This window comes from Rosa rugosa, chromosome 4 (genome assembly GCF_958449725.1).
Source record: "Rosa rugosa chromosome 4, drRosRugo1.1, whole genome shotgun sequence".
Taxonomy (NCBI): Eukaryota; Viridiplantae; Streptophyta; class Magnoliopsida; order Rosales; family Rosaceae; genus Rosa; species Rosa rugosa.
This window is the reverse complement of record NC_084823.1, coordinates 29,931,250-30,073,968: the sequence shown is the minus strand read 5'-3', so window position 1 is coordinate 30,073,968 and position 142,719 is coordinate 29,931,250. Positions and strand designations below refer to the sequence as shown.

Here is a 142,719-nt window from a genome sequence, read left to right as displayed (position 1 = left end):
TTAGTCGCTGCCATGCTACCCTGAAGGCGCGGCGGTCTGTCTCGGCGGCCCGGCTGTGCGGCTCGGCGGCGTGGAGGAGTGGCTCAGGAAGGGTGCCCAGCCGCTCGGGTGCCCAGAGTGTTTTCGTATGGGCTTGGTTTTGTGGCTGTTTCAATTGGGCCTGGATGTTGGTCATGTTTGCTTTGGCAGACTTGATTTTGGATTCAGGTCGGATTTGGATCCGCATTTGGGACCCGGGTGTTTCCCTAATTCGGATTTTGGATCCGAAACAGCTGCTCATATTGTTATGGTATTGGTTCTGGTTCTTAAGAGTTCGTCTGCCTAAATCCGAGGTTCTGGTATTGGTACCCTTGGTCGCTTTCGATCGCTTGGTGAGCGAATCGCCTCTCCTAGGTGGTCCTATCATCCGTTACAGTTACGGTTACTCTCCTAATTACACTGCTTCAGTGACATATGTAGTGCAACAATGCCTTACGGCATTAAGTCACATGGTTACCTGGTTACCTTTTATTCTTGATGCGATTGTGCATCTAATTATGTTTTATTGTTTTTTCTTCATTACAGATGCGTTTGTGCATCTCGTTATGCTTATTGCGTTCTTTCGATGTTTTGTGCATCGCTCCATGTACTCCTCAGTTTTCACTTAATATAGTTTGTCGTCTTCCTTTCAAAAAAAAAAAAAAAAAAAAGAATGGTAAATTGCCATATATATATAACTCACTTAAACAAGTGGACGAACTGAATCTGTCCAACCTAAACCGTACTAGCTTTAAGGCAGTTATCAATGCCTTAACGACCATCAATTTGGTTGAAATTTTGCAGAGATGATCTATACATTAGTAGCTAAAAACTGAACGGTCAAGATGTGGAAATGCGACCGAAAAGTGACTCTAAACCCTAACCTCGCTCTGGATAGGATATATATATATACTTTTTTGTCATTGATATAGCATTATAGTTGGATCTATACATTCATTGCTTTTAAAGAAGAAGAAAAAAAAATTAACCTACAAAAAACATCATAAGGACTTGTAAAATCTAAACAAATACTACTAAATCAATCTATTAGAATCAATCAGAGTCGATATAAAATTTAAACAATCCATGAATTATAAAAACTCAAACAAAATCTTTTAAAATCTAAATTGAATACACCCCCCAAAACTTGGTTAGACCAAATAGTTACAGAGTCTAGGAATGAAACTGAATCAATTTAATATTCACCTCGACCAGCTTATTTACATTCAATTTCCAGGAATGTAAAAATGAGCCGAAGCGCATTTCTCTGAATCAGTTTTGGCGTGATGCCATCTCCCTTATAGCACTCTCACACTTCTGACTCCTGCCAGTCTGATTCAAGTAAACACAACCCAAAAAGGGAATCATGCACCTGAGCGAAAATGAAGGCATCGACGGCAGTACTTTCGTGGTCACCGGCGGTTTGGGCTTCGTGGGCTCCGCACTCTGCTTGGAGCTTATCCGACGAGGAGCCCGTCAAGTCCGAGCCTTTGACCGCCGAACCTCCTCCCCTTGGTCCCCCCATCTCCTCAACCAAGGGGTCAACTGCATCCAAGGTTCCAATCCCAATTCACTCATTTTATTCGTTACCCTTTACTTCAAATTCATGTTTTTCAAGTTTCGGGATTTGGGTATTTGTTGAAATTGTCACTATTTAAGAGTTGTCATGATGATCAGGGGATGTTGTTAACAAAAAGGATGTGGAGAAGGCTCTGCGGGGGGCAGATTGTGTGTTCCACCTAGCCTCGTACGGAATGTCGGGAAAGGAAATGCTGCAATTCGGGCGTGTTGATGAGGTTAATATCAATGGAACTTGTCATATATTGGATACTTGTCTCGATTTCGGGGTCGAAAGGCTTGTGTATGTGAGCACATACAATGTTGTGTTTGGGGGAAAGGAGATTGTGAGTGGGAATGAGGCCCTGAGCTATTTTCCTATTGATAGTCATGAGGATCCATACGGCAGAAGTAAATCCATTGCTGAGCAGTTGGTTCTTAAGTACAATGCTCGTCCCTTTAGGTTAGTACGTTTGGTTTAGTGAGGTTTCAGCGGTGTCGATCAATTGGTACTAATTGGTTTCGTTGTGGTACTAATTATTGAGCTTTGTAGGACGAAGAATGGGAAGTGTCTGTATACCTGTGCGGTTCGTCCAGCTGCTATCTATGGACCTGGGGAAGAAAGGCACCTTCCAAGGATAGTGTCCCTAGCAAAGTTAGGCTTGATTCCGTTCAAAATTGGCGAAGCAAATGTGAAAACAGACTGGATTTATGTGGATAACCTAGTACTTGCTCTCATATTGGCGAGCATGGGCCTTTTGCATGACATTCCTGGGAGAGAGAAAGAAAGACAACCCATAGCTGCTGGCCAACCATATTTTGTATCGGACGGTAACAATGCAATACTTACATCTTTTACTTGAATATCTTTACTTTGCCATATTGTTAACTGGAATTACGTAAGTTTGTTATTTGCTAAGTTCTAAACTTTTAGAGTTTCAGAACTATTATTGATCTACAACCTCCTGCTTACTGCTGAAACATCAATAGAAATATCTGAAATGTAAATGGTGAAATCCCCAACCTTTCTTGCAGGGTCTCCGGTCAACACCTTTGAGTTCATCCGACCACTGCTCAGAAGCTTGGATTATGATCTACCAAAGGCTTCATTGTCTGTACCTCAAGCTCTTCGTTTAGGAAGGATTTTTTGGGCAGTCTATACAATATTATATCCATGGTTGGACCGATGGTGGATTCCTCAGCCGCTTATCCTTCCTGCTGAAGTATACAAGGTTTGCTTTTGGCTCAATATACTTGGTTTTGTTGCATCGGGCAGTTCTATCTTCTTCCACCAATTTTTTCTCCTCTCAATTAAAACAGAAATGTCTGCAATCGAGTGTGAATAGAAATGTATCCAATGCAGTAGATCATAGTTAGTTGTTTGATACCTTATTCCTTGTTGTTATTGAGGTTGAATCCCATCAACATTGGTGGGGCAAAGATCTTCTATTTCATTCACAACTTCTCTTGGCATGTGGTTTGACTACGTGACTTTAATCTGCTGTGGAAACCATCCATCAATTTGCTGTTTTAATTATATATATTTTATAATGTCTATATGTATATATTATGTATATATACTGTGGAACTCTATCCTACTAAACACAGTAGTACCTTAGCTATATTAATGCAAGTCTATTCTGAACATTAATATGCTACTTTGTGATATAACTTACAGGTTGGTGTTACACACTACTTCTCTTATCTTAAAGCCAAGGAAGAGCTTGGCTATGCCCCAGTGGTGACTCCTCGGGAGGGCATGGCTACTACAATCTCATACTGGCAGGAGAGGAAAAGGAAAACTCTGGACGGGCCTACAATATACGCATGGCTATTTTGTGTGATTGGCATGGGTGCAGTATTTTGTGCTGCTTATTTGCCAGACATAGGACCTGTACCACTCTTTAGAGCTGTTAGCCTCTTCTTTTTCCGGTCAATGTGGATAGTGCGGATGGTATTCCTTCTAGCCACTGCATTGCATGTTGGAGAGGCTGTGTATGCGTGGAAACTGGCAAAACGGGTCGATCCTGCTAATGCAAGAGGATGGTTCTGGCAGACCTTTGCTCTCGGGGTGTTTTCACTACGTCTTTTGTTGAAGAAAGCAAAGAAGTAACGCATGAGCTCCTTAATAATGTATGCCTAGTTCCCTATAGTGTACTTACACTTGTAAGCTAGTTTAATTTGTATGTGGTATGATAGAAAATTGTGTTAAAAGATTCCTTTGTGACTCCACAGATAGAAAATACTTTATGGTTCAAATAAGAAGTTGATTCTCACAGTTTCGAGAGATTGAAACAAATGCATTTGATCACTAAACGGTTAGACGAATGGCTGCTCGCTGTAAGGACCCTTTGCAATCCATTTTAGATTTTTTAATACACTTTGCAATCCATTTTCGTACACTTAGTACAGTTCAGCTGAAATTAGACTTCCTTTTTTTTATTTAGTGCACCTGAGTACTTCTCAGTCTTTATAATCTATGAGAAATAGTGAAAATTGACGAAATTTCGTTTCTCCTACTTTTCACACAACAACCAACTTGTTCTCATATCTCCTAAACATCGATATTACTGATTTGGAACAACGTTTGTGTTTACTGACGGTGCCCTTGAGGCTTTAGGATTCAGGGTTATTGAAAAATGAAGATATTCTTTTTATTGTTGAAGAACAATCGAAAACTAAACAGAGAGAAGGAGAGAGTGTAGATGGAGAGATTGAAGAGTGAATTGGTGAGATTATTCTTCTCACATTGGAGGGTTTATATAGGGATAAAAAGCATAGAAAATACACTATTATAACCCCCACATTCCATTACACTTATCTCTTTACTATTGTACCTAATACATGATATAGACATTAATAGTATAAAATCAATTACACTATAACACTCCCCCTTGGATATATCATGTTTAATAGTATTGTCTTGGTGATGCGCTTCTAAGTTGCCTCGTTAAAAACCTTACCAAGTAATAAATCCCTGTGGGAAAAAACAATCATGGTCGAAGGAGAAAAAGAGCACAACGCGCATGAGTGTGGAGTAGCAATACCGTATCTTCGGAGATAAGTGAAGTCTTCTTATCAGCATCATAAGTAGGTAGTATGTCTACGAGAGGGATGCAGTATAAGTGGGGCGACCATACTAAAGATGTGCCTCATTAAAACCTTGCCAGGTAAAAACCCAGTGGGAAAAATAACCTTGGACGAAGGACAAAAGAGTACACGATGGTCTGGATATTCCTCCTAATTTCAACTCCCCCTGATAATTACAATTATGGGAGTTCAGATAACTTTCTCAATCCGATGCTCTTCACATGTTTCTCGAATGTGGATTTTGGTAACGACTTAGTAAATAAGTCTGCTATATTATCCTCTGATCGGATTTGATTTACTTCAATATTTAGAAGTGATTGTTGTTGTTGATTATAAAAGAACTTAGGCGATATATGCTTGGTGTTGTCGCCTTTAATGAAACCTAACTTCATTTGTTCAATACAAGCTGCATTATCCTCATAAATGCATGTAGGTTCATCCGTGGTAGACTTCAAACCACAACTTCCTCGAATATGTCTAATTATAGACCTTAGCCATATGCATTCACACACAGCTTCATGTAGAGCGATAATCTCTGCATGATTTGAAGTATAGCGACTAAGGTCTATTCTGTAGACCTCTAAGATATCGCGGTCTTACCCATGGTGAACACTTAACCAGTTTTTGGGAAGACCTTGTATGGGTTATGAGATACCCAACATCAGCAAAACCTTCCAAAACACTTAATGGGTGGGGATAGAAAACGAAGGCCAGCGTTGGCGGCGTTTCTGGTTGTAGGGATAGAATAAGCCCATATCAATCATACATCTCAAGTATCGAAAGATATATTTTTACACCAATTCAATGGTGTTGCGTTGGAGCAGAGCTATACTTTTAGCTAATAAGTTCATGGTAAAATGAGATGTCCAGTCTTGTGTATTTGAGCTAAGTATAATAATGCGCTTATTATACTTAAAGTAAGGCACTACTGCCTCTAGTACATCTTCGTCATCATCCTTTGTACGAAGAGGATCATTTTCAGGATTAAGACTATGGACGATCATGGAGGTGCTTGAAGGCTTGACCTTGTCAAAATGCCTAAGCTTTTATTAGCACGATGCTTCAAGTTTCAAACCGAGGCATAATCGTGTTCTCCCAAAAATCCTTCATCTCAAACTCGGATTTCAAGTGTTCAGCGGTTTCCCTTAGCTCTTTAAGGGCTTCTAATGAAGATCATGTCCAACATGAACCGCGATAGAATCCGAAACTTGTTTATGAAAACGCGAGGGCATATCCCTTCCCAATCAAGTAGTCACTTCAGTGAGCGTTTCAAACTTTATTGCAAACGCGCTCCGTGGTCTAGAGCCACTTGACTTGGGTAAATAAAGTTCATCATGTACTTTCATATATATTCTGTATCTAGATCCCCATAGAGATACGTAGTGACCACATTTATAAGCTGCATGTTCAGTTATTCGGGAACTACCAAACTGACAGGGCAGTGGAGTGCAATGACATCCATTGCGAGAGAATATGTCTCATCGTAGTCAATTCCAGGGCATTTTTGTGAGAAGCCTTGCTCCATAAGGCGAGATTGTCATCTCTTTTTCTCAACACGCTTTCTAACGAAGACCTATTAATCAATAGGTTTTATGTAAGGAGGTGTTGGCATCACTTGGCTCAAAGACCTTCCTCTTCGTTTAGAGAATCCATCTTAACCTGGATCGCATCTTTCCTTTTTAGGCCAAATTTCTCTATGTTGGTATTCATGCTTCAACAGAGTGTGGTTCGATATCATCGTACTCAACAAACTCATGCACAATAAAATGCGCAACTACATCATCAATTATGATGGAGTTTCTATCCCACGTCTCATGTACACTAGTGTAATTTTCATAGAGCTCTATATTCTCAGGAATAGGTTCTGACGTTTGAGGCGTCCCCCAACGATAACCATAATCCGGAAGATACTCATGAGACGGATGTTGAGTGTGATCCAATGATTGGTTTGTGCCAAAGTATCCTTCGAATCCACTGGCCTCCCTTGCATCTTAGCTGGAGCCATGGCCTGTAACGCCAGAGTGCCACTCTCTATGGCGTTGGCGCCTTGCCTACCTCTTTGTAGGGTGGCGCTACGTCCTCTTGTAGGGACGTCCTTCCTTGCAGGCATATTTGCAGCAAATGTGTGTGATCTTGTCACTTTAATAGGGATCGAGATGAGACATAGTGGGGACAGACCACGACAATTCCTGTCGTTCCTGCTGAACATTCATGTTCTTATCTCCCCCTAACGACGGGGAGACTGTCTCATCAAAGTGATATTTTAAGGAGATCGCCTTGCAAGGGCATTAAGTGGCGGACGATTGTTGGAGTCTCAAATCCAACTGAGTTGCTTACTCGTTTTGAAGGACCTATCATAGTGCGCTGTGGCGGCGCAATTGGCACATAAATGGCTCACTCGAATGTGCGTAAGTACAAAATACTTGTACCCAGCCACTAGCTGTAACGCAGAGATACATTGAGTGGCGGTAGGTCGGAGATGATTTAGCATAGTTGTATGCGATATTGCATCACCCCAAGCGGTTTATAAGGAGATTTGGTGCGCATCACCAATGTCCAAACTATCATCGTAGTTATTTCCGCGAGACCATTTGGGTGTGTATATGGGAATGTGATGTCCAACATCTCCCATTGCAATAACCATCGAAACTCTTCGATGTAAACTCTCTAGCATAGTCAAACCCGATTAACTGAATAGAATAATCCGGGGAGTGAGCTCGTTGTCATATGATATGTGCTAGGAGTATAGCATAAGCAGCTTTTACAGATGGACAATGGCACAACACGTGACTAGCGTGTTTGCGTGTCAACCAACAACATGAGATATTTAAACGTCCGCAAGTTGGTTGAATGGGTCAATATATATCAATTTGGATTCTTTGCAAGAATGGTATTTAGTGTCTTTTGCATAGGATGGTCTCGATCCTACCTTTGCTAGAAAGCAAGCTTTGCAAAATGAAAGATATCCGTGTGTTTTAATATATGGATCATCATATCATGACCTGGATGTTCCAACCAGTCGTGCCAAAGCTTATATGTGTCAGAATCTCATAAGTCATCTCTTTATGACATGGTTTGATTTAATGACTTGAATAGTGGCTGCATGCAACCCACTAGAGCGACACATAAGTTCCTCTAATACTCGTTTATGTCCGTAGTCATTAGAGGTGATGCAAAGGAACTCTTGTCTATTCTCACCATGTGTTTTCACATGAAAACCATTGGCTCTTTATATCTTTCAAATAATAAAGTTCGGATTTTAACACATGTCCATGACATTGAATAATAATGCGACACTTTATTAATAGTCAATGATTACATCAAAGTTTTCCAAAGTCTATTCCAAAATCAAACTTTAGACAAATTGTAGTCACTCAATCCGTTTGGTAACTCCAATAAAATATGACCAGGTAAGTAGAGAGATGTTGGTGGAGCGAGGCTCGCTTAAATACCCCGATCTCAATTACTTTCCTAGACATCATATTTCATTTGGTGCGCCACTGAGAAAGAGTTAATACAATTGTCTTTTATTGACTAAGGCACATTTGCCGTTTTTGGAAAATAGAAAAGACTATTCTAATCAAAGTCTGCGGCATCCTCGTGCTCTTTATTTGCAGCTTGGAAGTCTTCAGTGGTGAGAGTGATATCTTCACCATCTTTATCTTCAGCAAGATTGATTTCTTGCTCTCTCAATTGCGTATACTCCTTGTAGCTTGCAGCTAGTTGGGTACTTGCATGGCATTGCTTGAACCAGTGCTCAATTGATCCACATCGATGACACCATGTCATTGTGGTTAGCTCCCTTTATTTGAGGTGCAGGTTGTGCACGTTGTGGATATGACCTAGGAGGGTTGCTGCTACTACCATATCTCATGGTGCGACCTCCACGGCTGGTGTTGCCATATCCACCTCTCCCACGTGTGGCGTTGCCATCCCGTGTGCCCGCTCTATAGTTGCGGTTTCCTTCCTTATTGGGGCGGTTATATGGACTTGTTTGTCCACCATATCCCTTGTTATTAGGGTACCGCTCCTTGCGCCCTCTTTTGGGTGCAATATAATTCGCCTCACGAACGCTCTTGGTTCCTATGGGTCTTGAATTATAATTCTTTACGAGGATGTTGTCGTGCTTTTCAGCTACCGACAAAAACATTTATGAGCTCATTAAACCTCGTAAGTCGTCCAGCATTGAAGTCAGTGCGATATTGCTTTGACAGTATAAGTGTTGCGACAGGGAAGGTGGGGAGAGTCTTCTCAATTAGCTCTTCTTCTGTGAGAGGTTTTCCACAGAACCTCAACATGGCTTTGAGGCGAAGAGCTTCTGAATTGTATTCAGAAACAGACTTGAAGTCGGAGAAGCGTATATCATTCCACTAAATCTTCAAGTCAGGGAGGAGGGTATCTTGGATATTGCCAAAGCGCTCTTCTAGCGCTACCCATAGCTCTCTTGCATTCTTGATCGACATATACTCCAACCTGAGTGCTTTGTCCATATGACGTCGCATCAAGATAATTGCTTGAGCATGCTTTATGGGTGTTCGATAGAACACAAGGCCCTGGTGAGGCGCCTGGATTATGGGCAATATCTCCCTCGAAGTGAGATAGTTCTCAACATCGGTTACCCAGCTATAGTAACCTGAGCCTGTTGAGTCAAGCATAGGAAAATCGAGTCTAGGTTCATTCGACATCCTGAGAATAAGAAAAGAAGATATATTAGTTTCGGAGCTAAACTTCCACGAAAACTAAAATAATAAGATTTCCGAGCTATGCTACCAAGAAATCAACTTCCAAGAATATTTAGATTAGATCGAAACAATGATGTTTATATGGTCATAAATCGATGCTTACGGACGCTCTTAGTCCGAAGTCTTATGAACACTCTTAGTTCATTGATTACGAACGCTCTTAGTTCGTATAGCGTGAATCCCCACGATTCAATGCTTACAGACGCTCTTAGTCCGAAGTCTTATGAACACTTTTAGTTCATTGATTACGAACGCTCTTAGTTCGTATAGCGTAAATCCCCACGATTCGGCTTTCTGATTATAAGTTCCTGGGAAAAACAAGAGAGGAAAAAGAAATAAAAACTCAAAAGCGGGAACTTTTAGTAAGAAATACCTCAAAATAGTGTTGTCGAAAAATCACCGAAAAGTGTCCGGAAAGTCGCCGGAAAAGTGTCCCGAAAGTCGCCGGAAAAGTGTCTGAAAAGTTGCCGGAAAAGTGTTCGAAAAGTTGTCGGAAAAGTCGCCGGAAAGTTGTCGGAAAAGTCGCCAGAAAGTTGTCCGAAAAGTCGCCGGAAAAGTGTCCGAAAAGTTGCCGGAAAGTTGTTGGAAAAGTCGCCGGAAAGTTGTCAGAAAAGTCGCCGGAAAAGTGCTCGGCAGCTGCTGCGCAGCTTCTCGGCAGCTGCTGCGCAGCGTCTCGGCAGATGCTCGGCAGCTGCTGCGCAGCGTCTCGGCAGGTCCTGCGCAGCTGCTCGGCAGGTCTCGGCAGCGGTCCGATTTTTCTGGCCGCAGGTTCTGGTGGTTCTGAGACCGGTTCTGGATTCCTTGGATCAAGGGATTTGATATGTGGTAGGGTTTGGGGGTTTGTTGTAGGTTTGGAAAAATGACTTTGTTGGATTTGAACTTGCTCTACTCTTTGTCGATTTTTGATTCCAATTCTAGAGCAACATCGTGCTGATAACGTGTTGAAGAACAATCGAAAACTAAACAGAGAGAAGGAGAGAGTGTAGATGGAGAGATTGAAGAGTGAATTGGTGAGATTATTCTTCTCATATTGGAGGGTTTATATAGGGATAAAAAGCATAGAAAATACACTATTATAACCCCCACATTCCATTACACTTATCTCTTTACTATTGTACCTAATACATGATATAGACATTAATAGTATAAAATCAATTACACTATAACATTTATATCATGTAGCTGAATTTCTTTCCCATGGTTGGAATCTCCATCGCTATAAAAGTCCGATTCAATGTTAATTCACTGATGTGTTGAAATTAACAACCAAGAACTTTTGTTGGTCATCCATCACTATTTGGTCTAGTGTTCCATTATGATCGAAAGAGCCGAGCTCGAGCGGGCTAAAATCCATGCTCAATAGGAACTCGAGCTTTCAGTAGCTTGTTTAATTTACAGCCCTATTTACACCTCCGATTTCTCAGCAGAAGTACAAGTCTTTCATTCATGAAGTGATGAAACGGCCTTAACGGCAAGCTGTGTCCCCGCTACTTGCTCTATTTTGAAAGGTGATTTTTCCCCTCCAAAAAGAGATTTTCTTGTTCGTTACAATATAACGACGAAATTTAAACGCAGATACATGATGTCATGCCTGTTTGGGCAATCCAGAAGATCAAGCAAGTTTGATGTGATGCCATGCCACCCTTCTTATTATCACTCTCACACTTTCGAGTCTTGTAACTTTGATTCCAAGTAAACACAACACAAAGAAAACATGCACTTATTGAATGAAGACGAAGGCATCGACGGCAACATTTCCGTGGTGACCGGCGGGCTGGGCTTCGTCCGCTTGGCACTCTGCTCGGACCTTCTCCGGAGAGGATCTAGTCAAGTTCGAGCCTTTGACCTCCGAACCACTTCTCCTTGGTTTGACTATCTCCGCAAACTAGGCGTCCACTACAGTTTAACGTTCGATCTTCTATTCACTTACTCATGAGCTAGGGCTAGCTTTTACAAATTCAATCACTTAACAATATGAATTGTCATAATCAATCCTAGGGGTCGTTGCTAACATAAAGGATGTTGAAAAGGCTCTAAGGGGGCATATGTGTGTTCCACCTCGCCTCGTATGAATGTCAGGAAAGGAAATGCTGCAATCTTCTCCTGTCAATGACGTTAATATTAATGGACCTTGTCATGTACGTATTGGATGCTTGTCTCGATTTTGGGATCAAAAGGCTTGTGTATGTGAGCACATACAATGTTGTGTTTGGGGGAAAGGAGATTGTGAGTGGGAATGAGGCCTTAGGCTATTCCCCTATTGATGAACATGAGGATCCATGTGGCCGAAGTAAATCAATTGCAGAGCAGTTGGTTCTCAAGTACAATGCTCGTCCCTTGAAGTAAGCTCTTTTAATTTAAGTGAGCATTCAAAGTCTTTATTTGTTGATATTGGCGAGCATGGGACTTTTGCATATGTGAGCAAGCAAATGTGAAAACAGACTGGATTTATGTGGATAAACCTAGTGCTTGCATTACTACTGGCGAACATTGGACTTTTTCACAACATTCCTGGAAAACATAGAGAGAGACACCTCATTGCTGCTGGCCAGCCTTATTTCGTATCAGATGGTAACAATGCAGCAGTTTACTTTCTACACACTTACTTTGTCATTAGCTAAGTTCAAAACACTATAGTTCAGACATATATCTGAACAACCTCCTTCTTAGTGCTTACACATCAATAGAAATATCTGAAATGTGAAGGGTGAAAAACAACTTTTCTTACAGGGTCTCCAGTGAACACCTTTGAGTTCATCCGTCCGCTGCTCAGAAGCTTGGATTATAACCTATCAAAGGCTTCTTTTTCTGTACCACAGGCTCGTCGTTTAGGAAGGATTATATCGGCAGTCTACACAATCTTATATCCATGGTTGAACCAATGGTGGATTCATCAACCATTGATCCTTCCTGCTGAAGTGTACAAGGTGTTTATATATCCCCTTCATTTTTATGCAAGTCTCTTTGAACATTCTGCTGAATCTGTGAAAGAAATGACAGGTTGGTGTTACCCATTACTTCTCTTACCTTAAAGCTAAGGAGGAGTTTGGCTATGTCTCAGTGGTGACTCCTCAAGAGGGCATGGCTACTACAATCTCATACTGGCAGGAGAGGAAAGGACTCTGGATGGTCCTACATCAATATATGTGGATACTGTGTGATGGACATGACCATACTGTTCTGTGCTGCTTACCTTCCAGAGAATGGACCTGTACCATTCTTCAGAGCTATTATCTTCTTCCTTTTCCCTTCACTGCCGATAGTGAAGGTGGTTTTCCTTGTAGCTGCTGCAGCTCATGTTTTTAGAGGCTGTTTACGCATGATACTTGGCCAAGAGAGTTGACCCTGATAACTCGAGAGGATGGTTTTGACAGCTAGACCTTAGCTCTTGGCATTTTCTCACTGCGTCTTCTGTCGAAGAAGGCCTGGAAGTAGGGCTCATCATGCATGCGTGGTTACCTAGTTTATGTATGTGTGGTATGATGGGATATCGACTTACAAAGGTCCTGTCAAACTACAGATTGAAACCATAAGGTATGGTTCCAAATAAAAAAGTTGAAGGAATGTGATTCTCTATGTTCTGGAAGGTTGAAATTGTTCGAATATCATCAAGGGTTAAGATTCGAAAGGTTGAAACTGTTCGATTATCATCGAGGCAGACAATTGGTCGCTCACCATGACAGGACACCAAGGACCCTTTGCAATCCATTCTAGTACACTCGAGCTAAAAGCAGACTCTCTGTTTATCATTGTAGTTTTAAGATCAAAACCACACTAAAATAGACCCTTGGTTTTTCCTGTCCATGAAACAAGTCGGGAATGTACTGATCTTGCAATTACACAAAACCAAAGAAAAAATATTATATTTTTGAAAGACACCAATTACGATTTTATCATTAGAGAACAGTGCATCAAGCTACAGCTCTACTACGATTACAACAAGCCAACATGAACTAGATCACCAACTCATCCTAATTCTACCAATTTCTAGATCCACAAACCTTAAGCTAATCCTCTACCGCACAAACACCTCAAATTACCTGGTTGACACTTACAGCTGGCCATATCCTAAATGGTCAAGCTGTAAAGTATTCTAGTCTTTATTGTACTAAGATTACATAATGCTGAAACTACAACTGGCGTCCTGAAGATTCATGATGACTACGAAACACAACACTGCTGATCATGACTACACAAATTAGTGAACGGGCGGAAGCTGGCTGGAGTTACGAAAGATTGATCATTTCCAGGACATGCTTGACATGCCTTGTGGGTTATTGTTATTGCCGGCTCCTGTACTCTGGTTAAGTGGACTTCCCTGCCCACCTGAGGATTCACTGAGAGTTCCGTGTGACAGTGGACTACTGACCCCGTTTGGCCCACTAGCTGCTGCAAGCCGTGGTCCTGCAGATGAAGGATCCTTTTTCATTTCCGTCTTTGGTTCTTTTCGACCATCTGCAGCAAAGCTCCCAACAACTACCTGCAATGGATTTGGAATCCCAGAATCACGGTGTCCATTAGATCTAAGTATATGTTTAAGCCGTATGAAGTTTATGGCTTATTCATGTACAGTGTTCAAAATCAAAGTTTACAGACCCTATTAAGAATATATTTCAACAAGTATCTTCATTTCTTTTAGCTAACGTTCTTCATAATACAAGTCTAAAACACAGAACGTACATACACACACAGAAATTAATTGTTTGGGAAAAGCTTAAAACAAACAAATTATCCATACCTGAACAGGACAGGCAGCAGTCAGGAGACCTGCCACACAACCACCCAAAACTCGACCATCTGAGCTAGACAGTGAGACACTTAATCCTCCAGTTCTGCTGCGCTGGCCATCAATTTCAGATAGAAGAAATGAGCCAGAAAGTGATAGAATTTCAAACCGCCCCTGCATATGAAATTTGATAATAGAATGAGGAATCAGAAGAGCACACTTCACAAGTACAAAATATACATAATATGAAGCTGACCCTCAACAGTAACTGCCAATGGATTGAGTATGACAATTTATCTGAACATGGGGAGAATTTAAAGAACAAAGAGTGGCAATATTAAGAAAGAAACAAATCATAATTGTAACAGTAACTAACTGGAAGGTTATAAGAAGACCTATAACATATCAACAGAATCAAGGTAAGATAATGCCACGAGTATGAGAAATCTACAGAACTACGCCCTTGCACAACTCTGTATGCCGTAACTGTAAAACAAATTCTTTATCACTTAATATCACAAGGTCTTCTTCTATAATACTAAGCAGCATTTAGTACGGCAGATGTCAGTACTGCAACTAGGAGCAAACCTACTTGTAACCTACATTCTCCCAGACTAGAAATTTAATATGTTATTTCCTTAGATGTTTGCGACAGAATTGAAACTTCATGTTAAACATTACCCTGTCAACATTAACCTTTCCCAACACAATAGCTTGCCTAATAGAAAAAAAGAACAGACAGAAACAATAACCTTTGCAAATGAAACATTACTAACTGTTCCTGAAAAGATTTAGAGCAAGTTTATTTCCGGTCAACATTCCACAAGGACAAACTATTGATGCCTAACTCACTTTCAATGAAAGTGTATGAAATAGTCAATATGTATAAAGTAACAAGGTCATCAAACAATTACTTAGCAATCCCACAGACCTCATATGTAACAGTTCCACCAGATGTGGCTGCTTGGCGAAGAGTCACATTTGATATCGCTCCATTTGCTGACAGGATACAAACAGCCCTAGGACCATTCTGAGAGAACGACATAATTTTTGAAGATACATCCTGAGAAATAAACAGATAAAAATGTAAATATCATAATCATCTTGAATGTGATGAGGATAAAGCAAAAAGGTTTAAGTAGGCATAGAAAATGATAAGGACATTCAATCCAAAAATGCAGCTAACATATAAATGATGACTGCAACCCACTTTTGAAGGTTTATTTCTTTGAAGTCATTAAGATCTAAAATACTCAGATCGAGATAATTATGAAGGAAACTGCAGTACTCCACTGGCCCAATAATTAAATTATAGATTATGTGCTCTTTAGTCCTAAATTATACCACTTCCAGAACCCCAAAATTATTTGAACTTAACATTGCCAATAGCCTGTAATCGAAAAAAAACCATTGCCAATACCAAATTCATTCATATTATACTTGCAAATGCACATGGAAACTAATGAGATTAATTTCGTTAGATGACGAGCCAATGAAAACTGCATGCAGAAAAGGAACCTTACTGTAATTGGAGATTATGCATTTAATCATTCAAATTAAGTGTTCTTAATATGAAAGGCATCAGCATGGGCATAATAAGAAAACACCAAGGACAACTAACAGTTTAACATGCATGCAAAGATATATTGTTGTGCTATCAAATAACATCTTTTACAGGAATCATGCAAGATTCAAAACATGAATTAGCCACACATGCAGGTTCCTTAACTGGAGAACACGCATTTGATAATACAAATTTCAAATGAAAGAGTTCTCAACTTGGAAGGGGTCAAACACCAAGGATAATTAACTGCTAATATACATGATAGAATATTTGAAGTGTAATAAAAAAACATTTCCAGCTACCAGTCCAAACAATAAATTCTGGCTCAATAAATTATTCAGAACTAAGAATGCTGGAATGTTGAACAAAAACGAGCAGGAAAATAAGAAAGCAAAAGGGCAGGAAGAAACCTCTCCAGCTTTAACAGTGATGACATGTGGTGTAAATCCCATGCCTGCAGATCCTGCAAACAGGAAAGCAAATAACAATCAAATAGGATTCACATACTCTGTTAACACATGGAATTCTCCTTGGTTCAGTATAGACACCAATCAAATCCAAACTTTGACGAAAAAAAAATCAAATTCGAACAGAAATGTATTAAATAAATCTGATCAAAAGAGTTCTGCTGAAAAATAGACAGCACATAAACAAGTTCAAACAATTGAGTTCGTTTTGAAGTAGATCATAGGTTGTAACTGATGCCAAAACCTCATTACCATTATAACACATCATACATGCATGAATATCAGAGTTCAAGATCATTTCATAAGCCTACAGAATTCAATTATAATACATATATCAAGGGTATAAATGTAAGTTCAACATAAGAATCTAAAGGCATGTAATGGAATAATGGATCCCAGGCTGCAGCATAACCTTATAAGCTTTTTCTATTTCAGAGAGTCTGTTAATAAATAGAATATACCCCCCTCTTAATAAATATATGACGACCACCATTTCATTTTCTGGAAGAGAGTCCCAGATAATCATAAAAATATAAAATGAAAATAAAAACTCATAATAGTGCTCAAGTCAAAGCATTGTTGACCTTAAAACCCAACAGCTCAAACATTCAAATATCTGTAATTAAATACAGAAAAACAGCAACCCAGAATTAAAAATGAAAACTCCCCCCACATACTAAAATTTAAAGCAGACGCAATAAGATTCAAATGATTTAAAGAAAAGCCAATTACCCAAAGCTTCCAATTGCTGCTTCTTTGTATTCGTAGAACCAGGTGGCCTGCCTCTGGCCTTCTTGGTGGAAGTAGTGGGTGAGGCAGCGCCTCCAGAAGCAGCAGCAGGAGGCGGTGGCGGAGGAGGAGAAGAAAAGCCTCCACTGGACTGGGTAACAGGGACAGCAGCAGACTGTGCTGAAGGTGACAGAGCCAATGCCATTGTCCCATCTGGCCCATACTTCCTCGGCCTCCCTCTCTTCCTCTTCATTGGCTCACCACCCATGTTCATGTTAAGCTGCCCAGATGACATAACAGCACCACCACCAGTTGAACTGTCCCCCGGAGCAGCAACAGCAACAGCTCCAGCAGTGGACTGGTAAGGCGGCGGTGAGGTGGCGGCGGTGACGGGCTTGTAGATGGCATTGGTGCCGGAAGTGTAGTCCAAGCGCATGCTCTGTGACTGTGACTGAGTCAGTGACTGTAGAGGACTAGCCTGCAGAAACGGCTCTCTACTGGTCATCACTCCCGTCTCAGATCCTGACATCTCTCTCTCTCTCTTTTCAACTACTCAAATTTCCACAAAACCAATCCCTAAAACACAATTCAAACCAAGATTTAACACGCTAACTTTGCCGCCTTTCAGATCTAGACAATTTACATAACCATAATCCAGTAACAAATTCATAAAAAAAAAAATATTTTGAAACACAAAATTCTTATTCATAAAATTAAAAAAAAAATTAAAAAAATTGGTATTGATTATTAACCACTGGTAAAACATGAAAAAGAAGATGATGCTAGAAATTCCAGCGAAGCTCATTCTGCAAAAGTATCTAAAACCCTAACCTAACAACGTACTTTCACTCAAATTGTACTCATCCAGCCCCAACCAAAAATAAACCCTAAACGCAGAAATTACAGTCTAAATTTGCAAATTTCAACACAGATCGAGCTCGAGCATTTAAATATTAAAGCTTAAACCAAACAAAAATTAGCATTTCACACCAACGAACAGTTTATTTTCGGAAAAAAAAAAAAAAAAAAAAAATCTAATTTTGTTTTCCGGAAATCCGCAGTAAAAGAATCATAAAAGAAAAAAAGAAAAAAACAGTGAAAATTAAGAAAAATCGGAAAATAGCGACAAAAATACGACAAGCTTACCAATAATTCAGAAAAATTACGGCGACACGGAAATTCTAGGGTTCCGGAACGAAAACGCAGAGGAGCTCCGAAGCCCCTTTTTTTTTCTCTGAAACCCGAGAAATCTGAAATATAATTTAAATTTAAATTTCTTTAATTATTTCTTTTTCTTTTTATACCGTGCCTTTTCCTCTACGGGGAAGGGGGGGGGGGCTTTGGTAAAAGACAAAGAGCCCTAGTTTGCAAATTTTTTTGTTTTTCCCCAAAAGAAATAAATTAATAATATTTAATTGCATTTACTCTCTCCAGCTTTTGCTTTGGGCCCACGCCACTCGAGTGTGGCCTAATATTACTCGCCTTTATGATTTAATAATAATAATAAGATGTCCACGTGGCTCTCCAGTATATTCGATTTGATTTGCTGCTCTTGGAAAGTTGAATTTTGTGGTTGGCGCTTTCCGGTTCTAATCTGCAATTACAAGTCTAATTAGACTGTATTTATGGATAAAATATGCTTTTTTAAATTTTCAAATGATGGTGGTTTAGCTAATCCAAGGGTTTGGGCAGGGGCAGTTCCGTAGTTTGGTTCATAATAAGCTTACATGTTGCTTAAGGGAAGACTTAATTTGACTTGATAACTACTGCTACAGTCAAAATATTTGAAATCACGCTTGCCTTGGCATCCAATGCAACCAACATCCTTTCCACCTCATTATCTTTCTTTAGAGTTCCTGTTTTTATTCTCTTCTCTAAAAAAAAAAAAACAAACAAACAAAACAAAACAAAAAATACTAATAATTGAAGGTGACACCTGCTTGAGGTTAGGAAAATTTTACTACGGCACGAAATTGGCATGAATTGCACTGTGGCTTTTTAGCTCAGTTTGGCCTTCGGATTGCTTTTATGCTTCATACATAGACTTACCTGTTTATTAGTTATTTGAAAGTCTTTATTTTTTTACCTTCATTTTGAACATTTAGGGGGTTCTAAAGTTGATTTTTTTTTTTTTTTTTTAAACTTCCTTAATCAAAGATGTATAACACGTTAAATCGAGATTGAGAACGTGGACCTGTGCTTGGTGGAAGAATGTCGTGCCAAAGACATAGATAATGGAGATTGAGAACGTGGACCTGTGCGTGGTGGAAGAATGTCGTCCCTCTCCTTCTTGAAACTTAGGGACTACTATACACATCTAGTAAGTATAAATACCATGCATAGGCATGGAAGAATGTACGATCGATCATCACAACCCTTTATCAGTTTATCTTGAGAAACACTTTGAATAAACACTTAATTGAACGTCGGAATGTCACCCCCTTTCTCTTTTAATTTGGTTTGGTTCGTCCGCAAGTTTGTGAGGTTCTTTGACTCCGATCGAGAATATTGTTGGCAGAATTTCCTCTACAGAAATTTCATGCACCAACAGTTGGTGCCTTCTATAGAAACAACAGTTCTCATTATCCAATAAGTGAGAAGCAAGATGTCGGAGGACAATCACAACGATCTTCATCAAATGGATGATGCGGACATTATTTGGTTGCTGGGCTCGAATACTCAATCAAACAAGCGAGAGATTGATGTTGAGAAATGACAGTGGAGGCTGAGTCAATAACAGCAAGATCCTCAAGGTAGTAGTTTAGGTACATTAACGGTGCGTTTGGATGAGAAAATTATAAAATCCGTAGAAATTTATAAATGATGGAATCTTTAACTCCATCAATCTAAAATTCCATTAATTGCAATTTCTATTGTTTGGTTGCATCTATTTTTTTTTTTTTTTTTTTTGAATCAAAGAAAGGACTGTTATTGAAACAACTCAAAGGAGTTGGGCACAATCGTGCTGTAGTACATCGATAATACAAGGAGGAGCATAATCGAACCAGACTTCTCCTATAGTAGCCTCAAAACCTAAAGCTGCTAGGCGGTGAGCCACCGCATTACAGGTTCTCGGAGTATGACATATGGTCACCCCTTGCAGCCTACTCCACATTGCCTGAATATCATCCACTAGACCTCCATTAGCTAATAGAGCGTAGTTCGTGCAGTTTGCTTCATATACAGCTTCCATGCAGTCACTTTCAATACACACATTTTGTATATCTAAGGAGGATAGCAAATCCAAACTCGCCCTAATGGCTAGCAGCTCACACTGCTTTGGTGAAGCTGCATGGTCAACATGCTGAAAGAAAGCAGCTTTGAACTGACCTGTCGAGTCCCTCAATACTCCCCCAATTCCACCCTGATGCTGATTAGGTAGGAAGGCTGCGTCAACATTCAATTTGAAACCCTGCGTTGGTGGTTTCCACTTTGGCCGGACCGACCTTTGAGTGGATGTACCCGTTCCTCTGGATTTCTGGAACTCAGTGAGCCATGTAAAACAACTCAAAACCAAATCAGGAACAGATTGAGCCTTTCCTTCCCATAGCACATTGTTACGGTTTTTCCATAAAGCCCAAATAATCATCATGAGCTTCTCGAAGGTTTCAGGTTTGAGGTGTTGTGCTCTTTCAAGCATCCATTCCTTAAAACTCATATTAGGCAGCAAAGTGTGTTGGAGATTAAACGGAGGAGCAGAGAGTATTTGCATAGCTATGGGACACTTACAGAAGATATGATGGTTGCATCTATTTAAGATTTGAAATATGTAATAAATTAAGAAAGTTTAAAACAAATAAAAAGATAAAATAGAAAAAAGTCTTGTTTTGGAAATAAAAATTGAATACTGCAAAGGAATTCATAAATGACACCTATTTTGGTGGAAATTGAAGTGAGGAATTTAAATAACGAATTCCTTCGTTTTTTTCCACAGAAAAATTTAAAATTTCCAATCTGATAATGCCAAACGAGAGAATTGGCTTTTAGGAATTATGAAATCCTCACTTTCAATTAAATTCCATCATTTTTCCCTCATCCAACACACTCTAATAGAACAATTGTGTTCTTTTAATTTATATTTGAAAATAATAATAAAAAGAGTGAATAAAAAATTCAAATCTTCGTTTCCGAGAAGGATAATCAACTCCACAAATATTGATTGAAACTTGAACCCTTGTATAGATATGCAATTTAAGAAAGCACAATAATTGAAATGGGTAGTCTGTTTTGGTGTCAGATCTATTCCCATGTTCCAATCTTTCCATTTTTTTCTTACCCATTTCTTAGGTAAACACGTAAAGTCTCCCAACTATATTTGAAAATGAATTGGTTATACATAATGATTAAGATTCACTTGTAGTTCCTCTTCTTGCTCTAAAATAGAAGAGAGACTTGTAAGAAATCGCCGGTTGGGTTGGTCCAATTAAGAAAGACATGGGAATCTTTGGACATCTCACAAGAAATGGAATTCTTTTCGATCTTGCAGCCACGACATTGAACACCCATCTAATCTCGATTAAAAAAAGAACAAAAATAAGCCAGCGAAAATTATTCACTCCCATTGTGAAAGTTAGAATCGCACTTTCACAAAGATCAATTCATTTATCTATACATATTTTGTGTGACCGAATGATGTGTGACCGAATGAGCTTGTCGGATTCTCCGCTTCTCAGGAGACTGAGTCTATTTATGAAAAAAGAAGCGGAATGAACGATTCTTCTTTTGTTGAGATAGAATCGACAGACTAAGCACCAATTGGTTCGTCTACGGCACACACAAAGACATTTGAACTGGTCATTCACAAAATGAACTCCTCTTTCAAGAGAGAAGGGTGACAATAAGACAAATGGAATAAAAAAATGCACTTTTCCAGGAGAAGGAGAAATATAAAGCGGGTGGGGTGGGAACAAGAAGTTGGGAGTTTCATGTTTGGGCGTTCCAACAATTTCACATGTTTCTAAAATCTGCATTCATTCTATTAAGTTACTCTCAGTTCTGAAATCTGCCATTGTTCTACTTCCGGCTGATAAAAAAAATGAACTACCAAAACTAGGCAGATAGATAGACTCCTTTCTCTCTGCTAAGGGGGAGCAAGAAACTAAATCAAATTATTCTTTTTTAATCAGCGCCCCATTTTGGGTATGTAGGTACTAAAACTCTTCTCACTACTAACCAGCAGAAATCATCTAGCTGGATCTTGCCGGTATCACTAACAAGAAAAAGAACAAACAAATGGAAACATCAACTAACTATGACTCTTAGCCCAAACAACGTCCTAGGCGTAGGGGAGATTGGAGCAACGAAATACACTGTGCTCGTGACCCAGGGCACGAAATACACTGTGCTCGTGACCCAGGGCACAAAATTAACACTAAAAAGTAGTGAATAGTGGATGACCTGGTGACCCAACGGGTGAACTTGCCCTTAGAGGATGTTTTTATTCGCGGGCTGCAATAAATGTTGTCACATTTCAGAAATGATATAAAATAAAATAAAAGGTTAAGAGTATATTATTAGTTATTTTCTTACAAAAATAGTGTTTTATATATCCGCGCGTATTTTTGAACCTGTTTTTTTTTTTTTTTAAACTACTTGCCTAATTATACATGTATAATTCAAAGCTAATGACGGGCGTCCTCAAATGACATCTTTGCCAGTCTGAAACCATCAGCAAGGTTCCAAAGAGCTATTTAAAACCCCAACCCTCCCATACCCTAATCCCTAAACGCTCTGAAATTGCACTATGCCTTTAGCATCGGCAACAAATGTCGTCATCGCAACCCAAGGGTTATTGGTGGAGATGTTTTTGAAGATCTTGAGTACCAAGCTCGAGCCTGCAATCGACATCCAGTGCGAAATGGAGCAATTGGAGATGTTCTTGAGAGAACTTTTTTTAGCAGAATCCAGAGCACCTCGCTGGCAGTGGAGGGCTACCCATTCAATACAAAGGAATTCCCGAAATCGACTCCCTGACTGTTGTACTTCTCATAGGCGGTATTATTCTGCTTCAGTACTGTAAGAAAATCAGAGCCATCTCGACACTTCTGCTGCTATCCACAGTGCTAGCCCTCCCCCTTCGCCAGCCAATGAAGTTACTCGACTACATCAAGGCTCTAACCAATTGGTGTTGTTTGGGCTTCTAGGAGCATACTTGTTGCTCAAGATTTGTACCACCTTCGGGGTGCTGTTGGTGTATATGGTCACTTGCCATCATTGAAATTGCAACTGGACAGGTTGAAGAGCCGACGACTGGGTCATAAGTAGCTGAAGTTTTTGCTAGTAAAAGTTTTCCTTTTTCGCTGTTGTTTGTTTACTTTCTATGTGCATCGTCGGACTAGGGTTTTCGCTACATGTAATCAGTTTTCAAGATAGCTGGCAAGAAAATCTAGAACCCTGTTTGACTGTATCGTTAGATCAAGTAAACCTAATAATACCTGTACATTTTTTTGCTGAATTGTATGTGTGAGCCCCAGAAGAATGTATCGAGCTTAGTGGAGATTGTATGAGAAATTATTTAGCGATCTCGATAAAGGTCAAGATGCTCGAGGAAATTTTCAGAATTTTTCATAAAGTGAAATTCTCGATTTAAGAGTTGGATGGTAAAGTACACGTCACGACGAGTTCGTGGAAATTTTCGGGGAATTTTCCAGATGCTCGAGCTATTTATAGCGATTTTCCGAAGTTATGGGATTTTAGAAAATAAATTAGAGAATTAGAAAACAAGTGGAGCAATCTTAGCCATCCATTTTCCCCACCGCTTGATCCTAGCCGTCCATTATCCCTTTGACACATCTATATATATATGGGGAACAGTATGAAGACTCGGGAGAATTCGAGAGAGAGAGAACTAGAGTTCTCCGACCCAGACGCCACCGCGACCCGCTATTGGGTCCGACCGAAAACCGCTTCTCCGGCCACCTCTACGCAGCGGGCCACCGGCAAAAGCTTCATCTTGGTGTCGCCTACGTCCCTGTGGTTCTAGATCATACATGCAGCGACTGGGAACGAAGAATCGACAATCTAAAGCTTGAAGAACCTCCGGCGAGTTCTGCAGTTTCCGGCGACTCCGGCCACCGTTTGGGCCGTCTGGGGTACGAAACTTCCTCTCCTCGTCATGCTCTTCAAGTTTGTGCAATTAGTTTTCAATTTGGATTAAGTTTTGACCATCTTGTTTCTGGGTTTGCTTCGGACGCCGTCGAAATTGACGTTGCCGGCGGTTGTTTTGGCTTCCTCGGTTTAACTTCTGCGTCCTAACCACCACTTGGGTCTTGGTCGAGATAAATCTGCAGTCTTGGGTTGAGTTGATCAACTCAGAATCGACTTGGCTGACTCCGGTTTGCTGTGTTCTTCGACAGAGAGCCGACCTGCAATTTGGGATTTTGTTTGTGATCGAGTTTGATGGCAAGGTTAGTTAGAATCTAGTGACAATTCTGGGAAATTGCTTGTATAGTTTGCTTCTGAAGTTGAATGCCTGTGTTTACAAGTTTACTGTGAAGTTGTGTTGAGAATGGTGGATTGAATTGGTATGGGTTTGTTTCTGGTTGGTAATTACTGTTTGTAAGGGAGTTGGTTTTATCAGTTCGATATTTAGTTAAGGTTGCTAAGGCAATTTGTTATGTTAATGGTTGCGTTGATTTGATTCGGAAGAAATTATATTTCAGTTAAGGAGAAAAGTTATGTTTGGGTTGTCCTTAGTAAATTTGGATGCACCTAAAAGTATTTGGATTTAAGTCGATGTTTGATTTGTTTCGACATAGTCGTAATTGGTCGATATCGTAATTTCAAGTAAAAGTTCGGTAATTTGGGTTAATTATCGAACAAGTCTCGATTGGTCAAAGTTGGTCAACTCCTGGTCAAACCAGGAAAAGTTGTCGAGATTCAGTATAATTGTTCAAAAGATATTAACTATCGAAATGTCGGAATCTAGGACTCCAGATACCCGAGGAACGGAAGGTTCGCGACTCTCGGAGTACGTGAGAGAAAGCATCGGAATCCAGGTAGGGGACTCGGGACTCTCTATTGGCTAGTGATTTTCCATATTTGATTTTATACATGATGCATGATGAAAGTGTATTGTTAGTTGAAATTTGAAATGTTTTTAAGTTAACGTGCGTATAAGATTGTTGATGGCGGTGTGTGAGAGCGGAAAGGTGGTCGATGACTTCCTTGGGGATTAGCCACCCCTAAACCTCCGGAGGGTTAGCTACACCGGTCGGACGGTGCGCAATCGCAATGATGACACGGTTCCGTGTGTGTAGCTAGTGTGTTAAGTTTGGCGCTCTGTGACTGGTAAGGTCAGATGTTGGTTCTACGGAACTAGGCCATCAGGTAAAGCGCACGTAGTTTTCTAATCATGCATCGAGTATTTAAGTTTGTCGTTCTTATATATATATTTGCTTTGTTTTCACATTGGGCCCAAATCCAAATGATTACAAAGTTGAGTTGATTTTCAAACCTAGTCGTGGTAGAGTTTCCTGCTGAGCAGCGAGGACGAAAGCTCACCCCTACAACAGTTTGGATGCAGGTACTGTGCACTGGTGACAGGACAAAAGCGGACGGAGCTGGGTGTGCGGAATAAGTCCGGTAAACCATTGTTTGGACTTTGTTCTACATTCTTTTTCCCGAACTTCGTGTTCCGAAAGTTGTTGATAGTTAGCTTGCTCATTCCTTAAAGTTCGTATCCTTCGTGTGAACATTCATTCAAGTTCTGGACGAATGAAATAGATTTCAACAACTCAAGTTTTTCACCTCAAAAGTATTTCAAAATCTCCGCTGTGCGTTTTACGAAAAGTTTATCAACAAAAATGCCTTGCGGTTCTCTAGAATGTAAATCGAGCATTCGGTTTATGTTTTAGAGTCTCGCGGCACTGTGACGTGCTCAAACTGGCGAGGTGCAGTTTGGGGCGTTACAGTATGCGTCCTTTTTTTACTGACTATGGTCTCTAGTAAATGGAAATCTATATTCCCAGTCAGTTACTGTTTAAAATGCAGTACGTGTATATATATATATATACATGGATCCTTCACCCAAAGCACTAAAATGAGCCAAAATTATCTCACTTACTCCAGCAATAGATTTTTATTCACACTAACCCAATTTAAAGTAAAATAACTATTCTGCTCTCAACCTAATTAAATAATTGAGAAAAATTCAGGTACGGTCCCCAAACTATTCTGCCAAGGCCAAAATGATACCCGAACTCTCAAAAGTATCAATGTGATACCCAAAGTCTTATATTGGAATCAACGTGATACTTCCGTCAAAAATCTCTAACATCTCCGTTTGTTTAGTGACGTGGCAAGCACGTGGGCCCCAAAGAAAAGGGCATAATGGACTTTTTACGTAATAGTTAACCCTAATCGAACAAAACCACATTTCGCTCCCATTTCCGTCATTTTCGATACTTCTCTCTCCTCAGTCTTCTGAAATTGATCCAAAACATACCCAATCCCTCCCAAAATCAAGATTTGACCTTTATCTCCAAAAGATTCGAAAAGTGAGAATTCCACAGTAACAGTCTGATCAAAGCAGGTCACGGACTTGATTCTGGAATCTACGACAGTGGAGGATCACTATCATGGCGAAGATGTGGGGGATATTTAGGGAGTATGGACCACCAGGCGAAAGTGAGTCCTCCAATCTATATCTTCTGTTCTATATTCGTATCCTATGTAAACGCACTTTGTCCAAAAGTTGAAAACGAGTTTGTCTCTCTTCTGGGTTTCACTGATGAACATATTGAAATGGGTTTCATTGTGCTACTTTAATAAAGAAAAGAGAAGAAAGCTTCCACCGATGAACTCATCTCCATATTAAAATGGGATTCATTGTGCTACTTTAATAAAGAAAAGAGAAGAAAGCTTCCACCGATGAACTCATCTCCATATTAAAATGGGTTTCATTGTGCTACTTTAATAAAGAAAAGAGAAGAAAGCAAATTGATTTGTCTGTTATGAGTTTTTAAACATTGCTTTGGACTGTAGTTGAATCATCATTGAACATAAACTGGGGTTTTTAAATGTTGAAATCCCCATCTGTTTTCCAGAAAATTAAATGTTGAATATTTTAAGTTATCTAAAATTTGAGTTGAAGGCACATGAAATTGCATCTCCATAGTCTGTTTTGTTGTGTGATGAAGTCATCCTTGAACATGTAACTGATGATTGAACAATGGGTTTCGAAAACTGAAGATAGGTGCTGACTTTTGTTCTTGTTTTTTTTTCTTCCAGTTCCAGAAAACTTGTATACAATGGAGATTTTTCATGGTGGTTATTTTGACAAGAAGTTGGATGGCACATGGAAGTACAAGGTTCCCAAGTTTAACAAGTTGGGGGGGAAGATATACCTTGATGGTCTAGATCCTGATTTGATCTCATGGGTGGAGATGAATAATATTGCTCATGCATTGGGGTACAGGGAGAAGCCAATCTCTTACCACTTCAAGATACCTCGAACACCACCCAATGAAGGATTCATACAGATCAAGAGTGATGGAGATGCCATAGAGATGGTGAAGATGATACCATTGAAGAAGAGGCAGATAACTGTGTACATTACAGGTGGGGGTCCTAGGAAAAAAGAAGAAGCATATGCTGAGTTTGCATTGCCACCCGATGAAGATTTTGTCAATCCTTTGAACAATCAGACTTTAAGAGAGAAGGAAAGGGCTTTTTTTGAAGCAAACTTGATGGCTAGCCAGTTATATAGTGAACGATATGGAGTAAATGCAGTTGGTGGCTCAGCTAGAGTAAATGCAGAAGTAGAGGCAGAAATTATTGATCTTGCAAATGATAGTGGTTCTGCTGGCAATATTGTGGGTGAGGATAGGAGTGGAGTAAATGTGGAAGGTGGACCAAGTCAGTCCACTTTTGCTGGTTTATCTGATATTGTACCAGACATCATGGGTTCACAAGCATGTGTCGGCCAAGGTGAGGTGGGGCAGGGTGGTAATACAGCAACAAGACATGGGCATATGGGTAACTTGCAGCCCCCTAAAGCTAAACCTAGAAGGGTGAAACACACTGCTAAAAGATTGTGGCCTACATCTGCCAGGAATGCTTTGAACAAAAAACTAGAGGATATAGAGAAGAGGGCTAGAGAGGACGGTGAGAAAAGGGAAAGAGAGGAGTTTGAGAGAGCTGAGAGAGAGGTTGCCGAATTCAGAGAGAGTCAAGCTTCTGCTGCAGTTAGTGTTGAAGAAGTTGAGCAAAGGGAAAGAGAAAAAGCAGAAAAAAAAAAGAAAGGGAGGCTGCTGAGCAGAAGGCAAGGGAAGAAGCAAAGCTAAGAGAAAGGGAGGCTTCTGAGAAGAGAGCAACAGATGCATTGGCTGTGAGGCAACAGTTGGCTGCTGAATTAGAGAAGAGGCAAGCAGAGAAGCAAAAATCTAAGGCTGTTGGGAAGCAAACATCTAAGGCTGTTGGGAAGCAAACATCTAAGGCTGCACAAAACAAGGGGAAGGAGCCCATTCATCATAAGGCTAAGTTAAACAGAAAGGGGAAGAAGCCTAGAGAGCCAAGATATAACACAAGGCATAAAGGGCAGAAGAAGTTTGAAGCACAAGTTGAGGAGGATGAGGATAGCAGTGATGGGTCTGACTTCTATGTTGATTCAGACTATGATATTGAGAATGATGAGTGTGATGATGTTCAATTTGAAGAAAATGTCACAGAGCCGAGAGTTGTACCAGAGTATGAAGAGATGGGTTTCACTGGCTACTGTTCTGAAGAAGCTGTAGATTCAGATGACTTGCAGAGCTTGAGTGGGAGTGAATCAGAAGAGGATGAAGATGGGAATCCAATTCCTAAGAGGAGGAAGAAGGGGTTGAGGGTTAGACCTTGGATTAGGTCAGTAGATCTGAAAAATCCAAAGTTCAGGTTAGGTCTTGCATTTCCAAATTCTGCACAATTAAAGGAAGCTGTTAGGGAGTGTGCCATTAGAAACCAACTTGGGTTGTGGTTTGAGAAAAATTCCAAGAAGAAGATAGAGGTCAACTGTCAATGGGACTGTCCTTTTAGGTTGTATGCTAGCACTTCCAAGGGTGAGGGTGATACACTCATAATCAAGACACTGAACAAGAAGCATACCTGCTCTCCAGTTGAAACAAGTCATTTCTTGACTTACAGAAGAATAGCTCAAGAGGTTGCTGAGGATCTTATGGTTGATGAGAATTGGTCCAGGAAAGGGATCCACAATCATATTGAAAAGAAGTACAAGTTAGACGTTGGTGTGCAGACAATCACAAGAGCAAAAAGGGCAGCAAAGAGGATGAATGAAGGACACTATATTGATCAATACAACATGTTAGCTGCATACAGGAAGGAATTGCTTAGGAGCAATCCTGGATCCACAATTGACATAAAGACACAAATGGATGGTCCTGTAAGGAGGTTCCACAGGATGTACATCTGTTTTGCAGCATGCAAGGAGGGCTGGATGAGGGGTTGCAGGCCTATTGTTTGTTTGGATGGTTGTCATGTCAAAGGGCAGCATCCTGGACAGCTTCTAACTGCAGTTGGTATAGATGCAAATAATGGGATGTTCCCAGTTGCATATGCCTTGTGTGAGGTTGAGAACCAAGAGACATGGACCTGGTTCCTTGACTATCTGAAATGTGATTTAAGAATGGAAAGGGATAGTAGCTATGTGTTTATGACAGATAAACAAAAGGGGCTGGGAAATGCAATTGCTAGTAAGTTGGTTTCAAAAAAACTTCTTTCATTCATGTGTTTTACATTATTTCAATAACTTTTTTTTTTTGGTAAGTTAACTAACTGTTTCTTAATGCATTTGGACAGATTTGTTCCCCAATGCTGAGCATAGGCACTGTGTTAGGCATCTCTACAATAATTTCAAGTCAAAACATCCAGGAGAAGGCCTCAAGCAGTTGGTTTGGAATGCAGCTCGTTCTAGTACTCAAGTTTGGTATAACAAACACATGGATGCCTTGAGGGAGCTAGATGAGGATGCCTGGCTGTGGTTTCAAGACAAGAGTCCAGCACAATGGTCAAGGGCCTTTTTCACAGATGAATCTAAGTGTGACATTTTGCTGAACAATATGTGTGAGTCTTTTAATTCAGCTATTCTACCTGCTAGGGATAAGCCTATATTGACTATGTTGGAGAAGATTAGGATGGACATGATGGTTAGGAATGCAAATAGAAGGGTGGCGTGTGAGAAGTGGAAGGACTTGGTTGGTCCTAGGATAAAGAAGATAATTGATAAGATAGGGCAGAGAGCTACACAATACCGAGCACATAGAAGTGGGGAGTTTATTTTTCAAATAATTGGAACTGGTGAGGGAGGCAGCAAGCATGCTGTGGATTTGGGACTCCACACTTGCACATGCAAGAGGTGGCAGCTTAGTGGGATCCCTTGTGTGCATGCAATTTGTGCAATTAGATTCAAGAAACAGGAAGCAGCCTTGTATTGTGATGATTACCTCATGCCTAGCTCATATATGGAGGCCTATAACCCCATCATCTATCCCATTGCAGGGGAGGATGATTGGGAACTTGTTGACTATCCCATTGCACCTCCACCTTACAAGCAGCAAGCTGGAAGACCTAAGATGAAGAGGCATAAAGAACCAGGAGAGAAAGAAAATCACCCACCACCACCTGCTCCTAAAGAAGGGAAACTCTCTAAAGCTGGGATTAAGATGTCCTGCAAAATATGTGGCCAGCAAGGACACAACAAATTGGGTTGTCCTATAACAAAGGCCAAAAAGGCAGCAGCAGTAAGTTGTTTTCATCAACATTCTCTTCTTATTATCATCCAATTCATGTTCACAAGTTATGTTTTGTTATACTAATCCAACCAACTAATTGGAATAGGGAGAAGGAACATCAAGTGGAGCAACTCCAAACAAGAGGCAGAGAAATGAGGTTTGTGTGGTTTGAACTGCTTATGCACATGCCTAGTACTTGGTTGTGTGAATTAGGTGTTTTTGTTGACTGAAATGTTGCAATGGTTGACTGAAATTGGTATATGTGTCAACTGGTATTGAAATTGGTTGGTTGTGTTGGCTGTGTGAAATTGGTATTAAAATTGGTTGGTTCTGTTGGTTGTAATTGGTTGTGTGAAATTGGTATTAAAATTGGTTGGTTCTGTTGGTTGTGTCAAATTGGTTGGTTGTAATTGGTTGTGTGCAAAAGCTACTGTGCTAAAGTCAACTGAACTTGCAGCATTGTTGGTTGTGTTGTTGAAATGAGGCAAAGTAAGTAATTTGGTCCTTTCTTTCATTCATTTGTAGGTCAACAGAGCAGCTGCACCAAAGGGGTCTACTAACGTCAAGGACCAAGTTATCAAGTCTAGGAAAACATGGAAGAAAATCAAGCAAACTGTGGAGAGTACTTCGGGTCCCAATGTTGGTGCCTCAACATCACAATCAAATCAGCAGCCTCCCACTCAAAGTAGCCAGAATCCGGCAGCTGGGAGTGCTCAATGGAAAGCATCAGAGCCTATGCAACCAAGCCAAGCTTCATCTGAATATGCAGGATTTTAATCCAATTTGAACTATTGGTTTTTGTTATTGCTTAACGCTTACATTTTGCTAAACTATCAGTCAACATTAAGCACTTGTTGCTTATGCATTTTGCTGGACAAATTATGTATGAGTCATTTGTCAATGGATGATTCAATTCTTATGATCTTTTTCATATTAAAGTGATTGATTGAATTAGCTTTTTTGTTCATATTTGTTGTTGCTTGTTCAATTTGAATTTATGTATACTGATCTTGATGGACATGGAAATAGATGGTGAATTGAGTTTGTTATAATGGTCAACATCGAGTCAAATTAGGTATAGTCATTTTGCTTCAATTTGGAGGCAAAACGGTTAAGGAACAGCAAAAAAATGGAGGGAAGAGGCGTGGGACCGGTCAAATAGGGAGGCAAAGGTATGGTTGACCGAACTGAGGGTTGTTTCTGGTATTTGCCCTTTTTTTTGGGGCCCACGTGCTTGCCACGTCACTAAACAAACGGAGATGTTAGAGATTTTTGACGGAAGTATCACGTTGATTCCAATATAAGACTTTGGGTATCACATTGATACTTTTGAGAGTTCGGGTATCATTTTGGCCTTGGCAGAATAGTTTGGGGACCGTACCTGAATTTTTCTCTAAATAATTACTATCATGCCACACTATCTCTCATCCCTCCAATCTGCATTCTCTCTCTCTCGTCACCAGCGACTGGCTCGCCCAGGACTAGGCCGACGTGGGCCGAAACCCTGACGACCGCTCCAGACCCGACATCTGCAGGTCCAGACTGGACTCAAACTCAACGTCAATCGGCCAGCGTTCTCTCATAATTCCGAGACTAGCTCCAGACTCACCTGGAACTAGCACCGCCCCTCGCAGCCCAAGTTCCTGTACCGCCAACAAGCCAGACCTCGTCCCCGTACCAGTTCACCGACTTCCCAGATCTCTGGCTCATCACAACAACGACCTCAGGTTGCTCTGAATTGAATTCCGGCAACCTCCGTTCGTTTCCAGACCACTCCGACGTCACCAGCTCCACACCAGCTTATTCCCTGCAACCATCAGCTCGAATCGACCTTCTTCCCCAGAACCGGAGCCGCTCGCCCGCTCCCTTGCTCAGCCTGCAGCGCAACTCTTAGTGTCGACATTCACAACAACTTTCGGGGGCCCAAATATTGCAAGTTTGATTAATATGGATATTAGTTATACAGGACAAAAAAGAAATCAAGTAGTAGTACAACATAAAAGAGTAATCTCCTCATTTATCGGGGGGGGGGGGGGGGGGGGTTATTGCCCCCCAATAAAAGTTTTGAATTGTTGTAATCTCCTCATATTTTTCTTTAATCAAAGTTTTATGTGTCTAATTTTAGAGTAATTAGTTCTCATTCCAGAGATCGAAATGTTTATTGGGGGGCAATAAAGGTTTATTGCCCCACAATAAAGGTTTATTGAGGGATAATAAAGGTTTATTAAGGGGCAATAAACCTCTCCGGAGACCTATGAGATCTCCGACAACCTATTTGGAGACCTCCGGCGAGGTTTCATAAATTTTTATTGGCTCCCAATAAATGTTTATTAGGGGCAATAAACCTCTTCGATTACCTATGAGATCTCCGACGACCTCTTTGGGAATCTCCAGCGAGATTTTCAAAGATGTCCTGCGGCGGGCGATCGGTGACCGGTGAAGGGATTCAAGCGAAGTTTACTATGGCTTCTCTCTCTCTCTCTCTCTCTCTCTCTCTCTCTCTATAACAAATGAGTGAGGGCAAAATAGTCTTAAAAAAAAAAAAAAAAAAAACTTAATTGGGTTTTAGGGAAGACCTTATTAGAGTCTTTATAAGTAAGTGAGAAAAAAAAATAAGTAGGTGTGTAAGGGGGAAAAAGTCTCTAAAATTAGGGTAAATATATACACACACACACACATATATATAAGGGCCATTCCACTAAGCGATCCATTTTTTTGGTTTTTTCTAGGGATAAAGCATTAGACCAACTTTTCGATCACATTTCGGCATCTCAACCATTCAGTGTTTAGGTCCTAATGTGTAGATCACTTTTGTAAATTTTTAGCCAAATCGGTGATCGTTAAGAGATCAAACTAGATTAAATCAATGAACGAACCAAATCTGTCAAACTTGAACCGTTCATACTTATAATCTTAAGTCGCCATTTTGAATACCTTAACGATAATCAATTTGGCTGAAAATTTACAGAAGTGATCTACACATTAGGACCTAAAAACTGAACGGTTGAGATTGCAAAATGTAATCGAAGAGTTGGTCTAATGCTCTATCCCTAGAAAAGACCAAAAAAACGGATCACTAACTACAAAATCGGCCCTATATATATATATATATATATATATATATATATATATATATATATATAGAGAGAGAGAGAGAGAGAGAGTGACGCTATTCACACACCTTTTTTCTCTATTAACACACCCCCTATATTTTTCTATTACTTTAATTCAATTTTTTTTATATATAAATTACCCTAACTACCCTTTCTTATAATTATGTTTCTTTTTCCTTTTTCTTTTATCTATTTGGTAAGTCAATTATCCCCAAATCCTAAACCCTTATTTTCCCGCATATATAGAGGACTTAAAAACTTTTTTTGATTCTCTCTTTTCTTTTCCATCAAAAACTTCTTTCATAGTCATTCTATATCTCTAATGTGATGCTTTGAAGTTCAATCATGGCAAAACAAGAAACTTTAGACCCATCTTTCTGAGAAAATTTTACATCTGATTTGCAATGGAGACATGGAAGAAAAATATATATGAGTTCAGTGATCATTAGAGCCCTTTTGAATCCATCATTCTTGATAAGATTCTAATTGAAATTATTTGGTGTATTTGAATCCATTGAGCAACTATAGAACTTTACAACAGCCTAATAATGATAGCCTTATAATGATAGACATGATTTGTTCTACTATATTATACTAGTAGAACATAATATTGTCCCCACACGAAGATTGCAACTCATTGCATTCAATATTATGTAGAGCATCTCCGAATTATGTGTACATTATCGGCTGCAGTATGGAAGTTTGTGGCTGAAGTGGATAAAGCGCTGATTATATATATATATTATTTAAGGATGATGCACCTGGATTAAGAATCATAAACAAACAAGCATTCAGTTTGGTGCTTTGTAAAGTATGAGGACAAACTTTGCAATTTGGATTCAGTTGCATGAAAGTAATTACATGAGAAGCATATTCCTTGTCTAATAATACAGGTCATTCCAGTTAATAAACGTACTATTTTTCCTTAATTTATAGGTAAAAAAATTAATTTATTGTATAATGATATTTGATTCATGATTAACTCGTCAAATAGAAGAAAAAAAAAACAGAATTATAAAGGAGGGTAGTTAGGGTAATTAAAAAAATTGAATTAAAGAAATAGAAAAATAGAAAGGATGTGTTAATAGAGAAAAATGGTGTGGAACGGAGGTCCATTCCTAAGCTTAGGAACAGATTTTCAGTTTTTTTTTTTCCCACTTTTCGATCACACATTCACATTTTAACCATTCAGTTTTTAGGTCATAATGTATAGATCACTTCTGCAAATTTTCAGCCAAATTGATGATCGTTAAGGCATCCAAAACTGCAATTTACACGAACGGACCAAATCTGTCGAACTGGAACCGTTCGTGTTTATAATGGTAAATTGCAGTTTGGGATGCCTTAACGATCATCAAATTGGCTGAAAATTTGCAGAAGTAATCTATACATTATGATCTAAAAACTGAACGGTTAATACGTGAAAAAGTGATCGAAAAGTGGGTCAAATATGGAAATCTGTACGTCCGTTTCTGAGACGGACTGTGTGTGTATATATATATATATATATATATATATATATATCCCGAATTAAAGCAAAAGATATGAAGTGGAAGAAGCAGAAGGCAATCTAAAAGGCATGGCTTCCGTTGCGTCTTGGCATCCTCTGTTCCTTCGACCTCGCACAAGCAATTTCACCGCAACCTCGAAGAACCCAGGTGAAGCTCTCAGCTCAGCTCCACAGTCCACACCCAGTTCCTACCTAATCTCCATCTTTTATGTTACCATTGACAGGTTAAACTTAATTAATCAGCTACCTTCTTCTTGCTTGGTTCACTTTCTTTAGGCACCGCCATATGTAGAAAGAGCTATCTCCAATGTTGCAACAACAAAAAACAAGAACCACAACTAGAACAAGAAGAAAAACCAGTGTATGTAACTTACAGAGCATTTATGGAAGCAATAGCATGCTTTTGCTCGGTTCATATTCATATACTTGTTTTTGCTTAAATTCCAGTTTTGGGATGCAATGCCAAGCCAAGAGAAGACAAGTTTTGCTTGGGACGACTTTTGCTGCATTTTCTTTTCCGGAAATTTATTCAAAAAACATTGCATTGGCCGAGAATGGTAACATAAAATTAACAATTTGTCTCCCTATTCATGTTGATTGCATTTTGAATCTTCATACTTTGGAGTGGAGTTGAACTTATAGTTTATGTGGCAGAGGGTTTTCGTGTTTTCACCGATGATGTCAACAAGTTCCAGATATCAATTCCCCTAGGTGAATATATACTCCCTGTGAATTGGCATATACTAATTCAAACTAGATTAGTTGAATTTAATAAGGCACTGATGAATGCTTTGGTCTTTGATTATGGAGACTGGCAAGTAGGCGCAGGAGAACCAAGTGGGTTCAAGTCAGTTACTGCTTTCTACCCGGAAGCGGGTTTTAGCTCAAGTGGGTATTCTCTCTCTCTATAATCTCAAGGTTGTTACTTTTGGCTCAAGTAGTACTAAGTACTTTATATTTGGTTGGATTCCTCTTTATTTGACAATGTCATTGCATACATTATGATTGCTTTGTGCTTCAGTTAGTGTCGTAATCACGGGGCTTGGTCCGGATTTTACAAAGATGGAATCCTTTGGCAAGGTTGAAGAATTTGCTGAGACTCTGGTAAGCTCTTATTTCTATATGTATGTTATGTTTCTATCTTCCATTGGGAATTGAGAAGGGGCTTCGCTTGCTAATGTACTCCTCTATTTCACAGGTCAGCGGACTAGATAGGAGCTGGCAAAGGCCGGCAGGAGTTTCAGCAAAACTCATAGATTGCAAATCATCTAAAGGGCTTTACTACATTGAGTATTCACTGCAAAATCCTGGTGATAGTATGAAGCACCTCTATTCAGCTCTTGGGATGGCAAGCAACGGCTGGTACAACAGATTATATACCGTCACCGGCCAGGTATGGTTTCCACAACTGCCATTGTTCTGTACAACTGCTCTCTTACATTAAATGCCTCGCACAAAAGTTTGTACGAGAGAGAAATACAGTTGTACTCTATGATTATTTCTCTCTTATAAATGTTAGCGCGCGGTTAGAAATTGAATGGTGACAGTGGAATATTTTCTGCAGTTTGCAGAGGAAGAATCGGATAAGTACAGTTCCAAAATTGAGAAGGTTAGCTTAACTTGAGATTTTCTGTATGATTCTTGACAGAGATGATTCTCATAATAATATAGTACAGTACATGCTTGTACTAACTTCTGATTTATTTAAAGAAAAGTTCAATTAATTTTTATTTGGGTTTTGCAGGCTGTAAAATCCTTTAAGTTCAACTGAGATGTGCCAAGAGAAGATTATGCAGATTGTGACTTAACCACGGATTTGTGTAAATAACATTGCAGCAGTACCTTTTAAAATATGGAAGTTTCAGAAATATTTGTTATGAATATATGCTTTTGGAAGAGTCGGTGCAGTTCAACACTTCAACTGTTGAATGCTAAAAGTACGTGTTTTTTTTTTTTTTTTTTTGAACAATTCAGTAGGGAGTTTAAGTTGTACTTCTAATATTTTGATCCAGTTTGGGATGACCGGACCATTCATATACAACTGAGATGTGCCTGAAATTTTATCATTTCAGATTGGAAGGAACCGAACTGAAAATCACACAAAAACTGCACCAAACCACCTAGTCCGGTTTTATTTTCAGCATTCAGAACTATAATCGAAGTGATAAACCTAAGAAACCACGTAAAAATCAAATCAAGGCATGACATAACGAGGACAGGCTAATAATGAGATGGGAAAAATTGGATCCGAGTAACTCGCTCAAAGAATGGACACAAACTAAATCAAATGTTTCTAATAATATTAAACCACAAATGAACTACGCATCCTTCAAAGCAGAAGTTTGCTAGACTAGTCTTGCTGTATCGGTACACAAATCGCTTGTTCCAAATGAATAGAATATGCCTGAAGCTTCTCTCCTTTTGAAGCCAGGCACTCGAAACTATCTAGATTACACATCTCAGTTTTGAATGAAAATCCTAGCGCACTACTATGCACAAACCCAATGAACTTACAAATATGATGGACCCACCAAGGGACCAATACAACACCAGAGACTATACACCTAAATGCTGGGACAAAACTATAAAAGAATCATATGTTGATCTTACATGTTTTTTTACCAAGTATTATTACTATATGGCTGCTAGAAACCTGATTCCAGCACCCACCAATCCACAACCTGCTACTTGTCTTAAGTAACAAAGTAATAATGGTTTCGATACGCTGAGGAAGCATCCTCAAAAGGACAGCAGCCTTCCTTCTCTGCTATCTGGAGTGACTCCGACATCTGAGTTCTCTGGTGTGCATGAATATGAATGACCTGCAGAAAATAAATGTAAGTATAAGACCTAGGCAATATTCAAACAAGTGAAATCAGAGATGTCACGCCTTGCATTCATAAATAAAATTTAAACTGAAAACAAATGCAGATCAACACAAAATGTGAACCATCAGAAAAATCACATTATACTGAGGCATCAATAATGCAATCCAGCATACAAAAAAATTGCTTCTATAGGAGACTTACTTATATTCACTAAGCACCAGATGAGGGGTACTACTACTGGATAAGGAAAATTATAGCAATTGATATAGCATTGGAGTTTACAAACAAAGTAAAACCATCTAGTAATCATCCCACTAATTAATCTAGAGGCTGATCACCTAGACTAATAGAAAGTACTATAATTTTTTAGCAATATAATCTCAGACTTTTGTTGCCACAACTTCAGATAGAACCATTTGTGACCTTTATATGGTTATTGATACAAGAAACCACATGACCTCAGCCGGCCATCAAATGTGACCCAAAAAAAGTACAGAGAATATAACTAATTCAGCTAGCCCTCTAGAATGAGTTTTCAGTGCCATCGCTTAATCTTGTACGTCTAAAAGCAGATGACCAAATAGTTTACCTCTACAATGCAAAATAAGAAATTGCAAGGCTAGATCTGTAGTCCACCACCTAAGTAGCAGTTCTGCCGCTCTTAGTCCTGCTGCAGTCAAAGGGTACCTGCAAGAAAATTAAACAAAACATAACATAACAATCTCATACAATCATACCGAACTCTAATCGCAGATACATTTTTCTTTCTCTTTTTTTTTTTTAATCTCCAGAATAAGTTAAAGACTGATAAAACCTCAACCAACCCCTCACCCAGCTATTATTTCAGAATCACTACCCGCATATAGAGAAAGAGCAATATCTAGGAAAAGTGGTTGTACTGCCAAACTCACTGTCATACCTGATTAAAAGCTATAAAGCTGTCTTCACGTTTCAATCAGAAGACCTGGACAGGAAGACAGCTTATCATTCGGTAAATTTCAGCTGATTCTCATATATTTTTCTATTACATAAATTCAGAATCTAGAAATCTAAGACTCTGTATATGAGAGTGTTGAAGGAAAAAAAAAAAAAAAAAGCCTAAATCATTGATATATTGAGTCACTCTTTCCTTGCTAAGTGAAGAAATCAGCCTATTAATGCTTACTGTAGACAGGATGAGCATTGTAGATAAAAATAAATAAAATAAAAAGGGTGACAATTAAGACTACACATCATAATCTGTCATACTCTTAGGTAGTGAGTGGTCCAGCCTCAGAGATTCTGATTTCACATAAGCTATGTACTAGACCAGGAGAATGTTCAGTGGATAAAGTTCCACTAAAATTCTAAAAAAATAGACAATTTCGGACGAAAGTTTACCTGTGGAATATGGTGCTTGAATTGTAGGGACTGGTGTAGTTGTTACTGCATTAACACTGGGTCCAAATGGGATTATCTGCTGAGCAGGCATTGCATATCTGTGTACTGTTGGATAACCCTGACCACCTGGAATGGTTTGACCCAGTTGTGCATAGGAATACAGAGTATTAACCGTCCCTGGAACTCCATATATCTGAAGATACTGCTGACCCGCGTAAGAATTGTGAGCACCCTACCAGAAATATGACAATGCAAAAGTTAGGGATCATAAATTTGAAAACAAATAAAATATAACATCCTAACTCATACAATAAAAACATGTCATCAAATGTATGACAGATAAATACAACACAAACGTCAGCCTGGTAATGCAAACATAGTTACCTGTGAATAAACGTATTCCGGCCCGTAAGTTGCATACCTGCAGGGAGAAAACAACTATCACTACTTATAGTTTAATAAATATCATACATAAAGAACTCAGATTAGTTGATGTTTTCATGGGAAGTGAAAATACAGTTATATGCATGAGATTGTATGGAAAATATACACCAGTATTTTTAACAATGCAAGATCCAAGATTTCAAACTAAAGATGAAATGATTACACACATTGAGCAACCTCCTGTAGGAGATCAATCAATAAAATGGTGAGACTATAAAACCATTTATTGGTCCTAATTAAACATGTCTCAAGTCTGCTTATTCAATAACATTGATTTGGGATAAAACCGGGCCTCCAATTACAAATCACACCATGTCACATCATTCTAGTTTGAACCAAGAAGCCTGTAATTCTAAGGGAATGACGAATAATGAGAGACTACATGACCGTGACTGCTGTGATAGGCACATGCCACACAAGAAAGCATGGAAGAAATATAGTTGCAGAAAAGATGTGCCAAAATCAGTTGAGATAGTTTCTCACCATTCATTCCATCGTCCACCAAATCAATATTGAATTCTGACAACATAAATACAGAATAATTGGACAATCAACTAATAGTACAAAACAAGACATTAATTTTTTTGGCCATCTCCTATCTAAATTTTGATTAAAACAGCTGAGGCTCTAAGATCGTATAAGCACATGTAATGCAGTAGCTACAGCTTTGTTAGGAATGAAACCACCTTTTCCGAAGTCCAAAGACTAAGCTCATTAGCCCAAGAGAACTTCTAGAGATTAACCTCTACTGCTATTAAGAATTTTGTGACCAATGCCATTAATGGTCTCTTGTAATTAACTTACTTAATGAGTCTTGTAGGCTCTGTTTGGACTTGCTTCTAAAACTGGTAAAAGATCATCCAGAATGTCAAAAGCATTTTAGCTGGTGTTTGACAAAAAAAGAAGTTAGAAGTGCTTCTTCAGTTATAGAAGCGTTTTTTGGTGCTTTTACAAGAAGCACTTGGCATCTTTCTACCTAAAACAAGCACTTCAAGTGCTTTTACAAGAAACAATATGGTTCTAACAAACTGGTTCCATAGAAGCACTTCGCAACAAAAGCACTCCTAGATAAACAATCGCAAACAAAGCCTAATAATTTAACCATTCATTGGTGCTTTAAATATTTGTTTGAGGATGTATTTGAATCCTGAAATCAGATGCATAAAATTAAGTGTTAGTGAAGGCTTGGTGCCTTGGTATCTCCTCTACCTTTTCCTCTCTCTTCCTTTTACATTCTCTCCATCTTTTTCTTTCTCTAGAGGTATAGCAGCCATAAACCACTTTTATTCTCTAGATCAATTCTATCCCTTAAAAATATTTCTCATTTAAGTATAATCATAGGCAACACTCGCATTTTGGGCCATCAACATCTGAGAAATGACATGCTTAGATGACAGAAACATATAGCTAAATTATTTACTAATAAAAAAGTTGAAAAGAAATAAAAAAAAATAAAACAACGTAAGTCTGCACCAGTCACATAATCCTCTAAGTTTTGTAATGTGATATATCAAATGGTAACAAATTATAAAACATGTGAGAGAGCAATAACATTTAAGTATCAATGAATGCGAAAGAAACAGGAAATAAGATCCAGTTTCTAATTGTTCAAAACCTATATCATTTCTACGATACAAAACCCAAAATTTGTTCTTAAAATTTTGAAAAAAAACAAGCTATCCAATAAAATTGAAAACGATATACTCTCATAATTATTAGATTGAATACTGATACATAAAACTCAGCCACCTGAGTGGACTCGGCATTGCATTGCCCAGAACATCTAATGAAGAATATTCTCTGAGAGTGCAACTTACCCATAAGGAGGAAACATCATCCCTTGTGGATAGTTGTACGGAAGAGGTTGCTGGTAGCCATATGCTCCGACATAAGCCCCACGAGGAGCTTGCATGCTGCTTCCAATATACGGAGAAGCCGGTGCTGAACGTACTGTAAGTAACAAATGCAAAGAGAAGTACTTAAACTTTGGTACTTAGAGAGAAACTTGACTACTATGGACAAATGTGCATTCAACAAAGAGTAAAACTGAAGACGATTGAAATCAAATCGTCAACAGAGTCCATGACTCATTCTTCTGATTAAAACAGATTCAAGGTGGCACACAGGTAAGAAATTGATAGCACAATCATCAACCACACAATGAAGTACATACCATAACTCAGATGCGGCCGAGGGCGCCGGAGTGAAGCCAGATTACAATTAGCGCGGCGGCCATCAATAACTGGAGTTGGATCAGCACATGCCCTGGCAGCAGCCTCCGGCTCCTGGAAAGTGACCTAAATCCTCCATATAAACACAAAACAGTTCATTCAAAAGCCAAACGAAACAGAAACCTCCATTGATTCATCATATACCACCAGTTGAACTATCATATCAATTATCAACCTAGCTCAGTGAATGATTTCGAAAACAAGAAAAGAAACGGTGTACTCACAAAACCATAGCCCTTGGATCGGCCGGTGTTCTTATCAGTAATAACAACGGCCTCAAGAATCTGGCCGAATTGCTCGAAATAGCGTCCCATGGTCTCGCTCTGGGTTTCCCAGGCGAGGCCGCCGACGAAGAGCTTGGTGTAAGTGGTGTCCCCGAAGGGGGAGTTGATGAAGTGGAATCCGGAAGCGCCGGAGCTGGAGCTGGAAACGGAGTTCCGGCCCGGAAGCGGCTGGTACGCCATGAATCGGAGGTCGGTGGTGACGTTGACAGTGAAGGCAAGGGCGTAATAATGGACCAGGAAGGGTTTTCGTGTATCTCGTTGTAATAAGTGAGAGAGTGTCTTTATCTTTTTTTTCTTTTTTCTTTTATATTTTGTTGAAAATTTTAGGAAAGAGAAAAATAAAATTTAAAAAGTGTGCGACTTTTTAGGTTGGAGGAGAATGGAGAGGTTCTCAAACGAAGCTGACAGCTTGAGAGGGTGGGACCCAGGTGCCTCCTCTACTCCTGCTCGGCGGCCTTTCTTGTCTTAAACCCTAGTTGGATTTCTACGCGGGACCAACGCGGATTGGTTGGATTTCTAACTCTAGAGAGTCGTATTTTCATGTGAGCAATTTTGAAAAGAGACGGGCGCCGTCCATTTATTTTCACTCGTCAGATTCATTTGTTCCTCACAATCCTTTAAAAATTGTCTATTAAGCCTCATATATCAAAACTAGTATTTTCTTAACAAAAATGATAAAAAGAGTTATTAATAAATAACTCAATCTAGGATTGGGCACGAGTCGGGTCATGTGTGAAATTTTTGTTTGGCTCTAGTTTTTCTTGAGCTGGTCAACAGTCTCTTTTCTTGCGTGGGCGTGCCAGCACAATTCGGGTGCGGTCGTCGGGGGTATCCGTTGACCTGACTTCTTTCAAGTGATTGTGGACGAGGAGAGCACCAACCTTGTCGTGGGATTCTTTGTGCCTCGTGGCGAGGACTTTTGCTGAGCTTCTTCAAAATCACAATCGATACTCGATGTTGTAGATCGAGAACTACTAGGAAGTGAGAAGAACTTGCTAAAGCGTGACTTTAGCTTGGCTGGAAGGTTTGGTGGCACTAACAGTCAGCTCGTGAGGAGACTAGGACTGGAGTGTGATTACTGGTAAGAGAAGGAGAGGGTTGCTCTAGAGAGGCTTGGATAATCTTAGAGATTGTTGTTGTGAATTGTGTCTTGAAGTGTTTCATTGTAACCTCTATTTATAGGCTACCATGCCAAAGTGTTTATTCTTAAACAAATGATAGTAGAGATAAGGAATGATGAGTTTTGGAGATAAGGAAGCATAATTGGAGATAAAGAATGATGAATTTCGGAGATAAGGAGATAAGGAAGCATAATTGGAGATAAGGAATGATGAATTTTGGAGATAAGGAAGCACTTTCGGCTCCTTTATTCCTTCAATTATATCTCCATCAAGAATTCAGATTTTGACCGTGACTTCTTCATAACAAATGTTCCACTATGAGTGTAGATCATCCTGGTAAAATTTCAGAGCTTTTGGTATAGTGGTTGGGCCGGAAACTCTTCTGGACCTCTTACAGGTCCAGTTTTCCAGTTTTGCTTCTGCAGAAAATTGGATTGATTGTTTGAAGGCCTTCCACTCAAAAATAGCTCTGGTACTCTTCATAAGAAATGATTCTTGGGCTTTCTAGATTTAATCTAGAAAGTTTTAGCTCATTTGGATTTCGTTTGGTTAGTCTGCCGCCCCTCTTTCCTTGTTTAGCTCGGTTTCTCCTAGCCGAAGTAAGAAAATGTGCTAAAGTTGACTTTTCATGCTTGCATGCTTCCATAGCAGGCTTTATTTAGCCTCTAAATATATATTTCGAACTTGTCGACAATATATAGCTTGAGCCACTGACATTGGCTCAATTTCTCCAAGACGTGCCTTGTCAGGCCAAAATGCTCATTTTGGGTCCGAACAATTTTAAGGACTCGAATCCTGACCAAAATTTTCATGCCGGGCCCAAATGTTGAGTTTTAATGTTTGGGACTGAATGAAGCCTGACCTTTTTTTTTTTTGGGCCTGGGTTTTCGGGCCAAAGAGGCTAAAAAAAAAAAAAACTATCGTCAAATTCTAACCGTGGATTTGTGGAGGCCGTAGACGCAGAGTCAATCGTGGTTGCGTTGCTGAGATGGTTGAAATTCAGCCCCAATTCCAAGATCGCGTCCAAAATATGAATCATCAAAGGAATTGGCATAATTTAGAAAAAACAAAAATATTTCAAATGGACTTCTAAAGCCTTAGAGAAACAACATGAGAAGCATTCAGATGCGTTCAAGAATGAAAACCAGAAGATTGATGAGAAAAATAATACCCTTAACGTACCGTATAAACACCAAACTTCTCCAATGGCTAGATTAGTCAATCTTGCTAAGATGGTAGAAGTAGTGGAATAGTATAAATTGCCTCATTCTTTGAAGAAACAATTAAGTGCAGACAAAATAGAAAATAACTTCCATGATAAAGTAGTCTAGTTAAACCAACTCAATAGAATAAGAATCCGAAAGTCAAAGCTTATTGGAAAGAATACTTGAAATTCAATTATCATTCCAAATTTGTACTTTTGAACCATCACCAATCTGCCATAAAGAATCTCTCTACAGGATAAGACCGCCATTCAGTATATTAAGAGAAAAAGTAAGATGGTTGAAATTCAGCCCCAATTTCAATATACAATTGGTGTCAAAACTTGGACTGCCACCAAAACATTTCCCATAGATGATGAATTGCAAACGAAGAACCCAAAATGCAGAAGAAGAATTGGTGGAGACGAAGACGAAGTCTGGGATTGAGATATTGGAATCGAAGATAAAGATCTATAAGTGTGCCAGAAATCTACGCATTGAGACGTAGTTAGCCGAGTTCGACGACCTGAAGCTCTAGTGCTCCAATTAGAGCTTCCTTTTCCTCGACGACAGTGACTAGACTCACGACGTCCTGATTAGATCATTTATCATTACTCGTCCTCAACTGGGATGATCAGAAAATCTTCGACGCCTTTGAGGAAGGTGTTTGAAACGATGACATAGGAGAGGAAAAGAAAGGGAAAGAATAAAAAGAAAATATATTTGACACAGTTCGGGCCAAACGGTCTTATATTTTTTTTAATTCAAAATTGAGACCGTATTGGGAGGCAACCGCGTTAAGGACTCGAGTTTTAGAACATTGACTTGGGGTTGGTGCGTAGTTGAGATTCATGGTAATTTCTGGTGTTGTGGAAGATCATTCACAATGTCAATCAGCTCGGACCACGTGCTAGGGGAGTAGTAATGATGATGATATAAACAAGAGTTATCCTGACACTCATAGTTAGCCGTCATAATGTTGTGACGCTAAGGCCGACGCAAAAAGACACCACTGAATTTCAATATAATAAAGTCAAATTACGAGAATCATCTCACCACTCAAGTTGTTTTTATTAATATTCGAAGTAGGGCTGGGCGTTTTGACCCAAAAACCTGAAAAACTGGCCCGAATGGGTCCGGACCGCTAGGTTCGGGCCAGGCTTTGAGAAAAAAAAAAGAGGAAAATTTGAGGCCTGGACCGTTTATAAATAAAACGGGCCGGTCCCGGGCCTGGTATCTCTAATGCGTAAAAGCCCGGATTATAGCCCGTATAAGCCATAGTGCCATTACTGCCATATGTCCCTCTGTGATAGGTCATTTATTTGAGTATACCGTAAAGTTGACCGCAGGTGATCACCGACCCCTACTTATCTACACGACTCGTTTAGCAGTTAGCAGTTTAGCACGACCTCATCTCTCTACCTCTCTTTTCTTCGAACCCTAAAAACCCCAATTTCAGATTTCCAATCCCAACCTATTTCTAAAATCAAGCTTCGATCAGTTCGTGTATAGCCTTCATCAACCTTTTACGTCCGATATGTTGTTCAAAAACCACAATCCAGTTCTTGTTCGAAATGGTCACTTCTAGGAATGAGATGGTGCGGGCGAATCCATCCACTGATGGCGGTGCGGCGACTAATGGCGGTGCGGCGACTGTTGGAGGTGAGGCGGCTTCAAGCTAGGTGGAGACAGCGAATCAGTTCGTGTATAGCCTTCATCAACCTTTTACGTCCAATATGTTGTTCAAAAACCACAATCTAGTTCTTGTTCGAAATGGCCACTTCTAGGAATGAGATGGTGCGGGCGAATCCATCCACTGAGGGCGGTGCGGCGATTGATGGAGGTGAGGCGGCTTCAAGCCAGGTGGAGACAGCGAAGAGAAAGAGGGAGGATTCGTGTCGGACTAGCAACAGCAGTTGCCGGTCTAATGTTTGGGAGCATTTTGAGAAGTTTGACGAACCACTTACGAGTTCAGAACAGGATGGGAAGGAGGATCTAGTCGGACATTGCAGCAAAGTGAGATGTAAGTATTGTGATACTGTGTTCAAAGCTAATTCATCTTTTAATGGTACTTCAACTCTTAGACGTCATATAGAGAATGTGTGCAAAAAATATCCTGGTAGATTAGACAATGGAGTCCAGAAGCTTGTACAGAGGCTGCTGTTGTGATGATAGTTATGGACGAATTACCTTTTAGTCAAGTAGAAAAGGAGGGATTTAAGTACTTTTGTTCGGTTTCCATTCCTCGGTGGGAAATCCCTAACAGAAGGGTCATTATGAAGAAATTCTTAGCAATGTATGATGCCAAAAAAAGAGGAGCTTAGGGGTGAGTTGTGCAAACATAGAGTGTGTCTAACCACCGATACCAGGACATCGTTACAGAATGTCAATTACATGGTGGTGACAGCGCATTTTATCGATGAAAGTTGGTATTTGCACAAAAGGATACTGAATTTTTGGAGAAAATTAGATAAAAACCCAAAAAACAAAGCTCCTATTAAGAAATTCCCATCCATATATTTTCTTTTAGTCTACACCCAATTCACATAATTGAACCTTCCTTATAGGTTTTAAATCTATGATTAAGATTTTTCACGTTTTTTAGTTTGACAATTTTGCCCTTATGATTGAATAAATAAAATAATCCTCAAATATAGCTATTGACTATTTTTCAAATTTAAATATGACATCAGTTATATAAACAAAAAATTAGAATTTAATACAATCAATTTAATCCTTGCTTTTTCTCTTATTTAAAACGATTAATTGCCTTAATTACCCTATATTTTTTCTTTTCATAGATCACAATATTTGCTATTTTTTTTGTAAATATGTTTGTGTATCATCAGATTGTGTTATATTCCTATTATATAGATATTTCTCCTTCTTGACATGATTAAACATCCTCTCATTAAGGTATGTTATTTTGCTTCTTCATTCTAATAGGTGTAGTTATACAATCATTCCATATTCATGAATTTTCTAAAATGGTTGAGTTAATGTAATTAGCCCATGTAAAATGTACTTGATGTAGATTGATTGCTTTAAAAAAAAAAAAAAAAAATTTCGCCCCTACATTTTTCTCCACATAGATGTTGGTATTCTATGGGGTGGTCGATCAAGACTACATAATAATTATGTGTAACTGTAGTGTTTGGTCAATAAATAATTATCCCTTAATTTTGGCCACATTGAATAATTTTGATTTTTGAATGTGCAGGAGTTTTTACACTATAATTTAGCAAACTCATTATTATCATTGATTGTTTTACAATTGAAAATGACTTTACAATATTAAGAAGTTTCTTTCTAATTTCAAGGTAATTTAAATACACAAATTCTTTTTGAAGGAATAAACCTAAAAATTTATTGAACTAGGGACAATGAGTACAACCGTAAATGATGTTCATCCAGTATTGAAATAAACAATTTTAAATTTATTTTTACAATTGAATGATAAACTTTACATTTTCGAACCTAATATAAAGAACATTATAACACTTCATCCGTCATCTCGACTAGCACTTTGCAATATAGTCTTAAAAAATATCCCAACTATTAATAGTGCCTTGCATGTTGTGATTTCTTATACAATTACAAAGTACCTTCATGGACCTATTTCAAAGGTAAAACTTTATTTACATACATATATCTGAAATATATCATCTAAATTATAGGTATATTAATTGTCAATACTATAGGTTATGTAAAGAAATAACCTATCATATAGAGTCACACAAATAATTTAAAACTACAAAAACAGACATCTAAATCATAGGTATGACATATTAAAGCAATCTAAGTATTAGGTAATTAGAAACAACGATTCTATTTTGAAGGAATGAAGCTAAGTTTTGTACCATATTCATAGGTTGAAATATCTAATTACTAAAAATCCATCCAATTTAAGCTTTACACAAAATCAAGAGATTAGCAAAGATATTATACTAAATAAATCTGATGAATAGGTAGTTTGAATTACGAATATGATATATGTACCTATGTGAAAGAAAGTCTCTGACCTATAAGAAAATGATGAAAACGTTTGAAATCATACGCAACTTGGTGAAAGATCTCCACCCAAAGAAAAAATGACGAATGAATTCACTAGCTTCTATAAATTCATCATTTTATATGATAATAATGAGATTAATGTAAACACCTCAAATTAAGTACTGATAAAAACCTCAGGTGGAGGTTGTTGATCTTGGGTTTGAACCTGAATTGGCCCTAAAGAGCAAGAATGGGGTTATCTTAGTTTCCCCGGCAAAGAAGGTTAAGTTGGGACGTCCTCCTGGGCGTAAGAATAATCCGAAACCCATGGGTCTGAAACCTAAGAAGCTGATTTCTGAGGATCCAAAACCTCGGAGGAAGATGAGTTTTAAGGCAGTGGCATATCCTTCCTTTGGTGAAGGCAGCTCGGGTCTGGCTGCAGGAACACCAACCCTTACTGGTGGGGAGGTTCACATGTTTTCTGGCAAAGGTTCTGAGTATGAGGAATGCACTCCCATGGGTGCCCTCGAATAGGGGACGTCGAAGGGAACATGAATAAATTGGGATGGTTTTTTGTCTTTGGTCAGGGACCATCCTAGTAGTGTCGAACTTTGTTTCTATAGCACTTGAGCTTCATCTCATGGATTCATTCTGAGTATGAGGAATGCACTCCCATGGGTGCCCTCGAATAGGGGACGTCGAAGGGAACATGAATAAATTGGGATGGTTTTTTGTCTTTGGTCAGGGACCATCCTAGTAGTGTCGAACTTTGTTTCTACAACACTTGAGCTTCATCTCATGGATTCATTATGTTTGATTAGTCTAGGTTTGTCTTAGATTTTTCATTCATGACTCTTTCTGTCGTTGCCCGGAGTCCGGGTGAGTCATCTCTTGTAATGTTTCCTACTTTACTTCAATGGACTGACACCCCCCCGCGTTAAAAAAAAAATACTGATAAAAACCTAAAGTGAAGGTAATACAACGTCAATCAAACTCCATAATATTTGCTAGATGATTTTGACTATTAGTGGCAACTTGTGTAATATTGAAAAAAATAAGGATATAATATGTATCCTAGTTGGCATATTTGATTGTATATTAAAAAGAAAATGTGGGTGGGTTTTTCCTACTATTTCTTATGAAAATTGGGTGTATAATGAATTTCCCCGAATTTTTGCTGCATTCCCAATAAGTCGGGTGTCACCATTGGGAAGATTTTAGAAACGTGCTTGGTACAGTGGAAGATAGATAAAGTATTGATGATTTCGGTTGATAATGCTGCTGCCAACAAACATGCAGTGGAGTATGTTCGGAAAAAGATGTTTGAATTGGACAAGTCCCCCTGTTTTGGGAGGGAAGCATCTACATGTGAGGTGCTTGGCTCACATTTTGAACCTCGTAATTAGATCTGGCTTGTCTATTATGGACAAGTCGGTTGCATCAATTAGAAATGCAGTGAGGTATGTGAGGTCTTCTTCTTCTAGGCTCGATGAGTTCAAGTTGTGTGTTGAGAAGGAAATATTACAATTGGAGATCATGTCTCGTCAACCAACAAAGATACTTGGGGGGCAAGAATACCCCTCTCACGAGCCAAATTTCTCCAAATTCTTCAACGAGAAGTATCTTTGTTCTTTTTCTACAAGCTCTCATAGGAGGGATTTTTACCCTACAAATTTTGATACATCGGAGCTTGGAGTGAAGCATAGATGGCCTCCCCCGTGGCCTTCTGGAGGTTAGCCAAATATAGTGCTGCTAACTTCTTTCTTTGTTTTTAAATTTCCTGTCAATTTTCAGTTTTCATTTTTATTTTCGTCATTTGTGAATCATAACGGAATAGGTGAAGTCTCTTTTGTTAATATTGACCAAAACTCCTTATTGGTGCCTAGTTCAGATCCCTTAAGGTTAAGGGCGGCTTTTATTAACACTTGTTGAACTGTCTTCACACTTATGACCTTTCTCATCTTAGTAAGTATAGCCTATGTGAAATGGTGTCTAGAAAGGGGACAACGTTCATGACAGGTTCTTGAATCCAGAAGTGCGTGCAAATGGGCCTAAACCACTATGTGGGAGTAGCTCATGCCAAAATGGATTCTGCCTCTCTTGTTCGCCCTCCCCCACCTGGCCATTTCAGTAAGGTTGCCCAAAGGATTTGAAAGAAAATTTGTGTCTAGACGACTATACTTGGGCCGCATGTCTAAACCTTGATTCACAATGTCTTATTAAAAAAAATAAATAAAAAAAATACAAAAATACAAAAATACAAAAAGAGTTTCAAATTTGTGCGTCGCGGAGGATGCAAAAAATTGTGTTCTTGCCTAATAGTGGCTGGAACTTGCTAATATACTTAAGAGGCCATTGGTATTGGTCTGGGCACATATACAAGAGGCATTTGATATGCCTGGTATGGTATTAGCAGTGAAGGAGGTCAAATCAATATTTTTGCCAATAATTGTTGCGAAAGCTGGGTTACGAATTGTTGGCAGCGAAGTGGTTTTAATTACATGGCCTCGCAAAGGATGGTTCGCGAAGGAAGACTGGCGATTAATATATGTATGCTCACTATGTATAATTAAGAGGGAGAGAGGCCACTGTTCAAGTAATTTTAGTCAAGCCAATACAAGTGGCTTTGGAGCAACGACATTATAAGAGCAGTGCTGATTCAAGACCTCTTCAGTCAAGACGAAGATCTTTTGACTTCGAGGTCTGGGGGGCAATGTTTGGACCCAAAATGAACATTTTGGCCTGACAATGCGTGTCTTGGAGAAATTGAGCCAATGTCAGTGGCTCAAGCTATATATTGTCGACAAGTTCGAAATATATATTTAGAGGCTAAATAAAGCCTACTATGGAAGCATGGAAACATGAAAAGTCAACTTTAGCACATTTTCCTACTTCTGCTAGGAGAAACCAAGCTAAACAAGGAAGGAGGGGCGGCAGACTGACCAAATGAACTTGAAATGAGCTGAAACTCTGCAGATCCATTCTAGACAGCCCAAGGATCATTTCTTATGAAGAGTACAAGAGCTTTTTTTTAAGTGGAAGGCCTTAAAACAATCAGCCCAATTTTCTACAGAAGCAAAACTGGAAAACTGGACCTATAAGAGGTCCAGCAGCATTTTCGGCCCAACCACATGGAATAAAAATCTGAAAATTTGTCAGGATGATCTACACTCATAGTGGAACATTTCATATGAAGAAGTCGAAGGCATATAATGAAGTCTTGTTGGAGAAATAATTGAAGGAATAAAGGGGCAGAAACTGACCTAAAACCAGCTCAATATTCACATGTTCATGTTTCCTACCCACATGAAGAAAGCTAGATGCTTTTCTCTTTTTCCTTGGATATATTTTTCTTCTACAATCTCTTTAATAGATCATCACCACTTCCATGTTGCTGCACCTTCATGCTTTGCTTTCATTTCATCTTTTCTCTATCTTTTCCATATTTTACAAGTGAACTTAGATCTACTTTCATTATTTTTCTTCCACTCATCATTTCACTCTTCTTTTTCTTCCCTATATAAACACCTTCTCCTCTCATTCTAAACACCAACACCAAGACACACATTCACATTCAACAACAACATCTCTAAGATGATCTAAGTTCTCTCTAGAGCAAACCTCTCTAAGAGCAACTCCTCTCCCTCTCTTTCTCTTTCTCTTAGCGGTGATCACACTCCTAGTCCTAGTCTTCTCAGAAGCCCACTTTCAGTGCCACCAAACCCTCTGTCAACGTGCTTCGGTCCTAGTCTCCTCGGGAGCCGACGGTAGTGCCGCGACCACAACGGTTACAGAACCAGCCAAGCAAGGGTAACGCCCTAGCAACCCAGCCAAGCTAAAGTCACGCTTTAGCAAGATCTCAACATTTCCCGGTGATGTCGCTCTGCTCGATCTACAATATTGAGTATCGATTGTGTTAACAAGAAGAAACTTCAGCAAAGTCCTCGCCACGAGGCACAAAGAATCCCGCGACGAGGTTGGTGCTCTCCTCGTCTACAATCGCTCAACAGAAGTCAGGTCAAGGGACACCCCCGACGACCGCACCTGAACGGTGCTGGCACGCCCGCGCAGAAAAGAGACTGTTGACCAGCTGCAACAAAATTGGAGCCAAACAGTTAGAATACACATTCAATGGCGGACCAGCGTTAGGACGAGTGGGGCTGTGGCCTCCAGTGAAATTTTTTATTTTTTTAAGCAGCTCCATATATATATATATATATATATATATATATATATATATATATTGTTATAAACTAGAGAATTAGAGAGAGATAGAATAGAGAAACAGAATATAGGAGGAGGTAGAAGTGTGTATTTCATTCTCATTAGACCCCTTTATATAGGAGTAATGTTTACATCATAAAGACATAACTAATGAGTATTTACAGTGGACAACCACATTTATATAATATTTATAACACTCCCCCTTGGATGTCCACCACTAAATGATATGGTGTTGGACGCGCTTTATGTTACCTCGTCAAAAACCTTGCCAGGCAACAAAAACCCAGTGGGACAAAAACAACCCTGGTCGAAGGAGAAAAAGAGTACAACGCGCATATGTCCTAGGTAGCATGATTTTGAATGCTCCCCTGATGAGAATCTCCCCCTGATTTTTGCAAGCTTCAGTCATGTATGTAATAAAATACATGCACCATATATATTAGATATGGTGTGTCGATCACATATGTGAGACTATGTGTGCTTTGCATAAAGGGGACTAATCATGAATTGCAATTCCTGCAAAAGTTAGGGCATTACCAATAAAACTATGATGTTCTTAATGAATCTTACCTGACATGATAAGAGTAGAACCAATTTCATATGCTCAAATTATAGATAGAGATATTAGTTTAAAGAATAACAATATAAAGGAACAATAATTGACACATTTACCTTTATCCAAGCATTGAAATTCAAGTATGGCATACTTAGCCATAAATATCAATTAGTGTAATTGATAATTTCATATAGGCTCAATATGAGCTCTAAATAAATTCATAACTTTGTGGAAGTTAGAATATGTTGCAACATTGTGAGCATGATTCGAATTCGATTTCTTAGTCTTGTCACAGTACTCATTGAGGCAATAAGTCACTTTGACCATAATTGAATGAGTATGTATGAGCTTTAGACTTTTGATTCCATGAGTGAGCTTTAAGCTCATTCATTCATGGACTTGCCTTTGACAATATGAATCGGTCAAGGATTTGGTTAAGCAATATGCTTATAATGACACATAGGATTTGAGGATTTGCTTTTAGCAATTTTCCTTTAAGATCTTCATATTAGCCAAGACAACATGCCATAAGTCTCTCGTCAATATAACACTGTACTTATAGAAAATTTGGCGCTTGGAGAAGAATGATAAGCCCATGTCTCTATAAAGAGACTTGTGTCATAGTGATTTCAATTCACTTTAGTACACCCTTTGTTATTTTTAGGGTAGATAAAGTCTAAGTATATCATCACGTTTACAATATTTAAAATCATTGGAATTGCCTCTTTCCAATTTGGCCAATAGTATGATTTGTCGACACAATGAAACGTGGTAGTATATAGCCCTTGATGATATTTAGTTGCAACTACAGATGAGATATCATCAATGATCATCAATTAGAGATCTATCACACATTCAAAATATATGCATGCATTAGCTATAATAAGCTTATTCATATCAGGTACCCATGCCTCTTTTAGGGCATTTGTTGTCTCTCAAGGACAAATTAATTAAAGAATGTGGATCTTTGTATAACCTCATAACAAGTGTTATAGGGCTTGTATAATCTTCCCTTATAGGGAGCTTGAAACATTGGACTTAGTGGACATATTCCACATAAATTCACGCTGTTACAATAGTGTTTCCTCCCCCTAACGGCGGGAAGACCATCTAGTTTGACCATTCGCAAAATATGCGGGCAAAAAAATTTGGATTGGAAATCCATTGGTGGGTGGCGAGCCCAAACCAATTTTTAGGTCAAAAACTTATCGTTAATAAGTGTCACTTTCTCAATTTCTCATAATTGATTGAGACTTTTTCTTAAGATAATAATAAGACATGGTGGATAAATATCACACACCAATTCATATCGTTTTTCATAATATTTCTCCCCCTAATGACAGGAGAATTGTCTTATTAAAGTGACAACTCGCAGATATGCGATAAATTATAACTTCCTCGTTAGGAAAGTTTGCAATTATTGTTGTATTATACAACAATGTAAAGTATGTAGATAAGTCTACATGACATAGTAGATAAAATAATGACACATTGGTTACGCCAAAATAATTTTATTTGGCTCAATGAAATTTTTATTTCATGATATAGTATACAGTAGTATACTTATAGTTGATTAATACAACTTAATGTAGGTAAAACTTTCATCACCAAATATATGCAATGGTATTCGACATAGGTAACATAATACGAGCTCAGTTGGAGCCGGCCATCAATCAAGATCTGCAGCTCTTGAGATGATTGTTACCTTAGCTTATGGAAGCATCAATTGTGAAAAATTATCAACAATTGCAATGGATCATGTCCATAGTTGCATTATATGCATGCAAGACAACTATGTTTGTCATTATATTTATCATGAATATTCATGGTTCAAATTGAATTTATTAATGAACACGTGGTTCATATTATTGTTTGACACTGAAAACAAATGTCAAAATTATATACTCAAATTTCGAGTCTGGGACAGTAGTCCATATGGGTATAAGCATATACTCCAATAATAATAGATTTAGGAACCATAGCCCTCATACTCAAAACATTTGGTTTGAGTCTTCACAATTAGAAGCATGTTCTAAGAGTGGAGTGAACATAGGTTCACATGTACTCATAAAGAGAATGGGACAAAGGTCCTGACATAATTGGAGATCAAGAAACAAGAGGTTTCGATCTATTTGATTGTATAACAATCAGCGGAGGAATTTTAAGTCCTCATGAAATTGAATCAAGAAACATGTAGTTTCTATCTCATTATAAATTGACAATTTTATATCAAATTATTAGATAAGATGATCAAATTGAAGTCGTCAAAGTCATGAAAAATACATACCTCGATTCTGTTGAAAATATAATTGATATTGTTGATATCAATTGGTGAGTAACAGAATATTCTAAAATAGAGACAGATTCATTTAGAGTCAGTAATTGAAACATGCATTAATATAACATTGTAACAAAATAATCATAAATTTGGTATAGTCTAGTTGGTTAATATATTTGGTTTGCATCCAAAAAGACCTGGGTTCAAGTCCCAGCTATGGAAAATAATTTTGTTATTTTTTCACAAACGACAAAATCATATGAGGTAGATATGACAAAAATAATCATAAGTAATAAATGTTCATTATGATTGCATAAAATAAATAACTATGGTAAGTATCGAATCATGGTAATAGAATGAGTTACTTATAACAATAATTACCGGAGAATGGTAGTAAAATGAGTTATTAATAACAATAACTACCAGATAATGGTAATTAGAAATATTATCATGATAATTGTAACTTTTGCAACAAATTCTCATGACAAATTCAGTTATGAAAGAATTGTAATAAAGGTAATTTGAACGTAATAAAGGTAATTTGAACGTAATAAATGTGATTAAACAGATAAAGATACGGAAACGTAATTACGTTTAATCAGTGGCAGAACATAGGCCTAAAATGACTAAACAAAATAAATAGAGACAAAAAAAGCGCCTAAACATAGGCTTAAAATTTATCGGTATCAAGAAAACCGCCGCTGATCATGTAATCAATATGTTTTCCATTGTCCACAAAAAAATCAGAGACTTTGAGCTTGTTATCTTCACTGACAGATTCTCCACATAATTTTAGTTGGGGAGATAATCATATGTATAGCGGAATTGAAAATCAGTGACAGATTTAAAGTTCTTAAGGCGCAAAATGCGTCCATTCATATCGTGCTCTAGATAGAACAATGGTTTTCTGGTGAGCAAATCGATCAGCCAATGCTTGCCAAATCTCAAGTGGATCTTTCACTATAAGGTAATCATCTTTTAGGATATTATCAAGATGATAACGCAAGAAAATCATAGGCTTGACGGGATCTTGCATAGATGATTTATTGTCAACTTTGATGGCATTTCCAAGGTTTTTAGCCATAAGGTGAATTTCAGCATCAAATAGTTATTGTCAGAAATTTTAAGAGGATCATAGTCCAATTTTGTTAGATGCGTCATCTTTCTATAAAGAGAAAAGATGAGATATATTAGGATCCATAATTATTAGAACAATATGTTCTATGAAAAATTCATATACGAAACAAAGGTTTCGAAGAGTTCATAAATATGAACAATGGATCCCATAGGGAACACACAAGAAAAACATTTGTGTGATGTCTATAGAACCATAGGTTCTAAGACTACTCGGTCAGAGGACTCGAGTATTGAGCAATGGAACATGTAGTTCTCATTGTCGTATATGAAATATACATTTTCAACAATTATATTATATAAAAGATACATACAAATACATGTAAATGATCGCATAAAGAAAATTGATATTCATCTAGGAGAGAAAGAAGAAAAACTCATAGATCATTAGCCTTGGTCATAAGCAACTATGTTGCACCATAAGGCTTGGGGATCATCATGGAGTTCAAAGAAGAAGAAGAAAAAAAATAAGAGCAAATTCGTGCTGATAACGTGTTATAAACTAGAGAATTAGAGAGAGATAGAATAGAGAAACAAAATATAGGAGGAGGTAGAAGTGTGTATTTCATTCTCATTAGACCCCTTTATATAGGAGTAATGTTTACATCATAAAGACATAACTAATGAGTATTTACAGTGGACAACCACATTTATATAATATTTATAACATATATATATATATTATTATTATTATTAAGAGAAGAAAGCTTGCTATCCAAAACTGAATTTTTTTTTTACCAATTTAACCTTTTTATATTAAAAAACTATGAAATATAATTAATCAATAGGGATAATATAGTAAATTGTAATATAGAAAACAAAAGAAGAAAAATTAAAAAAAAATAGCAGAAAATGTGGTAGTTGTACGAAAATTTTTCCGAGTTCCCACTACCTTTAACTTCTCTCCACACATATAGTGGGTGGGTCCTGCTAGAACTTTATTTACCCAAGTTGAGTGGCTCTAGACCACGGAGCGCGTTTGTAATGAAGTTGAAACGCTCACTAAAGTGACTACTTGATTGGGAGGGATATGTCAATGATGAACTATGCTCGCGCGTTTCAATGACAAGTTTTGGATTCTATCGTTGTTTTTGTTGGTGACATGATCTTCATTGGAAGCCCTTACAGAGTTAAGGGAAACCGCTAAACACTTGAAATCCGAGTTTGAGATGAAGGATCTTGGGAAAACACGATTATGTCTCGGTTTGAAACTTGAGCATCGTGTTGATGGATGCTTAGGCGTTTTGACAAGGTCAAGTCTTCAAGCACGCTTATGATCGTTCGTAGTCTTGATCCTAAAAATGATCATCTTCGTCCGATTGAGGATGACGAAGATGTGTGAGAGGCAAATGTGCCGTACTTAACTACAATAGGCACATTATTGTACTTAGCTCAATGCACAAAACCGGACATCTCATTAATTTGCAGTGAACTTGTTAACTAGGTATAGCTCTGCGCCAACGTGACGCCATTGGATTGGTGTAAAAGATATATTTCGATACTTAAGATGCACGATTGATATGGGCTTGTTCTATCCCTATAGAGAGATGATGGATTCAGACCCATCACACACCAGGAACGCCGCCAACACTGGCCTGCCTCCTCTATCCCCATCCCAAAACCACATTAGTGTTTTGGAAGGTTTTGCTGATGTTGGGTATCTCTTTGACCCACACAAAAGGTCATTCCCGAATTGGTTATGTGTTCACCATGGGTAAGACCGCGTTATCTTGGAGGTCTGCAGAATAGACTCTTGTTGCTATATCTTCGAACCATGCAGAGATTATTGCTCTTCACAAAAGCGGTTCATGAATGTATATGGATTGGATCCATAATTATGCATGTTCGAAGCAATTGTGGTTTGAAGTCTACCACAGATGAGCCTACGAGCATTTATGAGGATAATGCTGATTGCTTTGAACAAATGAAGTAAGGCGACAACATCAAGCATAATCAGCAACAACAGACTCTCCTCAAGATTAAAGTGAACTAGGCACGATTTGAAGATGATGTGGCAGACTTGTTCACTCAATCATTGCCTGATTCCACTTTCGAGAAACATGTTGGTAGCATCGTTTGCAGAAGTTATCCGAACTTCCATGACCGTTGTCATTAGAGGAAGATGCAGACATCAGGGGGAGATGTCTACATGTATGGTCTTGAAACGTGAAAGGTGTGTTGTACTCTTTTTCTCCTTCGACCGACGTTATTTTTGTCCTACTAGATTTTTGTTACTCGACAAGGTTTTTGACGAGGCAACGAGATGAGCACTGCGTTTGGGCGACACAAAGGGGAGTGTTCAAGTATATCTGGATTATGTGTCTGACCCAAACTCTAGTGACTTGTTCAAGTTGTAATATGGTTAGTCTTACAGATATCTTTGTAGATATCTTAATCATTGTACGATTATGTTTCATTGTAATACTCTGATTCTTTGCTTGTAATCCTCTATTAAAAAAAACCCCTATTATCAATAAAAACACGGATCATTCTCTTCCAATTTCTCATTTTCTAAAACAGAAATATATTTTTTAGAGGCTAAATAAATCCTACTTGAAGATCAAGCAATCTTGAGGCAAATCTTGATATATATTGATTTACTAGTATGTATTAAATCCTTTAATAATTAATGGTGATTTGCTTGATTACCAAAGTTCTGCGAAATGTGAAAATAAGTATGCAAGCTGCATATATGGTTGAGATTACGTGAGCCACAGTTCCTTATATATTGCAATCAAGGACGTGGAACAGTTTGGGTAGGAATCAACCAATCTTGATTGCAATTAACAAGGATATATATCATTGCTTACGGTGGGAGGCAATCATCCTTCAGTACCAATATACACATGCAAGCAATCAAGATTCCCATTCAATTAAAGATTGCTGGACATGGAGCAAGATAGGAAGGGCATAATTATCCTTGATTGCATTCAACACAAGATATATATGCAGTACGTGCATATCCAAGGATTTGGTTATCAAGAGGCAACTACTCTGCCTAGAAAATAGTTGCGACGCCCAAGAGACAATTAATCTTGCCTAGAAGATTGCTATCTCACATAGGCAATCTATTATTGCCTATGATATGTTATCAAGACTAATAAGTGTTTTGATTGGATTTAAGGCTAATAACTGTGGCCTAAAATATAGTATATCCCTTTAAGGTATTTCACTCCCTATTAGGAAGGTGAATCTGCGGTGAGCAGCCTATATATAGAGGCTAAAACGGAACAACAACACACAACCTCTCAATCAACTAATCGCACAGATTATCCAAAGTCTCTCCGGAGCAAACCTTTTATCTAGTTGAAACCAGCGAAGACAAGGTAACGCCCTAGCAACCCAGCAAAGCTAAAGTCACGCTTTAGCAAACCTTGTGTTTTCTCGTACTTCCCGGTGATTGCATTGCTTAACCTACAATGTTGAGTATCGATTCGGTGATGCAAGATATCACAACAAAAGTCTTTATCCGTAAGGCACAGAAAAGAACATTGTGACGAGGTTGGTGCTCTCCTCGTCCACACCGTTTGAGAAGAAATTAGGTCAAGAGACTCCCCGACGACTACACCATCGTTGTTGGCACGCTCATTCATCAAAAAAGAGATTGTTTGCTAGTCCAAACTAGGCGGAAGCTAGTTTATGGTTTTTGGTATTATCGGTTTTGTTGATTAAAAGACAGAAGCTAAACACTAGAAGCGAATTTTAAAGAAGACGACTCATGATGAGCACTGACCCCCGAGCTCGCAGGTTTTGTTTTTTCAGTCCCTCAATAACATGTAATCAATAGTCTACGGTACTATTAACTTTCTTTTTCAGATTATGCAACCAATTTCTCTGGTCACTTGGTGAAACTTTCTCAGGCTAATAATCTCATTCCGAGTCAATGGAGCTGCAAGCCTGCAAGGAACTGAATTCCATGAACAAAGAAAAAGCATCACTCGGTACTGATCACATACATATCAATATTCTTTTGCCTTATCTTATCTCACATTATGATTCTGAAACATGTACACTACGTTCTATACTTCTAGTGAGCTTGGCAGTGGATATCTAGTTTGAGTTTGGATTTGATTAAATTCAATTCAATTGGACAGAGTCGAACTGGGTGGAGAGAGGAGTAATCAGGAGTGGTTTAGATTCTTATGATCGATCATTGTTATGTGATCAAAGAGGTCACGATAACTAAAGAGAAGTATGCAATTGACAATACAGGCATGTGTCGAAGTCACTAGGATGTTCTTATTTCTTAGACAAACCTTTTATACGAAGATAGAAATGATTGATCAATTTGCACTCTGATAATACAAATATACAGTACACATTATTTCAATGTTTTGATATATTACAAGACTTGGCACAAGGAAGAATGGACATATCTTTTAATTTACAGTACTCTTGCCCTGCATTTTCATCTAAGACAGAACCTTGTTCACAATTGGGCGGGCTTTGCACATAGCCTCCAGTGGCACAGCTTTAGGCATTGTGAGTCCTTTACCTTCACTCATATCAACCTTCATCTCACTGACTTTTTCCCACTCGAAACATTGTATCAATGATCCCAAAGTTAAGCCAACCACACGTTGGGCCAAGCCCATACCAGGGCAAGCCCGTCTTCCTTGTCCAAATGGCATGAGCTTGTATGGCTCTTCTCCACCATTTGCAAACCTCTCAGGCTTGAAGCTTTCAGGATCATCCCACAATGTTGGATCTCTGTGTATGGCCCACGCGTTGATCATTACTATCGTGTCACATGGCACGTCGAATCCTCCAATGGTGCAGTCATCAGATGTATAATGTGGTACTAGTAGTGGCGCTGTAGGGTACAAGCGGAGAGTCTCAGAGATGATACCTTGTAGGTAAGGTAATTCGAAGATATCTGGTTCATCTATTAAGCGTTCTTGTCCAAATTTAGCATCCAGTTCAGCTCTAGCCCTTTTTAGCACCTCAGGATGGTTGAGCAGATTGGACATGGCCCATTCCAGTGTCAAGGATGACGAATCAGTACCCGCCAAAAGCATGACCTGAAAATCATTGATGGAAGTTAGATTGTCGCCATAAGCCAACAACTATGGAAGCTGGTATTGGCACTCCCTAAAAGTTTATCATCCACCAGTTCCTGTTCATTACTTTTTCTTTCATCATTGGAATTGTTAATGCTACCCTCACTTTCTTTTTTCTTTCTGTTAGAGCCCTCACTTGTTTCTGATGTAAGCAGAAGAATTCCTAAAAGTACTCCAACCTAGAACTAAAAATAATGAAATGAAATAAAAACCTGATTGTGGGAATAATTTATTGTTTGGAGTTTGGAGTATATCTTGGAAAGTTAGTAACTAAATGCTTTGAATTGGTTTCTGTGTGTTCTGGGAAAAAAAAAAAAAGGATTGGTAATGGGAATTGGTGTTCATTTTTTTTTTTGGGGTAACATTTTGGTGTTCAGTTTTATTCGTGAGAGATTGCGTATTTTTTTACGTACTGTGTCTTGTTGCCTTGAAAATTGTTAATTATTTTTGGTGTTGAATTTCTCTCATCTGGAAAAGAACACGGTTTTCTTCTATTTAATTGTTTTTGTACTTTTGTGTTTTAGTGGGGGATTCTTGTGTGTTACTGGAAAGCCATGGCATCATGGAATAGGAAAATGATAAGTTACGATATTGTAATGTTTAATCCATTACGTTTGCCATTTCTTTATTGTTCTGTTTGGTTTTGAAATGATGCTAAAACAAAACGTTAGCAGTGAGCTTTTGAAGTTTATTTTTTCTATTGATAGAATACTTGGCCGATGAAAAATATTCTGGAAGCCTAAGGAGTAGGGCTGTCAATGGGTCGTGTCGGGTTGGGTTCGTGTCGGGTCAAAGTACATGTTGTGTCACAAGAGACAAATCCAAACTCAACCCATTTACTAATCGTATTGAAAATTTAAACTCAAACTCAATCTATTTATTAAACGGGTTACCTATTTCCAACCCGCCTAACTCATTTAATAAATAGGTCGTGTTGTGTTGGACAAAATGACCCATTTAAGGGTTAACACTGCGATCCATTTAACTAAAAAAATGCAAAAATTAATTAAATTAACTAAAAACTCCATAAGACGAAGAATACAAATAATTATATATAATTCATAAATAATTAAATCCAATAATGATGAAGCAAAATATTTCAAATTGTCCAATTCTAAGATCAAATACTCCCAACGTTCAAAATTTCAAGAAGAAATATAGCATAATCGGGTTATACTGGTTCACTTCGTGTTGGCGGGTTGACCCGCAGCCGACCCATTTATTAAATGGGTCATGACGGGTTGACCCTCGGCCGACCCGCTTTTTAATCGTGCGGGTTCAACCCGCTTTATTTCGGACAGGTTTCTAGTCGTGTTATTGGGTCGTGTCAGAATTGACAGCCCTACTAAGGAGTAGTAGAAAACTATATGGGAAAATCGTCCAAACAGTATCTGAACTTTTCCAGACTTTTAATTTTCATACCTATATTTTGAAAAATATCAAAATGGTACCTGAAGATTTAAGCCCGATCCAATATTCATACCTAGGAACAGTAAAACCGTTAACTCCGTTAAATTTTCAGGGGTATTTTCGTCTTTTCAGTATTCATCTTCTCCAAACCAGACAAATATAAAAAGAAATTAAAAAAAATATTAAAAAAAGAGCTTGCCATGGCTCGAACTCACGCAGCCTAACTTACTTCTCAGTATCTTAGCCACTGGGTCAACATTTGTTGGTTGTTAATCATTCTCTCTTTCAATAAACTAAATCTAATAATGGATATGTTATTAATCACTAAGAACACCAAGAACACCTCCATTGAGAGCCGCAGAACTCAGCTACCTACCTCAGTTTTCTATCAGGAGAAAAAATTGAACTCGGGTTCTTTACTCCTAATGGAAGCTCTGGTACTAGAAGATATGTTGGAATTCGGTATTACAGATCAAATCCACAGTGTGAGGCGTCAACCACCCAATTATTCCCTCTCAGTGATGGCTTCCCTGGCAACCCAATCTTCTCCAGCATCTTCTCTGCTTCGATTTCAATCATGGCTTCGCCGACAACCCGATCTTCTTTGCTTCGATTTCAATCAAAAATCCCAAAACCCACAATCCGAAAAATCAAATTCAATTATTTGCAGCTGAAATCAATTTCAATTTTTCTTTTTTTGATGGGTTTGGGAGAAGAGAACAGAGAAGAAGGAAAGAAAAGTCGTGATTAGGTAGATGCATGTGGAAATTTTGGTAGCTGTAACAGCAAAAATGGTTTGGTTTGCAATTGTTTGTTCGGTTTTAAGCCTAGTTCACCGGATAATTGGAATCATGGAGATTATTCGGGTGGATGAACAAGGAAATTTCGATGCTTTAGGTTAGAATCCGACGAGTCTGATAGCAAGGGAATATGAAATTTCGGTAATTCCACTTTGGGTCAAGTCTGGGTTCGATCTCTGTCAAAAATGGAACGGCGAAGCAATTCCGATCTCTGTCGAAATGGGACGTCATAGTTTGGGCAATCTGCTGGTCAGCCTTGATGTGGGACCCTAAGTCAGGTTCTGGGATGTCGGAGGACGTTTCCGAATTCAGGTCGTCGATGTAGATGAAGGTCGGGTTCCAATCAAGTATGGGTCTGAGCATGGATGTTGCACGTTCTTGGAATCATGACAGCAGCTGTTGGCGGTGGTCTGACATTGTACGCCGATCTTCCTGAGTTCTTCTGGATACGGGTATACGAGTATTTGGATCTAGTATACCATTTTGATATTGGTATTTGAATCTTGTATTGGGCATGGTAGTTATTGGCATACTTTTCTGGTACTGGTATGAGAACAAACAAAGTTGTTCTTCGTATGGTATAGGTACGAAGAACTCCAAATTTTTTTTTTTTTTTTGTTTCAGAAGTACTGGTTTTACCCCTGAAAATTTAACGGAGTTAACGGTTTTACTGTTCCTAGGTATGAATATTGGGACGGGCTTAAATCTTCAGGTACCATTTTGATATTTTTCAAAATATAGGTTAATAATGTCTGGAAAAGTTCAGACACAGTTTGAACGATTTTCCCAAACTATATTGATTTGATGCAAGTTATCACTGATCACTGATGACGTGGCCAAAAAAAAAAACACTGTTAGGCGACTATGCCATTTCAGCCCTCGGATCAGCTGTTAGTTAACAAAGAGGACAACGTCAAGTGTTCGAAAGAGAAAACAAACAAAGGATAGAAGAGATTTAAACAGCGTATGGTATGGTGAATGGCCGTTTCTAGGGTGCGATCTTGGAGGTCATTTCGATGTCGGCGACGGACAATATAGGGCTGATCGATGTTGGATTGGATGTTTGGTGGTCGTAGGAGGTTGATGCCCGGATCTCTCGGGCGGGGTTGGATTAAGACCGTGGAAATTCTTAAGTGGAAAACCCAGTAAAATACTGGTTTCGTAATTTTGGCATCTTAAGTGGAAAACCCAGGTCCATGCTATCTCCCCAATTTTGGTTTCTACTCATCTGGGATACAATCGTCCTCTGATATTCTAAATTGGGTTCATTCATTCATTTTTTTTCAGTTGTATAACACGTGCAAGGCATTTGATTCATGAGAGATTGTGGCTTTCTTACTTCATTTTGAGAATTATGAGAATTAGATTCAACCATTATATTGTTTAGAAATTATGAGAATCGTTTATTCCATGTAGAATAATTTTGACCCATTTATTGGTTGTGCTCTGTGGAGTGGGAACATGATAATGTCCTGTTGCCTTGAATTATATGTTTTTGTTGGTGTTGAATTTTAAATTTTTCTCATCTACAAAAGAACATGGTTTTTTATTTAATTAATTGTTTTTGTACTTCCTTTTTTTAGTGGGGGATTCTTGTGTCTTATGGAAAGCATGGCATTATATTCAATAGAAAAATGATGAGTTGCGATATTGCAATGTTTAATCCATTGTTTGCCATTTCTTTATTGTTCTGTTTGGTCTTGAAATGATATATAGCTGAAACAAAAAGTTAGTAGTGAGCTGTTCAAATCACTATATTGATTTGAAAATAAGTTATCAAGAATCTCTGAATTGATTTTTTTCCCTTTTTTAAGTGACATTAAAAATAAGGGGACGGTTTTGCAAAAAGAAAGGCCTGGGCAAAACGAAATGAGGACTGTCAGCAAAACTACTTTCTATCTATGTATCTTGATGCAGAGATTGAATAATTGTACTAACCAGTATATGCCCTTTGATAATTTGGTCGGTGTAGTATTCCGGCTCTGATTCTTGCAGAGAAAGTAAATGGTGGATCATCGTACTTGCTTCACTCTGACCTGATGTAGTTTTACTCAGCTGCTGCTCATCGATCAAACCTTGCAAGAATGCATTCATCCTCTTACTCAAGTCCATCACCTTCTTCTCAAACCCGGCGCCACTCCCAAACCATTTCAAAGTAGGCAGAAAGTCTGAGGGGTTTGTTACGCCACCATATGTGAAAGCCTCCCTCATGATATCTCTGAACCGTTTGGACTCATCTTCGTCCGAAACATCATCCCCATAAAACCTCTTCCCTGCCACCATTGTCATTATGATGTTGAAGGTCATCTCAGACAGCATGGATCTCAAGTCCACCTTTGCAAAATCTTCACGTGAGCTGCGTGAAAGTTTGAACAGCAATTTCTTGACCTCATCCTTTCTGATGCCTGAAAAAATGTTGAGCCTACTGGTAGAGTAGATCTCTGCGGTTCCAATGCGGCGTAGGTTGCGCCAGTGATCGCCATAAGGAGACTCCACTACGGTGGTGTAGTTGTAGCCTAGGTGCTTGCCTGTGAGCATGAAGCGAGGACGGTTTGCCAGAACAAGGTCGTTTTGGGTGAAACATTCTTGAGCTGTTGAGGATGAAGACACTACAACCACGCGACGTGAGCCAAACCAAAGGGAAACAACGGGGCCATATTTCTGTGAGAGTTGGTGGAAGGTTCGATGAAGTGAGGGGCTTAGGAGATGGAGATGGCCAAGAACTGGAAGAGAAGGTGGGCTTGGTGGGAGGTTCGTGTGGCGGTGTTGTTTTGTTCGAAAAAAGTATTTGAAAGTGATTGAGAGGATGAAGATGAGGGACAGAGATGTGTAGAACAAAACGCCATCCATGATTTCCTTCTTGGTTGATATATTAGAGATGCGTGTATACTTATGTAGGGAGATATGTGACTGCCGAAGTAAAGAGCAAAATATATAGTCTGAAGTCTGAACAATGTTGTGGTGAGTTGATGGTCAGCTCTTATGTTTTTTTATTTATGGTGGAATTAATCCTACGCTAGCTGTGCCATTTTGTTAGTTTATACTCATTTGTCTGTTCAGAAGTCTAATCTTGTTTATTTTAAGTTCTGTAATTTGGGTGTGTTCAGTTGTTTCTAGTTTTTGAAGTGATTCGAGTCTGCGTCTAGTTAAAGATCTGATGATTCGTCCAATTAATTGTCTTTTGTATTTCCATGTTTTATGGCAGAAACGTCAGTGGTCCCTTTTACCGTTAGAAGAAGAAACATCAATGGTTCCTTAGAAAGCGTCATCAGGCGTTCATATATATGACTAAACAAAAGATTTACAGTGCCTTGATGGATCCGGCAACAGCATCCTGTAATTTATATATTATCCTGCGCTATCAAAGCTTCAAGATGTGTTTGAAATGGCAACCGGCGGCTCCTAGAAGGCAAGTGTTAAAGTACGATTTTGTACATCACTTGGGGACATGGCAGTTAATTGAGACATTTTATCAAACACCTTTGCTCCTGCCTCTCAAGGGAATTGTCGAGGAAGATATGTTCCAAGTTCGGGGGAAATTGCTTACTGGACTCAGTTGATTCCTTTATGCACAAGGTATCTCCGTTGCTACTACAGTACAGTTGATTTAAATATCAAGTTGTTTTATGCTTTCCCACTTCAAGAAGGACAAATTCAATGTTATTACTATTACAAATGGACTTCTTGTAATCAAGTGTAGGGATACAAACAGGCAAAGACAGCAACTTCAACCTATATATCATCATATACCATTGTATCCATTGCCTTCACATCTATCAAGTTCAATACAAATAATGTCTTGTTGAAAGTTGGCTTGTACATCGTGGCTCCTAGTCATAATTTTTTTTTTTTTTTATATAGTTGATTGTGGAAACTGATGTTTTACTTGTTTTTCTTAATCATCTTAACAACACTAGCAACTAACATATAAGATTCCGCAATAGCTTCAAGGATTCAGCTGTACTTCATATCAGGCCAAAAAGAAAGTAGAAAAAAAAAAAAATTTGTCAGATATGTAGTTACCTTGGGAGAAGTTAATGTTAAAACTACTGAAAAAAATTAGGGTCTTTGAAGCAAAATACCAAAATGAGCTAAAATTATCCCACTTATCCCCCCCCCCCCCCCCCCCAAAGAAGGTGCCTACCCTCGGAACTCCATCATCACTGGCACGGCCCAATTTATCCCACTTATCCCAGCAGCAGATTTTTATTCTCACTAATCCAATTTAGAGTAAAATGACAATCTTACCATGAGCCTAATTAAACAACTACTATCATGCCACCCCCCCCCCCCCCCCCCCCCCAAAGAAGGCGCCTACCCTTGGAACTCCATCACCACTGGCGCGGCCACCGGCGGCTTCCTCCAGATGCAACAGGGCCTCGGCGCCACCGCTAGGTAACCAAGAAGCGCAAGATCGACGAGAACAGCATTGTTTTGGACACCAACCCCTCCATCCCCAAGCTCGATGGCGGTGAACTACTCCTGCAATGCGCTCGAGTATGTTGACTTCACCGATATGTCCAATAACTCATTGGATGTGTTCGTATTTGACCCCCCTCCCTATTGTGGTGCCACCACCATGTCCGGGAAGTTCTTGTTGCCGCAGCTGCTGCGGCTCTACTGTCGTTGATGGACACGGCGGTGGAGAGTGACAGCACCGAGTCACACCAAAAAAAGCTGACCTAGAGAAGATCCAAACGGCGTCGTAAGGTGATTGTGAGTGCGACGCCGAGGAGCAGCAGGTAAGTTCCGTTTTCGATAGTTTCTCATCGTAAGATTCTGCTCTCTCTTATGATGCTGTCAAGGGACACTTGGAAAGTATATGGTGATGAAGAATCTCTTGAGGAAGAACAAAGTATAATACTAGCTGCAAGCTGCTGCTACCTGGGAGGGTTGAATTGAATGATTTAGATCAGATCAGATCAATTTGTCAGCGTATAATGGCTAGTACTATAGTACTATAAGATCTCTAACTACTACTACTACTAATTTTCATAATTGTACTAATGCACATCCTAACAGAATGCATTGATTTTGTTATGCCCCATGTGCATTTGGATTTCCATAATCCTTTTAGTATCATAAACCCAGATGGCCGTGGTCATAAACCCATGTGCATTTGGTACCAAATTACCTACTTTGGTAAAATGGGGGTAGAAGGCCCAGAAGGAAAGACAAAAAAAAATTATTGTCTTCAAATAAGACATTTGTTGGGGGCAATAAACGATATTTTGAATTGATGTAATTTTCTCCTTTTTTTCCTTAATCAAAGTTTTATTTGTCTAATTTTAGATAGATTAGTTCCCACTCTGGGGACCTAAAGGTTTATTAGGGGGCAATAAACCTCTCCGGCGATCTATGAGATCTCCGACGACCTCTTTGGGGACCTCCGGCGAGGTTTCATAAACGAAACTTTTATTGCCCCCTATAAATGTCTACTAGGGGCAATAAACCTCTCTGGCGACCTATGAGATCTCTGACGACATCTTTGGAGACCACCGGAGAGGTTTTCAGAGAAGTCAAGCGATCGGTGATCGGATTCCGGCGTCCAGTGACATGACTCCGGTGAAGACTCCTATCACTTCTCTATCTTCCATTTTTTATGTGACAAAGGGGTAAGGGCAAAATAGTCTCAAAAATTAAAAAAAAAATTAAAAAACAAAAAAACTTAATTGGATATTAGGGAAGAACTTATTAGAGTCATTATGGATGAGTGGGAAAAAAAATATACTTATATAAGTGAGTGGTGTAAGGGAGAATCAAATACCTAAAATTAGGGTAAATGGTCAAAACAAAAAAAAATGATGGGGTCGTGACCACTTACCTAAATTAGGCCCAACAGGAACCCAAACACTCCACCAAGAGATATTTGCGCCCACTTACCCAAAGTAACAGTAAAACAATGCTTCTGGGCTCTGAAAAAAAAAATTACAAAGCGTGCCACTAACAACACGACTCAATTCACATCCTTTTCAGTTTTCTCTCTCTCAAAAATCAAAAACTTTTCATACTCTCCCTCCCTCCATCGCCGATTCTCTCTCTCTCTCTCTCTCTCTGTTTGTTAAATGAGCACGATACTCACCGAACACCGGCGATTAGAATTCAAGGTCAAGTAGCGGTTGTATTTTCTCCTGCTTCGGAAATATCGAAAGAGGTAAAAATTGAATTTTCGATTCGTTTTTTCAGATTTTCAGGTCTTCTTTGAAATCGATTACATAAATCTTCGATTTAAACTAGTTGATAGCTTAAAATTGGTTCATATCTGTGAAATAGACTTTGCATGTGTGAAAATCTGTGAAATCTAGGGTTTCTGGTTCATACGTTTGAAATAATATTGTGAATGTTGTTTTTTTATTATAAACTGTTAATTGAATGAAAATGCAGACTTATTGAAAGCCTATTGTGGAGTCGAAACAAAAAAAAAACATATTATTGCCCCCCAATAGACTTTCTATTGGGGGGCAATGATCACTGCTCTATTTATTAAAGTACACTAATCTCTTATTGGTTAAAAATGGAGTTTTTTTTTTGTGGTCTATTGGGGGGCAATAGACAGATTATTGCCCCCCAAAATTAATAACTGATATTAGGGCTTTGTAAAGTCTTTTGTTGTTTTGTGTTTATTTAATAACAATAATCTATTGTTGATTGAAAATGGAGTGTTTTTTGGGTAGTCTATTGGGGGGCAATACACAGATTATTCCCCCCCCCCCCCCAATAATTTCTTAACTGTGGTTATTTAATCACTGAAATTAGGGCTTTTAAAAGTATTCTGTTGTTTTGAGTTTATTAAAGTGCAATAATCTATGAATGATAGAAAGTGGTGATTTTTTTTTGTGGTCTATTGGGGGGCAATAGACAGATTATTACCCCGCAATAATGTCTTCTATTGGGGGCAAGGTTCTAAAAAACGCTAGGCGCTAGTCGGGCGGAAGGCCGGGGACTAGCGCCTAGGGGCCTAGGCGGGGACTAGGCGGTTTTTTTTTAAAATTTTATTTTTATTTTTATAACATATAATTATATAAATAAAAATAAAAAAAGATATTATAATATTTGAAAATAGTAAATAAATAAATAAAAATAAAGTAATTAAATAAAAATATCATTGAACATTCAACAACCATTTCTATATATGCAATTAAGTTTACCAAAAGTCCAAAACAATGAAACCTCAAAAAGTCCATAACAGAGCCACAAAGCATAATTAATCTGACTGATACAAGTATACAACACTTGAAGTATACAACCTGTCACAGACTCTCGTAGCTCCAATCACATTCTTATAAGCAACAGAGAGGAGGTTTCTTTCCTCCACAGTTAGCTCCTCAACATCAACAGTCTTTGCGACCTTCTCCATAAACTCAACCATCTCCTCATAACGCTCAGCTTGCTCAGCCAACTTGGCCATGTAAACATTCTCCTCGCGTGTAGAATCAGTTGGCGACATCTTTGCAGTGTATTAAGAAAATTCTCAAACCTGAAATGTGTTAAACAATCATCAATTGAAGCCACTATTTACACACAAATTTCACCACCAAAACAGAACAGTCCAAACAATCAAACTTAATCTCATGATTCTCATCAACAACTCAACAAGACAACAAGAGTTACAAGACAACGGAAACCATGAGTCATCTACTCTGACTACTCATCAACAACACAGGTCATCAGTTCATCACAGTTCAATACAATACCCAGCAACTTAACATTCACAGTTTGATAGCATTCACAGTTTATAACATTCACAGAATCACAGTTTGATACTTTGAGAGTTGAGACAATGACTCACCACAAAACCCAGAAATCACCGAGCTTGCAGAATCCAAAACCCATAAATCGAGCTTCAACAATCAGTCAATCACCGAGTTTGAAGTTTGGACCCAGAAATCAAGCATGAAAAATCACCAAGCTTCGAGGTTGAACCGAGCTTCAAGCCTTGAGCCCAGAAATCGAACCCAGAATTCCCAGAAATCGAGCTTGAAGAATCAGTGAATCACCAAGCTTCGTGGTTGAAGAATCACCGACCTTGAAGCCTTGAACCCAGAAATCGAACCTAAAATCGAACCCAGAAAGCCCTGAAAATCGAACCCAGAAAATCAGAAATTGTGAAATTGAAACCCAGAAATTCGATTGAAAGACAAAAACCCAGAGAAATTCGATTTACCGGCGAGCTGGAGAGCTAGAGAGCTGGCCGGATACTCGGAGAGAGACTGAGAGTCTGAGAATCGATGGATCGAGGAGTGGCGTTCCATCTTGATTTCGAACCCAGAAAGGGAGAAAGCGCCTAGGCGCCGATCGCCCAGAGCCGCCCAGAGACGCCCAGCCCCGCCTAGGCCGCCTAGGCGGCCGACTTTATTCCCAGCGCCCAGCTCGCTTGACTAGGGGAGAATTAGAACGGTATTGCTTCGCCTAGCGCCTAGGCGGAGCTAGGCGCCGATTTTTAGAACCCTGATTGGGGGTCAGTAATGTTAGAATGTTTGATTTTGAATGTCTAAAATGATCATTTTGGTTTTGTTTGCGTGTAGAATGGCAAGACCAAGATTCAACCTGTTGAGTGACTCCAAAGACGAAGTACACAGTTCAGAGAGTTCAGATCAATTTTCTGAATCGACATTTAACCAAACACTGCAAAATAAAGTAATAGAAATTAAGAAGAGGAAACGACAACAAGCAGAGGAGAGCACAAAGGAGGAAGAATCTGATGAAGAAGCAGTTAATGAAGAATCAGAAGGATCAATAGAAGAATAATCAAAAGAATCAGAATCAGAGGACGAACAGACAACAAAGCAGTTTGTAATGAGGACAAGACGACAGCAGAAGAGGAAAACAATTCAAGATGAAGAGGAAGATTCTGATGAACCAGAGAAGAAGAAGAGGAGAAAAGTTCAACTCCTGAAGAGTAAAGGAAAGAAGGAAAAGAAGGAGACAAAAAAGCAGAAGGAGGGCAAAAAGGAAAAGGGGAAGAAGGAAGTGGTACAAAAAGCAAAGATTGACTGCAAGCAGCAAAAATACACGCTCAATTCTTTCTAGAGAGTGATAAACGCCCACAAAGAAAGAGTACCAAAAGAAACAAAGGAAATATTGAGGGGTACAGATTTCGGGGACATGATCGAACCCTTCCTGCAAGACAATATTACTGAGATACAGCTGCACAAGCAGGAAGTGGACCTTGAAATAATAATGAGGCACTTCGACCGAAAGGACAACAAGTTCAAGTTTGGTGATGTTATGCGGGAGATAACAGTAGAGGATTATCACTGCCTTGTTTTACCAGCTTGCCGAAGGAGAAGTCTTCAATGTGAACAAGAGGGTCAGCAGAGACGAGATGGAACACTCTCCATTATTTGGCAGCCCTTTAAAGAAGCAAGCTGTACTGAGAACAGAGGTAGAAGAAAAACGGGTAAAAGAGTTGACAAGGCCAGCCAAACAGAGAGATGCAAAAAAGATTGCAGTGTTGATGATCATGTATCTTTTCAACACTTTCTTCTTTAGCCGAATCGGGGCTCAGATTACATGGGATATGGTCGCTGTTTGTGAACACATTGAGACCATAAACAACTACAACTGACCAAAGCTGATTCTCGACTTCTTAATGGAAGGGTTGCAGAAGTATAGGAGAGATAGTCCAGCAACAATGAATGGATGTCTGCTTCTCATTTACTATTGGTTCCTCGAGAAGACCAAAGCAAAGAACTGGATCCCGGGAAAGTAGAAGGAAACTCCAAGATTAGTCTGATGGTCAATAAAAGAAATCTTCAACTTGGTGCAGCTTTACATGAACGAAAACTTGGCAGTGGTAAGGAAAACACAAAACACAAAAACATTATATCCGTGTACATATTTTCTTATTATATCTAACTGACTTATAAATGTAATAGGATCTAATCAAAGCTGGATCGTGGTCTGCAGACCTACGACTAGATGACCTTGAGCTGGATGATGAGGAGCAGGACACCCCAAGCTTTGACAACTGGGTAAGTATAACAAACTGAGTTTGACTCTATTACATGGATTCCAACAAAGTTTGCATTCTTGATGTTCCGACTAGGTGGAACTCCACATTTCTAATGTTGGACACAACAATTGCATTGAAAAAGTCCTTTGTTCAGTAAGGTGAAGAGAATGTGCATCAATATAATGGATATTTCGATGAAGATGATGTGATAGATGAAGATTTAGAAGTGGTGGAGGAAGCGAAGTTTAAAACTCGTAGGAAGAGGGTGGGACCACCTAATGATGACGATTGGGAAAGGGTTGCCATTTTCTGCCAATTTTTATGAGTTTTCTACGACGTTACGTTGAGGATAAGTGCAACATTGAAGCCTACTGCCCATTCAGCTTTCCATGACATTGTGGCAATAGAGGGTGAGATTAATGGACTGTTTTTGCAGCCTGGAATGACTTATGAGAATGAAACAGAATCGTTGAAGGGTCGAATGGTAGTGAGGATGAAGAATAAGTTTCAAAAATATTTTGGCAACATCGATGATGTCAATCAGCTTCTTTTGGTTGCCTTAGTTCTTGATCCTAGGTATATACTTCAAAATTTCACTCATATTTGGAAGATTGAGTTGGGCATGGATGATGGTGAAGCTAAAGTGAGGGAAGCAAAGGTCAAAGATCTGCTAGTAGCCTTGACTGATACATATGCAACTTTAATGAATTCAACCTCAAACCAAAAGGAGAAGGTCACCAATGGATCGAGGCATTATGGTACGAGAGGTGTCAGTGGCAAAATGGCTGAAATGATGGATAATTGGGCGAAAGAACTTGAGAACAACGAAGAAATTGTGGTGGAGTGTCACTACCAGAAAAAATGTGTTTTACGGCCTACAATGTGCGCCGTAAATGACATTTTACGGCCCACAAATGCAGGCCGTAAATGGGCATGTCGTAAAAGACCATTATTATTTACGTACGGCGCGCATGAAGTGCGTTGTAAATGACCCACAATGTGCGCTGTAAATGATGGTTGAAAAAATAAAAAAAATAAAAAAACAAAAATCCATAATTGATATATTAATTCATGTTTCTATATTTTTGTATAATTAATAAACTTCATTTATATAATTATTGTACATCATATAAAATTTGCTTACAAGTCAAAGAAACAAACCTTCACAACTACTTTACATCTATTCCTACACTACTTTGCATCTATCTCTCTCATCCACTCTACTAGATTGTAACTCATTGTCACAACCCTATGAACTGAACTGAACCCATAACAACTTCCTTATGCCTCACCAAGTTGTATACCTACAAGCAAGGGTTCAGTTCATAATACCAAAAAACCTATAACAACTACCTTGTGACTCACCAAGAATTAACACACTACTAACTTTAATGAAATGGAGACTTGCATTGAAATCCTTAGTCAGTTTAGCGAAGATGTTGCCATAGAACTCTTCCTCCTTTTTATTGAATTCTTTCATCTTCTTATTCAAAGTTTTGTACTCCAGCTCACATCCTCGTTTCAACACCAAAATCAAGCATCAAAACTTTTACTTCTACATAAAATCAATTTCTGTAAGAGCAGTGGAGTCACAAACAAGCATATACCTGTTGTTAGGGTCTATTTCAAGAGCTTTCTTGATGTCAAGCTCAGCCAAATTCAGATATGCCAGCTGGATATATGCCTAAGCTCTTTTGTACAGAGCGTTCACATTCCTACCTCAAGCTCCAACCCATGTACAAAGGAATTCCTGTTGGTAAACGAAAAAAACCAAATATATAAGGACCTCACAAAGGTTTCTCAAGTAAAAAATGGCGACCTAGGTACACAACTTTTTGGGTTTTTTACTTCAACAGTGTCTGAACTCTTCGAGGACTTTTAAAATGATACCTGAACTTTCAAAATTGTCAATGTGATACCTGGACTCTTTTTTTCGTATCAACGTCATACCTCCATCAATTTTCCGTAACGGAACAGTTAAAATCTAACACGTGCTACGCATGTGACTTGATTTTTAAGGGTAAAATTGTATTTCTACACCAATTTAAAAAAAAAAAATTAAAAAGGAAAAACTAAAGATCTTTGGCTAATAAAATATAATTAATTGTCTTTTTTATTGGACACTCCTTAGAAAAAGAACGCGCCCCACGCGCGCGAAGAGAGAGAAAGAGAGAGAGGAAAATAGTTCAGTTCGTCCGATCTCTCCCGGCCGAACGCCGCCGGCGCTCCCGCCGCTGCGTTCCGGCTCGGGAGAGGATGTTGGGCTGGGGTTGCAGTCCGTTTTCTCGGTAGAAGCGTGGTTCATGGCTGGAGAATAGTGGGTCGTCCTCGGCGTGGGCAGATCGATTTCGATCTGTCCTTCCCGGATCGTGGAGGGCTGGCGATGTACAGATCGATCTGGAGCGCGGAGCGCGGCTTGCCGGCGGCGAAACCTGGCGTCACTGCTGCGATGGAGATAGGAGTGGTGGTTGAGAACTCGATCTCATGTCAGGGGTGAGGTCGGTGAGGGCCTGGCTCCTTTTGGGATCTGGGGTCTGAAGGTTGATCGGGTTCTGGGGTGTACTGCGATGGGTTGCGGCGGTGCGGCGGCTTAATGATCCTAGGAGGCATCCTGATGCCGGTGGCTGCTGTTGGTGGAGCTTTTCTGATGGGTTCTGTTGGATGGTGGAGGTTGAAGATGATCGGGTCGGGTTGTGGTCACCAAACACAAGTATTCTGAGATCAAAGCAACAAAGCATGAAAATTGAAAAATACCCAAAACCAGCAAGACTAGTCAAACCAATCCATACGTGATTTTCAAGATCAAACAAGCTACTCCTCCCCATGTAATTTCTTGGGAAACTCAATTGTTTTTTGTTGGAAGTAAAATGGGTATTCAATTTAACAGAGTGGGTGTGAAAAGATGAAGAAGTAGATAGATGGTAGAAGACAGAGACTAGCAGCTCATTGGAATTGTAGGTACATTCAATTGTTCTACTGGAGATTCTTATCTCCGATTAAATCAGTTGGGTTCCCTAAGATCAGCTGGAGATCGAACTTGGGCTTCTTGGGTTTGAGGCCAGGTTATCACTAGAACCAGGGTGAGGTCTTGATGATTCAGATTAGGAGGAAGAAGAAGTCGAAAATGAAGAAGAAGAAAGAAAATTCCCAAAAAAAAAAAAAAAAAAAGAAGAAAGAAAGGCCAAAAAACAAAAAAGGTTTTTCAGGGTAAATTAGTCTTTTTACCCTCATTAAGTGACTTAAGTGTGTCACATGCGTAGCACGTGTTAGATTTTAACTGTTCCGTTACGGAAAATTGATGGAGGTATGACGTTGATACGAAAAAAAGAGTCCAGGTATCACATTGACAACTTTGAAAGTTCAGGTATCATTTTAAAAGTCCTCGAAGAGTTCAGACATTGTTGAAGTAAAAAACCCCAACTTTTTAGCTGTTTGTACTCTTTCAGCTTCAATTTGGAAGCTTTTGCATATTTACCAGCCTTAAAGAAAGCATTCCATAATCTTAAAGACATCAGGTTCATGAACCCCTGCTTGTCACAGCCTCCCATAATCTTAAAGGCATATTCCTTAAATTCCTGTTTCACAATTTAAAGTCTTTCAAGACAGAGAACTCAAACAAGGGTCATTCAAATGATAAAACAATGGCAGGTTTCATACCTCTCTGACAAAATAAAGAGTCAGAACCCCTTAACCTAAAACAAATAAGAAACTAATCGAACATCTATTTAAATGATCACATAAAAGGAACCCCATCACACACCCAAAATCTCAATCTTTCTCTCTGTATCCAATCCAAATCTTCACATTTCATTACCAACATCAATCTTACATGAATCGAGCCATCTTAAAAATTTCACATTCCCAAGATTACACAAGCATTATAACTATTCATCCAACCACACAACACCCAGTAAACAAACAAGTCCAGATTCTTCTCTCATCCCAATCTTCACCCTGTTGTTTCTAACATAACATATCCAAATCCAAAATGTTAAAAACATGTACATTTATATACCTTCATTTACTGCAAATCTAATCTAGAATCGTAATTGTTATAACCCATTTTAGCTTTCTTCATAAAAATCGCATACCGAGTGTCTTGCCTTTCTAGACAAGGAGAGAGATGAGAAATCGCAGAGGGCAAGACCCTCATCCATGTGGCCGCAACAGAGAGACGCTGAAAGTGTCAGAATAAGAATTGAATAGTTACCTGCACAAGCGGAGATGAGAAATCGTAGCCAAGGTCGAGTCCAAGGAGGTGATCGTGGTGATGGGCTCACACTTCTTCAACACCAGATGCATGTTCTTCCTCAGATCTGAAGGAATTAAAAAAAAAAAATCAAAAACAAGCCCCAATTGAGTTTGGGAGAGATGAGTGAGAAGTACTCACTTGATGATGGGCTCACATGATGACCGGATTATTGGCATCAACCTTTTGATCAATGAGTGAGGATGAAGAGAAGAAGAGGAAACAAGATGAGAGATGAAGGGAGAGATTTGGGTTTGCGGTTAAAACATTTTTTGAAAAAGAATGTTAAGTAAACGGTTTGGTGGGAAATTAGAATTTAGCCAAAAAGGGTGAGCGGGATTCTAAAATTTTTGGTTCATCATTTACGGCGCACGATAAAGTAGGCTGTTAATGACTTCAAAATCACCTCATTTACATCGCACATAAAAAGCATGCCGTAAAAGACTAGAATGAGAAGTTTTTTACGGCGCACAAAAAAAAACGCCGTAAATACAATGTGACATTTACGGCACACATGAAAAGCACGCCATAAAAGACCAGAAAGTGAAGTCTTTTACGGCGCACAAAAAAAACGCCGTAAATACAATGTGACATTTACGACACACATGAAAAGCACGCCATAAAAGACCAGAAAGTGAAGTCTTTTACGGCGCACAAAAAAACACGTCGTAAAAGAGTGTCATTTATGGCACACAATCTTTGCACGCTGTAATTTGCACGTCATAAAAGACAAGTTTTCTGGTAGTGTGTGAAGTTGATCGATACATTATTGATCCCTTCGAGAGGCCTAAAGTGGGCGAAACCTTTGAAATTTTAACTTGGTGGAAGCACAGTGGATCGAAATATCCCAACTTGCAAGCTGTGGCAAAAGATGTGCTAACCATTCAAGTCTCCACAGTAGCTTCCGAGTCATGCTTTAGCACAGGCAAGCGAGTAATTTATCCACACATGAGTTCCTTAACTCCTAGGAGTGTTAAAGCCCTTATATGCTTGCAAAATTGGCTTAAGAGTCCGGGAATAATGGGTCTAGATTATTTCCAACCATTGAGGAGGTGCTACTCTATGAAGACATGGAGAAATGTCATTTTTTAATTATTCAATTCTTGATGTTCATTATCTGCACAACTTGGAGTTGGTAACCTTTTGTATTTCTTTTAACTTGCAGAATATCAAGACAAAACAATCAAAATCTCAACTCAGACACCGTCTACTAGTACTGCTACAAAGCCTCCAAAATCTGCAAAGTCTACTTCTAAAGGTGTGATTTGGTATTCGAGTTCTTTTGTTACTGATTGATTTGGTATTTTGGTTACTAATTTGGTTACTGATTGATTTGGTGTGAGTGTGCTACTGTTAATATGGTGACTTGATGTGTGATTTGCAGTTCAAAAAATCAGAAATTAGCTTTAGTGTGGTACTAGTTGCTGCCTATTGCCATGCTAGTTTTGAAGTTGGAGTTGCTAGTTCCCTTCTTCACTTGCTGGTTTCTTTGGTTTTGAAGTTGGAGTTGTTGTTTCCCTTGCTCACTTGCTGGTTTCTTTTACTTCTCATGCTATTCATATGCTATTTTGAGTATTTTCATTTGGTTTGGTTGGAAGTTGGAACATTTGCCACTTTGGAGATCAACTGCAGTTTGGAGTTGAGCTTGTTATTTGTTAAGTTTGGACTGTTTGGTTGTTAAGTTTGGTTGGAACTTGGAACAAATGGATTTGTTATGTTTTGGACTTTGAAGTTTGGACAGTTTGGTTCTGATGTTGGAAGTTGGAAACATGGAACATTAAAGATGTGATTGTGCTTGGAACATTATTTAGAGATGTGATTGTGATTTGTTAAATGTGATTGTTGATTCCATGACATTAAGCCATCAAGGTTATTTGATTATTTATGGCTTTTTAACAACTTCTTTCTTCTGGTTTGTTGTTTGATACTTTGATTTAACAGTACAAGTTTTTTTAAGAAACAAGTTCTCCATGATTAGCAGCAAAACATACTTTCAGGCTATTTTCCAGAAATTCATATTTAGGCCCGAAAAGCTTGAAGGACCGGCCCGTTTGTAAACGGTCCGGGCCTTCCCAGTCCCTAGATGGTGAAAACTTAATATAGGCCCGACCCGAACTATTCAGGCTCGGTCTTGGGCCAGTGAAATACATAATGGGATCGGCTCGTGCCCAGGCCCAATTAGAAGCGTGCGCAAGGAAGTTGGGAATACATGTGACATTGTATAGGGAAAGTTAAAAGGGAAAAGTGAAAAAAACTAAAAGGTATACACTAAATTATTCATACTGTATCTTTAGAATTACACCTACTCCAAAGTAATTATCTCTATACTAAAGCCAAACAAAAAAACACTGTTCATTGTCTTTGTCATTTTCAGAAATGAATAGTGCATTGACTGCTCTGCCCTTGGCTCTAGCCTGGTTTTACAAAATTGACTGCTCCACCTGTCCACTTCCTATGACACCGACTGCCTCTATCAGAGAGAGAGGAAGAGAGCGAGAGAGGTTCAGAGTGAGAGTGGGATTTTTGGTAGCTAATCAGTACAGGCAGAAAGAGAGAGGCATAAAAGAAAGAGTTCTGGTATAAGGAGAGTGACGGAGAAACTCTCAATCTGTACACAAAGAGACAATGAGGGATAATCTGGAAAAGGCATTCTAGGTGTCTCTTCTCACACATCGTAGAACCATATTTACTTGTACTCCAATTTTAGGTGCATATGTGGGTTTGGTTTAACATTTGGCTTTCGTGAGAAGAGACAAAAAAGGTAATGCTTCTTCTTGCTTGTTGTCATTTCTCATCTGCGTATTGCTTGCTTTTCCGGATTCGTGGTTATTTGTGGTTGCATGTTGGTTTTGCAAGTGAGACTTACTCTTGAGAAAAAGAGAGAAGATAATCTCTGGGTTCTGCCAACATAGAGCAAAAGAGAAGAGACGAGAAAAAAAAACAAACAGAGAGAAGAGATTTAGGGATTGCTGATAGGTTTTCGATTCGACAGAGATGAGGAACAAGAGGACGGGAAGAGTATGAATCTGGGTATTTGATTTTCGATTCCGTTTTTTTTGTTCCTTCTGATTTCCCACGCATTGGTTTGTTGTTGTAGTTATAGTTGGGTTTTAATGAGGAAGCAGAACATGAATTTGGGTATTTGGTTTTCCATTCATTTTTTTTTTACTTCAGTTTCTTCTGATTTCTCATCTATTAGTTGTTGGAACCTTGACCTAAAGCACAAAAATTGCCCAATATCAACCCATTTACCCCAGCAACAAATTTTTATTTCCAATAACCCAATTTAAAAGTAAAATAATAATTTTTCCCCGGCCTAATTAATGAACTACATATGCCACTCTCTCATCATCATCATCTCTCTCTCTCTCTCTATCTCTCACTTGAGTTATGAGCCTGACCATAGCGATCTGGATGGCGAAGTTGAGCTTGGCCTGCACATCCTCAGAAGCAGCGGCGAGGGAGGCGGCGGACATGGAGCATTGGATTTCATCGACGGCTTGCAAGTAGCGATCGACCTCGTCATGATAGCCTTCGAATTTCATCCGCTCTCGGGCCTCTTCAGATGTTGTGGAGTCCCATAAGAGAAAAATCCCCTTCGCCACATCGAGCTTCGGTAGGGAGGACGGAGGTGAAGCTTCCATCGAAGGCTGAGCTAAGCTAGTAATGTGATGACTCTTTGAGTATAGTGTACTGTGTTTTGACTGGATCAGTAAGGTTAAAGACGAGTAATTTCAGTTATAGTTTGCTTATTTATGTTGATACCAAAAAAAGCACGAGACATTCCTTACACTCATTTTAAGCCTAATGAGAAAATACACATGCAAACCGCTTTCGAAAATACAAAAAGTTGCATATCTTCTCGAACCGTTATCCCGCCACAACTACGCTCTTGGGGCTTGCAGAAGTGGGTGTGGTGTGGAAGGTTACTGCAATACATAATGCTCGTCTATTGATTTAGCGTCGTTGGTGATCTCGGTATTGGGCCCGAGATCCAAGCCCATATGACTTAAATCAATAGCGAAATGGTGAATATGAGATTTGGACCAACCTTTTTCCTTAAAACTCAAAGCCCAACTTTCTTCCTCTTCATTCTAATCTTGCCTTCTTCCCCGCATTAACCTAATACAGAGAGAGTTAGCCAAAATCCCTAACTACAATTGATTCTCTCTATTAGTCATTGAAAGAGAAACCTTGTGACTAGTTAAGGGAATCGTTCCCTCTTCCTTAAACAAAGAACTCCAACTTCCAATATACCTCATTCCCTGTCTTCTGTCACTGTGGTGGCTTATACTATAGTACATGTTGACTATTACAACACCTCTGCATTCTTCAAAATCCTCATCTCCCAAGAAAACATCTCTTTCCTAAATTTAAGGAAGATATTATGTATAAATTAAGAAGACCTTTCTTTGCCTAGAAATCAAAGTGTTCTGAAACATCAAAGCCCTCCAATGGAGCCTTTGAAAAGGCAGCTTTGCTAGTGTAAAGGGCAGGGAGCACAATCGAGCAAAAACCTAGAAAGCTTAGAAACACCTATAGCAGTCATGCCTTCAAGCTTTCAAGCATATACCCAGTCCTCAGCTACCCTTCCAAACCGTTCTTCAAACCTTCCCAGAAACCCCAAATCCAAAAACCCCCAAATTCTCTCACAGCAATGTGTTTCTAACTCCCACACCATGCTTCATTCTTCCAAGCCTTATTTGTTTTTCATATGATCTAAATCACATACAAAGTCCTCCCAATAATCGGATTATTGGGTTGATTTTGGCCTAATCGCTGTTTAATTCAAAAAGGACCCTCACAATTTACTTGGCATTGGCATGGACAAAGCATTTCTTTAGTTGGTGGACCTGCAAAAGGTTTGAATGCTATCATTAAAATATATTTTTTTTGGTAAAATGGGGGCAGAAGGCCCTGAAGGAAAGAAAAAAGAAAAAAATATGTTTTATTGTCTCTTAATAAAACATTTATGGGGGGGGGGCTTTGAATTGATGTAATCTCCTCATCTTTTTTCTTAATTAAAGTTTTATTTGTGTAACTTTGAGGAGATTAGTTCTACTTCTCCCAATAAACTTTTATTGCCCCATAATAAAATATTTTGAATTTACATAATCTTCTCGTCTTCTTCCTCAATCAAATTTTAGGGAGATTAGTCCCCCTTCCCAATGTCAAAATTTTATTGGCTTTATTGTCCCCCAATAAAATTTTATTGGGGGAGAGGGATGATAAAAGTCTTCGGCGAGCTCTCCGGTGACCTATGAGATCTCCAACAACCTCTTTGGAGATATCCAATGAAGTTCGACAATCACTCAAAAGTCCGGCGAGGTTTCCAGCAAACTCCGACGACCGGTGAGGTTTCCAGCGACCTCCGGCGAGGCCTCCTATGACTTCTCTGTCTTCCATTTTCTCTCTCTATGTGACAAAAGGGTGAGAGAAAAATATTCTCAAAAATAAATTAAAAACATAGAAAACCTTACTTGTGTATTAGGGAGCAACTTATAAGAGTTATTATAGGTAAGTGAAAAAAAATGAGTGAGTGGTATAAAAACTTTTCTAGATCATGTCCATTCAGGCACCCATGACTAGCTAGCCACCGTTCTCTTCCTGAATGACCAAGAATGCATATATATGTACGTTAATTTACATATGTTCCAGTAACTAATAAAGTGAAAGTACTCCAATAACGTGCTTGTTGCTAAATGTCCAATTTAGTAGAGGCAAATGTTTGATCGTACCATTTAAGATAGTTTTAATCTGGCTGTGTCTGATAATATTAGACTCCTATAATAGAACATGTTCTATTATATGAGTCTAATATTCACTACGGCCGTACAAGCCATACGTTTTATGATATATAATCTCAAAACATAATTCCATTCTCATAGTTGAGTTGTCTCCAACTCTCCATCCTCTTCCTTTCAACTCATGGTTCGATTGACTCTAGTTTCTGGATAAAGTTTTGGAAAGCTAAAGTTCTCACCAAAGTGAAGATTTGTCTTTGCAAAGTATCTCTAAATTTTCTGCTTACCAGAACCAAACATTTACTAAAGCAAGTCGATGTGTTCCTAACGATATATTACGTTTTGTGTGGAGTACGTAGATCCGGAAACCATTGAGCATCTGTTCCGTGATTCTCCTATTACTAGGACCGTACGTAATTGAACCTCTTACTGCTCACTTATCTCTCTCCCTTCTGTCAACTGTCAAGTTTTAAAGGAGTACGTGGTTACGCTTGTGTATGGCTCAGCTTGGAAGCTCCCAGTTTGATATATAAGCTCCTTGCTGCACTCTGGTTTCTCTGGAAATCTAGAAACCACCAATTATGGAATGATAGGAATTCTTAGGAAGTGCCAACCGCTTACCATGTCCTGGTCTGACTCTTTGAAGGCTAGGACCTCTCCTCCCAAACCCGCTCTGGTACGTCACAAGTGGAGAAAACCACCTTCAAGATGGTATATAGTGTTTGTATGGATGGTGTCTTTGACTTGATTTCTGCTACTAGAGACAGGCTAGGTGTGGTTTTTAGAGATTGGTCTGGGCTTTTTATTACGAGTTTAGCTTGCAGTGTTACGCAAGTATAATCACTTAATCATGTAAAAGCTTTAGCGGCTTTGGTAGCGTGCAGGTTTGTGATCGACAGGACTGATCTGGTCAAGTTCAAGACCAACTCCCTTGAGCTAGCTCAGGCAGTGTCTTTGTTAACTCCATCCCACGCGCTGCTATTATATTTTGTTTACAAGGACGTTGTTGACCGCCATATATGTTCAGCTACCTGGATGCTCTTGCACTCATCTCTTCTGAAAAAGTAATGGTGTGGCTCACACTCTTACCAAATGGGCGTTAGCGAATTCTCCTTGTAACGTTCATTTCAATTCAGCTCCTATTTTTGAGAAGGTTAGCTCTTCGACTTCATAAGTTCATATTCGTAGGTTCAAGTGTACATCACACCGATAACGAGACTACATGCATAAATGAGTACAAAACCCAATGGATCACATTATACATACATCTAAAGCTGGGTTGCACTGTTACACTGTTCATAGTGAATTGTCTCATTTGCCCTCGATTGAAAGTTATTTGCAGTTTTACCACTGAGATGGATATATATCCATTTCGTCCTTCTGCGGTCCTGTAACCATTTTTGTCAGTTATCAAGAAGGATCCGGAGAGATGGAGAGACTGTGAGAGAGGTCGGTTTAACAAGTATAAAAGTGGTGTTTTCTCAATTCCTGAAGCCTCCACCAATATTAGCGTCTACTGTTTTGAGGATTCCAGAATTATCCATCGCGATCAATCTCAATCAAAACTTGGGGTAACCTTTCGTTTTCATTCAATCATTAATTCTCTAATCTATATGAGCAAGAGATAATACTTCTAACTCTAATCTTAACAATTGGTATTTTTGTTCTCTTCGATCATCTTCTTCTTCTGGTGTCTCCTCCCCCTCCCCTCTTCATTGACTGATTTTTATTATAACAGACAATTGTTATTACAACAAATTTAGAAAGTAATCTTAGAATAAGACTAAGCTTTATCTGATTTCATAGAATAAGCTTTTAGTTTGCTTTGCTCATTGTTATTATTATAAGACACAATCTTTAAGAAATTAGTTTTCTACAATAAACTGAAAAAATGAAAGAAAGACCAGATAGACGAAGATGATAGGAAGTCTTGTAATAGGAGGTCTTGGGTTCTTGGAATCAAAATAAGTAGGGAAGAGGTCTGTGATCGGAGATGGTGTTTTATTGATGTGTATGGTTTTGTGGTTTTGAATTGGTGGTTTTTGTTGTGCTTAAGTTTTGATTGATCTTGGTTTCTATGGGGTATTGATTTTGATTTCCATGTGTTTGGGTGTTGTTTTGTGGTTTATAGTGCTTTACTCATTCGAGAAGCCTCCACTGATATCGGTATCCACTGTTTAGCAATTTCATGCTTATCCACCACAATCAATAGGAATCAAGGCTTGGTAAGCTTTTTTCTTAATTCAATCAACGAATTTGTTTTCAACTGTACTTTATTACCAATAGATGATTGATTTATTTCTGTTGTCACTAAGTTTGTTCCTAATCATAAAAAATCTGTTTCTTTTTCTAACACGTTGAAAAATAACAATCTGGTATCTCTACCAAAAAACAAGGGCATAGCTAACACAGACAAGTTGAGTTTGACTTGCTATAAAATCTGTTTTCTGTCGCATTCATTTCAAATTGTCCCATATTCTGGCGTTTAGTATATGATTAGCTCCCTTTAATTTTTAATCAAACATACTTCTTATAAACTAAAGACTTAATCTAATTTGTAGTTTGACATCCTAGGAACCAAGTAAAGTAGAGCTGTACCCTTTATATCTTATTGCTTTCATTTAGTTGGTTGAATGAAAAACCTGAACGAGACCTGCTTTAGTATTAACAAAATATGTCATACTTCATTTGTTAACTACCATATACATCATTAATTTGATCAATATTTGATATTATTTCTACTATTCATGTTAGGAATCTAAGTTGGCTTGCATTCAAATTGAAATCTGATTTTGTGGACAATGGTGTTTACTTTCTTCAAGTAACATGTCCTAATTTGTTAACTAATGTGATTTGTCCTATTCCATTGTTCAATCATTTTGTCCTCTCAGAATATTATTACAACTTTGAGGACTAATATTACTATTTTGAGGACTCAAATTACCACTTTTAAGGCAATTGTATGCATGTCATACGTTAACATTTTGTAGAATTTTCCTATATATATATATATACATACATACATACACTCAACTATTTTTCATATTGAGTTATAATTTTTTCTGTTTTCATTTTATGAATTGAATTTATTGTATGCAGATTAGGTTGCATTTGAGGTGTTGTCAATTGTGAAGCTGCTGCTGCTGCTGACATTCCAATTATCTTTCTCAGGTTGGTTGTCTATATTTATCTATATATTTTGAAGTCGAGCCAATAATGACACTGACAAAGATTCTTATGCCTTTAGTAGTCCTAGATCAATTGTACATGGGATTGATTAGTTAGAATAATTGAAAACAAGGTAAAAGAAGCTGCTTAGATATAAATGCACAACAAAAATTGTTTGCACTTTAATATAATAGCAGACGCCAGCTATGGCATAAACAACGAAGATGCTTACTTTATTAGTTTGGTCATAACGTAAATTCTTTGACACTTCTATTTGCTTTACTGTGTAGGCCCAACAAAAGAGCTCCTCCTAAGTTAGTCGAACTTCAGTTGATTAACCCTTGAGTCAAGGTTCAGTTACTTTCTATTTATTTTTGTTGTTAATTTAATTATATCTCTGGATTTACCTTTATGGTTTGTGTGTGAATTTCATTATTGTTTTCTTTAGGTTTTTCAGATCTGACCTTAAAATAGAAAGGCTTCTGTTTTTTTGGTGCTGTTGATTTGTTATTGAATATAATGCTGTAAAAAATTTGATTATATTATATGTATCACTGCAGTGATGGCATCTTCGAGTAGGACGAAGCGAGTGGAAAGATTGTTTGGAGGGACTAAATGTAATAGTATTTTTTTTGCGTGGAGATGAATTGGATCAAGTTGATTCAAAGAGATGGAAAAGAAGTGAGTATATTTTCTTATGTTATCTGCTATCTGAAATGAGCATTGGTTTTATATTTGTTTGAATTCAATGAAAGTTCACTGCGTATATTGGGCTCTGGTGGTTATGGTTTGATGTTTTGTTTTTGTTTTTTATTTTTTTATTTTATTTTTTTATTATTTTGTTATTTTTATTTTTTGTTTTGTTGTTTTTTGGTTTTGTTTTGGATGGGTTTGTTTTTAAGTTTAATTTTGCTTTCGAATTGTTTAGGGAGTTCATTTGTTTGTGGGTAGCTTTTGAGTATTTGTATCGATAATGTGCACATTCTTGGTGAATTGTGAACACACTGCTTTGGGCCATATTGCTAATTAATGTTTCATACTAACTTTGATTTGTTTATCAGAATATAAGCCTTTGATTGTTTTAACAATAATTGTATTTAGGGGATGATTTGCTATTGATTCATAGAATACGCCACGGATCATAGATGCAGTGAGAAGGTCTACATCTGGATTTAGTTTATGGCTTATGTGTCTTACTCAACTGCTTAACATGTAATAAGATAGAGATTTATATTTAACTGAATTAAAGAAATTAAAAGAGATGGTACTGTTTTAGCCAGAGCAAGTCTTATGAGAACTTGAAAGCAGGTGGTAACTGTATTAAAAAAAAAAAAAAGTCTTTGAATGTAAAACAATATCTTTCCAAATTCATTACTTGGTTTCTTAACACTACTTTTTATTACTGAAATCCTCTAATAAACACTATCTTTTGCAGCATTTGATAATGCATCCAAGGCATAGCAGCCGTCAAAGACTTCTGATACACCAAGTTTCACACCAATTTATTCATTGTAATCAGAACATTTACATTTTGTACAAACCAAACCCTTTATATAAAATAGGGCTAAATACAAATTACTACCCTGTGGTTTAGGTCCAAAATCAATTCAGTCCCTGAACTTCTAATTTCGTCAAAAACACCCCTGCACTTTCAATTTTAATCTAATAAGTCCAATTTGTTAGTTTTCCGACAATTGAGTTATTTAACTTGTTAATGTAGCTCATATATGGCCTATGTTTTATGATGTGTTGTCGAGGTGGTCTGCATAGTCAATTTAGGAGTGAGTCCTACTATTAAAAATAAATAGTTTTTCAACAAATAATCCAACTATAACTTGAATCCATAACATAATATTAATGAATTGGACCTATTAGATCAAAATTGAAAGTGCAGGGGTGTTTTTGATGAAATTAGAAGTCTAGGGACTGAATTGATTTTAGACCTAAACCACAGGGTACTAACTAGTATTTAGCCCTATAAAATATTATGGAATACAATGTAAACAAATGAAATCCCGCAGCAAAGCGCGGGCAAATCTTTCTAGTTATTAAATTAAAGGTTCAAGCTGAGAAACTGTTTGTGGGAACATTTTCAATTTCTAGCAAAACTAACCAGTTGACTAGCTAGTCTTTATTTGCAGAGGATACCACTTTCTTCATATAGTTGTTGACAGCATCAACAATAGTCTCCTCTAATGGCCTATACTTCCAACCAAGTTTCTGCAATTTCTCTGAACTCATCTTCACGTCTTCAACTGCTCCAATGATTCTGTCATATATATGCAAAGAACTAACTAATCATTATAATCTAACAAAAAAGACAAGAGGAATGACAAAGTGATTGATTATAGAAATACTTTTTTAATACCACCAATTGGTTACCTTTTAGGGTAGTTATAATTTGGATACAGGCCCTTCAACATCTCCACCAAAGTCCCTTTATCACGTAAGACGTACAAATGTATCTGCCTTCTGCTTCTGGCTCTTCATACGCCAGAAGTAGAGCTTCAGCTACATCACGCACATCAACAACAGGACGAGTACGGTTCTCAACAGATTCCGGCCAGTCCATCTAATCATTTGAAATTGAAACAGAAATAAATTAATAAAAAGGAAGTAAAATAAGGACACTAGGTAATTATTCAATAATCCTAGTGCATTTCAACATAATGTGCATCCACGCACTATTAGAGTCATTTCTCTTCAGAGACAATAGGCATTGGAAGAAAGAAAGAAAAGCAGGATAAAACGCGAGGAATAACCTTTTAGAAGAGTTATGAGCAATGAGTTACTGGCATTTAATGTTGATTGCAGCATTGGACCAAAAACAAAGGATGGACAAACAGTAATGATTCTCAATTCACTTTTCTTTGCATACTCCAAAGCTTCAGTTTCTGCCATTGTCTTGGCAAGACAATAGTTGCTAAACTGGGTCTGTAGTGTTCATTATACCACACAGGAGTTGAACCAATTGAAAAATGGAAATAAAGATCAAAATAATGCGAATGAGAAATAACATTCACTTCTGGAGAACAAGCTAGCATGTATGTTCCTGAAATTCAAGGCATTGTTATGATACCTTAGCTTTCTTGCAATACTCTGGGTCAGACCAACATTCTTCATCCATGGGTTTATCCTTGGGCCATTTTGGGTTGTATATAACAGCACCAGCAGATAACAGCACCACGACCCTCTTTACTTTTGCCTTGATACATGCATCTAGTACGTTCCGTCTGCCCCTTACAACAGGTTCGATAAATTCTCTCTGCATAGAAATTTAACTAAGTTGTTGGAATTAATTTTAAAATTTAGATAGTGTAATGACCAATACTTAGTCTAGATTTTGGCTTTGTAAATTCAGGGGTTCGAGACTTCGAGTGATGGATACTAAAACGGGGAAATTCATTATAGACCCAATTCCTATAAAATTTAGTGGAAAAAACCCATCAATTTTTTTTTTTCAATCTACACTCAATTATGTCAACTAGGATAAAATATTGCCTTTCTTTTTTTTGAAAATTACACATATTGCCACTATTTAAATCTGATAAATAAAAGTCAACTAACAAGATTAACGTCATCTTTAAATACCTTAATTGTAGATTTTAAATACCTTAATTGTAGCTAGATTTTTTTTTTTAGTCCCATTTTCCAGCAATTTTCCTTCTACTCATCATTATGGCTAGAATTATGGAGTTTTTTTTTGCACATTTTTTAATTCAAATGTTTTATAAAATGAATTTAGAATTTACTTTTTGGCAATTTAAACTTTCTATTTTAAAGATAGATTTTGTGTTCTGAAACTCAACTAATTAGTATTAGTTGTTCTTATTTGTTGTGTTTTGCAACACAACTCTAGATTTATGTTTTTCATCCATGCATTTACTTGCAACTTGACTTAAAGGTAGAGGCTTAAGTTTTTAACCTAGCTAATAGAATTTCTTTTTTCCTAATTACAACCTAAAGATTAGACGCGTATATTTAACTAACCTCACTTATAGGAATTTTCATATCAGCCTATGATTCATTTTTCACATCAACCTCTTTCTTAGGTATTCTATATATCTGTTTGGGCCCAAAATGAGCATTTTGGCCTGACAAGACACGTATTGGAGAAATTGAGCCAATGTAAGTGGCTCAAGCTATATATTGTCGACAAGTTCGAAATATATATTTAGAGGCTAAATAAAGTCCTACTATGAAAGCATGAAAAGTCAACTATAGCACATTTTCCTACTTCGGCTAGGAGAAACCGAGCTAAACAGAAGGAGCGGCCGCGTGACCAAATAAACTCTAAATGAGCTGAAACTGTGCAGATCCATTATAGACAGCCCAAGGATCATTTCTTATGAAAAGTGCCAGAGCTAGTTTTGAGTGGAAGGCCTTCAAACAATCAATCCAATTTTCTGCAGAAGCAAAACTGGAAAACTAGACCTGTAAGAGGTCCAGCAGCATTTCCGGCCCAACCACATGGAAATAAATTCTGAAATTTTACCACAATAATCTACATTCATGGTGGATCATTTCATATGAAGAAATCGAAGGTTGAATCTGAGTTCTTAGTGAAGATAAAAATTGAAGGATAAGGGAGCAGAAAATGACTTAAACCTAACAAATTCCATTAAGTGTTTAAGTATTCAAACCTAACATTCCATTAATGTTTAAGTGCTAAAACCTAACCCATTATGAGTTGTTTAACGCCAAATAGTGTTGCTTGGTAGCTTATATATAGAGGCTACAACAAGTATCAAACAAACCAATTCATTCATCAAAACATCTCTAAGATGATCTAAGTTCTCTCTAGAGCAACCTCTCTAAGAGCAACTCCTCTCCTTCTCTTTCTCTTACCGGTGATCACACTCCTAGTCCCAGTCTTCTCAGAAGCCGACTTTCAGTGCCACCAAACGCTCTGTCAACGTACTTCGGTCCTAGTCTCCTCGGGAGTCGATTGTAGTACCACGACCACAACGGTTACGGAACCAGCCAAGCAAGGGTAACGCCTTTGCAAACCAGCCAAGCTAAAGTCACGCTTTAGCAAGTTCTCTCTACTTCCCAGTGGTTCTTGCTCTGCTCGATCTACAACATCGAGTATCGATTGTGATTTTCAAGAAGCTCAGCAAAAGTCCTCGCCATGAGGCATAAAGAATCCCACGACGAGGTTGATGCTCTCCTCGTCTACAATCGCTTGAAAGAAGTCAGGTCAAGGGACACCCCCGACGACCGCACCCGAACGGTGCTGGCACGCCCGCGCAGAAAAGAGACTGTTGACCAGCTGCAACAAAATTGGAGCCAAACAATATCATTGCAATTTGACCATATTTCTTAGGTTGAATCTCTAACTTATCCCTGTATGCATACACCTATCTATTAGGTAACAATTGGGAATGAACAACCATCAAATTAATATGACAATATACAAAATGAAAAGTTCAAACTTAGAACAAGATACTTTACCACAAGATTCAGGGCAGAATGATGAAAAAAGAAAAGATTTGAAAAAGCTAAATCTAATGAATAACATACCTTATTAGTAGATACCACACTTTTGAAAGCCAAAAATTAGAAAGAGAATATGATCACGAATGCATAGGTGATACACAAGTTCACAACAATAATTTGAAATTTTTTCTTACTTCTTTCTTCTGGTCTTAAGGAACATGAACTAGTACCTCTATAGTTTGAAATCATGGTTTTGAAAAAAAAATTTGAAATCAAAGCATGCATGAATTAAGCCATATGATTAACTCTTTCCATATGACTTTCTACAAACTACTAAAGGGTACAATGGGAACACAAAAGTGGATGAAGATTGCATTAATTGAACAATCTACTCAGTAAGGAATATTTCACGATGTGGATTGGGTGTAGATTGAAAAGAAAAAGTGATTGAGTTTGTTTGGCTCCAATTTTGCTGCAGCTGGTCAACAGTCTCTTTTCTTGCGCGGGCGTGCCAACACCGTTCGGGTGCGGTCGTCGGGGGTGTCCCTTGACCTGACTTCTTTCAAGCAATTGTGGACGAGGAGAGCACCAACCTCGTCGTGAGATTCTTTGTGCCTCGTGGCGAGGACTTTTGCTGAGCTTCTTCTTGTTAACACAATCGATACTCAATGTTGTAGATCGAGCAGAGCGACATCACCGGGAAATGTTGAGATCTTGCTAAAGCGTGACTTTAGCTTGGCTGGGTTGCTAGGGCGTTACCCTTGCTTGGCTGGTTCCGTAACCGTTGTGGTCGCGGCACTACCGTCGGCTCCCGAGGAGACTAGGACCGAAGCACGTTGACAGAGGGTTTGGTGGCACTGAAAGTCGGCTTCTGAGAAGACTAGGACTAGGAGTGAGATCACCGCTAAGAGAAAGAGAAGGAGAGGGAGAGGAGTTGCTCTTAGAGAGGTTTGCTCTAGAGAGAACTTAGATCATCTTAGAGATGTTGTTGTTGAATGTGAATGTGTGATTTAGAATGAGAAGAGAATGTGTTTATATAGGGAAGAAAAAGAAGAGTGAAATGATGAGTGGAAGAAAAATAATGAAAGTGGAATATGAAAGTGATTTGTAAAATATGGAAAAGATAGAGAAATGATGAAATGAAAGCAAGGCATGAAGGTGCAACAACATGGAAGTGATGATGATCTATTAAAGAGATTGTCTTGAAAAATATATCCAAGGAAAAGAAGAAAAGCATCTAGCTTTCTTCATGTGGGTAGGAAACATGAACATGTGAATATTGAGCTGGTTTTAGGTCAGTTTCTGCCCCTTTATTCCTTCAATTATTTCTCCAACAAGCATTCCGAATTTCACTATGACCTCTTCATAAAAAATGTTCCATTATGAGTGTAGATCACCCTGGCAAAATTTCAGAATTTTTGGTATAGTGGTTGGGCCGAAAACGCTGCTGGACCTCTTACAGGTCCAGTTTTCCAGTTTTGCTTCTGCAAAAGATTGGACTGATTGTTTGAAGGCCTTCCACTCAAAAACATCTCTGGCACTCTTCATAAGAAATGATCCTTGGGCTGTCTAGAATGGATCTGGAAAGTTTCAGCACATTTCGATTTCATTTGGTTAGTCTGCCACCCCTCCTTCCTTGTCTAGCTCGGTTTTTTCCTAGCCGAAGTAGGAAAATATGCTAAAGTTGACTTGTCATACTTCCATAGTAGGCTTTATTTAGCCTCTAAATATATATTTCGAGCTTGTCGACAATATATAGCTTGAGCCACTGACATTGGCTCAATTTCTCCAAGACACGCCTCAATTTCTCCAAGACACGCCTTGTCAGGCCAAAATGTTTATTTTGGGTCCAAACAGAGTTTAACCTAATAAATCAGTGTAAAATTGGGTTTAAAGCTAATTTTCTCTACTAAAACAGCCAAATCATTTAGGATACCCATGATCGATAGAGTAAAAGTCTTGTCTATAGTATGAGCCAATAAACTGAGGGCAATTTATATGTGCTCACTATTCAATTACGAGAAGACATGCATATAGACATCAAATAGACATGTCCAACACTACTTAGTTATCATGTTATGTTTTCATTTAATTCGATCATGCAAAAGTTCAAACTGCATCAATGCATCTAGAGAAATAGATTGAAATAATTTGGTTCAAGTCTATGAAGTGAAAACAACGAGGTGAAACAATGATTACTCGAAATGATCAAAATCTTGCCTCATCAGAGTTAGAAACTTCGCCCGATGGAACAGGGCAGGCAACATGGAAAACACCAGAACACCCAGAAATGGCAGCACAAAGACCTTCAAAGTCGAACAAGTCTGCCTTGAACAGTTGCAAATTCTCAGAAGCGTTTTCCAATTTCTTCAAATGGGCATTCTTCTCATCACCTGAAGTTTTGAATGGGAATCAAGTGCAAATGTGCAATCATATGTAGTACATCAGAAATTGAGATAGAAGAAGGAAAATAATTACCTGGGTCTCTAGCAGTGCCATGAACTTTGTATCCCTGAGAGAGAAGCAGCTTGACGACCCAAGATGCCACAAAGCCTCCAGCACCAGTTACACACACTGTATCTTTCTCTCCCATTGTTAGCAAACATGAACAAGATTTGTTCTGAGAGTTTCGAACTTGCTAAAGACTTTTGGGAGTAGACGGAGACCATAGATGACATGTTTGTTTTGTCACTTTGTGTGGAAATTGTAAGAGGAATAAGTGCCAAGTTTAAGTCACTTTGTTTTCTCCTTATGCCTTTATTTTAATTTTACTATTTTTCTGCATGTCACTGGGAAAGGGCTTGAAGGGAGCCAGGGAGGTTGTTTCAGCAAGGCTTTGGGCTAGGGTTTTCAGATCTGGGTGCGGTTTTGGGCTCGGGCTTGGAGTTGGTTTGGGTGTGGTGAATCCGTCTTTTGTTTTGTTTTTCTGTATCTGCTTTATTTTTGTTGTTGTTTTGGTAATAAGTCCAGCCTTTAATTTTTCAAAAATAAAATAAAAAAGAACTCCAGCCTTTAAGTCGTGTTGTACTGTTTTTGGTTCATTACAAGACACCGCTGATGAGTGATGACAATTCATATCTGAAATTATCAAGCGTATTCACTATTCGGGAGGCGGAGTGGACATGAGCACATGTACTTCCTTCACAAGTTTAGAGCCATCACCCGGTTGGTAATGCTGATGTTTATTCTTTGTAAAAAAATTTAAGTCTTCCTTCACGAGTTACAATCCAATTCTTTATTTTTGACAGGAAACTTACAACTTTCAACATACACACGCCTCATACATAGCTTTCTTTTTTGGTAAATATGTATAGTTGTTCTGGGTTCCAAATCCCTATCAAAATATGTATAGTTCTTATCTTAGAGTGAGGAATAGCAGTTGTTAAGAAATTAACTGACTACCGAGTTTGAGCTGAACTAGTTGAGATTTTGATATGAGCATATTGCTGCGGGAATCTCTTCATTACAATAAGCACGTATTTATCATATGTGCTTGAACAAGAATCTTCACCTTAGTTTATATATTCACCAATTTTAGGTAACACAGGGAGGAGCTCAAAGTTTGAACTTGAGCTTTCCAATATTGCTTTTTCAATCTATAGAATATTCTTTGCTCTGGTTTTCCTCTATGTCGAGTTGAGAGTTGGTGGCAAATTTCAATGTTTATTATGGGCAATTTTGCATGGGTTTCGGCCTAAACCGGAGGCATCTTTGTCTCCTCCTCCTCTTTCTGTTGTTTTCCTCTTCGTTTGTGCTATCCTCATCATTTTCTCTTTCAAAATTGATTGGTTTGTCTAGATTCTAGAATTGGCGCGAGAAGGGGAGGGGGGGGGGGGGGGGGGGGGGGAAAGTCGCGCAACCACACCCGCACTAATGCAGGCCGGGTTTCCAATTTTGGCCCCAAATAGAGTGACCCATTACCTCAAGCCCAAATGTATTTGATTAGCTTTAGAAAGAGCGCGCTAATCTATATCCCTCCACTCCTCCAGTATAAATAGTCAAAACGCAGCGCACACTGAGTTCGTTTACAGCGAAAGGCGAGCCCCCTTCTCTCTCTCTCTCTAGTCTCTGCTCTCCATCTTCTGCAATCTCTCTCGTAGCCGGCTTCGAAATCTGTAAGTCTTCTCGGTACTAATCGTTTCATAATGCTTAGGGTTTTGGATTCCGCAGTCGAGAAAATCAGTTCGATTTCTAATCCGGCCAGTCGCCCTTCGCTTTTTGCATTTCTCGATCGGTTACGATTATTTTCCTCCAAAATTTTCTTAGGTCCTTGTAATTTTGCATAAAAGTAGCTAGTATAATGTAATTGATTCCTCCTTCTTGTTGATTGCACAATTGCTTGGTTGTTTAGCTCCGATTCGTAGATATTATGGTTCGAGTTTAATGTTAGCGTGAAATCGTTACTGTTCTTGCTGGCCGGATTAGTTTGATTTCAAAATTACTTCCTGAGCCTTCAGATTTTGTGCTTTCTATTTTATAATGTGCTGTTGTCTTTTGAAATGAAAAAAGATGATTCTGTTTAGAGTTTGGGGTTGCCTGGTTTGATTGTCATTGATTCGAATTTTGCTCTCAATTATTCTTTGCTAGATAAGAAGGTCCTATAAAAAGGCTTCTTTTTCTCATATAATGAAAAACTGTGTAGCAGTCGACAATTTTTACACTAGTTTGATGATGAACCCTGGGGTTCTATTTTCAATTCTTGGTTTTAACTTCACGTTTCTGATTAGGTTATCTGTTATGTTTCATCATGTAATTTATTTTTAAGCTTGTCAATGTCATCATTTGTTACAGATATGACTGCTGAGTCCCGACTCTAGGATAAAAAAAAAATTTCAGTCACTTTTTCCTCATAGTTAAATGAATCATTCTCAAGAAATGGTTACAGCTTTGTGTGTGTGTGTAATTTTTTTTCTTTTTTCTGGTATATTGAACAGAGAGGTTCCTATTCTATTTCTCATCCTACAATTGAAGCTTAGTTGGATTAATAAATAGCATGAAAACTTGTAATGTAAACAAGAATTGAAAGTTCCTTTTTCTTTTCTGATCCAGAATGACAAGTTATTGTCTATATGCAGAGGTTAGTAATATCTACAAGTCTGTGAATATGGCAGAACCATCCAAGGTGAAATCTTCCTCTGCCGATCAAAAGAAAAAAAGCTCATTTCTAGGTACTCTCTTGGTTTCCCTTACCTTTACCAGCCTTGAATTTTTCATTTGAAATTAATAGCAAAATCTAATTCTGCGATTCCTCTTAATAGCAGATGAGGAAATTGGTGACGATTTCCTCAGCTCCTGGAAATCCATGTCAGTAATGAAAGATGACGGGATGGATTTCAGCCTTGATACAGGGGCCAAAAGCAAGAAGAAAGTGTTTGACTTTGATAAGCTGTAAGTGCTACAAATTCTTATCTTTAACAAAAACTATAGAACCATCTTTTTTTCATTTAATTGTTATAATTTTTATGTGACAGTTACTTTCATCTCTTCTATTGTGTAGTTTTTCATATTTGGTGTATTTGGTTTATTCCTTGAAAGTCTGTTTTGAAATGGGGATACAAATTTGGGATTCAAACATACTTTTTGCAATTTTTTCATATTTCTGTGCTACATGTGCGAGTGGCTCAGTGCAAATTCCAGACAATACTTATGAGCTTCCTATTCAGGGATATGGATTTCAATCTAGATGGTGACTTCGACAAGATATCATCTTTCAAAATGGACATGTCTGATTTCGACTTCTCAATCCCCCCCCCCCCCCCCCCCCAAAAAAAAAGATGCAAAAACCAAGGAAGTTGACATGTCAGACCTTGATTTATCAAGCCCTCCCAAAAAAGCTGCAAAAACCAAGGAAAGATCCGAAGAAGAACCCTCCGGAGGAAGCCGTCAAGGGAAACAAGACACATTTAAATTCTCCTTTGATTTCAATGAGTAAGCTTTGGATATACTTATAGTTATTTTAAGTTAAATGTAATATACTGTGTTACAACAAGTTACCTGAACTATTTCATCTTGTAAGTAGGTTGGATAGTTTTGATCTCGATTCAACTTTGTTGAAACGAGAAAAGAGTTCTAAAAAGAACCAAGATAGCAGCAAAGAGGTTGTCTATGATGGAGCTGGGTGTGGAGGCTCTAAAGTCGACCTAGCTGAAGGGATTAGTACACCACATCAAAGATTAATACTTTGTTAGTTGATCCGGGGAATACTAATTCTATGAATGAACTTGCCTCAAAGTCTGAGACCTCTGGAAATTTTGAATTGCCTTCTGGTCCAAGATGTCAAGAAAATATAATGTCTAAAAGCATAGAAGGGTCAAATCAACAAAGCCACTTACCTGAGGAGACAATGCCCATAGAACCATATGCTGAACAGACAATACATGATCTGCCTGCTGAACTTGTAGGAGGAGTTGATTTGAATGGGGATGCTAGTGTAGACGGAAAGAATGGTGGCTGTCCTCAGATCAAAAAAGTAAATATCATTTCAAGTGGAAAAGAAGCTGTTAATGACAAAATGATGATAGAAGATGGTCCTAATCATGAAGACTTTCCTTTTAAAAATTCATCTCCATTAGATATTGGTAGATTGGGGAGCAGTTATGGTGATAGGAGCATGTCAGACAGTGATACTTTGACAGAAAATGATGAACCAGCTAAAGGTGATTTAGATAATGGAGAGACTTTGGCTTCAGTGGTCTCCAGGAAGACACCGCACAACATCAACAGTATCAAGGGAACCCAAAACTCAAGTTTAAAGCTTCCATTGTCTACACAGGCCAGGTTAGAGAAATCTGTGAACCTTTACCAGTTGCCACCATTTTTATTTTTGATTCTGTTGTTGAAGCCAATTACTTTGATTTGAAGTATGATAACTAAAAATAAAATTGAATTCTTAGTCTTTCATATCCATGTAATGGTTGCATGGATCATTTCACTTATGAATTAATGCATGTAGAACTATGTGTGTTTCTTTAAGTACTTGTGATGAACAAATTCGATATTGCATTCAGCAAGTATGTTCATGAACTGTGTAGATAACTTTTAATTGAACATCATATATGAGTTTCAGCATCAAAGCATATATTATATTTTTCCCACTTTGGTTGATGCAGTGAATCTACAGTTGATAAAGTTACGCTGAGAAAGGAAAGCAGGGCTGGAGAACTCTGCTCAAAGATTTCTAGGGGATTGGAAAACACTGGACCTCAGTTGTATCAACCGCCATTAATAGGAGGAAAATCTCTCTCGTCTGGAAACAACAAAGTTGGTTCCATGTATATAAGCCCTGCACTTGAGAAAGGGTGAGTTATGCTCTCCCATAACAATTGCAATAGTTGACATTTAAGTTATAAACTGTTCCAATTACCTTTGACAGGGTGGGTGTCAATGCTAATGCTGCACAATATGGAACCAAATTGCTCACTACCCCGGTGTTAGTTGATAAAGAAACAAAAGTCAGACCTGTAATACCTGGAAGGTAAAGAATGTTAAGGAAGAAAAAAATAGTATATCTAATGAGCTTGAGGCACAGTATTCCCATAATCTTTACAAGAAAAATATTGTGGAATTTCTAAACTTTGACATTCTATGATATGTGAGTTACACAGAAAGGGAGTGTCATTTTAACTATTTGAAACTAGAATGAATTCATTGTTAATGCTTTCTATGTCCTTGTGATCATCAACAGGGAGGGCTCTGAATCTGACGGTGTACCAAAAGAGACCAAACTAGTTGGGGATCCACAGCTGTGTTACAAACAAGTAACAGAAAGGGAACCTGTAGTAGGAAGTGAGCAGAGAAAAAATCCTAAAGATCTCAGGTAAGGCCTCTCAATATGATCCTCTTCCATCTTACAATTTGCTGTTACTGTTTGAAGTTGAGCTTCCATAGTTCTTTAAATGCAAGGTTTTCAATATGATGTATGAGCACTTTTTATGATTTAATTATTTCCTAGTTGAAACTGAGTCACCTATTACAGTTTGACAATTTATTTAAAGACAGATTTTCTTTTCTTTTTCACCTGCTTTTGTGTTCATTCAATATTATTGAACCATAGTTTCTTTGAGATGGATATGATACTGCCATATCTTTTATACTTATTCTTAAACTTTATTATTGAAAACGGGGCTTTTCAATGATGTTATCATTCAAAGATGTGACTGTGCTCATCTTATTCGGGCACAAGACAATTTTTTTTATTATGTGTACTGCAACATAATTGTCCACAGAACCTTCAAGGGAAACATCTGATTATTGATATAAGATTTCTGGCCATGTTTTACTTTCTTGCAGGGTTCAAGTGAGTTCTTCCAGCTCAACTGATAAGACAAGAAAACATAGTAGTCAAAGTGTCAAACCTAAGATCATGCTCCCAAGCGTGGAGCCAATAAGGAAATCAAAGATCATTACTGCTGAAGGGAATAAACATGGTCCTGACAAACCTGCACAGAAGAAAACCGACATCTCAACCTGGAAAATATCCAAGTATGATGCTTTTATCATTGTTTCTCTTTTTCAGTTACTCTCTAGAAATGTTCTGATTGTCATTTTGAATTTTATTGATATGTATATATAGGAATATTGGTGGCAATAAACCTTTTTTGAATGCTCCACCTCAAAAAGAAGTTAAAACCCAGAGGAGTTCAGAGCAAAACAAGGATCTGCATTGCAATGTGGAATTGAAAACTAGGCAGATTGTTGATGGCAGTGAAAAAATGCCACAAAACCTTTCCCTGAAACGAAAAGCATTTGAGGTCATATATACTTCAAACCCATATGTTTAATTTAGGGTATTGTCTTCAGATATTATGACCATAACATTTCAAATCGGAGCTTCAGCCTATTCTGTCCAAAAGCTTTATGAATTTTTTTTATTGCTTTTTCCAAATTTCTTATACGAAGCTAATTTTGCAGGGATTAAATCCAGGTTTAGCATCCTTGAAGCCTCTAAAACGCCTCTCTCTGTCGCCAAGAGAAACCAGGTTGTCTTCTACTAGTTCATATATTGGCAAATTACTTTAGCTGTAGAAAGATATATTACTACTTATGTAGCGGTGATTTGCTGACTTATCACATTATTTATCCCAAAACACATGCAGAAATTTCACAGAACCTTCAAAAGGAACTGTTGAACAGGTTCAATCTTAAAAAACTTTGTCGAATCAATGTTTCATATTAACTGCTAAATGTATACAAGTAAAATAAGTGGAAGCCTATTGGATAAACTATTTGATACAATCTTCTTTATGTTTTGGATAGGTTTGCATTCGTGAGAACCATTTGGAGATCAAGACTAAGAGCCCAAGCTCTAGAGTTGGTAGAATGGTGAATGTGATGGAACTTGAATTTACTTCAGCAATGGAGACTGGTGAAAATGTTGAAAAGGCTGAAGCATATACCAAGGAGCTTGAAGATGTGAGTAAACTATAACATCTAGTGCGCTGTCTTGCTTGTGCAATATAAACGAAGGATTCAAACACTCGACGATAACTTCACTTAACTTATAGAAGAAATTAGGATTGCATGGCATAACTATCTTCTTAACCTAATGGGAAAGGGAAGCTTAAATCTTTATATTCTTGCTGCTAAGTTCTAGAAAGACATCACATTTCTAATATATACATAATATATATAGGATGATGTAGATGCCCAGGGACAAATCCTAGGTCAATTAAGAATCAAATGGTATTTAAAAAAAAGAAAAAGAAAAAAGAAAATAGAATCAAATGTTGGAACCTCATTGGTAAGGATAAGGTAATGGAATTAATAGAGAAATTCATAGACCTAGGTAGGATAGGAGAATTGATAAAGGGAAATAGAGCTGATGATAGAGATCATACTGAGAAACAGAAGAATTCCGTACAGGTACAACTCTTATTTGAATACATTGATCAAATCTATAGTTACAGACTAGTCAACCAAATTTGATGTTATAGTTGAGTTATGTGTTTTAAAGGCATGTTGATCAAATCTATGACTTGTAAGTAATGATACAGGGAGAAAATAGAAGCATCGATCTATAGATATGCTCTTTCCACCTTTTAACTATCTGCAGTTTTGTATGGTATCATTCTGAATATTTATGCAGGGGTCATTAACCCAGTATATAGTACTGTAATACAGTAAGCAATCATGTGGTACAATGGTCTCTCTTTCTCTCCCTTGCAGATATGCAATATACTGAAAAAGAAACATGAGGAAGCCAAAGAAATGCTTGTAAGAGCTGTTGTGAACAACAATAATCTACTGATGCTTAACCATCCCATCTATGAAGCCAAGATATCCTTTAAAAGTTTTTTAGCTGTTATTGTGTTGTCTTTTTGTCTGCCATTTTGGTATAAAAATAAAGTTGAACATTCCTTCACAACTGAGAACATTCATAAAGTTCAGAAACTTGCTGCTACACTGGCATACAAGGAACTTCAAGCATGTTGAAGAGGACCACCAGTGGGTCAGATAAAGGTATTTTCCTTATGCAGTGGTATTTGGCTTCATTATTTTCTTTAACACTTAAAACTGCTTCTCAAAACTTTGGTTCTAATGAGTCATTCGAAAATCAGGTACATATTATATCATGTTGCCTGCTTTGGTTGAGACAAAGCCGTTCTTCTGAACAATCCAGCCAACATGGGCAAAAATTCAAATGGGATGCTTCATAGGGATTAGTTAGCAAACTCGCTCTCACAATTTCTTCTCTTAAATTGAACTGTTGGAATCTGCACAATATCATACCGGCTGAATATAATGACAGTGGTTAGTAGCATCCTTTGTATTCTAGACTTTCTAGTTGTGCTCTCTGTTCATGTTTTCCCTTGCTTATCAGATTTACTCTGTTGTTACCAGCTAGGATATTATCAGGTTTCACTAGATTCTGTTAAATGAATAATCCTAAAATCAGGGCATTTACTCTTTAAGAGTGCTAATGTATATATCACTTTCTCTTGTGTGGATGAATATGTTGTGCGTTCTGTTTCATATGGATGATGCAAAGGATCATATGATGTTTAGATTTGTTTCAAGGTACTTCAGGATTATTGTTTACACATAATTGATGTAGATAAAAAAGATTTATCACTAGGAGATCACCTATATATGAAGGCTATAATGCATGAAGGAATTGAAATTATACATGATAAGTGGGAGGAATGCTTAGCAATATTGCCTGAAAGTTCTTTAGAGTTTAAAAACAAACTCTCAGCCTCCTATTAAAAGCCCCTCATTTGACCTTTCTTAAGAGAATTAGAGACAGGTGCATGTTGGAAATTTATGACTGCACATTTAGATTAGTCCTTTGTTTGCTTTCAGTTAATCACAGTTAGTTAAAAAGCTGTTAGATGTTCCTGGTCAGGCCTTATAGTGAATGAAGAGGTTCGTACCTGAAGTTGGTCGAGAGGTAACATTTTCTGGTATCTAACTTATATACTCGATGTTCATTATTGGTTAAAACTAAGATCCTCACTAATACGCTGAAAAGGCCTGTCTATCTGGTGCACCACAAGACAGTTACAAAACGCTGGAATTAATTTTCCGATCATTTAGGTTTGGTTCCTTTGCATGTTTCATGTTGACGCGATGTTTGCTTCATCCATATCTTCCATATGTTTTCAGTTTAAGACTTTCAAACACTTGGCATTTTATTTTTTCTGGTGTCATTATTCATTGAGACTTCGATCATATTATTTTCGAATAACTATGTAAGAACTCTTGAATTCTTATAGGAGATACCTATTTTCTGTTCAAAGTCTGGACATTGAGACTCAGGTAATGAAATATATACCAGGTGTTTGTACCCATTATGTGTCAAGAAGACCAAATTTTCTCTCTTTTGGTTTTTTTCTAATAGCGTGATGAACAAGCTGGACAATAAAGACGAGGAATGTGCTCTGCCAGGAGAGAATGTACAATCCGAGGTTGATTTTGCTGCAGGCAACAGTCCAATACAGGACCATGTACAATCTCCTACCTAGACAATAGCTACATCAGAAAACCACTTGGGTCTTGTCACACTTGTAAATTTAACACACACTTGTAAATTTTACATACACTTCAGTGTGGAGTATACAGAAAGTTTAGGCTCATTCTAGTTCTTTTAAATTGTTATTATAAGTTGTTTTTAGTTTTTTCTCTTCTAATTTCCTTCCGTGTCTAGGAACTGTCATCATTAGTAAGTTAGTAACAAACGAACTGGTTCTAGAAAGAGCTCAATTTGGTGCTAATATGAGATTTCATACACGTGTTTGGTTAGACCATAGTTCTTTAACACGACTACCTGATTGACTCGACTCAAAGTTCATAAATTTTCGACAGAAGAAGTATAATCACACTATCAACCCCGTCGATTTTTTCATGTTATGTCGGCTAAGTATTGTAGAGAATTTTACATTCTATGGAGCGTCGTATTAGTTTTTTCTTTCTTTTGTTTCCATCTCATCGGACATCTTTCTCTCTACCGATTGTAGACATAAAAGTGTAAAACCAGATTACAAACAGGCTCACACAATTACATGTTCATCATTAACTTTAAACATACCATTGACGTCATAAGTAGAAGCCATTGCTGTAGCTGCAAAAACAAGGATGAAGATGAGGTTGAAGTCTTCTGCTATTCACCAACTGTAGCTTCTGAATGGGCAGAACACAATGCTTGTAGACGGGGGTGATAACAGGGACCCTAACCTCTTATTTATACGAGTACTAGTCCTAAGAATCCTCCCATAAAGGTTTTCCTTAAGGATCAAGTCTTGTATCTAAGAATCCTAATGCATCACAGTTTAGGACTTTCTTGTAGTCCAAATAATGGATTCCTAATCCAATGATAAATACACTATCACATTAGATATCTAGGTTGATTCTTTTCCAAATCCATGTTGTATACGTTTTAATGTATTTGATGGTTTCCTAGTCACTCTAGGATAACTTGTGATGAGTCCAATTTTGATCTAACAATCTCCCACTTGGACTATCACTGGTTATCTAGGACAACCAAAACTGAATAACATCAACTCGTTTACAACCAACTGAAGTGTGCACCAGAATAAGGAAAAGTCTCAAAATCCATTCAACATGGTCAAAACACAGTAGCTTATGCAGAGCAAGGAAAAACATACACTTTAACAAAATGCAGCACTTCCAGACCACTAACATAAGCCCCTGCATTCCACATATGCTATTAAAAACAAAATGATGCAGTATATGAACATCGTGTATTACCAGAAGATCATATACCTAAATGGTCCAACTGAATGTTTCAAAATGAAACTCAAGCAAAACCGAAAACACTGATGGCCTAAATGCTTGTACTTAAACTGAATGAACATGTTCACTGAAGTTACAAGACCATCTGATATTTAGGTAAATCAAGAACACAAAATAAAATGTTACAGAAAATAAAAACTGCAGTAACACAAAATGAATGAAATACCTCGAGAACTTTATTGATAATCAAAAAATTCAATAATACATAAGGTTGTGATGATGATTAAACTGAAAATCACAACTATCAAAATTACAAGAACTCAGAAAATTACAAAACTTATAAAATTTGCTCTTAACTAAATTAGGCTCCCACTGAACTCAAGATTCTAAATTAGGCAAAACACCAATGTTCTCAATATGCTTCTTGAAGGCTGCAACTGACAATGCCTTAGTGAAGGGATCTGCAAGCTGAGAGTCTGTGCTTATACTCAATATTAAAATTTCACCATGCTTGACTCTCTCTCTCACACTGTAATACTTGAGATCAATATGCTTTGAGTTATTTGATCTTTTACTGTTTTTACTGAAGAATACAGCTGCCTCATTGTCACAATAAATTACAAGAGCATCAGAAACTATATGACTTAGAATTCTAGTTTGCATCAAAAAGTTTCTAATCCATAGCCCTTCACACATTCCTTCATACACTGCAATAAACTCTGCCTGCATTGTGGAAGTTGTCACTAAGGTTTGTTTCATGGTTTTCCAAGCAACAGCCCCTCCTGCAAGCATAAAAACATATCCACAAGTCGATTTCTTGGAATCAGGATAATTTCCTGCAAAGTCTGAGTCTGTGTATCCTTCAAGCTTCAATTTTTCAACTTGTCTATACACAAGCATGTGGTTTTTGGTCCTCTGCAAGTACCTAAGTACTTTCTTTCCAGCTACCCAGTGTTCATGACCTGGATTAGACTGAAACTTGGAAAGAATACCAACTGCAAAGGATAAATCAGGTCTAGTGCAGACCTGAGCATACATTAGGCTGCCAACAAGCCTTGCATAAGGCTTGGACTCCATATCCACATTTTCTACTTCATTCTTTGGACTTCGTTTCTTAGTGAGCTTATCCCCTTTAGACATTGGAACCTCCCCTGATGCACAAGTCTCCATGCCAAATCTTTTCAGTATTTTGACAATATAGTTTTGCTGGGATAAACCTAGCAGCCCCTGTGCTCTATCTCTCTTAATTTCTATTCCTAGTACATATGATGCCTCTCCTAAATCTTTCATGTCAAAATTCTTTGACAGAAAAGCTTTGGTTTCTTTAAGTAGCTTTAAATTGCTACTGGCCAACAAAATGTCATCAACATAAAGTACTAGAAATATAAATTGGTTTCCAGATGTTTTGAGATAAACACACTCATCAACTAAATTCTCAGTGAATCCAAAAGAGGAAATCACAGAGTCAAACTTTTTATACCACTGTCTAGAGGCCTGTTTTAAACCATAAATGGATTTCCTTAATTTGCAGACTAAGTCTTCTGTACCTGGTTCTATAAACCCTTCAGGCTGCTTCATGTAAATAACCTCATCGAGTTCTCCATTCAAGAAGGCTGTCTTGACATCCATCTGGTGTAGTTCCATATCAAACTGAGCTACAAGTGCCATAATGATCCTAAAGGAATCTTTGGTTGAAACTGGGGAAAATGTTTCAGTAAAATCAATACCCTCTTTCTGTGTGAAACCCTTGGCAACTAACCTAGCTTTATGTCTCTCAATATTCCCATTTGCATCTCTCTTGGTTTTAAATACCCACTTGCAGCCTATAGCCTTTTGTTTGGGGTCAGGTTTCACTAAATCCCAAACTGCATTGTGGTTCATGGACTCAATCTCAGCTTCCATAGCTTGTTTCCACTCACTTGATTGACTGCTTTCAATAGCTTGATTGAAAGTAACTGGATCATTGTCATCTGCAAGATCAAGTTCAACTTCATGTTCTTGCAAATAAACAATGTAGTCAGAATCTTCCCCCCCATAAGTTGGTTTCCTTGCTCTATTAGACCTTCTTAATTGGGGATTTTGGTTTTGTTGTGGTTCTGCAGGCTGATCTTGAGGTTCTACAGGCTGTGGTTGATCAGGTAAGGGTGCAGTGTTAGCTTGATCATCTGCAAAATGCATTTCTTGATCAACAAGTTGATCTTGTGCATTTTGAGTTTCTGGAGCACTAATGGCTGCTTGTGTATCATGAATTATAGGCAATATACTTTCAGTATGCTCATTATCCACAATTTCTTCAAATTCTGAAGATAAATCCTCAAGACTTGTATTGTGAATTTTCTCGTCCAAGAATTTGACTTGATGTGTTTCAAAAATTCTTGGTGAGTGATGAGCTGCATAAAGCCTATACCCTTTAGATTTTTCAGGATATCCTATAAAATAGCAGCTTACGGTTTTAGGATCAAGCTTGTTAATGTTTGGATTATAGATTCTAGCTTCTGCAGGGCATCCCCATACATGACAATGGTGAAGGCTAGGCTTTCTGCCACACCATAATTCAAAAGCAGTTTTCTCTATAGCTTTACTAGGTGTTCTATTGCAAACATAGTTTGCAGTCCTTAAAGCCTCACCCCATAAAAACCTAGGTAGTCCTGTTGTGCACATCATGCTCCTGACCATATTCAAAAGTGTCTTATTCTTTCTCTCAGCCACACCATTTTGCTGAGGATTATATGGTGTGGTATATTGATCTTTAATGCCTTGTTCCTGTAGAAACAAGGCAAAAGGACCCTTTTGTTGTCCACTCTCTGTGTATTTTCCATAAAATTCACCACCTCTATCTGATCTAACAGTTTTGATTTTCTTCTCTAGTTGTTTTTCTACTTCAGCCTTAAATATTTGAAAGGCCTTAAGTGCTTGAGATTTTTCTGAAAGTAGATAAACATAACAATATCTAGAGAAGTCATCGATGAAGGTTATGAAATACACATTTCCACAGATTGTTTGAGTTCTAAATGGACCACAAATGTCAGTGTGTATGAGCTCTAAAAGTGCTTGACTTCTGTATGCAGTCTTTTTTCTTAAGTTAGTTATTTTTCCCTTAAAACATTCAACACAATCTTGTAAATCAGAAAAGTCGAGTTCATTTAAGATATTGTTTTTAACCAAAATTTTCAATCTCTCTTTTGATATATGGCCAAGTCTTCTATGCCACAAATATGCAGACTTTTCATTGCATTTAGTTCTTTTAACACCAGTTAAGGTGTTACTCGATGTGTTATTATTTTCAACAAGAGAAATTTCTTGTTGACTGTGTGAACAATTTAACTGTAGGTAATCATTCAATATAACACCAGAACCAATTTGAACTGAATCTTTAGAAATAATAATTCCATTATTGTCAATAAAAAGTCTACATCCGGATTTAACCAAAAGAGAAACTGAAACTAAATTCCTTCTCATGGAAGGTACATAATAAACATTATCCAAAACTAACAACTTTCCTAAACCAAGATCTAATTTTAAGGTTCCTATAGCTTTGACTGCCACTCTCATGCCATTGCCTACACACAGGTTCACTTCATCACTTCTTGGGACTCTCTTCCTTATGAATCCCTGCAGAGAATTAGTAATATGTAAGGGGCTTCCTGAATCAATCCACCAAGTTGTTGGTTCAACATTAACTAAATTAATTTCTAAAGAGAACAGTGAGTTAGAAAAATTACCCTTTTTGATCAACCAATTCTTAAAGCCTGTGCAGTCTTTCTTCATGTGCCCTATCTTCTTACAGAAATAGCACTTGAACCTAAATGGTTTGTTGGCTTTAGCTGCTCCCGAGGTAGACCCTTTGGTGATAGTTTTGGTAGGCCTGAGTTTAGACTGGTTCTGGTATTTCTTCTTAGGTTTTTCAACAAGGTTCACTGAGGTGTTCGGCTCCCTTTCCTTTCTAATCCTGTCCTCCTCATCTACACAAATGGCAATCAGCTCCTTAAGGCTCCACTTTTCCTTCTGAGCATTGTAGCTGGTCCTGAGTTGGCTGAAACTATTAGGCAAGGAATGCAGTGCAGTATGCACTACATAATCATCAGTGACCCCCATGTTGAGGTTCCTTAGCTGAGCATTAATCTCAATAAGCTTCATGATATGCTCTCTTACTTTTCCTGTTCCAGTGTACTTAAGATCGTTAAACTCCTTTGCCAACCTAGCTGCCTCAGCTTTGTCACTTTCCCTATACATGTCATGAATGGCATACAAAAAATCCATGGCTAGATCAGGTTCCTCTATGCTACCTCTAACTGTGTCTGACATGGTAGTCCTGATAACATAATTCTTTGCCATCTTATTAGCTTTATGCCACTCCTTATAATATTTCTTCTCTTCATCAGTGCTCTCACTAGTAAGCATCTCAGGTTCATCCTCGGTTAAGCAAAGGTCCATGTTCTGGTTCATAGCTAGGTAAAAATCTACTTGGTTTCTCCACTTCTTGTAGTTATAACCAGTTAGGAGCTGAATGGTGTTCAAGGTCACAGTAGGGATTCCTAAAGAGCAAAACAAAATAAAGTTTTGTGAGTTTTCCATCTGTAAAGTTCTTAAAAATTTAAGTTTTATGTTTTCTGTAGCTTCAAGCAATATCATAACCAAAAACAATCCAAACAGAAAACAAAAAACACAAGCAATGTCACATATCATTCAATAGCCCTTTAACCAAAATTAATATTATGCAACACTTTTGAGCAGAAGACACAATATTCTGGAGTTTCCATATAAACATGCCACATTTATTCAATTCAAGTTATCCAAAGAACACAAATCACATCTTTAGACAGAAATTTGAATTCTAAGTATCCATATTTGAAAAGAACATATATGCATATTGCTATCTGCATTCTAAAATCATACAGTACTACTTCTTTGGAAGCAAAATTATATGCATGATTTTAAAACACAAGATACAATTTTCAGGTTTGTTAACTTGAAGCTTTCTGCAAGAATTAATGAAGAATGCTTTGTGCAATATGTTCACTCAAACTTACAGAAACACAAACCAAAACGAGCTTGAAAACTTGTTTTCTATCCGGATTAACAGTCCTTGTAAGAAACTAAGCTCTTTGTATCTGTCAAATTTTTAACAATGCCTAAAATTTTGGGAGTTTTTCTGTATGCATTGTTATACCAATAATCACAGATACAAAACACAAAGGTATATCTCAAACATGCATATCAAAACATTAATACAAAACACACAGATATGCTAGCACAATTTCGATTTCACAAGAACACAAAAATATACAAGAAATTTAAATTCCATCCGGTCACCATCTACTCTAGCCTATGCGCACGCCGGGAATGCATCTAGGGTTCTTGTGCTCATCAATCAACAAAACAAAATTGAATCGAAACTGAATTTTTTTTTTTGGACTAATTTCAGTTTACCCCCCTGAGGTTAGGGGTCGTCATCATGTTAGTCCCTCTAGTTTCAATTTAATCATGTTAGTCCCTGTACTCTCAAATTTCATCATCCGTGTCCAATTTCTACTATTCCGTCCAATTTGGACCGTTAAGTCTGATTTTTGAGGGCTAAAATGGTCATTTCAAGACAAAAAAAAAACTAAAAAAACAAAAAAGATTTTTTTTTTTTTTTTGCATTTTTTCTGTTTTTTTTTTTGCATTTTTTTTATTTTCTTGTTTTTTTTTTTTCTTTTTCTTCGCTTATTATCATTATTATTTTTTTATAATTTTGTCTTCACCTATACACCACAAGTTATAATAGGTTTATAAAAACAAAAAAAAATACTCTAGGTAGTTAAAAAGCCGCTCGCTGGTCTACGATATTTGTGATATATCTCCAATAAAGCGAAGAATTTTAGGATATATCTGTAAAATATAATAGGTTTATAAAGTGAAGAATTTTAAGATATCCTCAATAAAGTGAAGAAATATCTATAAAATATGATTAAAAAAATAAATACAGATATTTCTTCACTTTATTGGGGATATATCCTAAAATTCTTCGGTTTATCGGAGATGTTCCACAAATATTGTAGACCAGCGAGCGAAGAATTTTAGGATATATCCCCAATAAAGTGAAGAAATATCTGTATTTATTTTTTTAATCATATTTTACAAATATTTCTTCACTTTATTGGGGATATATCCTATTATATATTCTTCACTTTATAAACCTATTATATTTTATAGATATATTTTACAAATATATCCTAAAATTTTTCACTTTATCGGAGATATATCACAAATATCGTAGACCAGCGAGCGACTTTTTAACCACCTAGAGTATTTTTTTTATTTTATAAACCTATTATAACTTGTGGTGTATAGGTTGAAGAAAAAATTTATAAAAATACAAAATAAAAAATAAAAAAAGAAAAAAGAAACACCTAGAGTATTTTTTGTTTTTGTTTTTATAAACCTATTATAACTTGTGGTATATCTCCGATAAAGCGAAGAATTTTAGGATATATCCCCAATAAAGTGAAGAAATATCTGTATTTATTTTTTTAATCATATTTTACAGATATTTCTTCACTTTGTTGGGGATATATCCTATTATTCTTCACTTTATAAACCTATTATATTTTATAAATATATTTTACAGATATATCCTAAAATTTTTCGCTTTATCGGAGATATATCACAAATATCGTAGACCAGCGAGCGACTTTTTAACCACCTAGAGTATTTTTTTTTGTTTTTATAAACCTATTATAACTTGTGGTGTATAGGTTGAAGACAAAATTATAAAAAAAAAATAATAATAATAAGCGAAGAAAAAGAAAAAAAAAAAACAAGAAAAAAAAAATGCAAAAAAAAAAAAACAGAAAAAAAATGCAAAAAAAAAAAACGAAAAAAAGAAAAAAAAAATCTTTTTTTTTTTAGTTTTTTTTTTTGTCTTGAAATGACCACTTTAGCCCTCAAAAGTCAGACTTAACGGTCCAAATTGGACGGAATAGTAGAAATTGGACACGGATGATGAAATTTGAGAGTACAGGGACTAACATGATTAAATTGAAACTAGAGGGACTAACATGATGACGACCCCTAACCTCAGGGGGGAAACTGAAATTAGTCCTTTTTTTTTTTGTTTTTTTTTTTTCTGTAAAAACCTGATCTTTGCAATTTCCCAATTTTGCTGCAAAAACTTTCGCGGAAGCATGAATTCAGTAACAGAAGGCAGCAAAAAATCCTTGTTGGCATCTTAATCGAGCAACACAGGGGTCTTGAATCCCTACAAGATGAATTCATCTCGCGCGTCTCCGATTCTGAATACCCAGAACCATCCCCTGCTTCATGTGACCGTTGTAATAACGGTCACTTTCTTTTAGTTTCTGAAGAAAGTTTTGGGGTCGGGTCTGGGCCTCGGATCAGCACATGTTGCTTTTGAGCCAAAAGGGTTTTCTGAAGATGGCCAAAACGTGGCCGTTTTATTGCAAAGCAAAATTTTTTTTTTTTTTTTTTTTTTGAAAACCTAAAACGTTTTTGTTTCAAAATATTTTGAAGAACAATGTGAGCCTAAGCTCTGATACCAATTGTAAAACCAGATTACAAACAGGCTCACACAATTACATGTTCATCATTAACTTTAAACATACCATTGACGTCATAAGTAGAAGCCATTGCTGTAGCTGCAAAAACAAGGATGAAGATGAGGTTGAAGTCTTCTGCTATTCACCAACTGTAGCTTCTGAATGGGCAGAACACAATGCTTGTAGACGGGGGTGATAACAGGGACCCTAACCTCTTATTTATACGAGTACTAGTCCTAAGAATCCTCCCATAAAGGTTTTCCTTAAGGATCAAGTCTTGTATCTAAGAATCCTAATGCATCACAGTTTAGGACTTTCTTGTAGTCCAAATAATGGATTCCTAATCCAATGATAAATACACTATCACATTAGATATCTAGGTCGATTCTTTTCCAAATCCATGTTGTATACGTTTTAATGTATTTGATGGTTTCCTAGTCACTCTAGGATAACTTGTGATGAGTCCAATTTTGATCTAACAAAAAGCACAATCGTGTGAGTCGTTCTTTGCATTTATGTTCTATAATTGGATGAAAATATCTGAAGCAGTAGATCAAGCACGTGGTATTGCTTTGATTGACCATAATTTCGTTTAACTTATGATACAATTATCAAGTTTGATTATCTGCAATTGAATCAAGATTGTGTCCAAATGAGACGAAAATGAAACATCCCATCCTTGATCTAATTCCTACAAAGTCAAGAAAAGACTCCAATAAAAATCTATATAATTCAAATTATGACTTCTCTTTGTGTAACATAACAAATAAAAGTGTGGGTATATAATTCAAATGGCCGAGTCCCGATTTCCTTTCCCATAAGAAATTTTTTGGGGGTGAGCTCATGCAAAATGCATAACTAACAAAATGCAAATCCTCTCTCGAATGAGAAGACTTGTGTTGGCCGCAGTCAATAAATATAATAGCAAATTACCACAAGATACAAATTCTCTTACAATTTTACCATGTGCAAGTTAACTTCATACTTCTACATGGGAGGAAAAAAGAAAAATTAACCATCTACTTTTGTTTTGTTTTGTTTTTTTTTTGTTTTTTTTTTTTGTATAGGAAAAATATTACACATATAAGAGCTTTTACCAAGACATGGGAAGAGAAAACAGGAATACCGAATACTTTGTTTTGTAGAATAAAGTACACGGGCATAAGTACACAAAGATAATCATACTTGTTATGTGAAACTATTATCTTCGCTGATGATATGATGATTAGTTTGTCTAATCCAAGACCCCCATCTTCCGGCAGCTTTCAATGGAATCAATTAGAGTTTCCTCCAACGGTCGGTAACTCCAACCCAAATTCTGCAACTTTTCCGAACTCAGTTTCTCTTCTTCTTCCTCTGTGTGACTAAGCCTGCCAATTACAATGTATAAGGTGTAACATATCATCTCAGCAGTAATCTACCAAACAAAATATTAACATGGGACACAAACTGAAAATGGACCATATAACGGTGAAAATTAGGAGTCTAATCTTGTGCTTATGTCTAAAATATGTTGTTTAGACTTTAGACTAGCATTTTAGTATCTTTCTAATACTAAACATTAAACGCATAAAGTGGAATTCTGAAAATCTAAAACGCATTTGAACCTGAACACAAAATCATACTATTTCGACGAACAGACTACTCTATGTAATCATTGCTGGGATATAGATAAAAGTACTTACTTGTCGGAATAATTGTAGTTGGGATATGAAATCTTCAAGTGTTTCTCCACCACTTCCTCCACCCCAATTGCATGTGATGTGCATATATATCTTTCTCCAGCGTCAGATTTCTTGTAAACCAGAAGCAGTGCTTCAGCTAAGTCACGAACATCCACCATAGTCCAATAATTGTATCCAAACGACCCAAACCCACCTTTCAGTGTCACAAGCACATTTCACAATTACTGAACAAACTTCGTATGTACATGGGATAATGTTCTCTTGCTGGACAGTTCAATAACATATGGTGCAGATTGTTACAATATATGTGTGGTTTAGATTCATCATTCATAGTTCGACAATTAGGTATTGGACAATATATTTATCCATATATCTACATTAAAGAATAAAATTCAAAGTACCTTTGAGACCCATAGGCAGGAGCAAGCTACTGGAATTTAGGGTAGATTGCAAAAGTGGACCCAAAATGGCAGAAGGACAAACAGTAACAACCTCAAGTCCAGTTCTTTTTCCAAACTCCAGAGCCTCGCTCTCTGCTTGTGTTTTCGAAATATAATACCATTTTTTAGAAGTTTTCAGGGATTCAAGACTAGTGGTTTTAATATATTCAGGATCAGACCAACAGCTTTCATCCTTGACTTTATCCTTGGGCCAGTTCGGGTTCATCACAACAGCAGCTACAGAAGACACAACAACAACTCTCTTCACCTTGTTCTCCAAGCAAGCTTTCAGCACATTAAGCGTTCCCTTCACAGCTGGTTCAACTACTTCTGCTTCGGGGTTTGTTACTTCGGTTGTTGGTACAGGACTGGCAACATGGAACACACCGCTGCATCCCGAAATTGCGGAACATAGAGAATCATAGTCCAGCAAATCTGCCTTGATCAGTTTCAGGTTCTCTGATGCTTTCTCAAGCCTGTTCAAGTGGTCGTACTTGCGATCACCTGCTTGCACAATTACATATGTTTTGAGAGCCTATGAAATTGAATCACCTATACATAATTACATGTATAAAGAAACATACACTAAAGAACATATATCTCATCAAACGCCCCAATAATTAAATTGGCCATCTTTAAGGTATTTCATCAAACACCTTAATCTCATCTTAATCACTAAACAATTTAACACGATGATTATCGAAAGAATTTAGTGATGAGTATCCGTAGGAACACAAAGAAATAAGCTTGATCGACCTGGTTGTCTGACGGTTCCATGGACAAGATAGTCCTGAGAGAGAAGAAGCTTGACGACCCAAGAGGCAGCAAATCCTCCAGCTCCAGTTACGCACACTTTTTCGTTCTCACCCGCCATTTTATGTACCTATGTATCGCTTCACTCACTCTTTCTTTCTTTCTTTCTTTCTTTCTTTCATATATACAGGGGTGTATAAATTCTAGAATTTTTAAACAGCTCCTTGAATTCATCTATAGATATAGCCTCCCCTAGTCTCTACTTTTATTCTACTGTTGACTGATTACATATAAAATTGTGAGTCTGGGACCTTACCAACACCACCTACGTGCAAGTCATATACTGTAGTACTTTCCCAAGGGCAAGGATAAACTGCTATCCACCTAGGTGAGGGTCACCTGGTGACGTGGCAGAATGACAGCCGCAAATTGGTATGGCTAGGCTAAAGGTCTGACCGGATCTGACCCAATCTGACTAACGTCCAAGTCTCCGTTTTTTAGACATAAGCACAAGATTAGACTCCTAATCTGAAACCCATTTTTTGGCTGGTAAAACTTTTTTAACCGAGCCAAAGACCATTTTTTGGTTTCGGAACTGTACTGTGAGCGCGTGTACCCCACGCGATGTTAACAGACGGCAGGTGAGGGTCACCAGGTGGATAGCATAAGCTCCGTAGAAGAAGGTGTTCGATAAATCAAAATAGGCAGCTCAAGGTAATGAGGTACTTGAAGTGCACGTGAAACAAACAAACAAACAAATCACCGACACCATAAAATAAAATATTGAGGGGAAGAGATTAACAGATTAATTAAGCACAGTTTAACTGACTATTGTAGTATTGTATGTCTTGCTCAAGAAAAGAAAGGGAATACGTCCATGCGTTCGTCATTACCCACTAACCATAGAATGATTTTGATTTGAGAGCAAAAGCAGAGGCGCAGAGCGATGTGGGTTTTCGGTGTGTACTATTGATTATTTATTAAATGAAATAACTAAGTAATATGTTTAATCATGTGAAGCATGAGGCAAATTTCTTAGTTGATGCCATTAATAGACATGATGCTCCTGTCATGAGTTGGTTGCATGCTCTTCCTCTCTATGTCAGCCAATTTAGGTGTCAGTTGTTTGTAATTTTATTTTTATTTCATGAGAGAAAAAAAAAAAAATTAAGTAACATGTTTATTTTTTTGGACTACCAAGTGCAATTTAACTTCATACTTCTACATTTTTTTGTATAGGAAAAATTAACCATCTATTACACATATAAGAGCTTTTACCAAGACACGGGAGAGAAAACAGGAATACTTTGTTTTGTAGAATAAAATACACGGGCATAAGTACACATAGATAATCATACTTGTCATGTGAAACTATTATCTTCGCTGATGATATGATGATTAGTTTGTCTAATCCAAGACCCCCATCTTCCGGCAGCTTTCAATGGAATCAATTAGAGTTTCCTCCAATGGTCGGTAACTCCAACCCAACTTCTGCAACTTTTCCGAACTCAGTTTCTCTTCTTCTTCCTCGGTGTGACTAAGCCTGCCAATTACAATGTATAAGGTGTAACATATCATCTCAGTAGTAATCGACCAAACAAAATATTAACATGGAACACAAACTGAAAATGGATCATATAACGGTGAATATTAGGAGTCTAATTTTGTGCTTATGCTTAAAATACGTTGTTTAGACTTTAGACTAACATTTTAATATCTTTCTAATACTAAACATTAAACGCATAAAGTGAAATCCTGAAACCTGAACACAAAATCATACTATTTCGACTAACATTGGACTTTAGATCGACTAACATTTTACTATCTTTGTAATACTAAATATTAACCGGATAAAATGGAATCCTGAAAATCTAAAACGCATTTGAACCTGAACAAAAAATCATAGTATTTCGACGAACAGAGCACTCTATGTAATCCTTGCTGGGTTGGATATAGATAAAAGTACATACTTGTCAGAATAATTGTAGTTGGGATATGAAATCTTCAAGTATTTCTCCACCACTTCCTCCACCCCAATTGCATGTGATGTGCATATATATCTTTCTCCAGCGTCAGATTTCTTGTAAACCAGAAGCAGTGCTTCAGCTAAGTCACGAACATCCACCATAGTCCAATAATTGTATCCAAACGACCCAAACCCACCTTTCAGTGTCACAAACACATTTCACAATTACTGAATAAACTTCGTATATATGTACATTGGATAATGTTCTCTTGCTAGACAGTTCGATAATATATGGTGCAGATTGTTACAATGTGTGGTTTAGATTCATAGTTCGACAATTAGGTATTGGACAATATATTTATCCATATATCTATAAAGAATAAAATTCATAGTACCTTTGAGACCCATAGGCAGGAGCAAGTTACTGGAATTTAGGGTAGATTGCAAAAGTGGCCCCAAAATGGCAGAAGGACAAACAGTAACAACCTCAAGTCCGGTTCTTTTTCCATACTCCAGAGCCTCGCTCTCTGCTTGTGTTTTCGAAATATAATACCATTTCTTAGAAGTTTTCAGGGATTCAAGACTAGTGGTTTTAATATATTCAGGATCAGACCAACAGCTCTCATCCTTGACTTGATCCTTGGGCCAGTTCGGGTTCATCACAACAGCAGCTATAGAAGACACAACAACAACTCTCTTCACCTTGGTCTCCAAGCAAGCTTTCAGCACATTAAGCGTTCCCTTCGCAGCTGGTTCAACTACTTCTGCTTCGGGGTTTGTTACTTGGGTTGTTGGTACAGGACTGCTGGCAACATGGAACACACCGCTGCATCCCGAAATTGCGGAACATAGAGAATCATAGTCCAGCAAATCTGCCTTGATCAGTTTCAGGTTCTCTGATGCTTTCTCAAGCCTGTTCAAGTGGTCGTACTTGCTATCACCTGCTTGCACAATTACATATGTTTTGAGATCGAGCCTATGAAATTGAATCACCTATATATAATTACATGTATAAAGAAACATACACTAAAGAATATATATCTCAACAAACGCCCCAATAATTAAATTGGCCATCTTTAAGGTATTTCATCAAACACCTTAATCTCATCTTAATCACTAAACAATTTAACACGATGATTATCGAAAGAATTTAGTGATGAGTATCCGTAGGAACACAAAGCAAAAAGCTTAATTGACCTGGTTGTCTGACGGCTCCATGGACAAGATAGTCCTGAGAGAGAAGAAGCTTGACGACCCAAGAGGCAGCAAATCCTCCAGCTCCAGTTACGCACACTTTTTCGTTCTCACCCGCCATTTTATGTACCTATGTATCGCTTCACTCACTCTCCCTCCCTTTCTTTCTTTCTTTCTTTCTTTCATATATACAGGGGTGTATAAATTCTAGAATTTTTAAACAGCTCCTTGAATTCACCTTCATCTATAGATATAGCCTCCCCTAGTCTCTACTTTTATTCTTCTGTTGACTGATTACATATAAAATTGTGAGTCTGGGACCTTACCAATACCACCTACGTGCAAGTCATATACTGTAGTACTTTCCCAAGGGCAAGGATAAAGAAGGTTAGAAAAAGGTGCTCGATAAATCAAAATAGGCAGCTCAAGGAAATGAGGTACTTGAAGCGCACGTGAAACAAACAAACAAACAAATCACCGACACCATAAAATAAAATATTGAGGGGAAGAGATTAACAGATTAATTAAGCACAGTTTAACTGTACGTCTTGCTCAAGAAAAGAAAGGGAATACGTCCATGCGTTCGTCATTACCCACTAACCATAGAATGATTTTGATTTGAGAGCAAAAGCAGAGCCATGTGGGTTTTCGGTGTGTACTATTGATTATTTGTTAAATGAAATAACTAAGTAATATGTTTAATCATGTGAAGCATGAGGCAAATTTCTTAGTTGATGCCATTAATAGACATGATGCTCCTGTCATGAGTTGGTTGCATGCTCTCCCTCTTAGGGCTGGCATTTTCAGCCGGGACAAACCAACCAGCCGTGTTCGAGCCGAGCCAAAGAATTCGGTAGCCGAACTATTGGTACGGTAGTACCGAACCGAGAGAGATGACGGTACGGTATTGGTATTGATTTTTAGAAAAATACGGTATACCGTACCGAACCGTATATAATATGTATTATTTATTTATTTATATATTTTTTATATCTATTGATCTGAACCGTTGATTATTAATAGTTTTATTGCATATTAAATTATAACCGTTGGATTAAACTAAAACTTTCCAAACCCTAAGGGTGGAATTCAGAAACATCATTCAGTCCCTCACAGCCTCACTCCCTCGAAGGCTCGAATCTCTCTCAGACTCAAACCCTCTCCACCTCTCGTTGACTCAATCTCTCCTTCGAAGCCCAAACTATCCTCTCCACCTCTCGTTTGACTCGATCTCTTCGAATCAAACACAGAAAGTGTTAATCTGTTCATTCAAATCGTGTCTACGGCCGGTGAGTCTTCCCTTTTGGTTAATTTTTGTTTTAATTTTAGTAAGAAGCTCTTGGATTCATTCAATTCATGTTCTAAGTTGAGTGATTTCTAATGTTTTTGCTGTTTTGCATCTTGCTTGCTAATGTTGAATCTCAAGTGAAATCGAATCGGTCTCTTTCAAGTGGATATTTTATCTGTGAGTTCTGAACCCATTACTTTATTTTTTTGTCTGAATCGATCTCTGCAGGGTCTCTCAATTATGTGATGTTCTAGGTTTTCTGGTTTTGGTGATTAACTAATTCTGGGCTTTGTTTTTTGTTTGGGTCTTTGCTTTTGGATATCAGGTCCCGATTGGCATTGCTTTTAGATATTTGGAAAGCTAAAAGCTCATCATTATTATAGAGGTTACTTTGTTTGGTTCAGTTTGTGACTTTGTTACTTTGTTTGATAATTGATTGTTTCTGTCATTTTGTGGTTGTTGAATGTTGATATACTGATATAGAGCTCTTATTTTTGTTTGATTGTTTCTGTGGTCCCAGTTTGAATGTTTGATTAGGTTGCATTTTTGTGGTCCAGTTTTAATGTAATGTTTGATTAGGTTGTAATGTAATGATTATGTGGTATAGTTATGTGGTCTAGTTTTAATTTGTAATGTTTCGTACTATTAATCAGGCTTTTTCAAACTTAACAGTTCATGCTTCCATCATCATTGATCGAAGGTTAGTCAAACTAAGGAAACTTCCTTAGTTTTGATTCTTTTTATCTTTGCATCTTGTTGCTGTGAATTGAGTGAATTCTGACATTCTGTAATCAGAAATCAGTCAATGACAAGTCTTTTGTGTTATTTTTTGTTCCAATATGTTTTTTTTTTTTAATGTGTCTCTTACTCTATTTTTTTTTTCAATCTCAAGCATTGAAGGCTTCAAGCTCGAGCATAATAGGAGCATTGGAGCAAACGTTTGGAGCAAGAGGTCAGTTTATGTACCAAACTATGGAATGATCAACGATGTGATATGTTATATATGCTAGTGCTAAGAATTAGACAATTTGTGAACTGTTTTTCACCTTTTTGTTACATGTTATAATGTTATATATGCTAGTCAATTGTTTTTGACATTTTTGTTGAATTAGACCAATATCTTTGATGCTATGTGAACTTGGTGTTGGGTTTTGTTAATTTATGGTTTTTGTTTTCTTTCTTTTTCTGTAGCTATGGGTACACAAAGTGGAAATCTGAGTCAAACTAGTAGCTCAAGCCCTTCTATTAGTTATGCCATGCATATAGAGTGTACTGCAGCTTTAGGGCAGTCCCCTTTAGGACCACCCACTCAAACACTCCCACCTTCAGCTATAGGTTCAGGTTCAGGTGTTGAATTTGAACCTGGCAGTGACAACATACAACACCCTGCTGTAATTGGGCAGAAAAGAAAAGAACCTGCTAACAAAAGTCCTCTTTGGGCACATTTTACTAGATGTAAACTCCCGAACTCAAACCAAATAGATACATGTTGGTGCACTTGTAACTATTGTAATGAGAAAGTCTTGTGTGATAGTAAAAAGAATGGGACAAGTTCAATGTGGTCACATACTAGGAAATGTGGCACTCATCCGTTATACGCAGAATCTGATCCCAAGCAGGCTAAGTTGAATAAGGATAATGTGAGTGGAGCAGCAACATACCATAAGTATAGCCGGAAGAGGTGTGATGATAGGTGCATAGATATGATTATCAAGGATGAACTTCCTTTTAGGCATGTAGAGAAAGAAGGATTTGAAGCTTTCTGTAAAGAATTGGAGCCTCAATGGCCAGGAATGAACAGAAAGCAGGTTGCTAAGGGTGTCTTAGATAAGTTTAATTTTGAAAAGGCTGTATTGTTGAGTCAATTAAGCGCAAATGAGACAAGGATCTCAATTACCACCGACACTTGGACATCGATCCATAATATAAATTACTTGGTGTTAACTGCCCATTTTATGGACAGTGACTGGAAATTGCACAAAAGGATCATAAACTTTTGTCAATTACTAGTCATAAGGGAGAGGAGATTGGAAGGGTAGTAGAGCAGTGTTTGAGGCAGTGGGAGATCACTAAAGTGTTTACCATCACGGTAGACAATGCTAGCGCTAATGATGTAGCTGTGGCATACATGATGAGAAGGTTGAGGGGTTACAAGACTTTGATGTTTGGGGGACAGCTTTTACATTTAAGATGTGCATGCCACATCATAAATTTAATAGTTAGGGATGGTTTGAAGGAGTTAGAAGCTGGGATTGCTGCTATATGGAACTGTGCTAAGTATGTTAGGAGTTCATCGCAAAGACTTGACAAGTTTAGGGAGTTTGCTGTTTTGGAACAATGCAGGGCAAATGCCAATGTTCCATTAGATGTAATCACAAGATGGAATATCACATATCTCATGCTTGAAGCTGCACTCAAGTATGAGACTGTGTTTGGAAGAATGGCTGAAGAAGATAGTCAGTTTAAAGCATATTTCGATGAAACTGACAAAAATGGCAGAAGTAGGACTGGACCCCCATCTAATGAGGACTGGAGGAATGCACAAGCCTTTTGCTTGTTCTTGAAGAAGTTTTATGAAGCTACGGTGAAGCTTAGTGCTTGGAAAAAAATCACAGCAAATATATTATTTGTTGAAATGATAACTTTGCAAACTGAGATTGACAAGGCCATGAATGCAGAAGATGAAGTTTTAAAGAGGGTTGCTACTTCAATGAAGACCAAGTTCAACAAATATTGGGGAAGCTTCGAATCGGTGAACAAGATAATCAGGATAGCTAATGTTCTTGACCCAAGATACAAGCTACAGTGGGCAAAAGTAGCTATGGAAAAGGTCGATACAAGCTATGAAACGATTAACTCAATACAAGGGGACTTGAAGAAAATATTGCTGAACATGTATGATGAATATAAGGGCAGCGAAGGCAGCAACCAAACTGAACAAAGCATGGCAGAAGATTTTGGATTGGATGGGGATGACTTGGAGAACCTTGATGAAGTGAGCAGGCAAATAGCAAGGGAGAGGATGGCTGAGCAATCCCAATGCATAAGAAATGAAGTTGATCAATATTTATCGGATAGGTATGTCAGCCTCTTGGCAAAAAAATTTGAAATTCACAAGTGGTGGAAGGCCAATGAGCAAACCTATCCAGTCCTATCAAAGCTAGCAAAGGATATTTTTGCTATTCCATGCTCAACAGTGGCTTCGGAGAATGCATTCAGTTTAGGATCAAGAGTGGTAGATCCTTTTAGAGCTTCATTGACACCAAAAATGGTGGAAGCCCTTGTTTGCACTTCGGATTGGTTAAAATCGGATCCCCTAAACTTCTATAAAGATCCCACTGAAGATGATCTTGAGATGTACCACACTTTGGAGGAACTTGAGAGGGGTAAGCCACTGAAAATGTGGATTTTCTTATTCATAACTGAGCAAGCATAATATTGTTATTAACCTCTTTTTTGTTCTATTGCAGATAATGCTTTTAATCAGGGAATTGATGCATCATCAATTAACTGTACCACTTCTGTTCAAACTGATGTCTAGCACTCTAGCAGCCTACAGGTGCTTGTAAGGTATGCAGCTGTCTAATTCCATCTCTAACAAGCTTGTTTTAATTATTGTATGTTTGTGAAGTTAAAATAGTTGTTTGACTTGCTTCAAACCTAATCGAGATTATAACTTATAAGTGATGCAGTCTTCTCTTAAGTGTTATTAGATTTTTGGTTCATTGCTGAGCTTCATTGACACCAAATTTCATGTGTTTGGCAGCATTGCAGTTTGGCAGATTGCAGATTTTTGGTTCAACTGCTACTGTCTATTTGCTGTTTTGTTTAATTCCCTTGTTTCTTCACATGAACTTTCAGTTTAGTTATTCAGATTATTGTACATTTGTATGAACTTTCAGTGAAGTGATTTTATGAACTATGAATTGGAATTTCTGAATTTGTATGAAGTATGAAGTATGAACAATTAAGTGATGAAATGATGCAATGAAGTTGATGTATCATGAATGAGAGTTATATACTTATTTTTCTGATTTTTTTCATTTACTTATTGGTCTGAGCTTTTTAAAATTACAGATGGGTCACATTGGAATTTTGGCCTAATCATAAACTCGGTTGGAGGCCCAACCAACCGATACCAACCAAGTCTCTCGGTATACCGATAAGTTGGTATACTGACTTCGGTGGCCGGTAGTGGTTCTCCATTTTATGTACCAAACTAGGTCGGTACGGTACATGGTTTTGGGCCTGCGGCTCTGGTACCGAACCAAGCCCAGCCCTACTCCCTCTCTATGTCAGCCAATTTAGGTGTCAGTTGTTTGTAATTTTATTTGTATTTCACGAGAAAAAAAAAAAACTAAGTAGCTGTTCAAGTAAATCCAGAATATGTGTCTGGCCGAAACTCTAAGTTACTTGACCTAGTGGTAATAAGGTTACATTAGAAGAATCTAGAATTCCTATTCAATGTATGATTACTTTCCTTGTATGATTTGGATTCTATGCATTGTAATCCTCTATATAAAGAGGCCTCTATTATCAATGAGAATACACAACGATTTTCTCTCAATTCCTGTTTCTCTAAAACACGTTATCAGCACGAAGCCCTAACCCTGAAACAAATAGCCAAAACCCTAAATCCGAATACAAAACCTTGAAACTCTTTTGGTCCCCGCAGCACACCTTGAAGTTCTCGATCCTAGGAGCTCAGAACCGCCGGCGGCGTCATCAGAACCGGCCTAAAAAGTGCTGAACCGGCCTCCAAAAGATAACATCAACCTTTGCCCGGTTCGTATTCTTCCAGACCACCTTCGACCTTCATATTTTGCCAGCACCGGCTCCCTGACTTCAGAATCCTCCACCGGAAAGGACACTTCCAGAACCGACAGGAAAGCGGCCGAACCGGCCTGCAGAATTGCTGGACCTCCTTGAACCGCCAAAAGCTGCTGTCCTCTGTTCCAGCCTGTGCAGCATCAGTCAGGCCCAAACCTCGTCCAGACGAGCCCAGTGCCAGAAACGATGCGGCCCAGAAAAAAATAGGAGGCGAGCCCAGAAGGCAGAGAAGAAAAGAAAGAAAGAAGGAAAATAAGAAGAAGAAGAAAAAAAGGCAGCCCAGGGCCTGCGACCCACGTTCCAGAAAAAAAAGGAGAGGAGGTGCGGGCTTGGGTCGAGTCAGAAAAGAAAAGAAAAAAAAAAGGAAAGGCAGGCCTGGGCCAAACCAAAAGAAAGAAAGAAAGAAAAGGGGAAGAAGAAAATTAAAGAGGAAAGGGTAGCCCACCAAGCCAAGCTTTTCCGGTGACCACCTTCGGCAACGATTTCCGGTTAACCACCTCCGGCAACAATTTCCAGCCACCTCCGGTGACTAAATTTTCCGGCGACCTATTTCGAGGTATTTTTTATTAAAAGTTCCCGTTTTTGAGTTTTTATTCAATTTCTCTTCTTTTTCTCGGGGACTTGCAAACTCCCTTCTTCTACCCCCCTTTCTTCATCACAGGGAGACCTAATTAAGCCGAACTGTGGGGGTTCGTGCTCACTCCAAGCTTGGAGTTTGTTGAGATCTCCAAACTTAGAGTTTGTAGAGAATTTATGATCGACCACTTACGTCATTGTTTCGTTCTAATCCAATACCTCTTGGAATTGAAATTCTTGGAAGCGATTACGCTCAGAAATTCATAATTTCTTGGGAGCAACTACGCTCAGAAATTTTATATGTTTTCGTGGTAGCCTTTTACGCTCCGAAACTAACCCTAATTTCTTGTTCTGTTTCAGGATGAGTAACCTGAACAGATTGGACTTTGCTCCATTGGGAACAACTGGCTCTGGATATGACAGGTGGGTTCGTGATGTCCGCCAGCATCTCAAGGCCGATGGAATCCTGGATACGATTCTCGAGCCTAGCTAGGACGTGCTAACTGTTGAGCAAGCTCAAGCTTTGGAAGCAAATAGAGCAGCCTTAGAGGCAAATAAGGCGAAAGCCATCATCCTAATGACTCGTCATATGGATGATTCGCTCCAGTACGAGTGTATGAATGAAGAAGACGCCAGAAGGCTGTGGGTCTCACTCGAAGAAAGATTTGGCAACGTCCGTGACTCCCTGCTTCCAGACCTAGAAGTGAGATGCCATAGCCTCCGCTTCTGTGATTTCAAGTCAGTTCTTGACTACAACTCGGAAGCACTTCACATTAAATCCTTAATGGAATTCTGTGGTAAAGAGATCACAAATGCGATGTTGATTGAGATGACTCTCTCTACCTTCCCCGTCTCTGCATTGATGGTTGCTAAGAACTATGGAATTGATGTTACTGCAGGACGAATCACAAGGTTTCATGAGCTCATTGGAGTTATGAATGTCGCTGAAAAGCATGACAACATCCTTGTGAAGAACTATAATTCGAGATCCGTGGAAATAGAGCATATTCTGGAATCCAATTATAGTCGTGCCCCTAAGAGATGGTGCCAAGAGCGAAACCCTAATATTAGGAATACTTCTGGACGTTCTGGTCCATATAATCGCTCTACTTGGGAAGGTAATCGCCAAAATAGGCAAACAAGGAACCGAAGAGGTCAACGTGGAAAGAGAGAGGGAGGCAACGCCTCTGGCCATGTTGGTGGCGCCACCAACACTAAGAGCCATCTAAATGACGCCTTCAAAGCACCTAAATCAATGGAGTCTAAGCAAAGAGATGTATGTTCTCGATGTGGAGTATCCGGTCATTAGGCACACATTTGTAGGGCTCGTGAAGAAATAGTCACCGCCTACAAAGCATATTGTGAAGCAAGAGAAACTCACTATGTGGAACAAGAAGATCAAGAAGATGATCTAGAGTGAAGGGTTAAAGACTACAAATCTGGTTGGGATTAATAGATCGCCAAATTATGTTTAAGTCTTTATTTTTCCAAGAGATGTAATGGGCAATAGCCATATATTTTTGTAGTAAATGCAAATGGTTTAGTCTCTCTTCAAAGTAGGCTCACCCAAAGTAAGTGTGATGTCTAGGAAGGTTATGAGATTAGTGATACTTAAACGAGCCTTGCTCCACCGACATCTCTCTACTCACCTGGTCACATTTATTTTGGAATTACCGAAAGAAGTTAGACGACTACCACTGTTTTGCATTAGCTAGCATTTTGGATTAGATTTTCTCTAGTCAAAGAGACAAGGATGTAACTCCGTTGGCTTATGAATAAAATTTCGTGTTCTTTTCATTATGACTCCATTTTGATTCTGAGCATATGACTTTGTGACTACGATGGCTGGGCCATCAGTATTAATTCAAGGACATGGAACAGCCCAAGTTCCACTTGCCAAATGGCACCTTGATTACCGTCACAAAATCTCTCTACGCTCCTAGGGAAAATCGCACCTATGAATAGCCAACGGATTCTATGCGAAAATGCATGTAGAGAACGGAAATGAGTTCCTTTGCAATACCTCTAATGATTGCAAACAAAAGCGTATCTTAGAGAAGTTTATGTGTCACTCTAGTGGACTCTATGTCACTATTCGAGCTATTAAATCCAATGAAGTTATGAGAGAAGATCTCTTGGATTTAGACACATATTGGCTTTGTCATGACAGGATAGGTCATCCTAGTCATGATATGATGATCCGTCTACTAAAGACTTCACATGGACATCCTTTCTCTCGAGCGAAATGAAGCATGAATCAAAAGTTGATTCCTGGACTAAGTGTGATCAACGCTGCTGCCTAGGGCACCGCCTCCGTCCACCACCAGCCTAGGGCTGGCGCAGTCCCTATCCATGACACCATGGATGGCGTCCATCATGGTGATGGCGCCCCAGGTGATGCTACAACCATCAACTTGCTTCAAATAACGTTTCATACGCTCAGGCCCAACCAAAGTTCTCATTGGTCGCTTCTAAAGCCTCTCGCTCGTTTTACAAAGTCCGTTCCTTAGGGAAATTAGGACTGAGACTGTCCTATGCAAAGGATATGAAAATACTCATTATGTTCTTACATAGAATTCGTAGGGATTATGTGGACTAGTTCAACCAACTTGCGGACGTTTAAATATCTCATGATGTTGGTTGACACGCAAACACGCTGGTCACGTGTTGTGCCATTGTTCACTTGTAATGCTGCTTATGCTACACTCCTAGCACATATCATACAACAACGGCTCACTCCCCGGATCATCCTATTTAGTCAATTGGATTTGACTATGCTAGAGAGTTTACATCGAAGACTTTCGATGGTTATTGCAATGGGACTGATGTTGGACATCACATTCCCATGTACACACCCAAATAGTCTCGCGGAAACGACTACGATGGTCGTCCGGACATTGGTAATGCGCACCAATCTCCTTATATCCACTTGGGGTGACGCAATATCGCATGCAGCTATGCTAATTAGTCTACGACCTACCGCCACTCAATGTATCTCTGCGTTACAGCTAGTGACTGGGTACAAGTATTTTGTACTTACGCATATTTAAGTGAGCCATTTATGTGCCAATTGCGCCGTCACAGCGCACTATGATAGGTCCTTACAGACGAATAAGCAACTCAGTTGGATTTGAGACTCCAACAATCGTCCGCCACTTAATGCCCTTCCAAGGCGATCTCCTTACCTCTAGATTTGCGGATGTCACTTTGATGAGACAGTTTTCCCGTCGTTAGGGGGAGATAAGAATACGTTTGTTCAGCAGGAACGACAGGAATTGTCGTGGTCTGTCCCCACTATGTCTCATCTCGATCCCTGTTAAAGTGACGAGATAATACAAATATGCTGCAAACAAGCCTGCAAGGAAGGATGTCCCTACGAGAGGACGTTGCACCACCCTACATGGAGGTAGGCATGGCGCCAACACCAAAGACAGTGGCACTCTAGTGTTATAGGCCATGGCCCTAGCAAGGATGCATGGGAGGCCCGTACATTCGAAGGATACTTTGGCACATTTCAATCCTTTGATCATCAAGACTCAAAATCCGTCTTATGAGAATCTTTCGGATTATGGTTATCGTTGGGGGACGCCTCAACGTCAGAACCTATTCCTGATAATATAGAGCTCTATGAAAATTACACTAGTGTACATGAGACGTGGGATAGAAACTCCATCATAATTGATGATGTAACTGCGCATTTCGTTGCGCATGAGTTTGATGAGTCCGATGATATCGAACCACGCTCCGTTGATGAATGAATGCCAACGTAGAGAAATTTGGCCTAAATGGAAAGATGTGATCCATGTTAAGTTGGATTCTCTAACGAAGAGGAAGGTTTTTGAGCCAGTGATGCCAACACCTCCTATCATAAAACCTATTGACTAATGGGTCTTCGTTAGAAAGCGTGGTGAGAAAAAGAGATGGCAATCTCGCCTTATGGCGCAAGGCTTCTCACAAAATGCCCTGGAATCGACTACGATGAGACATATTCTCTCGTAATGGATGTCATTGCACTCCACTACCCTGTCAGTTTGGTAGTTTCCGAATAACTGATCATGCAGCTTACAAATATGGTCACTATGTATCTATATGGGGATCTAGATATGGAATATACATGAAGGTTCATGGTGGACTTCATTTACCCAAGTCAAGTGGCTCTAGACCACGGAGTGCGTTTGCAATAAGGTTGAAACGCTCACTAAAGTGACTACTTGATTGTGAAGGGATATGCTCGCGCGTTTTTATAACAAGTTTCGGATTCTATCGCGGTTCATGTTGGACATGATATTCATTGGAAGCCCTTAAAGAGTTAAGGAAAACTGCTGAACACTTGAAATCCGATTCTGAGATGAACGATTTTGGGAGAACACGATTATATCTTAGTTTGGAACTTGAGCATCGTGCTTGATAGATGCTTAGGCATTTTGACAAGGTCAAGCCTTCAAGCACCCCCATGATCGGTCGTAGTCTTGATCCTGAAAAGGATTCTCTTCGTCTGAAGGATGATGACGAAGATGTGCTAGAGGAAGAAGTGTCTTACTTAAGTGCAATAGGCGCATTATTGTACTTAGCTCAATGCACAAGACCGGACATCTCATTTGCCATGAACTTGTTAGCTAGATATAGCGTTGCGCCAACGCGACGCCATTGGATTGGTGTAAAAGATATCTTTCGGTACTTGAGATGTATGATTGATATGGGCTTGTTTTATCCCTACAGAGAGATGATGGATTCGAACCCATCACACACCAGGAACGTCGCCAACACTGGCCTGCGTCCACTATCCCCATCCCAAAACAACATGTGTTTTGGAAGGTTTTGCTGATATTAGGTATCTCTCTGACCCACACAATGGTAATTCCCAAACTGGTTAAGTGTTCACCATGGGTAAAGACTGTCATATCTTGAAGGTCTACAGAACAGACCCTAGTCGCTATATCTTCGAACAATGTAGAGACTATTGCTCTTCAGGAAGTGGTTCGTGAATGTATATGGATTGGATCCATAATTACGCATGTTCGAACAATTGTGGTTTGAAGTCTACCACAGATGAGCCTACAAGCATTTAGGATAATGCTGCTTGTTTTGAACAAATGAAGCAAGGCTACATCAAAAGCGACAACACCAAGAATAATCAGCAACAACGGACTCTCCTCAAGATCAAAGTGAACAAGGTTCGATCTGAGGACAGTATGGTAGACTTGCTCACTAAGTCATTTCCTAAATTCCACTTTCGAGAAACATGTTGGTAGCATCGTTTGCTGAAGTTATCCGAACTCCCATGACCGTAGTCATCAGGGGGAGATGCAGACATCAGGGGGAGATGTCTACATGTATGGTCTCGAAACGTGAAGGGTGTGTTGTGCTCTTTTTCCCCTTCAACCGAGGTTATTTTTGTCCCACTGGGTTTTTGTTACTCGGCAAGGTTTTTAATGAGGCAACGAGAGAAGCACCATGTTTGGGCGACACAAGGGGGAGTGTTCAAGTAAATCCAGAATATGTGTCTGGCCCAAACTCTAGGTTACTTGACCTAGTGGTAATAGGGTTACATTAGAAGAATCTAGAATTCCTATTCAATGTATGATTACTTTCCTTGTATGATTTGGATTCTATGCATTGTAATCTTCTATATAAAAAGGCCTCTATTATCAATGAGAATACACAGCGATTTTCTCTCAATTCCTGTTTCTCTAAAACAGTAACATGTTTATTTTTTTGGACTAAATTTAGTTTAGTCCCTCGAACTTTAGGGCTAATATCACTTTGGTCCCTGATTTTTTTTTTTTAATGAAGATGGTCCCTACACTTCCAATTTTCATCACCCGAGTCCAAATTTCAAAATTGTGACGTCATACAGTGAGTTGACACCGACAGGCATGGCCCACTGTTCAGTTTTTGACTCTCAGTTTGGACGAAATGTCCAAACTACCCCTTAATACTCTCTTCCTGAAACCCGAGAGCTCCTCTCTCTCTCTATCTCTCACGCGCTCCCTCTCCCTCTCCCTCCCTCCTCCACCATGTCTCAACCCATGTCCTCTTCGGCCTCAGATCACAACCACAATAACTCAAACCACCTCTATAACCGTAGCAGGATCTCCAAGATCCAATTTGAAACCTTTACCAGCTTCCCACCTCGCCTGAAATCCTCTTCGTCAAGGAGGCACGCCGCCAGTGCCGCTCCTAGCCCAAATTAATCCAAAAAACACAGAGAAAATGAGATCCCATTCACCTGCAAGTTTCTACATCTCCCTCTTCTTTCTCTCCCACATCCCATTCCAATTCTCTCTCTTCTTCTTTTTGACCCATACCCGTACCACATCCAGTTCACCACGCTAAGCCACAAAGTTAGAGCTCAATCGCTCTTCTCCCCCGCAGATCTCGTCTTCAAGTTCCGCAACCTCCACCTCTTCGAGACCCACGTTGGTGGTTGATTGCACAGCCGCTGGACCCGAAGTACGGGCTCGATGACATCGTTTTGCATGTCGGGTTTGAGGTCAACAACGAGACCATGGTTGTGCTGGAGTCGTGGGAGGGCGTCCGGGCTTGGGTGATGCCCGAGAGGCAGCGGGTCGAGTTTTGGGTCTTGTTGTGATGGGTTTGCCGCTTGCTGATTGAATGAGTTATGGGTCTTGTTGTGATGGGTGTTGGTGGTGTCAGGCTCTAGTTTGGAATGATCATGGTCCAGCCTAGTTGTTTGGCAGTGGTGCTATGAGAGTGGTAAGGAAGGAGGCGGTGATTGTTGGGTGGAAATGCGGGTCGATGTGTGGTGGTGGTGTTTGGAACGGGGGTCTTACTTTGGTCTGGATTGGCTGGGTTTCAGTCTTAAGTGTGCTGGTGGTGGTGTTTTGGTGGGTCGGGCTTGTTGCAGCTTTCCCATTCGATTTGACCATTTTTTGGCTTGGATTTGACCTTGGGCGCAACCTATCTTACTTTTATTCTGGGTGGTGCTATTCACACACTCATTTTCTCTATTCACACACCCCTTTATTTATTATTACTTTAATATTTTTTTTTTTACAAATTACCCTAACTACCTTCCCTTGTAATTTTTTTTCTTTTTTCTATTTGGCAAGTCAATCATTCCCAAATCCTAAACCCTTATTGTTGACAATTGTATGTTTGATCATATATTTTGATTATTCTGGCCTTGCATAATACATTCTTATAATTGTTTTCTACTTTCACTACACCAAACATAGATTAAATTAAGAGATGAACAAATTAGCCATATCACCAGAGATAGAATGCTTTATTCCACCGGTGGAACAATAGCTAAAACACTGGGAATGATATCTTGAATCAACGTTGCTGAAGCAGATCGATGTGAGAGGTTTTGGATCTCCTTTAGTTTAGGTAATATGCTTATACCTTTCTTCAATTCTGTATAGCAGTCATGACATACCTAAATTCCCAAATTTAGTCACACATTGATTTTTCATTTGAGCCCTAAACTTTGCCACACTAAGTGCTGGACTTTTGACAGATAACATTTTGTCTTGCCAATCAGTTTTTTTTTATTTATTTTTTTTTAATTTTTTTTATCTCTTCTTCTTCTTAATTAGCAATGACATTCACAAGATAAAAATAAAATATTACACAAGATTCCATTCAATTTGATATATTATGGTTTTGTAACTGCTATCCCATTAACCAACCATCTATACGTTTCAGTTCAATAACCGTAACTACTACTCTAAATAACCAACTAGATATTGGATTGACATTCTATTCACAATGTTGAATTAGGTCCGGTACCTTTCTACCTAACAATCAGAGTGTGGAGAGGAAAACCATATTTACTGCAGAAAATTAGTGTTACTTGGAAGATCTTTGCAATTTGGATTCATTTGGATGAACGTAAATTACCTGGGAAGCATATTTCTTGTCTAATAATACAGTTCATTCCACTTAATGAAGGTATTTTTTTTTCTTCATTTATAGGTAAAAAAATTGATTTATTGTATAATGATTTTGATTCATGATTGACTTGCCAAATATAAAAAAGAAAAAGAAACAAAATTACAAAGACCCTCTAGGGTAATTTGTAAAAAAAAAAAATTGAATTAAAGTAATAGAAAAATAGAGGGGGTGTGTGAATAGAGAAAAGATGTGTGTGAATAGCAGTACCCTTTATTTTTAATTTTTACTAGGTGATATTTGTCTGCTCTTCTTTCCCTTCAGTTGTGATAGCTAGCTGGAGGTGGGGTTGCTTGATTGTTTTTTGCAGGTAAAGGTCATCCATTATGCAGCTCAGCAAGCAGTACAAAAACGATCCCCCTCTATGGGGGCGACAGAAAGAACCGTTCCGTAGAAACTACTACAAAGCCACCCCTAAACAGAGTAAACTAAACTAGTAATCTCCTAGCACACCCACCTTCTAGGATTAAGCCCAAACAAAGAAAAGTAGAAGCCCGAGGAATAAAAATAACGCCTCCAATATAGGGGCTCAACGGGTATCTCTTTTCTTTGTGATCTTTCCCACTCAAAGCAAGAAACAAAAAGACCCATTATCTTTTAGAACAAAAAGATAAAGGATCAAAATTAAAATAACAAATAAAACTAGGGTAACTACCAGGGCCCAAATTGGCACCCTAACAGTCAAATTCCAGGCCCAACCCAACCACCTAGGACAAACCCTAAGTGTGCAAGCAGCCCTGCCGCGGCCACCAAACACCCGCCGGAGGACACTGACTGCGCAACCACCACTTTGGAAAGTCTTCACCACTGTTCTCCAGATTCCGTCACCGGAGATGAGGACATCCCAATACCAGTCCCTGTCAACCCACCTAGGACAAACACCAAGTGAGAAGACAGCCCTGCCACCGCCACCATGCACCACTCGCCGGAGACCCACGCCCGTGCATCCACCACCACTAGTAGCACGCGGACCCGATTCTTGGCGAAACAGCTCCGACGGCGAGCAGATCCCCATAAGTCCGAGATCACCCCAATTCTGCCAACGTTCTGCGCCGCAATCTGAGCATACACCGATGCCAGACCTTGCCTCCAGCATCCCTAGAGCACTCTGATCTGGATCTGTCATCCAATCAGCAACCTAATCACTAGCGGTGGCCTTTGCAAAACCCATCCATTGAGACCCATCAGGATGACCCCAGATCGCCTCCTTATCAGCCACACCACCATTGCCGCGAAAGCAAATCACGAATTGGGTTGTCTGGTCTTTTCTTTTCTTTTGAAAAAAAAATTATATGGGTCTTTCTAAATATACCCAGTAAATATTCAAGTACACCTAACAAAGTTTTCACACCCAGTAAGTTTCTCAATTATAAAAACACAACAGAATACTCACAACAGTTCCATTGCATCGCTCATGGTGACAGATTATACTATAACCAGTAATCACTATTGTAAGCCCTTTCTCTGCAGTTTTTCTTCCCTAACAACAATAAATTCAAAGCAACATTAATACTAATCATACATAGTGCAATAAACATAAAAGCACCAACAATAAAAAAGAACATATCTTTGAATCTTTGATACTTTATGGTAAGTCATCGTCTACCCCTCGAGTATACCAGTTTCAAGAACATACCTTTTTTTTTTTTTTTTTGATTGAGCTCAAGAACATACCTTTGATATCTTAGATACATACAGCAACAGTCTTCGCTGACCTTCTCTATCAGCATAGACTCAGCTACTTAGCTCTTACGCCTCGATGTCGACCGAGTGTATCTTATCAGCGGCTTTTCAATCAGAATCACATCTCCTTCTACGTACCTTTTCACCATTTTCAATCAAATCGGGCTTTTCTGGCTCATTCTTCTTCAATTGATCCTGGTTAGCTCATTCTCATTACCAATATAACAACATTTTGCTAATTGGATACGGAGATGAACCACAACAATTTGCACTCCCATCATCAAACTCAATTTGGGCTTGTTCTCATACTTTTTTCCATAAAGCAGATTGTTATGAAGACTAACTTGTTTGGCATTTTAATTAAACTAGTTAATTAGGAGGGGGTCAAATATTAAAGGTTGGAGAAATCTAATGGAGAGTTTGTGGGAAAGGGATGAAGATTGATGGGTACAATTATTACCAGTTAAATGTGAAAATTATATGACTATTTTTTACTGTTGGGTCACTATGCCAAAAAATGCTTCAGACGATAGATATGATCTGTCGTCTGATGAAGTAAAAATATGTTGTCTAAGTGGCTGCCGTCTCTAAGCCATTCAGACGATAGATATTCTCCGTCGTTTATAAGCTACTCAGACGACAGATTTAGTTTAAGTTCTGTTGTCTGAAGTACCTAATATTGAAGAATCGGTGTCTATCTGTCGTCTGAAACACCATACCACTACATATTAATGTTGTTGGAAATTCACTTCATCAACGGATTCAAAAAATAACTGTCGATGTAGTTAATGTAAGATGACGGAGTTTTTGTTGTTTCTGTCATTTGATTGAACCAATATTAAGCTTAGTTGATGCTTCTGTCGTCTGATTTGAAGAACAATGACAGTTTTAGTTTTTTTATGTTGTTTGAATGTCACTTAGAGTATAGTCTTACTCAAATTTCTGTTGTCTGAAGTAGTATTCAATCTCATTTTTCTGTTGTTTGTTTGCACTTTCAACCATTGTTTTAGTTATGTTCTGTTGTTTGAAGTTGGTAGAAACAACATATCAACACCTACTTCTGTTGTCTGAGAGCTATTTGACCTCTACTTTTCTGTTGTTTGAACGTGCTAGAAACAACATATCAACACCTACTTCTGTTGTGTGAGAGCTATTTGAACTCTACTTTTCTGTTGTTTGAACGTGATAGAAACAACATAGCAACACCTACTTCTGTTGTCTGAGAGCTATTTGAACTCTACTTTTCTGTTGTTTGAACGTGATAGAAACAACATATCAATCACCTACTTCTGTTGTCTGAGAGCTCTTTGAACTCTACTTTTCTGTTGTTTGAACTTGATAGAAACAACAGATGATCATTTGTTTCTGTTGTTTCTATTTTCTTGATACAACATAAACCTGCATATATCTGTTGTCTTTCAACCATTTCAACATCAGTCATTTACAATCATCAAAACCATAAAATTGGACTAAAATCTGCATTGAAAATGATGGCTACGTTTCATTAATTGCATCAACATCATCCAAAATACAATCCATAGTTCCAACTCTAAACCTAGCCAACAGTTACATAATGATCAAGAGAACCAAAAAACCATCTCATCGATCTCGATCATTTACCTAATATTGCACTAAGTCAAAAACCTATAAGGTAAAGAAAGAGTAGCTAGGCAAAGCAACTGCATGCATAATTTAGGTTCATCAACACTTTCCATCAGTTATATATAAATGCACAAAAGCAGTTCCTGGTGCTACTCATCTACCTTAAACAGAACCAAAGTTAGAACTTCATAACATGATTTGCCCATTCAGCTCGAACCACATCAATATCCTTCTGTGTGTAAGCAAGATTTGATTTCCTTTCCCACTGAAACAAGCAAATGCAGCAAGTTATTATGATGCAAATGCAGCAAGTCCATTATAACTTGGTAGCAAACCTGAAATATGCCTATAATATGAACCTTATCATGTTGCATTTGCTTCTCAAAGTTACTTGCAGCAAGTCCAGTACCTTATTATGTTGCATTTGCTTCTCAAAGTTACTTGCAGCAAGTCCAGTAAATCAACCTTATTATGCCTATACTGGACTTGCTGCATTTGCTTCTCAAATTTACTGGACATAATAAGGTTCAGTAACTTTCAGTAACTGAAATATGCCTATATGCAACTGATGACAAAGTGGAAACACCTGAAGAAACTCAAGCTGCTACTTAGCATGTCTTTTTAGTTTTTAATACTCATGAAGCTAAAATTGATGGGTAGAAGTACATATATTACAATAGTTTCAGAAAAGCAACGATATGACTAAAGCAGAAAATTCAGTCTTCAATCACAAGAACTATACCAGAAAATCAACCATATTGTTGTAGATAGTTGTCCAATCTTGTCAAAATTGCATAATATCAATTAACAGAGATGAAATATATGTTTTACCACTCAATTTGACTAAGAAGAGAACTTATATTACTGCATTTTCTTTAGGGGCCGTATATTTAGACATTTGCTGGGTTCATTTAGCAAGACCCAATTTATATAAAGTCCAAAATTTATCCTCTATATTGGTTGTAATCCAGACACATTTGTTTTGTTAATTGTGGTCCTATGACTCACCTACGACATAGAATTTATTTCATTTTCAGTTTTGTCCAAATAGTTGTATATTTTTGCATTTCTATTATACCATTTTGTAATAAATGCGATAAATTGTCATCCTAATTAACATAATTAATGACGGTCAAACAAGATTTAATGATATAACATTCAATTTATTTTCTAAACAAGGTTTCTTAAAATTACTATTTTTTTAATAAAGTTAATTATTAGTGCATTAACCTTTTATAAACTCCTAATATATTAGTTTAAACACATATAATCTCAGTGTTTTCCTTATTTTCCTACTGAACTATCTCTTTCTTTCTCTCCTTCTATGGCTATCTTTTTTCTCAATACATACTTCTCATTTCTTTATTTTTTTTTTTCATTTTCTCTCCAAATGTGTGGCTTCTCGCTTCTTAGTTCATTTTTATGTTTTACTAATTTTACTTCTTCAATTCGCAGCTACCTTTATTATAGACTTCGTAAGAAGTTTTTGCATACCTTCAATATAGAAACAATTATGGTGTTAGAGCATCTTTAGCAATACTAGCCATTTTTAAGTCAAATTTTAGTCAAAGTAGCTAAAAAGTCATTTTGGCTAGCCACTATAGAAATACGTCTGCATCAGTGCTCTATATTTTAGCTAGTTTTTAATTTATATTATTTTTTAAATGAAGATTAAATAGTTTAAATATATTTATAAACTATATAAAATAACTCAAAATAAATGTTTTAAATTATAGAGAGCCTCATCTCGCTCTCTATATTTAGGAATGAGATAGCTAAAAGTTCTAATAGAGAGTCACTTAGGAGTCTGATGCAGCTGTTAAAATAAATAAAAAGCTAAACATGCTCTCCAAAATAGCTAAAGAGCCAAAAAAGAGAATCTGCTAAGACCATCTTTAGCAATACTAGCTATTTTTGAGTCAAATTTTAACCAAAGTAGCTAAAAAGTCATTTTAGCTAGCCACTTTAGAAATACGTCTGCATTAGTGCTCTCTATTTTAGCTAGTTTTGAATTTATATTATTTTTTAAATGAAGATTAAATAGTTTAAATGTATTTATAAACTATATAAAAAACTTAAAAGGAATGCTTTAAATTATAGAGAATCTCATCTCGCTTTCTATATTTAGGAGCGAGATAGCTAAAAGTTATAATGGAAAGTCACTTGGGAGTCTTGTGCATCTGCTAAAATAGATAAAAAGCTAAACATGTTGTAATAGCCGGGGAAATTCGTTATTAATTTCTTGGAATTTTCTGGAATTAATAAAGTATTTGTTAGAATGATTTCGTAGTCCGAGGGTAGAGTGAAAGTATTTTGGATGATTAATTACTCGAAAAGTTTTATTTTCAAGGAGTCAAGGGGTTGACTTTTTATTCTTTGAGTTTCTCCAAAAACTTCTTTCACGAAAGTCGTAAAGCGCACCAATACGAGTTCGTGGACATATGGAACGCAAAAATCGGAGTTCATATGAGAAAGTTATGGCTGACGGAAAAAGTTTTCTTTTTAAGAAATTTTCCTATAAATTGGATTTTTCCAATTTTTTTCCCATAATTTTCAAATTTCCTGTTTTGGAAATTTTCCTTCTTTTTTTCTCTCTCAGCCGAAACCCTATTTTTCTCTGATTTCCGTCCGACCCGACCTGAACTCGGCTTTTCGACCCGATTCTATCTTCGCCATCTGGCGACCTCCGGTCCAAATCGACTCGCCGGCCTCTCCTCTTCCTCCCTCTGGCATTCTCTGGCATCGATTTCCACTGGAAGCAGCAAAACGAAACTGGCTTTTAGGAGGTGGCGAACCCGGTCGGATGTTCCAATTCCGGTGGCGGCAAAGCTCGAAACCGATCAAGTTGTGACGTTCTCCTCCTTCTGATCACATCCATACTAGCCTTGCAAGGCGATTCAAAGTGTGGTGGCCGGAATCACGATTTGAAGTTCAATGGTGGAGAATTTTCGAGCTTGTTCTAGCTCGATCTAGGCCGAATTGGCCTGAGTCCCAGATATGAAAGTTGCTCCCCTTGATGTGCTCTACAAGTTGGTAAGAGATGATCCTCCAGTTTTTGGTGTCGGTCCGGCAGCGCATGGAGCCCACATGCACCCGCCTGTGGTGGCGTGTCCGGCCATATTTGGGGTAGTTTCTTACTTCATTATCATCTACTCGTTGATACGAGCATTTTGATATATGATTTGTAACTTTTGGAGACCGTTTGATTTTTTAGGTTTTTCCGTAATTTTGATTTTCTCAGTTTACGATCCGTGAGGATCTGACTGTTGGATCGTTGTATAATTTTGTGAAATTGATCCTAGAAGTGTTCCGGAGACCTTGGGAGGTCTCAGAGGAAGTTTCGTCTTGTTGGACGTAGTCTTTGGTTTTTAGTTTGTGGGTTTCAAACTTTAAATGCTTGTGTACGTTGTATTGTATTGAGTGTGACTTGTTGTGACTAGGTATGACGATGTTGTTGAGAGGAGTTTGATGGTTCGAGCTTTATCTCGTGTGGCGTGTGAAGACGTAGTGGGATTTAGAGGTGAATAAATCTCACGAAGTTCATTTATGAACGAAGTTACTTTATTATTCGGAATTATTTGATAAATTGTGAAATCGTTTTCGAAATTAAATATTTGTTTTAAATTATATGAAGTTGATCGTTTACGGTTCTATGTAAGTTAAAATGAAGTTTTTATTATAAAAATATTTTTTCACGGGTTTTGTATTTGTGAACTATAGTTGGTATTAGTAGAATTCCTGAGCGGATGACTACGTATATATATATATTTACGTGAAATATATATATTGGTGCAGTTGTGTAGTGAGGTAGAATTAGTATGTTTTGTGACATCAATCATGCTAGTGTTGGAATTTGATGTTCTAAAGAAATAATTGAGTTTTGAAAATAATATTTTGGTTGCAGTCAATTATATTGTTTTAATTTGGATTTAGATTGTAAAACCGGTTATTGTAAAAAGTACAATTTTTCTATGTGTTCATTGATGGTTTTGCGACCTGATTTTCAAGGGAAAACAATATACTTGAGAATATTGATTTATATTGTTTTGAAAATGTACTTTGAGTTGTGGTGTAACATTTTGGGTCTTGTGTGATCTCCTTAAATGTTTTGGTCTTCGTACAGAGAGAATATTTTATAGAAATTGGTTTAAAATTTTGAGTCATGTGGGACTTTTTAAATATTTTCGGTCTACGGATCTGGTGTCACAGTAGTGACAGAGGCAAATATATCGAGAACCACGCATTTGGCCGGGTGAGTGGTTACGATCAGTTAGAGCTCTAGTCTGTCTGCCATTGTATTGCATGGGGGTAACATGTGGATTACTTGAAACCCATGAGTACACGTTTTTTAAAAGAGAGTTTCAAGTGGTTTCTTTTTTTTTTATTGTCCATGAGGGACTTGGGTTCTTACTAAATTGTGGGAGTTTACACTTGAGTTGAAAGGGTGATTTCTTGGCTTTAACGTGAGTTGTTTGATTTCCTTATTTATTTTTCTTTTTCTCTTCTTTTGTTTGATTTTAATGTAATTAATCTCCTAAATTAAACTGTATGCAGGGATTACTATGGTTTTGGATTGTGTGCTTTTTGGTGATCTCCCGAACTAATTTTCTATGCAGGGATTACTGGTTATATTTAGTCTAAATTTGGGAGTACAATTGTTTTTGAGACTCATAGTGAGTGGAGAAATACTTTATCATGACAATGTGGTGATAAATGCTTCCTATCAATTAAGAGGAAAGAAAAGTGATTAATTGGATTTGTAGTTGAGATTTCAAATGATTTGGTTTGTCACGGTGGTGACTTGTGTTTTCCTTATAAAAAAAGGATTTCGATTTTGAAAATAATCATTGTGTTGATTTGTTTTCTTGAGTCGAAAATGTGAGTTTGTGGTTGTTTGAGTTTACTCACACGAGCTTGCAAAAGCATACTGAGTTTGTTATTTCAAACCGGTGCACTATTCCATGGTGTAGGGGTTACTGTGTAGGTCAGAGTAACAGTCATAAGCTGAGGTTTTGTTGCTGTTGTAATTGGACGTAGATGTGTACGTTTGGTTTTAGTCTTTCTCTGTATAGTGAGTGTGTTTACTTATTGAATTGTTGTTCAGTTTAATTTGTAAACTCTCTGTAATGTAATATGTAACTCTAAATAACGAGTCCGTATTGACTTTTGTGAGCTCGGTTTGTTTTGTTGCTTAGTTTAAATGAAAAATTTTTTAAGCGTTTTCTTGTGCTTGTTAAGTTATCACTTTTCGGATTCGAATTTCTTAATTCAAAATTCGGCGCGTGACACATGCTCTCCAAAATAGCTAAGGAG

At 38.1% G+C, this 142,719-nt stretch overlaps 10 protein-coding genes, 5 long non-coding RNA genes and 2 pseudogenes across 21 annotated transcripts; 8 read left to right on the top strand and 9 right to left on the bottom strand.

Annotated features, from left to right (window-relative positions):
- Positions 1-1,246: 1,246 nt before the first annotated feature.
- On the top strand, positions 1,247-3,853 carry LOC133743317 (uncharacterized). Its single transcript, XM_062171198.1, has 5 exons — positions 1,247-1,574; positions 1,696-2,038; positions 2,129-2,406; positions 2,611-2,807; positions 3,254-3,853. Exons 1-5 carry the CDS (start codon positions 1,385-1,387, stop codon positions 3,686-3,688), a joined length of 1,443 nt encoding a protein of 480 aa, XP_062027182.1. The 5' UTR covers positions 1,247-1,384; the 3' UTR covers positions 3,689-3,853.
- A 7,268-nt stretch (positions 3,854-11,121) lies between these two features.
- LOC133741731 (uncharacterized) lies at positions 11,122-12,963 on the top strand (annotated as a pseudogene).
- A 287-nt stretch (positions 12,964-13,250) lies between these two features.
- LOC133743402 (AT-hook motif nuclear-localized protein 10) lies at positions 13,251-18,200 on the bottom strand. Its single transcript, XM_062171332.1, has 6 exons — positions 18,040-18,200; positions 16,897-17,469; positions 16,108-16,160; positions 15,065-15,196; positions 14,146-14,307; positions 13,251-13,887 (listed from the first exon to the last, which is right to left on the bottom strand). The coding sequence occupies exons 2-6, from the start codon at positions 17,420-17,422 to the stop codon at positions 13,648-13,650; spliced, it is 1,113 nt and encodes a 370-aa protein (XP_062027316.1). The 5' UTR covers positions 17,423-17,469; positions 18,040-18,200; the 3' UTR covers positions 13,251-13,647.
- Positions 18,201-19,834: 1,634 nt separating this feature from the next.
- LOC133744623 (uncharacterized) lies at positions 19,835-20,551 on the bottom strand. Its single transcript, XM_062172699.1, has one exon. It carries the CDS (start codon positions 20,549-20,551, stop codon positions 19,835-19,837), a length of 717 nt encoding a protein of 238 aa, XP_062028683.1.
- A 4,025-nt stretch (positions 20,552-24,576) lies between these two features.
- On the top strand, positions 24,577-25,640 carry LOC133745878 (uncharacterized). Its single transcript, XR_009863856.1, has 2 exons — positions 24,577-25,221; positions 25,407-25,640. It is a non-coding gene; the product is annotated as an uncharacterized LOC133745878 (long non-coding RNA).
- Positions 25,641-28,042: 2,402 nt separating this feature from the next.
- On the top strand, positions 28,043-31,544 carry LOC133743401 (uncharacterized). Its single transcript, XM_062171331.1, has 4 exons — positions 28,043-29,582; positions 29,689-30,629; positions 30,727-30,777; positions 31,146-31,544. The coding sequence occupies exons 1-4, from the start codon at positions 28,592-28,594 to the stop codon at positions 31,395-31,397; spliced, it is 2,235 nt and encodes a 744-aa protein (XP_062027315.1). The 5' UTR covers positions 28,043-28,591; the 3' UTR covers positions 31,398-31,544.
- Positions 31,545-35,268: 3,724 nt separating this feature from the next.
- On the top strand, positions 35,269-37,165 carry LOC133745929 (psbP domain-containing protein 3, chloroplastic). Its single transcript, XM_062174091.1, has 9 exons — positions 35,269-35,391; positions 35,520-35,604; positions 35,691-35,800; positions 35,898-35,954; positions 36,054-36,131; positions 36,265-36,347; positions 36,442-36,636; positions 36,808-36,852; positions 36,988-37,165. The coding sequence occupies exons 1-9, from the start codon at positions 35,313-35,315 to the stop codon at positions 37,012-37,014; spliced, it is 759 nt and encodes a 252-aa protein (XP_062030075.1). The 5' UTR covers positions 35,269-35,312; the 3' UTR covers positions 37,015-37,165.
- A 357-nt stretch (positions 37,166-37,522) lies between these two features.
- Positions 37,523-42,693, bottom strand: LOC133745744 (uncharacterized). 2 transcript variants are annotated; one of them, XM_062173866.1, is made up of 8 exons: positions 42,351-42,690; positions 42,069-42,192; positions 41,713-41,845; positions 39,836-39,872; positions 39,452-39,683; positions 38,991-39,035; positions 38,661-38,758; positions 37,523-38,065 (listed from the first exon to the last, which is right to left on the bottom strand). In XM_062173866.1, the coding sequence occupies exons 1-6, from the start codon at positions 42,588-42,590 to the stop codon at positions 39,016-39,018; spliced, it is 786 nt and encodes a 261-aa protein (XP_062029850.1). In that variant the 5' UTR covers positions 42,591-42,690; the 3' UTR covers positions 37,523-38,065; positions 38,661-38,758; positions 38,991-39,015. The 2 variants fall into 2 exon arrangements, with proteins under 2 accessions (XP_062029850.1, XP_062029851.1); XM_062173867.1 differs by lacking the exon at positions 38,991-39,035 and having other exon boundaries at positions 42,351-42,693.
- Positions 42,694-61,175: 18,482 nt separating this feature from the next.
- LOC133746249 (cytochrome P450 81Q32-like) lies at positions 61,176-67,038 on the bottom strand. Its single transcript, XM_062174430.1, has 2 exons — positions 66,127-67,038; positions 61,176-61,939 (listed from the first exon to the last, which is right to left on the bottom strand). Exons 1-2 carry the CDS (start codon positions 67,036-67,038, stop codon positions 61,331-61,333), a joined length of 1,521 nt encoding a protein of 506 aa, XP_062030414.1. The 3' UTR covers positions 61,176-61,330.
- Positions 67,009-67,996, top strand: LOC133746250 (uncharacterized). Its single transcript, XR_009864039.1, has 2 exons — positions 67,009-67,149; positions 67,394-67,996. It is a non-coding gene; the product is annotated as an uncharacterized LOC133746250 (long non-coding RNA).
- A 3,514-nt stretch (positions 67,997-71,510) lies between these two features.
- On the bottom strand, positions 71,511-72,470 carry LOC133746571 (uncharacterized). Its single transcript, XR_009864234.1, has 2 exons — positions 71,978-72,470; positions 71,511-71,665 (listed from the first exon to the last, which is right to left on the bottom strand). It is a non-coding gene; the product is annotated as an uncharacterized LOC133746571 (long non-coding RNA).
- Positions 72,471-85,540: 13,070 nt separating this feature from the next.
- LOC133746493 (uncharacterized) lies at positions 85,541-88,882 on the top strand. 6 transcript variants are annotated; one of them, XR_009864190.1, is made up of 6 exons: positions 85,541-85,707; positions 86,268-86,361; positions 87,236-87,307; positions 87,595-87,655; positions 87,865-87,985; positions 88,740-88,882. It is a non-coding gene; the product is annotated as an uncharacterized LOC133746493 (long non-coding RNA). The 6 variants fall into 6 exon arrangements; XR_009864192.1 differs by lacking the exon at positions 88,740-88,882 and adding an exon at positions 88,431-88,696; XR_009864191.1 differs by lacking the exon at positions 88,740-88,882 and adding an exon at positions 88,406-88,696.
- Positions 88,883-89,419: 537 nt separating this feature from the next.
- On the bottom strand, positions 89,420-95,445 carry LOC133746492 (cinnamoyl-CoA reductase 1-like; annotated as a pseudogene).
- Positions 95,446-96,767: 1,322 nt separating this feature from the next.
- On the top strand, positions 96,768-103,687 carry LOC133745913 (uncharacterized protein At4g18490-like). Its single transcript, XM_062174074.1, is given in 17 exon segments — positions 96,768-96,858; positions 97,819-97,911; positions 98,005-98,131; positions 98,407-98,464; positions 98,541-98,671; positions 98,760-98,902; positions 98,905-99,520; positions 99,853-100,041; positions 100,116-100,217; positions 100,428-100,559; positions 101,033-101,224; positions 101,316-101,493; positions 101,654-101,721; positions 101,839-101,875; positions 101,999-102,154; positions 102,908-103,201; positions 103,300-103,687. Coding segments are annotated over 15 exon segments (2,460 nt in total). The 5' UTR covers positions 96,768-96,858; positions 97,819-97,847; the 3' UTR covers positions 103,175-103,201; positions 103,300-103,687.
- A 10,891-nt stretch (positions 103,688-114,578) lies between these two features.
- LOC133743556 (cinnamoyl-CoA reductase 1-like) lies at positions 114,579-116,639 on the bottom strand. The gene is made up of 4 exons (XM_062171530.1): positions 116,354-116,639; positions 115,559-116,101; positions 115,158-115,350; positions 114,579-114,842 (listed from the first exon to the last, which is right to left on the bottom strand). Exons 1-4 carry the CDS (start codon positions 116,469-116,471, stop codon positions 114,707-114,709), a joined length of 990 nt encoding a protein of 329 aa, XP_062027514.1. The 5' UTR covers positions 116,472-116,639; the 3' UTR covers positions 114,579-114,706.
- A 912-nt stretch (positions 116,640-117,551) lies between these two features.
- On the bottom strand, positions 117,552-119,758 carry LOC133743476 (cinnamoyl-CoA reductase 1-like). Its single transcript, XM_062171426.1, has 4 exons — positions 119,514-119,758; positions 118,712-119,257; positions 118,321-118,513; positions 117,552-117,893 (listed from the first exon to the last, which is right to left on the bottom strand). The coding sequence occupies exons 1-4, from the start codon at positions 119,629-119,631 to the stop codon at positions 117,758-117,760; spliced, it is 993 nt and encodes a 330-aa protein (XP_062027410.1). The 5' UTR covers positions 119,632-119,758; the 3' UTR covers positions 117,552-117,757.
- A 17,523-nt stretch (positions 119,759-137,281) lies between these two features.
- Positions 137,282-138,220, bottom strand: LOC133706937 (uncharacterized). The gene is made up of 2 exons (XR_009844810.1): positions 137,766-138,220; positions 137,282-137,671 (listed from the first exon to the last, which is right to left on the bottom strand). It is a non-coding gene; the product is annotated as an uncharacterized LOC133706937 (long non-coding RNA).
- Between the last annotated feature and the right edge of the window lie 4,499 nt (positions 138,221-142,719).

Coding starts and splice junctions, on each gene's coding strand:
- LOC133743317 (XM_062171198.1), top strand. CDS start 1,385: ATGCACCTGAGCGAAAATGAAGGCATCGACGGCAGTACTTTCGTGGTC. Junction 2,039..2,128: donor TACAATGCTCGTCCCTTTAG/GTTAGTACGTTT, acceptor TGAGCTTTGTAG/GACGAAGAATGGGAAGTGTC. Junction 2,808..3,253: donor TTCCTGCTGAAGTATACAAG/GTTTGCTTTTGG, acceptor TATAACTTACAG/GTTGGTGTTACACACTACTT.
- LOC133743476 (XM_062171426.1), bottom strand. CDS start 119,631: ATGGCGGGTGAGAACGAAAAAGTGTGCGTAACTGGAGCTGGAGGATTT. Junction 119,258..119,513: donor TGGAGCCGTCAGACAACCAG/GTCAATTAAGCT, acceptor TTGTGCAAGCAG/GTGATAGCAAGTACGACCAC. Junction 118,514..118,711: donor CCTGCCTATGGGTCTCAAAG/GTACTATGAATT, acceptor TGACACTGAAAG/GTGGGTTTGGGTCGTTTGGA.
- LOC133744623 (XM_062172699.1), bottom strand. CDS start 20,551: ATGAGTTTTAAGGAATGGATGCTTGAAAGAGCACAACACCTCAAACCT.
- LOC133745929 (XM_062174091.1), top strand. CDS start 35,313: ATGGCTTCCGTTGCGTCTTGGCATCCTCTGTTCCTTCGACCTCGCACA. Junction 35,392..35,519: donor CGCAACCTCGAAGAACCCAG/GTGAAGCTCTCA, acceptor CACTTTCTTTAG/GCACCGCCATATGTAGAAAG. Junction 36,132..36,264: donor GGAAGCGGGTTTTAGCTCAA/GTGGGTATTCTC, acceptor TTTGTGCTTCAG/TTAGTGTCGTAATCACGGGG.
- LOC133743401 (XM_062171331.1), top strand. CDS start 28,592: ATGGGTTTCACTGGCTACTGTTCTGAAGAAGCTGTAGATTCAGATGAC. Junction 29,583..29,688: donor GCTGGGAAATGCAATTGCTA/GTAAGTTGGTTT, acceptor GCATTTGGACAG/ATTTGTTCCCCAATGCTGAG. Junction 30,630..30,726: donor AGGCCAAAAAGGCAGCAGCA/GTAAGTTGTTTT, acceptor TAATTGGAATAG/GGAGAAGGAACATCAAGTGG.
- LOC133746249 (XM_062174430.1), bottom strand. CDS start 67,038: ATGGATGGCGTTTTGTTCTACACATCTCTGTCCCTCATCTTCATCCTC. Junction 61,940..66,126: donor TTATCAAAGGGCATATACTG/GTTAGTACAATT, acceptor AATGATTTTCAG/GTCATGCTTTTGGCGGGTAC.
- LOC133743556 (XM_062171530.1), bottom strand. CDS start 116,471: ATGGCGGGTGAGAACGAAAAAGTGTGCGTAACTGGAGCTGGAGGATTT. Junction 115,351..115,558: donor CCTGCCTATGGGTCTCAAAG/GTACTTTGAATT, acceptor TGACACTGAAAG/GTGGGTTTGGGTCGTTTGGA. Junction 114,843..115,157: donor AACTACAATTATTCCGACAA/GTAAGTACTTTT, acceptor TGTAATTGGCAG/GCTTAGTCACACAGAGGAAG.
- LOC133743402 (XM_062171332.1), bottom strand. CDS start 17,422: ATGTCAGGATCTGAGACGGGAGTGATGACCAGTAGAGAGCCGTTTCTG. Junction 15,197..16,107: donor TCACTGTTAAAGCTGGAGAG/GTTTCTTCCTGC, acceptor TTTATTTCTCAG/GATGTATCTTCAAAAATTAT. Junction 13,888..14,145: donor CTGCTGCCTGTCCTGTTCAG/GTATGGATAATT, acceptor AATCCATTGCAG/GTAGTTGTTGGGAGCTTTGC.
- LOC133745744 (XM_062173866.1), bottom strand. CDS start 42,590: ATGGCGTACCAGCCGCTTCCGGGCCGGAACTCCGTTTCCAGCTCCAGC. Junction 39,684..39,835: donor CGGAATACGTTTATTCACAG/GTAACTATGTTT, acceptor TATTTCTGGTAG/GGTGCTCACAATTCTTACGC. Junction 39,036..39,451: donor TCAAGCACCATATTCCACAG/GTAAACTTTCGT, acceptor CTTCCTGTCCAG/GTCTTCTGATTGAAACGTGA.